General features: G+C 42.6%; 1 protein-coding gene across 1 annotated transcript; it reads right to left on the bottom strand.

The window, feature by feature from the left end:
* Positions 1-29,131: 29,131 nt before the first annotated feature.
* On the bottom strand, positions 29,132-128,900 carry LOC124798965. The gene is made up of 7 exons (XM_047262500.1): positions 128,778-128,900; positions 116,110-116,409; positions 78,259-78,450; positions 58,109-58,317; positions 54,697-54,796; positions 29,330-29,434; positions 29,132-29,215 (listed from the first exon to the last, which is right to left on the bottom strand). Exons 1-7 carry the CDS (start codon positions 128,898-128,900, stop codon positions 29,132-29,134), a joined length of 1,113 nt encoding a protein of 370 aa, XP_047118456.1.
* Positions 128,901-144,179: the final 15,279 nt, after the last annotated feature.

The following is a 144,179-nucleotide window of genomic DNA, read 5'->3' as shown; positions in this document are numbered from 1 at the left end:
TCATTACTACCAAACTGGTTGCAGACATCCTGAAAGATTACTTATCTAAAATGATGTAACAACATTAGCTTCCTGACATTTTAAAATTTGTAGCTTTTCAGGACTAGAGAGAAAAACACTCAGGAAATAGTTTACAAAGTGTGTAACACCCTGAAATTCTTGAAGTCAATGTATCATTTTGTAAAAATTGTTTTCCACTATGTGGAGGTTTAAAAAAGTTGTAAAATGTTTTAACTGCAATTAATTATTTGAAGGTATGTCATTTAAAGTAAGATATGATCTTTTAGATCTAGGTGAGGACAAACATTTCGAACTTTCCGCTGTTGAAATAATAGGACCTGGCATAGCAAAAAAATTAGTCATATTTTGTGTGTACCGCTCTCCCAGTGGAGACATTGATATATTCTTCTCAAAACTGAATCAAAGCTTAGACAAGGTTTCTGGACCAAAAGCAAATGTAATTATCTGTGGTGACTTAAACATTAATGTGATGAAGCCTGATAAGGCTAGCAACATATATGTGAATATTCTAAGCTGTTATGGAATATCCTCCCTTGTTAATTGTCCAACTAGAATAACGAAAGAATCCTCCTCATCTATAGATCATGTAGCTACAGATATTGATAGTAAAAAATGTCATATTGTTGTCCAAAACCTGGGCCTAGCAGACAACCTCTGCCAGATCTTAAAAACTAACATTCATGTAGAAACTCCTCCTAAACTTTGTACATACAAAAGAATGTTTTCCAAATCAGCCCTGCATCAGTTTAAATCCCAGCTAGAATATGAAGATTGGAGGGAAGTCTATGCAGAAACCAACACAAATCAGAAATTTATCAAGTTCATGTCAATTTTTAAACTCAAATTTGAAGAGATGTTCCCCAAAACTCTTTATCAAATTAAAACTACAAAGAGAAATCAGTGGGTGACTACAGGTATCAAAAAATTCTCAGAAACTCTTAGATATCTCAACTCCATAAAAAATAATCAATCTAACCCAGAAGTTCTGCAATCCTACAAAAAGTACAGGAAAACTTACAGAAAGGTGTTGCTAGCCGCAAAAAAACTTTCAAGCAACAAAATATTACTTGAAGCTGAAAACAAGAGCGAAGCAGCCTGGAACATTGTCAAACGGGAAACATCTAACTCTGCTAAAAAGGACCTCAATTCACATATTAAAAACAAAGATGTACCAGTAGGTAACCCTAAAAAATTAGCTGATTTTGTAAACTCATATTTCAGTAGTATTGCAAAAAAATTACAGCAGAAATTTCCAGATATGTATGATTTACCTACTCAGAACCAGCCAACAAACTCAATGGTGCTCTTGCCAACTACAGAAAGGGAAGTGGCACTAGTAGTACACCAACTAAAAAATAAAACTTCAGTAGGACTTGATGAAATCCCAGTCTGCGTAATTAAAGATTGTATAGACTCCATAAAGGGCCCATTAACAGACATAATTAATGAATCTTTCGACTCTGGATACTTTCCGGAGTACCTAAAACAACCAAAAGTTATATTTATCCTTAAAAACGGAGATGGGGAAAATGTAGAGAACTACAGGCCGATCTCTATACTGTCTATCATGTCTAAAATAATAGAAATACTAGTCAAAAAGAGACTGCTAAATTACCTGAATAAATATAATCTTCTTTCCAATGACCAATTTGGTTTTAGGCCCGGAAAAGGCACACAATATGCTATAGCACAGTTCACTAAAGTAATTTTAGAAGCACTGGACAAAGGTGAAAATGTAAGTGGTATCTTTTTAGACTTGTCCAAGGCCTTTGATACAGTTGACCACAAAATCTTACTTCATAAATTAGGGCAAATAGGAATAAGAGGTGTGACAAAGAAGTGGTTCAAATCATACTTGGAAAACAGAGTTCAACGAGTTGAGATATCACAAGTTTCAAACAATTCCCTTATAAAACACCTGTCTGACCCAGAAAATGTGAATATACGCATCCCACAGGGAAGTATATTAGGCCCAATATCGTTTCTTATATACATTAACGACTTCCCACAAAGTATCAGACATGGCGAAAAAATACTTTTTGCTGATGACAGCAACATAGTAATAACAGGTGAAAATCCAACACAACTGTCAGAAAGAGCAAACGAGGCTCTCAATGATGTCCACAACTGGTCATTGAAATGGAAATGTCGTGTGGCTACGGCCTCCCGTCGGGTAGACCGTTCGCCTGGTGCAGGTCTTTCGATTTGATGCCACTTCGGCGACCTGCGTGTCGATGGGGATGAAATGATGATGATTAGGACAACACAACACCCAGTCCCTGAGCGGAGAAAATTTCCGACCCAGCCGGGAATCGAACCCGGGCCCTTAGGATTGACAGTCTGTCACGCTGACCACTCAGCTACTGGGGCGGACTAACTGGTCATTAAAAAATAAAGTAACCCTAAATGTAAAGAAAACTAACTATATTAACTTCCAATTGAACAAAAAACACAATGCCACTAGAATAAAAGTTAATAATAATGAATTAGAATGTGTAACAAGTACCAAATTCTTAGGGATGAATGTAGACAGCCAACTGAAATGGACAAACCATGTCAACATTTTGGCAAAGAATTTATCCACAGCATGCTATGCTCTTAGAATCCTTGCACCGGTATGCAATAATACCTGTCTTAAAATAACATATTACGGATATCTACACTCAGTCCTCAGCTATGGGATCATGTTTTGGGGAACAAGTGCCAGTAACATACAAACTGTGTTCAAAGTACAAAAAAGAGCCATAAGGATAATAACAAATAGCAACAACAGGGTCCACTGTCTAGAATTATTTAGAAAGCTAGGAATTCTGTTTCTTGTGAGTATATCTTTCAGAACATAATGTTCATTAGGAAAAATCTCAACATGTACAACACAAACAGCCTAATACATGACCATGAAACAAGAGCTTGTCACCACCTCCATCTAGATAGAAAGAACAAGGCAAAGACGCAAAAAAGTATATTTTACAATGGAATAAAACTGTACAACAAATTACCACAAGAAATTAAAGAAATAAATGAGCCCCTCACTTTCAGACAAAAGCTTAAAACCTTTTTAGTAAGTAAAAGTTGTTATACTGTAAAAGAATATTTAACATAGATGTAGATTATTAGCAACATATGACATTATGAGCAAAATATTATGTAATTATAAATATTGTGTATGACTAGTTATAAAAACTACACAAAATATGAGAAACCTGTTTAATTGTAAATGTAAATGTGTGCTCATGTGTTGTAATCTGACGACATCCATACAATATTTATTGTTCCACGGATGAATGAATAAATAAATAAATAAAAATAAAATAAAAAAGGTACTGTCCAAAAGGAAGATGAATATCAGTGAACATTCAGTTTAGGAAAAATGTCAGTTTCGGTCATTAAAATGAATTTAGCAATACACTACTGATTTAGCATCACACTACTGACAATAATTGAATAAAAAATTTAGATAATATGTAAACGGGTGCTTTTTTGAGGCAGACTCTTGTTCTCAGTACTTTTTTCAGATGCAGTTATGTTGGATGTAGTTTAATCAGCAACATCCTGCATAACTATTTCTTGAATTTTTCTTGATAGCAGAGTTCCCTAGTATTGAATCAGAAGAAGTCAAAGAACTGTGTAACACTTGGTTTTTCGCTGGGCCTACAGCAGACACTCACTAAGACTGTGAAGAAAATAAGGGTGCTAATACATAGTGAAACATGGACTTTTCAACCCTCACAATGGATCAATACAAAGCACATGTTTTTATAGCATCACCACCTCATGAGGAAGGTAGATGGGAGTCACCTCATCCCCGTTACAGTTATTGTTCTAGGCTGAGCAGTACAGAAATAAGTAAAGAAAAACTGTGAATGAAAACCAAGGAAATAAGGAGGGGAGGGGAGGGGGGGGAGATACTTGTTGGGATTTCTCCATGCAAGTTGCAATGGAACAATGAAATAATATTAATATAGGTGACTGAGGATAAGAAAAGAAAGAATAGTAATGTGTGTGATATCTTTAGTGTTTAGTCAATCTGGATTTTTACACTTTTGTGAGCATCTGCTCACATGTATATTGGCTTGATTTAAGAGCAATAAAAACATTATTCACGGTTTATATTAGTTAGTACTTTATTCTACATGAGTCCTGCAATGGATTACCTACAGTGGTGACCCTGCATCCATGGAGCAGATTGTTCATCTGTTTTGGATTTATACAACACTCAAGTACTACTTCAGTGATGGATACACCTCAGAAACATCTATTTTTCCAACAACTTATGCAGAATGGGGTGATGACTAGTAATCTACTGAACATTCTCATGCCCAATGTACAAATAATGCTCTTAATGACAATTGTGTATGGGAACAATACATGTATAAAAAAACCTTGCCGAGTAAATGCCAGTTTACCGATTGGATGTTATAGACCACCAGAGTTTTACTCTAGCCTCATACCTTGATCCACGGAACACTCATGAAGTGTACCAATTGGAACTTATTTGCCAGTGTCATTCCAGATGAACCCATTCGTGCCACAAAGCTATGCTCAACAGATTGAGCCCCATGTCACATGCCCTGGGCTTCCTTCCATGCTGTGCTGGTGCAATGAGGTATCTACTGCTGTTCCTAGACAGATTTTACATACATAGCATAGATGGAGTTTTGGTGACATGATGTTTCATCTGTGTCATAGGCTTAAACTACCTGCTTTTCAACCAGACCAGCCGGAGGCTTGGTTTTGGATGGTCAATTCCACTTTGCGGTGTTATAGTATTGAGGACGACATGTGGAAATTGTAATTCTGCTGTACAACCTCTCCAGTCACACTCACATCATCAATGACAGTCAACAGGCACCCCAACCTACTGCAAATTCAAAATTTGAAGCAGTGAAGATGGCACCACTAAAATGTCTGATGAAGACTTCAGAATAACAGCTTTGACAAGTCATATTTGAAGAGAGAATTGGTTGCAACATACCCTCACAATTTTGGAGACTACTGCAAGACTCCATCTTGTAGGATATGCCAAATAGCACATTGTGGCCAATTTGAATGTTTAAATTTCCACACTTATTCAGCCAGTGCTATTTGCATGAGACTGTAGCACTGCAAAGAACTGGTTATGTTTGACCAACAAGTTACACAGAATCCCACAACAATGCCAGGGCACTTCAGTTGCTTCCCACAAGGTTGCTCTCCTCAGACATGAGGGGGCCACAACAGCTCCACATGGACTCCAGCAACTAGGTAGCCACAAGCACTCCTGACAACACACGTAGAGGGTCCACTGTCCTTCGGCCTACATCTGCTCCACTCTCAGGTGACGCCCGGTTTACATGCACTGTGGCTTCAACACACTTGCAAATGTGCTGGTACCATACATGCATTGGAGACAAGAGGCACAACATTGGAGGCAGCTTGTGATAGGTGCACCAGGCCACTCTCAACAAAAAAGTCACCTGATCAGAATTCCAAACCAAGATGCTGGAGTTGACATGTTTTATGGCACCCGACTTGGCAGTGGAATTACTCCACCAAATGCAGAAAGGAGAGATGGTTTAGGGCTACTCAAGGCCATCTTCAAGTCCATTATTACTTAAGCACCAGCAAGACCCTCACAATGAGAATGTGGGACTAGAGCATGCTTTAACACAAGAACTACATGTACGACGAACAAATCTGAAGAAGCTAGACAGGAGCATCTACAATTGCATACAGTGAATTCAGATCTGAAAAAGAGACTACTTACAGTTCAAAAGGACTTGAGCAACGCTTGTGACCACAGCACAGTCTTACAACAATAGTGACAATAGCAGTCTCTACAACAATCGTCACCACAGCAGCCATAGCAGCAGTCTACTCAGTACATACACCACACAGATCATTGTCCACATAGTTTTCTGATCCAAAGTGAGAGATCAAGGTTAGTTCAGTGCCTGATATTGTAAGTGTACATGCTGTCCCCATGTGTGTGATGAGTGACATTACCAAACATTGCGAATGAATGGCCAGGCACTGTGCAAATAATGAGACAGTGCACCACATCATTCTGCTGCTGGAGCCATTAGTTCATTATATGGCTCAGTATCTGCCATCAGATAGATTGTGCATAGCAAAGCACATTACAGAACTACTACTTAATGCTGAGATAGTATCACCATCAGACAATGCTTAGCTATCACTCATATATTTGTTCCCACAGAAGAACAGGTCTCATATAACATGTGGGGACTATCATCACTGTTATGAACATTCTGGATTTTTCTCATTCCTTGGCAGCAGCATCTGACTGCAAGGCGTCATATCTCCAGATCCCCAGTGTTTGAATGATATGTCAAAAAACAGAGCTGTTAATATACTGTTTGGGTTGTATGAGCACTGTTCCATGTCTTACAGCCTATAAAATAGCACACAGACCTGGCAGCATTTTGTTGATAAAATTTTACGGTGTTTTCCTTTTTGTTGTTCATACCTTGAGAGAGTCTAGCAGATCAAGAGGTGCACCTTCTTTGTGTGTTCAATATTCTTAATTATTACGGCACTGAGATCAATAAGAAAAGTGCTAACTATGCCAGGAGGAAGTCTTATTTCTGGGGCACATGGTTAATGCATTAGGGGTCTGACCCATCACAGAAAAAACAGCACTGCTTCAAGCTCTGCCTCGGCCAGAATTAAGATGATTTTTGGGAACCGTCAACTTGTATAGGAAACATCTATAGACAACAACTATTCAAGACCCAGTAAAGGACACACTGGCAGGAAAAAACAAACATGGCAATAAAACACTGATGCAGACTTTGGGAATTCTCAACACCTTCAATAATATCAAACTGTCCTTCCAACAACTTGTGACACTAACACATTCTGTAAGTGATGCTCTCTTATCCATCATCATTGATGCAAGTAATGTGGCTATCAGCAGAATGCTCCCACAACTAGGTGATAGGGTCCAATTTAATCCTCATATCAATGAAAAGATGAATGAAATAAGTATTAGTGTCAATGGTGTTGAGAATGAGGTGAAATCATTAAAAATGAACAAAGCTCCAGGCCTCAATGAAATACCTGTCAGATTCTATACTGAATTTGTGGCTGAGTCTACACGTCTTCTCACTATAAACTTACCGTAGATCCCTCAAACAAAAAACCATGCCCAGTTCTTGGAAAAAGGCACAAGTCACACCTGTCTACAAGAAGGGTAGTAGAAGTCATCCACAAAACTACTGTACCGTATCCTAGACATCAATTCATTGTAGAATCTTAGAACATTTTCTGAGCTCAAACATACTGAGGTATCTTGAACAGAATGACCTCCTCAGTGCCATGCAGAATGGATTTCGAAAACATGGATCATGTGAAACCCAACTTTCACCTTTTCTCACAAGACATATTGAAAGCTTTGCATCAAGCAACCAGGTAGATGCAGTGTTTCTTCAATTCTGAAAAGCATTTGACTCAGTACCGCACCTACGCGTAGTGTCAAAAGTACAGTCATATGAGCTATCAAGTGAAATTTGTGGAACTTTTTGGTAGGGAAGACACATCATGATATCTTGAAAGGAGAGTCATCATCAGATGTAGAAGCAATTTCGGGAGTGCCCCAGGGAAGTGAGTTGGGACCCTTGCTGTTCACCTAGTATGTTAATAACATTGCAGACAATATGAGCAGTAAAATCAGGCTTTTTGCAGATGATGCAGTTATCTATAATGAAGTACTTTCTGAAAGAAGCTGCATCAATATTCAGTCAGATCTTGATAAGATTTCAATGTTGTGCACAGATTTGCAATTTGCCTTAAATGTTCAGAAATGTAAAATTTTGCACTTCACAAAATGAGGAAACATGGTATCCTGTGACTATAATGGCAGTGAGTCATTGTTGGAATTGGCCAACTCATACAAATACCTGGGTGTAGCACTTTGGAGGGATATGAAATGGAATGATCACACAGGTTCATTTGTGGGTAAAGCAGGTGGTAGACTTTGGTTTATTGATAGAATACTGGGGAAGTGCAATCAGTCTACAAAAGAGATTGATTGCTATCACTCATTCAAATGATTCTAGAGTATTGCTCAGGTGTGTTGGACCTGTACCAGATAGGACTAACAGGGGATATTGAATGTATATAGAGAAGTTTGCAAAAACAGACATGATGTCTTATGGGATAACAGCAATCAGTGATTTTATAATGTTACTTAAAATCCGTCTCGATTGCAATTTTTTTTTATGACCAGTTTCGGTTCATTCAGATGTGATGTAGCATGTGAAAGTTGCTGAATTTGGATGGGTTACTCCTGTAACTGAAATATCAGATCTGAAGATGGTTCTGAATGAACCGAAACCGGTCATATGAATAAAAAAAAATTGCAATCAAGATGGATTTTAAGTAACATTATATATAGAGAAGGGCAGCACAAATGGTTACAGGTTTGTTTAATCCATGGGAGTGTCACAGAGATACTGAAGGAACTGAACTGGCAGACTCTTGAAGACAGGTGTAAACTATCCCAAGAAAATCTATTAAAGAAGTCTGAAGAGCCATCTTTAAATTATTAGCCTAGGGGTATTGTTCACATAGGGAGAATGAGGATAAGATTAGAATAATTATTGCATGCTCAGAAGCATTCAAACAATCATTCTTCCAACACTCCATACATGAATGGAACAGGAAGAAACCCTAATAACTGGTACAATGAGACATACCCTCTGCCATGCGTCACATGATGGTTTAGAGAGTATAGCTGTAGACAGATGTAGATTGTCATTCTCTGGCCTAGATATGTACTAGTCCCTAGATTGGGCTCTCCATTCTATGAGCAGAGGTCAAAAAGCTTTCAGCCCGAGACCATAATGTCTCGTACAAACCACTTTCCTTTATGGTGTCCCTTTGTGAGTATGTAAGTTAAATTCTGTGGCTCCAGCTTCATTAGTTTTGCCACTAGGATGCGTTGTATACTATAGTGTAAGCAAAATGGCACATATCGAGATAATCAAGAACTGTGCTGTGGTCGAATATTTTCATTTGAAGGGAGTAACACCCAAGTAAATTGCTGAGGACATGTGGAATACGCTTAAGGACAATGCTCCGTCTTATGGAACAGTGATAAACTTGGTATCTGACCTCAAAAGTGGAAGAATGAGTATGGAAGATGTACCAAGGAGCAGAAGACCTATCACCATTGCCACTGATGAAACAGTGACTGCAATTCACGATACAATTTTGCAGGATCACCGAACAACATTGCAGCACATTCAAACCACATCTGGAATCTCCCATGGGCATGCTCATGACATTGTTGTGGATATTTTGGAATGCAGAGAGTTTCATCTCGGTGGGTGCCGAAAGACTCGAATGCAGATCAGAAATGGGAGCATGTGCAATGTTGTGAAGAAATCGTCTGCCAATTTGAAGTAGGTGAAGATGACTTTCTTGCAAGGTATGTGACAATGGACAAAATATGCATTCATCAACCTGATCCTGAGACAGAACAAGTCACAGCAATGGAAACATCCTTCGTTCCCTACCCCAAAAAAATTCTGGGTGCAGAAATCAGCTGGTAATGTGGTGGCATCGGTCTTCTGGGAAGCAGAAGGGGTAGTTATGGTGTATTACTTGCAAAAGGGCATGACAATCAATGAATCATACTATTGCATCATTCTGCTCCATTTGAGAGAGGAGATAAAGAAAAAGAGGCATGGAAAATAGGTGCATGGAGTTCTTTTGCATCAGGAAAACACACTGGCCCACAAAGCCCTCACAACACTGGAAACTCTGTGTGACTGCAGGTTTGAACTGTTACGCCATCTGCCATCTTCTCCAGATTTGGTTCCATCAGACATTTTTCTTTTCCCAAACCTAAAAAAGGCTCAAAAGACAACAATTTGACAATGATGATGCAGTGACTGATTTCTGGACAAGTATGTATGGCATAATATCAACAGCAGCAGAAAAGGATATAACAGGAGTATGATTTATTATGAATAGGTAGATAGAGTAGAGATTAGGTGTGCATTATGTACCATGTTTTTGTACCCTTTAATGAATAAAACATTATCATTACTCTGCTGTGAGAATCAGTGTTGTTTTACTGAGACTTCTTTACCAAAAACATTTATTGGAGAATATGGTCTTGATAGTAGAAATGAGAGAGAGAAAGGCTACTTGTGCATCATAGCATTGCTGCAAGAAATTTTATGAGTCATGAGAGGAGTAGGTATACTTGCGAAAAGGCTCAGTGGCACAGAAGAATTCCAGCTAAATTATATCATCATCAGGATGGGCAACAGAAAAAGTGCTTAACCCGATAAATGAAAGACAAACATACAAAAATATTCCAGAGAGAGACAATTATAGGAAATAAGTCACTCAGGAATGAAATAAATAGCGAGTGCATGGAAGCCAACCTGGGACGGCTGCAGTAAAAATGTGAAGAAATCAAATAAGAAAAGGTTTTCAAAGGATTAATTCAGCACAAAGAAAGGTCAAAACAGCCTTCAGTGAAATTAAAAGCAAGACCTTGAAAATTAGATGTGCAATGGGAACTCCACAGTTAAACAGAGCAGAGAGGTTAGATAAGTAGAAAGAGTACACTGAAGGTCTTTTTTTTAAGATGTCTGATGATCTGACAGGAGAAGTAACAGTAGGTGACATGGAAGGCACGGGGGTACCAGTGTTAGGATAAGAATTTAACAGAGCTTTGAAGAACTTGAGATCAAATAAATCAGAAAGGATAGACAATATATTTTAAAATCATTGGATGAAGTGGCAAGCAAACAGCTATTATAGCTGATGTGTAGCTGAAAGCACACTATGCACTCAATTCTAAAATGTGCAAGAGCAGGCAGATGTCAGATCAGAACTACTGCCCTGTCAGTACATATATCCAAGCTGCTGACAAAAACAGTGTACGGAAGAACCAAAAAGAAAATTAAAGATGTGTTACATGATCATAAGTTTTGTGAGAGAGGCAGTTTTGATGTTACACTTTATAATGGTAGTGAGGTTTAATTACAATGAAGACACTTTAATAGGATTTGCTGATCTACAGAAAGCATTCAGCAATGTAAAATAGTGCAAAATGTTAATAGTTCTCAGGAAGAGTGGAGTAAGCTACAGGGAAAGATGAGTAATAAACAATATAAAATGTGTTTGTTTTATCAAGACACATCGCACACCAAAAAAATGCTGATGAAAAGCTAATATTTTTAAGGGGGACATCTGTATGTGCTAAAACTGGCCACCCCCTAACTTGGCAACGTCCCTTGGGGAAGCAATGTTTTGTTTATGTACCACATATGGAAAAAATTATTTCAGATAAACCCTAAGTATTTTCTTCTAATAATTTCCGGGTATGCAGCCGGATCCCGTCGACATTCTGCCATGATATTTCAGCCCAAAGACGTCCGGCCATCATCAGGTGAGTACTCACCTGATGATGGCCGGACGTCTCTGGGCCAAAATATCGTGGCAGAATGTCGACGGGATCCGGCTGCATACCCGGAAATTATTAGAAGAAGAAATACGCCGGGAAAATTTCAGAAGTCACACTTAAGTATTTTTGTTGTAGAACCTGAAACTACAATTTAAAAAAAAATGGGGGTTCCATTGGGGGTGGAGGGGTTATGTGGTGGCCAGTTTTAGAACAGACAGATGTCTCCTTTGAAAATATTAACTTTTCATCTGGAACTTTTTTTTCATATCATGTGTATTTTTCATTATATTTAGTTGTTACAAGTCAAACACTGTGTAGAAGAACAAAGAAGGAACACTACAACTGTGAGACCAATAACAAAATGATTGGATTAAAAGGGGTATAAGACAGGGATGTAGTATTTCATCCTTACTCTTTAATCTATGAATCAAAGAACAAATGACAGGAGTAAAAGAAAGATTCAAGAGTAGGATTAAAATACAGTGGGAGAGGATATCAATGATAAAATTCACTGACGATATCGCTGTCCTCCTGGAAAGTGAAGAAAAATTACAGGATCTGTTTAATGGACTAATCAGTCTGGATTGAGAGTACACCAAGGCGTGATAAAGCAATGAGGAGTACTAAAAATGTGAACAGCAATACATTAAAACATTAAAATCAGTTATGTTGAAGTAGATGAAGAGAAGGAATTCTACTACCTTGGAACGAAAGTAACCCATGATAGATGAAGCAAGGAGGCCATAAAAATCTTACTAGCACAGTGGAAGGCATTCTGGCCAAAGAAAGTCTGGTCATAATTTGGAGGCAGAAATTCCTAACAATGCATGAGTTGAGCACAGCACTGTATGTTAGTGAATCATGGACTGTGGGAACAACTAGAAAAAAAAGAGATTCCAAGAATCTGAGATCTGGTACTACATAAGACTGCAGAAAATTAGGTGGACTGATCAGGTAAAAAAGTTAGGTGGTTCTTCATGCAATCAGCAAAGAGAGGAGCATATTTATTAACAAGGGAGGTTTATTTATTTTATTTATTAATCATATGGCAACATAAGCAAACAGTGACAAGTACATAAAGTTTAATTTTACATGTATATCTAGTTAAGCATTTACATATAGTTTAGTTTTTCTTTTTGGCACAAATTTTATACACATTTTTAAATTGTGAAAATTACTATCTTAATATTACTGACTACTTTAACTCCACAGATGAAATCCTGGTAGGCTGGCAGTTGAGTCTTGGACACCTTGATGTGCTGTTGTTGCAGCATTCTACCTCTTGCACCACTGTTCTTTAATCTCAACCTTCTTACTGTTCCTTCCATTATGACATTATGCAACAGTGGATTGTGAGATTTAAGAGGTCTGGGTGAGGGTTGTTTAAGATTGTATGAATTTGGAGGTCTTGTGGGTAGTCAGGGTGGTGTAGTTTCCTGCATCCCCCATTGATTGCTTCTTGGTGTCTTAATTCAGGTGGTGGGATGTTGCTGGTGGTGTGAAGCCAGGGGATCAGGGTGAATTTTAATGTGCCCATAATAATCCTCATTGACTCATTCAGGTGTACATCCAGCTTCCTTGTGTGGGCACTATGTTTCCACACTGGAGCACAGTATTGAGCAACTGGGTACACCAGCACAAGTACTGTAGTACATAGAGTCGATGCGTCGGCACCCCATGTTGTACCAGCTAGTTTCTTTACAATGTTATTTTGGGTCTTTAGTTTTTGGCTTGTTTTTTCCAAGTGTTTTTATATGTCAGAGACTGACCTACTGTGACACTAAGATATTTAGGCTGGAAATTATGTCTGACCTTTCATTGGCATAAGCTCACATTCAACTGCTGGTTTGCAATTCTGTTGTTCAGATGGAATGCACAGACTTCTGTCTTTGCTGCATTTGACTGGAGTCTCCATGCTTTGTAGAATATGTTGAGAGTTTCTAAGTCTGTAGATAACATAGCTTCTCCTTCCTCAAGTGTGCTGGTTTGTATGGCTATGGCAAGGTCGTCGGCATAGTAAAACTTTTCACTAGCAGTATTTGGCATGTCACTGGTGTACAGATTGAAAAGTAGGGGTGCTAGGATGGACCCTTGGAGGAGCCCATTGTTCAAGGTAAATGACTTGCTCTGTTTGTATCCAATGCTAATCTTGAAGTAACGGTTGGTTAACTTATTTCCCACAAGTGTCGTCAGTTTCTTACTTGGGCCAAGCTTTTTTAACTTCTGCAGGAGTCCATCTAGCCACACAGTGTCATATACTGCTGACAGATCAACAAAGGCCACTGATGTCTTTGGTTTCTTTTGGAATCCAGCCTCAATGTAGGATGTCAAGACGAGGACCTGCTCACAGCAGCTCCATTTGCTTCTGACCCAGCCTGATACATTGGGGTTATGTTGATTATTATTCCTTGTATTCTGTTATGAATGAGTCGTTCCAGTAGTTAGAAGCACACGCTCAGCAGTGCAATTGGCCAGTAATTCAAGGGGTCATGCACTGGCTTTCCAGATTTGAGGATTGTTAATGTGTGTGGACTGTTGAGGCACGCTTCCGGTCTTGTAGAACTTCTTCAGCGAAGTTCTTCCATATTCCCCTACGTGTTTTGTAAATTCAGGGAATACACCATCCAGCCCTGCAGCTTTTCTCATTTTCAGTGTTTTGATTGTCTCATTTATATCTCTTTCAGAAAAGGGTCTGATACTGTGGTGTATTGTTTCCTGAGCCCTTGAAGTATATTACGTTTGGCTGCACCAATTATTACTCCCACGAATCTTTTGTAGTTTTCTGCTTTTGAGGCTACCCAGTGTAGGTTTCTGTCAACTTCCCATGTATATTGATCCCAGCAAGCTTTCTTGAAATTCGATCTTGGCTTGTTAATGGAATTTATTATGGGTATCTCCAGTCCTGTTTTGATTATTGTTGGGCAGTGTTGTCTTCTTGGGAAGCCCTTTAGGACTTTCTTTGCATGACTCAAAGGGAGTGTGTTTTTACCAGTGAAGAGGAAGCACAGGTCAGGATTAGTGTCAGTGTGCTATCTAGCGGAGTGAAAGATTTTCGATTGTTTGGCATCATAGCTGAGATAGAGTTTTTCTCCTTCTGCCCACTCCATTAATTTTTCTCCACTTACGTCACTGTTTGCATAGCCCCAGATCACATGGTGGCTGTTGAAATCACCTATGTACATGCACGGCTGTGGTACAGATGGCAAGGCTGGGGTGGGCCACTTGATGTTCAGTGGTTTGTAGACTGAGACAACAGTTAAGACACTCATCTCCAGAGTTATCATTTCTGCGTCACTGATCATCTGGCAGCACACTCCTTTAATATCAGGAACGCTGATTTTGGCATACATGATAGAGCCATGTGTAGATGATATGGCAGGTATCCTATCATTTTGTAACCTGTAACCTTCCCTTTGCTATATTGTCTTTGTTTATATGGGATTCCTGGAGGGCTATGATATCAGTGCCGTGGTTTGTGGAACATGGGAGGTGACACAGCAGTTAGCATACTGGACTCACATTCAGGATGATGATTGAAATCCCTTCTGACTGTCCTGATTTTGATTTTCTGTGAATTCCATAATACAATTACCACAAACGCCTGGCTGGTTCCTCTGAAAGGGCATGGCTGATTTCCCTGCCCCCATCCTTCCCTAATCCAAGCTTGTACACAATCTCTAATGAACTCATTGCTGATGGAACATTACACTCTAATCTTCCACCTTATTTAAACCTTGTTAGACCATTTTACATTATGTCAGACACTACAGGTTAAAAACAAGGAAGAAACAGCCTGGTTTTGCTTTAATGGATTGGTTAGAGTTATACAGAACATGCTCAAACATAGTAATATTCATGCTACATGCAAGAATAGCTACCAACCACACAGGCATATACTGTGGGTTGCCACACCTCCAGCCTACCTTGAGAGATCAAATGAAAACAGTCTAAACACATAAGTGTGCTCTCAACACCCAATGTCTCTTTTCAGTATGGCACCTCAGCCCTCAGACTTCTCAGCACAGCTCCACTTCACTTACAGTGCCTAGAATATAACTTTGAGCACCTCTTAAGGAAGTTAACCCAGCTAGAAGCTGCCTTTTCCCAGGTGGTGATCATGCAGCCACTACTACTTCAATAATTGAATGAAGAGTCGAAGCTATGGCCTGTCTTCCTCACTTGGTTGAAACAGTGCTGTGTGGTCTCTGTGTTTCAAGATGACACTCAACAATAAGCTTTTCATTTTGCTTACTCTGATGATCATTACTGTCCTGATCTCCAGTTCCTTAACCCTGAGGTAGACCTTGCTACCTTCCCCTTTGATCACTTATGGGGCCAACTCAATGCCTACTACAACAAATGTCATTCTACTATAGATACGCAACATTCTGAGACATCTTCCTTACTGCTGCAGTACTCATTGCCAGTTCTTCTCACTGCAAATTCTCAGTGCTATTATACACAATAACAATCTGCATCATTCTTCATGCTGCTCCTTCATTTCCTGCCAGTACTTAACCTTGTTAACACACTCACAGCCTTTGATGCTTCCACCCTGGCCCCTTCAGGCACAAAATCCACTCAAGTTCAGTACTGCACGATCTTGCTCCTGCAAGTCATGTGCCCCCAGAGTGCCATGCAGGTATTCTTCTGCCTGTCAGGTATTTAGGTCACCACCCGACTGCTCTGCAGCCGGTTCACAATTCCAAACAGAATGTGGATCATCCCACCACAGCATTCAAGCCACCAAGACCTTGCCAAGCCCATCCTCTGCTCATTGATTTGCTGGAATTTGTCTTTAAATGTCTTTGAGATCTTTGCCTTGCTGCACTTTCATTTGGCCATTTAATACTGCAACTCTTCCTCAAGCTCACCATCTTGGTGAACTCTATCTTCAATCCATTCTCAAGCAGCCTACCACTCACCAGTAATTGTTGGCCCCATGGACTTTGTCTTTGGAAGAACATTCCAGTGCAATGTCAATGACTGACTTTCAGCCAAGAGCATTCCAATGCCATGGCAATGGCTGACTTCCAGCCAACAATATTCCAGTGCAATGTCAGTGGATGAGTTTCAGCCCAAACCATATAGTGCTCACTCATGTTCTGAGTAATTGAGTTATTGTATCTTTTCATTAAACTTACATAAATGTTGCTTGCTACTTCGGCATATCAACTGTAGTGCATTGCACCTATTGGTCACAAACACTATTCTAATATAACTAGGCCTATGTGAGCTAAGTTTCCACTCTGTCACTTAAGTCATTGCTTTTGGCACATTCATCCACAAGCACACACAGTTTGTGTTTATTTGCTGTGATGTTTGTGTGAGTATTCTGATACACTGTAGGGATATGTCACAATCACATAGCTTTTAGTTTTTGTTTAAATGCTGACAGAATGTTTATACTTTTTATGTCATGTGGGAGCTTATAGTAAAAGACACACCACGGCTCTTTAGGGTCCTTATCTGTCAGTTTCAGTCTTTTACTTGCCGTGCGGTAATCATCATTAGATTCTCTTGGCTTGGCTAGGTGCTAAATCAGTGTTCCTGTGTTAGTGTCAGCAGCACCACCCCAAATCAGTGCATAATATCAAAAGTATGGATATCTGAGATTGTACTTTATTAATGTGTCTATACAGGGGAGATGTTCTTGAGGACAATATTATGGAAATGGAAGAGGAGTTAGATGAAGATGAAATGGAAGATATGATACTGCGTGAAGAGTTTGACAGAGCACTGAAAGACTTAAGTCGAAACAAGGCCCCGGGAGTAGACTACATTCCATTAGAACTACTGACAGCCTTGGGAGGGCCAGGCCTAACAAAACTCTACCATCTGGTGAGTAAGATGTATGAGACAGGCGAAATTTCCTCAGACTTCGAGAAGAATGTAGTGATTCCAATCCCAAAGAAAGCAGGTGTTGACAGATCTGAAAATAACAAGTCACAGCTGCAAAATAATAACGCGAATTCTTTACAGACGAATGGAAAAACTGGTAGAAGCTGGCCTCGGGGAAGATCAGTTTGGATTCCGTAGAAATGTTGGAACACGTGAGGCAATACTGACCCTACGACTTATCTTAGAAGAAAGATTAAGGAAAGCCAAACCTATGTTTCTAGCATTTGTAGACTTAAGAGAAAGCTTTTGACAATGTTGACTGGAATACTCTCTTTCAAATTCTGAAGGTGGCAGGGGTAAAATACAGGGAGTGAAAGGCTATTTACAATTTCTACAGAAACCAGATGGCAGTTATAAGAGTCGAGGGGCATGAAAGGGAAGCAGTGGTTGCGAAGGGAGTGAGACAGGGTTGTAGCCTCTCCCTGATGCTATTCAATCTGTATATTGAGGAAGCAGTAAAGGAAACAAAAGAAAAGTTCGGAGCAGGTATTAAAATCCATGGAGAAGAAAAGGACTTGGAAGAGCAGCTGAACGGAATGGACAGTATCTTGAAAGGAGGGTATAAGATGAACATCAACAAAAGCAAAACGAGGATAATGGAATGTAGTCAAATTAAATCGGGTGATGCTGAGGGAATTAGATTAGGAAATGAGACACTTAAAGTAGTAAAGCAGTTTTGCTATTTGGGGAGCAAAATAACTGATGATGTTCGAAGTAGAGAGGATATAAAATGTAGACTGGCAATGGCAAGGAAAGCGTTTCTGAAGAAGAGAAATTTGTTAACATCGAGTATTGATTTAAGTGTCAGGAAGTCGTTTCTGAAAGTATTTGTATGGAGTGTAGCCATGTACGGAAGTGAAGCATGGACGATAAATAGTTTAGACAAGAAGAGACTAGGAGCTTTCGAAATGTGGTGCTACAGAAGAATGCTGAAGATTAGATGGGTAGATCACATAACTAATGAGGAGGTATTGAATAGAATTGGGGAGAAGAGGAACTTGTGGCACAACTTGACTAAAAGAAGGGATCGGTTCGTAGGACATGTTCTGAGGCATCAAGGGATCACCAATTTAGTACTGGAGGGCAGTGTGGAGGGTAAAAATCGTAGAGGGAGACCAAGAGATGAATACACTAAGCAGATTCAGAAAGATGTAGGCTGCAGTAGGTACTGGGAGATGAAGAAGCTAGCACAGGATAGAGTAGCATGGAGAGCTGCATCAAACCAGTCTCAGGTCTGAAGACCAGAACAACAACAGATGTAAAACAAAGATAGGGCTATAGACAGAGAGATGCTGAATGGAATGTGTTTAGCTGTCAAGAGACCAATGCATAATGACTTCAATGACAACCATAGCAGAATATTGTCAAGTGACATTTCACAGAATGCAAAGAAGTTCTGGTCATATGTGAATGAGACAGAAACTGAAACTGAGGGTAGCAAAGGAAAAGCTGAAATGCTTAACTCCATTTTCAAATATTCCTTTACATAAGAAAGCCCAGGAGAATTGCCCCAAATTTGATCCTTGTAGCACTGAAAAGATTAATGAAATAAGTATTAGTGCCCATGGTGTTGAGAACCAGATGAAATTGTAAAACTGGACAAAGCTCCAGGCCCCAATGGAATCCCTGTCAAATTCTATACTGGATTTGTGGCTGAGTTAGCCCCTCTTCTCACTATAATCTATAGTAGATCCCGTGAACCAAAACCCATGCCCAATTCTTGGGAAAAGACACAGGTCACAGCTGTCTACAAGATGGGTAGTCGAAGTGATCCACAAAACTACTGTCCAATATCCTTGACATCAATTTGTTGCTGAACCTTTGAATATATTCTGAGCTCTAACATAATTATGTGTCTTGAGCAGAATGACCTCGTCAATGACAACCAGCATGGTTCCCAAAACCATTGATCATGTGAAACTGTGAAACTCAACTTTCACTTTTCTCACATGACATACTGAAAACTTTGGATCAAGGCAACCTGGTAGATGCAGTGTTTCTTCATTTCTGAAAAGCAGTTGACTCAGTACTGCACCTACATTTACTGTCAAAATTATAATTTTGTGGGCTATTAAGTGAAATTTTTGACTGGATTGAGGACTTTTTGGTAGGGAGTACACAGCATGTTATCTTGGATGGAGAGTCTGTCAGATGTAGGAGTACCTCATTGTCAGATGTGGATGTAACTATGGGCGTGCCCCAGGGAAGTGCATTGGGAGTCTTGCTGTTCATGTTGTAAAGTAATAACCTTGCAGACAATATAAATAGTGAAATAAGGCTTTCTGCAGATGGTGCAGTTATCTGTAATGAAGTACAATCTGAGAGAAGCTGACAAACATGGTATTCAGTGAGATCTTGATAAGATTTCAACATGATGCAAAGGATGGCAATTTGCTCTAAAAGTTCATAAATGTAAAACTGTGCACTTCACACAACGAAAAAACATAACATCCTGTAACTACAGTATGAATGAGTCACTGTTGGAATCAGCCAACTCATATAAATACCTAGGTGTAACACTTTATACGAAATGGAATGATCACATAGGTTCAGTTGTGGGTAAAGCAGGTGATAGATTTTGGTTTATTGGTAGCATACTGGGGAAGTGCAATCAGTCTACAAAATAGATTGCTTACTAATCACACGTGCAACTGGTTCTAGACTACTGCTCACGTTTGTGGGACCTGTATCAGATTGAACGTATACAGAGAACAGCAGCACAAATGGTCATAGGTTTGTTTAATCCTTGGCAGAGTGTCACAGAGATACTGAAGGAACTGAATTGGTAGACTCTTGAAGACATATGTAAACTATTCTGAGAATGGCTATTACAAAGTTTCAAAAACCAGCTTTAAATGATTACTCTGGGAATAAACTACAACCCCCTATGTATCGCTTGCATAGAGATCGTGAAGATAAGATTAGAATAATTACAGCATGCTGAGAGCCATTCAGACAATCATTCTTCCCATGCTTCATATGTGAAAGGAACAGAGAGAAACCCTAATAACTGGTACAATGGGATGTACTCTCTGCCATGCAATTCACAGTGGTTTAAAGAGTATACATGTAGATGTAAGCAGTTGTGCTTCTCAGAATGTGTGTGTGTGTACTTTGTCTGAAAGCTTAATATTTTTTATTATTATTTTGAGCTTTTCCTCATTACAGAGGCTTATCTCCAACATAATAATTTACTTGGAAATTACAATACAAACAATAAACGTTCTTAAACTATATTTTCAAAATATTCCTCCAGGTGTTTCGATCTTGTGTGTCCTCTTCCTGTGCACCCATTCTCCTCATTGTGTGCTGTACATTTTGGAGACAAGTGGTCATAGGTCATCCTCTTCTTCTTCTCCCCTCCGGTTCCCACTCCAGTATCAATTTTGGTATTCTGGTTTTCTCCATTCGTTGTACATGCCCGTACCACTGTGATTTCTTCCTATCCATTAAGTCATATATTCTTTCTTTTATTTCCATTCTCCTTATTATTTCGGTGTTCCTTATCTTTTCTTTCCTAGAGATTCTTGCCGATCTTCTCCAGAAATCCATCTCTAGAGCTTGTAATTTTTTAATGTGCTTCGTGTTAATTGTCCAGGTCTCCGTTCCATACAGAACCACACTCTCTAATATGGATTTGTATATTAATTTTTTAGTTCTGTTCATTACATTCCTGCTCTATAAGACCGAGTTAAGCATCCCAATGACCCTCCGTCCGCTACTAATTCTTTTATTGATTTCTGACTCTGATTTTCCCTCGATTTCTAAAATAGATCCCAAATAACAGAAAGTGTTTATCTTTTTGATTTTCTTTCCTTCAATGTATAGCTCATCTGAATCATTAGTCAAGTATTCTGTTTTTTGGTAATTAATCTTCAAACCCAAGTTTTATATGCTACTGCTAGTTGATTGCACATATAGTTAGCATCCTCACCATCTTATGCTACAACTACTTGATCGTCAGCAAACAATGAATTATGTAGGTAAACTCCATCTCTTATTTCCAATCCCATACTATTACATTTATGAGACCATGTTCTAAGGCTAATATCTATATAGATTTTAAATAATGATGGTGACATGGGACAGCCCTGTCAAAGGCCTTTACTTGTTCTAAATTTCTGTGAAAGTTTATTACCAACTTTCACTTGGCAAACGTTATCTTTATACATCTGTTGTATTATTTTAATCAAGGAAGGGTTTATGTTTGCCATATGTAGTGCTCTCCAAAGTAATTTTCTTGGAACAGTATCATATGCTTTTTCTAGATCTATGAAAATTAATCCTATATTTTTTGATTTTTCCCTATGTTTCTCCAAAATCTGTCGTAATGTGAAAATATGGTCTACACATGATTTCCCAGATGTGAACCCACATTGTTCTTCTTGGGTTCTAAAATTGTTTTCCAGTTTGTTTTTAATTACTTTCGCAAAAATTCTCATTAATGTGTTTGTAACACAAATTCCTTGATAGTCTGAACAAATTTTGCGATCCTATTTCTTAAATATTGTATTAATGTAACCTAGCTTCATCTCGTTGGGTACTGAATCTCCATGTATCATTTTGTTGAAGGGCTGTGTTATCAGTTTCACAATTTTGTCACCACCATATTTCAGACACTCCAGATTGATATTGCCTGGTCCCGGTGATTTACCATTCTTTCCTGTTCTCAACGCCTGAAGTACTTCACTTTCTAAAATCTGGATCTCATCATCTTCATGTCCTTTTTCTTCCACTGTTCCTTCTTCTAGATATTCTTCTCTGTCCTCATTTAATAATTTTTTGAAATACTCTTCCCATTCCTTTTGTGTTATCAGTTGGAGATTAGTTTTGTTTTTTGTATCCTGTCGAAGCCCTTTTAATACTTGCTCTCTCAAATCCTAATTTGCTATTCACCTTGGCAGATGTTCTTTCCCATGATTCATTTTTTGCCATCCTTATTTTTTTCATCACTTCATTCTTCTTTTCCTTGTATATTGATCTTGTTTCTTCTGATTTATCATTCAACCACTGAAGGAACGCATTTCGGTTTTCTCTAACGAGGACCTCTAGTTCCTCTGACCACCACTCTGCTGCACGGTTGTGGTTGCTATCTTTTTTACCCAACACCTCTGTTGCTATGATTTTCACATTAGTTTTTATATAGTCATATATTTCCTCTGTACTTCCTTAAAATGATTCAACCAGTTTCCTTTCCATCCTGGCTGCATAGAATGTTCTGATACTTTTGTCTTGTAGGCTGTCAATATTAAAAGGTAAATTTTCATCTTTCTGAGTCTGGTTCATTTTACTTATGTTACTTGTATCATTCCTTGCATTCTTCCATGGCCAGAAAGACTTCATTTTTACTAGATAGCGGTCTGATCCACACTGGGCTCCTCTATAAGATCTGACGTTGACTGCCTTGAAACTACTTGTTTGCCTAATGATAATATAGTCTATTATAGAATGAAGTTCTTTAGTGTTCTGTTGCCGAGTATATTTATGAATGTCCTTATGTTTGAAAAATGTGTTGGTAATTTTTAGATCAAATTGTTCATAAATTGCAATCAATCATTCCCCATTGTCATTATATTTGTCCTCTCCTTGTTTTCCTACTATTCTACAGGATTATCTAATTCATACCCTTCCATTCAGATCTCCCATGATAATCAGCTCCTTTCTTCTTGGGATTTTTTCAATAGTCTCCCTGAGGGTGGCCCAGAATGTATCCTTCTCCTTATCTTTTGTGTCATTCGTGAGTGCATACACGCCAATAATCACAACTTCCCTAGCAAATAATGTCATTTCAACAGTTATAATACGTTGATTGATGAATGTCCAATTAGTGATTCTTTCTTTCCATGGTTTCTTTATCATAATGGAGACTTCTGCTTTGGCTCTTACTGCTTTTGATACCCCACTCCAGATATGTACATAATTACCCAGTTCTTCTTCTCCTTGGCCTTTCTTCTTTGTTTCAGAGAGTACGACAACATCCATGTTGAACATGTCACGTTCTGCAGGTAGTAAATTTCTTCTAGTGGAAATACCTTGCACATTCCAGCATCCAAACATCATTTTCCGTTTCTCATCGCCAGTTCGTCGTCCAAAGTTACAATTTTTCCGAGGCATATTATTAGGTTTTTTAGCATTTTTATGTTTTCATGTGAGTCAGGAGCTGGCCCACTGCACAACCCCCAATCCGGAGGACCAAGTAATTTTTACTCAAGGTTTTCTTCCTTTAGCCTTTGATAAGCCAATATCATACTACTTAATATTTTTAATATTTTAAGAATATTTTTAATTGTAAGTGTATGCAACTCAATGTCTCCTGCATGTGATGAGTAGCAATCTATCCTTTTTCCACTGTTGGTATTCAATTCAGATCTTTCCATTGTTTGTACTTAACTACTCTGGTAGATGTATCATCCAACCCAATTGTGTTATTTTATTTTAATTATCCTGATTATTTGTAATATTTTCCTCTTTGAACAACATAAACATAGGATTAAAGCTGGCTTCTCACTCATGAATGCACTACAAAACAAATTACAGCATAATATAACATGTGGCAAAAGTAATAAATTTCTGTGGTCAGGTGTGTACAAATTCCAGCGCAGAAACTTCTTTAGATAATACTTATTTTATATTCCTTAGATGATAAAAGAAACTCTTATATAAACAGAATAACAAAACATTATATGTTGAGTATATGAACACCACTCGGCACACTATGAATAGCATCCAGTCTGATTTAAAAGTTCTTTGTTGAGGACAAAGAGATGTTTTACCTAATGTAATTGGTGGAACTGAAATATATGTCAATCAAAAAATTACCGCATTAACTAACTAAATGAACAATGTGAGTCACACAACAGCACCTATTTTGACATCTTCAGACATGTTCTATGACAAAGCGCTTCTGGATGCCATTTAGGCCCACAATACCTCATCATAATTTCCTTCACCTCCATTATCAGAATTGTGCTTCACAGTAATAGCAACCACATCACCCACTGATGTCAACATAGCCCAAAGGATTCCCCATCCCACGATCTGGTCTACACTATTGTCACTGATAGGCAACCTGATCTCATCCAACTGCTGAAGTCACTGGACTGCCTTACAAACTACAATGTTCAGGATTCTCGATGTTTAATTTCATCTTTATACCACCATTTACTTTCTTACATTTTTATTCTAGCCACATTTATGTCTCATATCTTCAAAGTTATTTTAAATCATTTCATTTTCAGTGTAATGTTCAACACTATATGGTATCATCTATAAAGTTGTGTTGCAGCTGCGATGTGATGTGCCATTCTGTATGTAATGCTTTTGTGATCCAGCTGTATAGATAAAGCCTTAAAGTGCATTTTAAACCGGTTTTATGTTTTTAATTTTTATCTTACATGACATATTCCATTCTTTTGTCACGTGTGAAATTAGCAGATCTATAGCTTTTACATATATTAAATTTACATATAATTAATTTAGTATCTGTTTTTAAGTATAAAGATTATGTCAGATTTTAGAAAAGTATATATGGTAAAGTATTTCATTCTACATCTTCTAATATACACTATAAGTATTTCATTCTACATCTTCTAATATACACTATTTTTTTATTTTCTTTATTTTTTATGTTTATAACTTCAATCATTTATAACTGCAATTTTGTTAGTGCCAGTCATTGTAGACTTTTTTAAATTTATAAGTAAGCACACTACCAGTCATTGTAAACTTTATTTAACCTATAAATATGCACTCCTTGCTATTGTTCTTGTATGTAATGATTATGTGCTGATGTTTCACTGCTGTAATTTTGGGTATCTTATTCATTTTATTCACACAGTTAAAGTCCGTTCTCTTGTTTTATAAATCTGTTGTTTTTTACATTCAGAAGTAAAATTCTGACGATGGCTGCAAAGCCAAAACCAGTTATCAGCTTCAATAAAGTAACATGTGACCAAGACAGTGACTTCTATAATCTCTTCCCATCTATAGGAAAAAGAAGTAAATAGTCTGTTACACTTACGATATTCCTGATATTTTCCTTTTGTGCTATTTTGTCCTATAAGTTTATCTATTACAGTGGTATAGTGCTAACTGAAAATGGATTTGACTTCACATGGGTCTGAAAAATCCTTTTCTCCGTTGTAAGTATTAATCTTCCATTGTCTGTATTACTTATTGTAGATTCACTATTTTTGCTGATGGCACTACACTATTTATTGATAACTCAGTAGATAAACTTGAGGAAACAGCAAATTAGGTTTTAAGTGAAACAGTGAACTGGTTTAACATTAATGGCCTTTCTTTTAAATTACACTAAAACAAACTATGTTCAGTTCAATGCAACATTCAAAGATGAAGAAATAGTAGCAAAAATAGTTGAGCAGGTGATAACCAGGATGGATACCTCAGAATACCTAGGCTTGCATATTGACAGCAAACTGAACTGGTCAAACCACATGCTGGATCTATGCAAAAGACTGAGTTCAGCAACTTACACATTATGCATTGTTTCTTCTTATAGAAGTATGGAAACCATGAAGTCAGCCTATTATGGTTATTTTCATGCCATTATGGCATATGGAATTATATTTTGGGGTAATCAGTCATTGGCTAAAAAAGTACTGTGTGCACAAAAAAGAGCCATAAGGATCATGTGTGGAATCCATCCTAGAGCCACATGCACAAATCTTTTTAAGAAACTTGCAATCCTTACATCCACTGCACAAAATATATTCTCTTTGATGTGCTTCATAAGGACAGAAAAATCCATTTTTAAACTGAATAGTGAGTATCATAATCATGAGATGAGAAGAAAACATGATATCCACTATGAACAGGCAAACACGTAAGTATGGTAAGAAAGGAGTCCATTTCACTGGCTGTAAGATTTTTAATGCCCTCCCTTCAAGAATTAAGTGTTTGGTAGAAGATGAGCTCTTGTTTAAAAAAAACTTTAAGGCAGTTCCTATTAGAAGGATCATTTTATATGATAGAAGAGTTCCTGAATTACAGTGTATAGCATTTCTTGTAGTGTTAAATGCAAATATGTCCCAAAATCTACATTTGCAATCCTGACTATTCTTTACGGTAAACACATATTTTGCAATATTTATTTTCTATAACACTTATTTTGCAATATTTATTTATCTCTCAAAATTGATTTTCTGTAGTAGAACCTAAGTTACTGTTTACTGTAATAAGAAATCATTTTGTTTTGTTTATATGTGCTACCATAGATTTCTGACACATTCCATATCCTGTGATACTGTCACAACATGGACCACCAGAACATGAAATAAACAAATAAATAAAAATAAATAAATAAATACATAACTTACTTCTTTTGTATCTGCATTTGTGAAAGTCTGGGCAGTCTGTGCAGTATTAAGTGAATTTTCAATTGCTTTACATGGTTTGGTTCCTCTAACAATCTGTGGTAAACTCTCTTTCTGTTCCTGGAGACTCCATCATCATTTTATTTTATTATTTTTTTAAAATCACTCATACAAAAGTTTCAGTACATTCCACTCCTGCTCCATTCAAGTTTGGTGTGATTCATCCCTCAGCCAACTTCCTCTTCAGATTTTTGCTTCTCTTACATCAGCTTAAAGATGAACAGAAAGCTTCTCCAAATTTATCAATGGATTTTGCCATGATCAAATTGCTCTATTTTTATGAATTTAAGCACAACATTTAACATATTCAGATTGTTCTCTGTTACCTGCCTTATGGTACTTCCATAAATGTAACTTCACTGTGTTCTGAGTTGTCTATTATTTCTAGTACTAGTCCAGAAGGAAACACTGACAATAAAGAGGAATAGGATGTTACAATATGTATTATGGCATTTGCGAATGTCTAATTTTATATTGCCATATTGAACATAAGACACAGTGTAGCTGCATAACTGGTATGTTACACTTGAAGAAAACTTACTAGTTACTATAGAAATAAAAAAAACTGCTGTGAAAGTAGCTGAAAATTGATAACTATGGTCAAAAATTTTATGAATCTGCTGAAAAGGGGAAAAAAATGTGTAGTACACAACAGAAATATTCTGTTAATAAAGTCATGTGAGGATGACACATGAAACACAAGTTGTAACATCATATTTCTGAAGTAATATTGTATTTCTTATTAAGATGTGTCCTGGGAATTTATGATAAGTTTACACTTCAAAATCATTTACATTATCAAATTTAATATTTCAAACTGAAGTCACAGTGACACATTCACATTTACTTCCCAAATGGTTTGTGTGCTGACCCAATTTATTAGCATGTTTTTGCTTCTGTTATCACATACTTTCACCTGTGTCAGATTTTGCTATTACTAACGATACACCATGTATAGAAATTTTGCATTTGGCTGACCCTGGCAACCCTCCCAGCTTGTCGCTTCAAATGGCTGCTTGTATTGTTTCAGCCTTAAACCAACCCTGACTGTATGTCAGCTACCAACTGAGTTTTTGAGTATTTGATATAAAGTCATAAGAAAAGGAAGTAAAGAAAATAGAACAAGATCACTGACTCAAGGACAGCTAATGAAATACCTGAAAATATCTACAGATGGCTGAAGGTAAATGGATTATCATTAAATTTGAGTATGTACAGTTTAGTACTTCCCATAGTACAACATAACCTGAGCTCATAATCTATTCAAGCAAAGAAATGTAGGAAGTAGAGGGTTCAGTTCTTTGAAACAATAAAGTGACCACAACCTCGTATGAAAAACACGAGCCGGCCATGGTGGCTGAGCGGTTCTAGGCGCTTCAGTCCGGAACTGCGCGACTGCTACGGTCACAGGTTTGAATCCTGCCTTGAGCATGGATGTGTGTAATGTCCTTAGATTAGTTAGGTTTAAGTAGTTCTAAGTTCTAGGGGAGCTGATGACCTCAGGTGTTAAGTCCCATAGTGCTCAGAGCCATTTGAAAAACACGAATCCTGGGTGTAATGAAGTGCCTTAGTTCAATTACATTTGTAGTACCTCATCATCTGTACATTTAAGAAATCTGTGCGTGCTAACACTTCCCTTCACCAGCAAATTACTGAATTATATATTGTGGCAGCTTTAATGTGTTAAAATTTCAAATTACAGAGTATGTCATAAGAATGGTATTCTGTGTTTTTCCTAGAACATCATGTTGATGCCTTCTTAATAAATGGATTTCTGACAACTGTTTCACAATACTCATTATCGTGTATATTTATCTTTTCTCAATAATAATAATAATTATTATAGTAATACTAATGCAGCTAACAATAAAGCATTGTTCATAAAGTGAAGATATTCACTTTACGTGTCAAACACACTTGCGTAGAAGAAAAACAGGAATAGATGCTATAAAACAAAGTGAAACATATATGGTCTAAATAAGATGTTACAGTCACAGTGGTATATAACTTTTCACAAGCTTGCAAAAGAAGGATTATACATATTTACATGAACTTTTATGCATGTGATGAGATGTCTAGCTTTGAACAACTTGCTTCGCAACACTTTCATAAAAATTGCACAGCTCACATATCATAGTACACAGCATTTTATGTTAGTCAGGTTTATTATTTAACACTGAGACATAACAGTCTTTTATAAACAGCATAGAATAACGCCGTTACTGTTAAATAACATAAATTTACTCCACAATCATGTGCAAAAAACCTAACAATGTTGCTGATAGATTGTAGTAACCTCTACCCCAGACATGGATAACAATACTGAAGGAGCATGTTAACATACTGATGTGCCAGGCATTAATGTTGGCTTTAAAAACTGGAACTACTATCCATGGGGCAGTTCCTCATCATTATATGTCTTTGTGGACTGCATTGCAGCCCGCTCACCATGGAAAATTCCTTGACAGTACTGAAATATAAGCCCTCATCATTCATACAACAATCAGCCAGTTGGTCATACAGAAGGCATGCTGTTTAGAAAAGCCATAACACAGTAAGCAGATGAGGTAGTGAATGTACTTGCCAAATGTGAGATCTGCTGGCCACACCAGCAGTACAGGAAGAGCTGGCCCACGGCTGCAAGGAAGAACTGCGCTGAACTCCACACCTGCATCTGGTCAGCGACTGTCTGCACACAAGATGTCATCAGCAGTTGCAATTACCTCAATAAACCCGCAATAATAATAATTTCTTTTAATTTTATAAAATTTTCTTGGGAAATGAGCAACAATGGAATTTTAACATGGATAGTGGAAGAAATCAACAATTTCATTATTGAGAAAGCTATTCCAGAATTTGTCTAGAGTGATTCTGAGAAAATAAGATTCTTATTAATGTTGGTGCATTGATTGTTATTTTAATGCAGCTGCCACCAGATTCTTTTTTTTTTTTTAATTTTATTGAAAACGGTGTAGTCAGGTACGAATTTTGGAATTTTGTTTAGTGTTACATCTGAAGTGCAGCTTACAGTTATTTTAAACATTTATAAATTTACAAGTAATAATATTTCTTTCATTAGAGATTGATAACCTCTTCTTACAGATTACATGAGATAATATGTTCAGCATTGCTGACTTATTAGGGCTTTAATGTTTTGAACTGGGGAATCAGCGTGTTCATGAGGTTTCCTCACAGTTTCTATTGATGTGGAGCTTATTTAGGAAATCTCAGTATAAGAAATTTCTGGACTCTGTCAACTTCTGGATGTACGATGCATGAGGCAGAGAGGGTTTACAACTATAGTCCTGTGGTAACCCTCTGTTACCACTCCCATGACATTGGTACCTCATTGGCAATTACCATAATAGGTCACAAAATGCTGGTTCATTATGTTACAACACATTTCACCTGCACTAGTGGCTCATGTCTGGCCACCACATGGCAGTATGATCAAACGTCAAAGGCAGCATCATACTGAGGTTGAATGCACAGCCAATGGACAGTGCGACCTCGAGAAACTGACTATAGCCTACATGATATTAACCTGGAGTGGAGAGCACTTACTCTCCTTCTGTTATGATTTGTTCCCACACACATTTGACTCCGGTCTCAGGACTCTTGGTACTTAATTGGACTCGACCTGGCATTGTGCCTGGACTTTGTACTGAACTTCTAAATTATGTTCTCATTAAACTGACTTTGATATTATATGCACACTTGTTTGCATGTGTAGTTACTACAAGTGATGACAAGTGCAGCTGATCATTCATCATTTTCAATAAAATGATGATGCTGACAGGCACATTGCTGGATGTAGTGCTTCAGAATTTAAGGCACCAACAGCAACTGGAAAGCCAGAGGCATTTAGAAATGCAGCAGTAGGAGCACATGGGCACGCTAAACAGACCAACCTATTAGCACAACCTCAACACTTATCAGCTTACCTGCCACCTTCCCCTACCTACGATGAAACTGCAGAAGACTAGGACTCATACAAAAAATGTCTATGACAATTTTTGACAGCCTTCAAGGTAACGGATGCCAATCCCACTAAAGCCCTCTATCTGCAGTGGATACCTTCCTAAATTTTCTTGTTGGGAAAGTTGGGCTAATTTCACTAACAAAAAAATTTGGTAAGTAGAGGTTTCCCTTGTGTAACAGGTATTGAGATAGATGGATTGGGCAATTGGCTCTCTGCTTATTCTCAATCATAACCAAACATGTAGCCAGTCTGCAGCAGGCAAATGGCAGGTGATGGATGTTGAACCTTGGACCCAGGTAAGACACTCTACTATAAGCATTTCCTGAAGAGGCAGTTGATAGCAATGCCAGCAGTTGGCTGCTACTTGGTCAGGGTAGCGTGATAGTGACACGGCATCAGGTGACTGCAGTTTGGTAGCCCAGTGGTGTACTCCAGTGCAAGATGCCAGTTTTGCCCAGGTTGACAAACACTGGACCAAAGACTTTAGAGCACTGGTTGGCAGTGTCTGACCCCCATGATGCAGACCTGGCAGGACCTCACTTCATGCTCGGACCTTGAGGCGAGAGTATGAACCCCGGCATGCAGTCTCATGGTGGCAGTGGCAGAATGCTGTCATTGATGGTGAGGCCATCATGCAGCAGTTGTTGGTTTGCAGTGCAGCTTTAGGAGAACATTGTTGAACCCACAATGAAGACTACACAGGGTGGGCATTGTGCATGGCTTTTCAGTGCTGATGACCTCCTCAGCTAGCCTGGGGGTATATAAATGCCCAAAGCGAGCTTGTATATGCAGAAGACAAGTACTGCTGCCTATTTGCAGTGTCATCAAACTTCCTTGCTACTGCAGAAGATGATGAGGAATGTAGACACTTCATGAACATGCCTGGAAAACTGGGTCACTACCAAAGGTATCAAAATGCTTTGGATGGCTGGAATTAATGCCATGGAGATGGCACTGAGCCCTGGCTGTCACCTGTGTTATTACAGTTTTTAGACCGTCTAATATCTAAATATGCCAAATACATGAATACCCCTTTACCATATTAAATAAATAGTTTTATTTTATATTTTAGCTTTCATTTTAACTGCACCACCACATAAAAATTGTTACTTTTGCAATGTACACATACTTGTGGTAGTATTTGCGAAAATGAAGATTTTTCACTGTATACATAGCAAGGCAATAGCACGCATAACCAACGCCTGCCATCTTGGGCTTATCAGAATATATACACTGCTGTGCAGAACATAAGGACAAAAGTAACTTTCAGATTATGTGTCACTGCCTGGTAACATAGATCAATGAAACTTCGACCACACATAGGAATAACTGCTACAGTATAGTACACATCTAACTATACTTCCTATACTTCTATACTCTGCAAACTACTGCGAAGTGTGTGGCAGGGGATTACATTCCATTGTACCAATTATTAGGAATTTTCTCATTCCATTCACTTATGGAGCATGGGAAGCATGCTAGTTTAAATGCTGCCATGCATGCTGTAATTAGTGCAATGTCATCCTCAATGTGTTGTAATATATTCCTAGACTATTTGACACCTGTTCTTGGAACTTTGTAAGTAGGCTTTCTCGAGATAGTTTACATCTATCTTCAGCAATCTACCAGCTCAGCATATTTTAGCATCTCTGTGATACTCTCCCTTTCAAGATGGTCTGTGGGTGGGGAGGTAGTATGAAGAACTTTTGATATTTCTGGAGAGGGATGTCAGCTTGTAAGTCGCCATAAAAAGTTCCAGTTTGAACACTGCTAAAATCTTGCTTAATACAGACTTTTTATTCATTTATTGAAAGAAAAATACCTGACCACACTGTATTTTTTCTTTCCCTGAGAGCTGGAAGCGGAGGGGGCTGGCCTTCTCTGTATACATTCAATATCCCCCATCAGTCCTATTTGGTACATATCCCACCCACTTAAGCTATATTCTAGGATGAAACATGTGAAAATTTTGTAAGCAATCTCTTTTGTTGATCGATGGCATTTTCTCCATATTACACCAGTAAACCAAAGTATAGCTTCCAGCCCTGCCCAGGACTGAGCCATTGTGATCATTCCATTTATATCCTTACAAAATGTTACACCCAGCTATTTGTACCTAGGTTAACCAATTCCAGTAGTCACTCTTTGATGTTGCATTCATAGGACGCTACACTTTTTTTCATTTTATGAAGTGCACAATTTTACATTTCTGAACATTTAAAGCTATTTGCCAATCATTGCAGTACTTTGAAATCTTATCAACATCTGACAGAAATATTTATGCAGCTTCTTTCAGACAGTACTTGTAGATAACTGCAGCATCTGCAAAATGTCTTCAGCTACTATTAATATACAATGTGGGCAGCATGGGTTCCAACACAGTTTGCTAGGGTATATTCAAAGTTACTTCTACATCTGCTGATGATTCTCCATCCAGATAATTTGCTGCATCCATCTTATCAAAAAATTCTCAGCCCAGTCACAAATATTGCTTGATACACCATACAATTTTACTTTTGACATAAAGTATAGATGTGGTATTCAGTCAACTGCATTTCAGAAATTAATCTACCTGACTGCCTTGATCCAAGGCTTTCCGAATTGCTGGCTGGCATGGAAGAGGTCATTCTGTTGAAGATACCTCATTATGTTTGAGCTCAGAATATGTTTTAAGATTCTACAACAAATTGATAACAAGGATACTAGACAGTAGTCTAGCGGATCACTTCCACTACCCTTCTTTTAAAGGGGTGTGACCCATGCTTTCTTCCCACTACTGGGCACAGTTTTTTGTAGGAGGGATGTACGACAGATTATAGTAAAAAAGAAGGCTAACTCAACTGCAAGTCCATAGGAATTCCATCACCCTTTGCAACTTCATTCAATTTTAACAATTTCAGCAGTTTCTCAACACCACGGACACTAACACTTATTTCTCATGTTTTCAGTGGTACAAGTATTATGGTGGACCAATCCTCCAGGGTTTTCCTTTGAAAAGGAACATTTGAAAATGGAGTCAATCATTTGTGCTTTCTCTCTGTTGTCCTCAATTTCAGTCTGTGTCTCATCTGTTGGTGTCTGGACACTTACTTCGACACCACTAACAGCCCAGGATTTCTTTGGGTTTTGTGAATGATCGTTTGGCAATATCCTGGTTCAATATTCATTGAAGACTCTTACCAGCCAAATGCGTTTCATTTAGCATCTCTCTATCTACACAATGTAACTGAAAGATTTTTTTGTGTTAAGGTCCTATGGGACCAAACTAAGTCACCATGATTTAAGATGATCCCCTGGACATTAAAAAAGATGGGACATGATTTGTAATAGTGCATGTGATCATCACACATGGCAATGGGTGCTCTGCAACGTGCTCCCATGCTGGCCACAAGTACAGTAAGGAGTTCTTTCATTAAGTGGTTTTGCTCCTCCAACTGCATAGTTGACAGATACTGGATGGTCCTTAATGCATGTGGACATGCTGCAATCATACCTGAAATATGTGACGTGATGTAATGGGTGGTGTGTGTGTGTGTGTGTGTGTGTGTGTGTGTGTGTGTGTGTGTGTGTTATAGTTACACCTCCATCAATATGCAGTTGCACATGGCAGTTCACTTTTACGTTCGCTGTTCTATGAACAAATTAGAGAATGTGTGCTTCAAGTGAGCCATCTAAATTGGCTAGTCCAACAAGTAAGTATGTGGATGCCACATGACTAAAATTACATTATTAGCTCAATAATGCTGTATCACTTCTAATGCCATGCGACTGTTGCTTAAGACAGTTGTTAAACCAGCACTGATTGCTTTACTTTGTTTTTAATAACTAATTATTCAAATGAATAGAAATTTTACCAACAGAAATGCTTTATTTAGAAACTGCAAATTTAGTCATCACTGATATAGCAAGCTGAATTTTTGCCTGTATTCTGTCCCAGTTATCAGTTAATAGCTACTTAAAAATATATGTGCATAGCTGGGACCAATAAACAACCACAAAACTGGTTAATAACACCAAAAAGCTGGTAGATTTTTTCATATTACTATTTCCTAACACATTACATGTCAATTGCAGACAGCATCTGCCAACTCTGAAGTAAAGAATTATTTTAATTATGCCATCTCCAGGATTCCCCTTGCTGTTCCTTGCACACACCTCATACCTGTCAGCTGCACCAAGAGTAGAGGAAATACCGGAATGAGTAATATTGTATGGGCTATAGTTTCATACATAGCAAGACCAAGAACCAATAGCACTGCACCTCTGCCTTGTCTAGAGATCTCTGAGTTTGCAGCACTGCCAGTTATTTGTTTACCAATTTTTGACAGTTGTGAGTTTGGTGTGCAAGGGTGAAAGCTTAATTTTATTGATATTAACACTATGAAATCTAAACACAAGTCAGTGACAGTGAAGGGAAAAGAAAAAATGAGAGAGAGAGGAGAAAGGAAAAAAGATCAGGTGAGTTTATTCAGCCTCAAATTTGTTCCTACCTCAAAGTACAATCATAAAGAAAACATCAAAATCAGTCATCTGATGCTCAAGCTGCAAAAGTGGAAAAGAATAAGGATAAATCTGTTATTTGATTGTCTAATACTTATTTTTTATTAATTTCTCATTTCATATAATTTTATTTTCTCTAGTGCATTATTGTAAATAATTTCCATTTGTCGCCTAATTGGTATGACGTCACTGCAGTGTCCAATGGTACGGCACAAAACATAATTTCTTCAACTGATGTTCAAGGTGCCTTTTAATTTAATGAGAATCATGCTGAAGTTAAACCAGTGAAAAATGGTAAGGATAAACCACTTTTTACTCTCTAGCAACTACAATTTAGTCCCTACCTCTGATCGATATTTGTTGATGGATGTCAGAAGCCATCGTCATTGGAACAACTGACAACATATGCAAACTAACAGTGGGTAGAGCTGTATTTTTACCAGTGTATTGATTCGTCATACAGGGACTGACAGTGAGTGACCATGAATGAAGAGCTATTGCACACTTTCACATAACAATGTTCCTTCCACACATAATTTCTACCACAGCTATGAGACGAAGTTGCCAGTACTTCACATTACTGTCTCCTCACACCATTCCTCTTCATTCTGTTGCCATTGCAGTCAAACAGTACAGCTTGTTTACTTTTTCTTAACACATGGCTGGGTGTTGCATATGGAAAAAAAGGATAATTGTCACTGGCATCACTGGAAGTGGAATTTTGCAGGGGATGGTCTCCCATAGTGCTGGCAACCTTTTCAGTTCTTGATATTTTCTGATGTTAATGGGGAAAAATGTAGATGTTCATTTGTATGACACATGAAATAAGGGGCAGTGGAGAATACACCATACAGACTGAGAGCTGCTGAAAAAGGTCCTCGATATTCAGATGTACAACTGGTGAAGCATTTTCCTAAATGCCTACAGGACAGTATGAGAAAAAGGACATTCCAGAAACAACCAAAGGATTACTTAATGGAAAAAGAATTTTAAAGTGTAGATGAATGTATGTGTTAAGAAGGAATGCTGTTATTATTTGTATGTATGTACTGCAATCTAATGAAAATATTGTAATTTGATGTATGTAAAAGCTTCTGAATTCTATCACAGACTTCTGAGCAGCACTAAGGAATTCATACCTAATGAAAAGTTGAAAATCCTATAAAATGTTGAAGAGTCATTGCTTATTAATTTGTCAGCCTGAAGAGCTCATTCATTAGCAAGTTGGCTTTCAGGTGTAAAGGTACTGGATTCAATTCACCAAGAACCCCCAACTTCAAAAAATTGTAAAACAGAGATGTTATTTTAACGACAAAGAAAAACGTACGATAAAAATTGAATCATGATTTAGGATTCAATTAATTACTCAACTCCACATCTGAATGCACTATATTTATTATTATATCCACACATAACACGTTTTAATGAAAACAAACAAAAGTGAACTTATATTGAACTGAAAATGAATAATAAGTGTATTCTGTGAACCACACACTGGAATACATGTATATGAACCCCACTAATACAGCAATTAAATTAATTTTTCAAAATTACTTTCTGATGCACGTATTATTTCATTCCATTCTGTCCAAACAAAACATTGCATCTAACACAGCACTTCCTGGTTGATTTGTTCTGTGACCTATTATACTTCCAACAACTTCTCTTTTTCTATTTGTTTTCTCTTGTGGCCTGTATACAGTCTCTTCCACTCCAAGCAGTGAAAGTCTGCATGCCACCTGATCTCCTTAGCAACCTCTGGTGCTTGACATCTCCATTCTATTTGGCATTTTATAAGTTCCCATGCCAGATTGGTTAGGAAAGTAATTCTGTTCAGTGCTTTATCTTCCTTTTTATTGAATTTTTAAATGCAAAATGAATTTATCACAACTAAGTTTAATAGATTGTAGTACATTACAATAGGCCAGTGCCTTTTATTTCTCGACACATCATTAAGACAGATGGTCAACAAACTCCATGCCAACTTCTGTCATGTTGTAAAATGTTATGATCTCAGACTTTTTCACATTCCCTGTATTGATAACATCATTGTGCATTGTAGAAACTACAAGGACAGCTTTTTTATTCTTAGGAACAGTACCACACAGCAGTCTGGTCCCTTCAATCCCACAACCAACCAACCACCCAACAGTACCACACAAGGGTCTTGTCCTTTTGAAAGCTGAAGATTTTACTGTTCTTTGTTTGTTTGTAAGAAACTCCACAGGTACATTGTGTTTACTTCAGTAAAGTTTTCCCATGTAGGTAACGACCTTATCTTCAAGGCTTTCAGTAAGAGAATACATCAGAAACCAATTATCGGTGCTTACGTTTCTGTTACTGTCCACAATGGTTCCACCGTTCTTATTACTACATCAAGTGGTTTATTGCTTTGTTTATAAAGTCCATCAGCCTGCAAACCAACATAGGTTTCAAGCATATTATACAATACTTAGTATAAACCCATTAATATAGGCACTTAAGAATGAAAAATAATTAACTTACCTATCAAAATAGAAATGGAAATGGTAACACTAATAGTCACTTGGGTGACAATTGTCAACCAGGGCACACAAAGTGAATGAACATATTTTTATATTTCCTAACAATATCTATGTACAAAGGACAATGGTGAAAATCTGACCTTTAAAGTGTAACTCGACACTATACAAATTCATGTCTGTGGGCAACACGAATGAGCAAGAAGATAACAAAAAGAAAATTGCTGGGTGAAATAAACAAGCATTGTGCTACTTTGCACTGTCACCAATCTTTACAATCTAACACTAGGTTATCAATATGCTAAATTTAATATCATATTCATTACTACAAGTAAAAGTTCCTGCCACAGTTTAACAGGAGTATCTTTATAAAGTGCCTTCATGAAACCTCATTACTTCTGCATGACTTTTCTACCAAAACAGATGATCGACATTGCTAAAACTCTGCAAAATGGTTGGAAGTTTTACAGGCTGTACAGCTTGTCTCACTTCTTTTATTCCCATGTGAGTCCTACCTGAACTCATCGACAGAATTCGGAAGACTTCGTGTTGTTTGCAACTGCTGACAAGGTACGTGATCGAAGCTCACCAAGCAAAAAAATAGTCACCCCTAGAGAAAATATTTCAAGCATCATTCAATACCCTGTTATTCCACCCCTGCACTTGATGACCACCTGGGTTCAGTTAGAAGTGAGTCCACAAGGTTTTGCACATCCTCACTGAGGATTTGATCATGCAATCCCAACAATTTGCGGAAATGCTGATGTTGGCACTTTACTCACTGTTCCAACATGTCCCACAGATTTCCTATGGGATTCAGAACATTCAAGGGTGGAGGAGTGTTCAAAAAACCATTTACTTATTCTTCCAGTCCGATGAACTATGCTGTTGTCATCTTAAAAAATACGGGTATCAATAGAATATTCATCACACAGATGTTGATTGAAAGGCAACACCTGATCATTCAGAAGTTTTAAACAAACACGCTGGTTCATGTTAGTGGTCACCTCCATGATCAGACCCAATTCATGACAAGAAAAATACCCCAAAAACATCACAGACCCACCTCCAACTTGAACCTGACCTTGCTCACATTCAGGATGAAATACTTCCTCTCCACTCGATGACATGCATCATTTGAATATAGGCAAAAACACGATTCATCAGACCGTATTACATTCCACCAGTCAGCCACTGTCCATTTTGAATGATTTCTAGCCCACTGAGGACACACAGCTTTACATGCCTTTGTGAGCAATGGCCTCATATGAGGTGACTGACTTCAAACTCTCATTGCATGCAGTTCCCGTCATAGTGTTCTATCACTAATAAGTTGAGATGGACCTTCATTTAGTATCTACAGCAATTTCTATCGAGTTTGGAAAAGATTTTGATTCATAAGATGTGAAATGCATCTCTGGTCGCTCTGAGTAGGATTTTTTCTGACCACAGTTCTGATGACGACGTGCTTTGTGGTCACGTGTGTTACACCACTACTTGTAGACACACTGCAACAGTCTGTTGTGAAACACCCAGAAATCCAGCAACTTCACACATTGTGTGGCCATGTGCACAGCCAAACACGATTGCCCACTTTTTGCTACACTCCTTACGTTTACACATGTTTAAGTACAATGTCCACTCGAAACATAAATGTCTCACTGATAACTACTTTTTATGCTCACACAGAAGCAGTGCTCGTATGGTTGATCACATGACTCAATCACTGATTGCTAGTTCCGTATGCTCAGAGAGAGGCAGTGCTCATATGGTTAATCACATGACTCAGTCATTGCACCATCTGTAAAGGCTTAATGCTTCATCTGCGAATGTGCACTGGGATGACAAACTTTTTTATCAGGAGAGTTTATCAACATGAGGCGCTGCACTAGCTATTACTCAATGATCTGCGTGTTACATCTCTTTAGTAACATTCTCACAAAATGTTGTTACTTATGTGCATCACTTCCACCACAGCAAGTGATCAGTATAAATTGTGAACTGTTTGTGAGTGTATGTGTGTGTAAAAAATCTTCTATCTTCTCATTGCACCATTCCTCAAGCAGGGGTGGTCATCTTGCTCCCCTCTGTGCTAACTGTGGTCTCATAATCTCAGGAATTAAAATAAATAAGATAAGCTACATATTTGAGTGCTCAGTTACTGAGTTCATAGGTGTGAATGATAAAACATTATTCATACTGATATTTTACAAGTAATGCCCTGACGTTACTCTTTTACCATATTTTATTGAGTGATATCAGGCAATTCTCCAACATAAACTCCTTCAGGGCACTCTGTTTCAAATATGCCCTCTCAATAGAGATTTTCTTGCATTTTTACATTTTCTAATTTTAAATGCATTTTCTTTGGTTTAGGAGAGTCATTTGATAATTGTTGGTGAAATTGTCTTCTTACGTTAGATAATTTTTGCCAGTTGACTCATTACTGTAATAGTTTAGGAAATTACATCTCCCAGTGCTAAAAACTTATTAATAAAAATTATTTAAAATATATTGAAATAAAATATTTTCCAACACTCATGGCGAAACTGCTAATGCTACAGATACTGGATCCAAACTGAATAAAACTCCTGGACTAAGATGTCAGGTACAAAATTTTGTGTCAAATATATGACAGAGGTAAACACTACTCCAGGGATAGGAATGAGAAGGTTTTAACAGTTAAATGATATTCCTTACTTCAAGGGCACTCACATCCCATCAACTGATATGGGGTGCAGATTTTCAAAGTATACAGTCTTGTTGGCTAATAACAGATGATCGTTCACTTTCGACAACATGAGAATGTCATTGCAATGCACTCAGAAAGAATAAGGTGAATTAAAAACTTTACTTATGGTACTGAAGATCTTAAGTTTATGCATACGGTATTAATTTGTAATATAATTCTAAACATTTATTATACGACAGTTTTCTTCTTTTTATAATGTGTCTTCTTAAGATTTAGGTGATTTATTAAGATCTTCTTTTTTTAGGTGAACCACCCAAAAAAATTTCTGGCAGAAGTTAATTATCTTTAATTTTCTACAGCTCTACTTCATTGTAAACTTCCAAACACTGAATGTGTGCCGCATGACTAACTAATTACAGTGAAAGTCAACAAGCATTATTTTGTTGTCTTTGTCATCTTTTTTCTACTCAATATGAGACAGTTCAATCATACTTCTCTTCAAAATCAGGGCATCAATATCAAAAGCAAAATAAATAAATGACTGGATCCCAGAACATTAATTTTGCAATCTTCATAAGGAATGTTACTGAAAATGGCGAAACTATGAGATTCTGTAAAAATGCTCAGATATTATATTCCAAAGAATCGGGTAGCAGATTGAAAACGAAACTTGTGTTTGGTAACATATACTAATATGGTTATTTGTTGTGATATTTCTTGGTCAAAGACACTTGGCCTTCAGAGGTTCACCTCAGAATATGGGAGATCCAAATTTGCTTGGAACATTAGAGCTCTTGAGTCACTATATTCCAATTCTTGCAAAACAGATTAGCAAGATCAGAGATGACCATGAAGCTGGAATTTACAAGTGAATTATCCGTGTAATGATAGAATGAATTGATTTCTAGTTGTGCCCTTTATGTATGTAGAGCCATCTTGAAAAAGAGAGAGAATACAAACTATTTTTCTATTATTGTAGGTGAAACTCCTGATTCAAAGCATGTTAAACACACAACATTCATTTGCATTATACTTTCTTCAACTTGGAAATTGATAAATATGAAATAAACGAACGGTTTTTGGAATTTGTGGATTGTCATAAAAATAAATAAAACTAACAGGAGTTGCCATTGTATACAGTAGCTACTTAATTCAATCAGCACTTGCAAAGCACTCAATTCTTATTAGTAAATTATGCGAGCGAATGAGTTAATGGAAGTAATATGAGTGGAGTCCTATTGCAAAATTGTCTCCATCTCCAGTCATAGCATTAACTTACGTGGGGATCATGCAGCTAAGAGCTGTCAGGAAACAGATCTGTTAGAATTTCTCATCAGTATGTAAGGTTGTTGAATCACCTCGAATAAAGTAGAGATACTTTATTCGAGGTGATTCACAAACTTACATACTGACGAGAAATTCTAAATAGTGTGTTGGAATTTTGTTATATTCCACGTGTAATACCCGTCAGAGTGCTCAGGTTGAAACTGTTAAGACCAATTGCACCTCACCCGGGTAAGATTGTCATTGCTGTTGAAACTTTCAGTCAGTTAAATTTGTCAGCTGAAACACATTCTATGGCATGGGGTACTTGGGATTATGTGGAATCATGGCATTAATTCGGCTAAAGCTTTTGTTACCAATTGACTACAGAAGCAAATTACTACAAGTCTAAATACTAACACTGATGTTGAGGTAAGAAAAACAGAACTCATTAACTGATTTAAAATATTTTCGCAAAAGTTGGGACACTATGCTCTCTGAGTCGAAAGTTGCTGACAGTGCATTTAATATGATCTGGAACTTCAGGCGACGAAGATGAAATCATTTAAAGATGAAATCAGAAATGAAGTTACAGACATGAATTAAGAAGATTTATTCAACATAAATGTTTTTTGTCATTATTGGCATCTTGTGTGACTCGCAAACCCGGTATGAAACAGTGAAGGTTTCAGATGAAACATTTATTAGATCTTTATCGAAATACTAAAAGATGACAGATTATCATTGAGGCATGGACGTTATCATTGACTATCATAATGATGTCACAACAGATTTATAAGATGAGATTAAATATTTTAAACAAGTCATACTTCAAACTCTGAAGACATTGCTTTGGAACCATTAGATCTATTGATAAGACGCATGAGCTTAAAGTTTCAAGTTTATTTCCGAATGTATGTGCAGCTTTCGCACTTTTGGTACTCTTCCAGTGACTGATCTGGAGCAGAAAGATACTTACGCACTCTGGCTCGTGTTAAAAATTGTCTCCGATCGACTATGCCTCAACGTCATCTCGCAGATTTGGGGACCTTGGCAAGCGAATTTAATTTGTCAAGGCAACTAGAATTCGATAATGCTTAGCGAAAGGCTCACAACGCATGCTTTGCAGCGTGTTCCTATGCCATAACGTTGGTAAGGAGTTGGTAGGGTACTCATATATACATTATCGTTAATACGTGCGGGTTGACTCATACTGACTAAATATAGTAGGGAAAAGGCGGCAGCTTGACGGCGTTTCTGTTCGTCTCGTCGCGTCTTTCATTTACGTTCTGTGCAATATTGTAGCAGTTGTACGTATGTCCAAGTTTCGTCGAGCCATTTTGCTTGGCAGTGACACACCATACGAAAGTTACTTTCTTCCGTAAGCCTTGCACAATTCACAGTGACTGTTTCCATTGATGACTATCTGAATAAATATCATATTCACTGTCTTCAATCTTATCATGTTCGAACTCAGTGAAACATCTCGCCGATTCATGGTCACCACTGTCGCGAAGTTTTCTGCAATAATTTTCAGGCATTTTATATCAGGTAAACAGATACCGCTTATCACCTTCCTTACGACTAAGGGAAGAATAAATTATGCACAAAAATATTCGAGCATAATTCCGTTTACTTACTTAAAAATGAATATATTTTTTACGCGATCTTCTTTAGACTGTATCTTACTGCAGCAAACAAACGCTCACTCGTACTGGGTCATGCACAATAATAGAAGAACGCACACTCGCGTCAGGCTACTTGCTCAATAACGGCAGTTTTATCATCAATGTGGAACTATAATACCAACAATGACTCTGATAACACTATTCCAAACATGCATACAATAAGAAAATAAATTTCAATAGAAAGTTTCAAAATACCGTAGGCAAAATCTCTCGGGCCATTTTTGACGTGAGTAGGCCCTATTTTTTTTGCGTTACATAAAAAAGCGCCACACACAAGAACGTGAAATCGCAGTTACATGCTTTAACAAACGTTACAGTCGTGCAGTGTTGTTACATCTATTGTTTTTGCATGAGATTTCCGGCTTTCTACAGAAAAACCTACTGCTGAAAAGCAAATAACAGAGCAAAGCTCTTGTTTTTTTTTTCATACTCATTTCTATCTCTTCAAAGTAATTTTTGGCGAATTTTTAAACATCACTTGATAAACTCTTTCTTTCTTCCATATTAATCAAGTTTTGACCCTCTCTTAGGTGCATTCCTCACCCCAGAGACTTCTCTCATTCAACTCACGTGAAGCGTCAAGTTGCTTTAAGTTTATCCATCGCATGGACATTACTTAAAACCCCTTTTTATACGGTTATAATACTTGCCTGGGTAACGGTAACCCACCGTATGCCTGACTGCGAGAAGCTAAACAGATTCTTATACCATAAGATAACGACACCTAATAGCCCAAACTAGAAATAAAATGTCATTTATTTTCTTATAATGTTTCTAAGCTGTCAAATTAAGTCTACAGTTGCGCATTTGTTATTCGTTCCAAAAAATAAAGCTGCTCACATGGTATCTGTATTTTCGTAGCTAAAACTATGCGAAAAACGTGGGTACCAATGACTGACACCCTTCAAAGGCTGAGATGTCAAAGCATTATAGGGTAACGAAGGTAGTGAGATGTGTCTTTTGGTGTAGACTGTCCTGAGTTTGATTTCTCAGTTCGTTGTTAGTTGCGCGTGGTGTGTTTCTGTCCCTACAGTTAGTGAACAAAGGTTTGAAACAGTTTGTTTTCGTGATAGTTAAATGTGGAAATCAGTGCACCTGGAGCTCGGAAAAGAGTAAAGTACACTTAAAACTACAAAAGTCGTGGGAAAATAAAGGTAAATTGCAGTATTGCCTACAACGTATGAAAAAGGGCTATATTTTGCGTATGTATGGTGTGTGAAAGTGAAACAAATATTTCTTCGGGAGGGAAAACTGCTCTTGATATACGTATAGAAACGCGAAGACATGTTGTGTGACATGCTGCAAGACTGGAAAAGCATAAAACTTTAACTTCATTCTCATTCCAGGACCCAAATGTCAGCAACAAAGTTAATTACGGTACCTGTATGACGAAAACAACAAAACTGAAATTATATTTCTATCGCCAGATCTTTCGGAATTTTAAAATTTGTTAACAATTCGTAGCTCATAAGGAAAGAAAGATTATATGTGAACAAAATCGGAACGTAAAGAATAAGCGATAATAAAACGAAACTAACAGCCGATCGGCTACGTCTGTGCATGGACTCATTAAGAAGGATATCCCGGGTTAGAATCCGTTTCAGAAATGCTTGCCTGTCTAGGGAACGAAAAAGTGACCCTCTCGGTTCCCACGTCGTTAAGTGCTCTCATTTTCATAAACTTGAAATCGCTACGTATGTAATAAAACAGTTGAATGACAAGAATGCTTCCAAAAATTACGCCTTAAAACTTCAAATAACGGTTAGAACCTGTCAGGCAGTAATCAGTAATTTAAAGTAGCTTAATGATGTATTTCTTTTCACTTGCTGAAAGGGGTATAGCATATCTTTTATTGCAGATGCAAGGGTAACTGCTGTACCTGACTGAATAATCCTAAAGGGACATGATAACAGTAACAATGTCAATTGATATTCCTGCGTTTGGTTTGCTATATAACATTCCTAATATTACGGTCCGCCCCCGGTAGCTGAGTGGTCAGCGTGACGGAATGCTAATCCAAAGGGCCTGGGTTCGATTCCCGGCTGGGTCGGAGATTTTCTCCGCTCAGGGACTGGGTGTTGTGTTGTCCCAATCATCATCATTTCATCCCCATCGACACGCAAGTCGCCGAAGTGGCGTTAAATTGAAGGTGGAGGTGGCGGGGAGGGGAAGGGGGGGGGGGAGAAGATAGGAAAGGAAAGATACTGATGATAACAACTGCATCTTGACTTTATGCGGAATCAGCGGCAGCGAGTGAAAATAGATGTCGTACCGGAACTCGAATCCGGGATATCCTGCTTGCTAGGCACTTGGGCGATCACTGCGCCACCCGGATACAGTGTTAATCGCAAAATGCGCGGACTATCTCGGCCGACCCACATACCGACCGAGCTCCACCACTTATCAACAGTCCTCGCCCATGCTCCCCGTGTTCGCTAATTTTAGTTTCCATCTAGAGGTCGAACGTAAATATGTGTCTGATCTGATGGTTGTGGATTCACAGACCATCGAAACACCATGCATTCATATTCCTAATATTATGTCAGTTAAGTTTGCTAGATTATACGAGTTCCATTGAGCGGGCGGAAAAAAACTATTTCTTTTGTTTGTACTTATGAAAAAGCAAAGTCTTGAAAAAATTAATATCTCTAAGACTGATGTGCCAATTAGGCTATTCTTGTTATGGCATCAGCACTATATGGATGTAAGTGTACTCAGTGCATCATTTTGCCAGTAATAATTGGATCATTACATTTCAGACTTGTTTCCAGTTTATAAAACGACAAACCTCTCAGTCCTCTTGTTTTAATTATTCATAATTCAATTAAGTTCTGGCAGTTTAAATTAAGTTGGAAGAAACTTGCTTGGTGGCGCAACGACAGAGCGCCATAAGCGTTCTATTGTTATTTATGTTGTTATTAAAAACCCAAATATGCATTTTAATTCCAAGTCCGATTAACATTTTACGAAATGATTTCTTTTGTATGAACGTTACTATGTGCATCGTCACTCATCACCAAGCGCACAGTTAACTAAAAATCACTTATTGGCGTGAAGCTCAGTTTTATTCGTTCTACTAAAGCCAATAAAGATAAGAAAAAAGTAATCGGCATTACAACAATTGAGAGTAATTGAACTTCCAATTTTTTATCACCTTCGGAGTGGATCCGTTTGTTTGAGTCTTTATGATACTTATAATCTGGGAAATCAATCAATTTATTTATACTAAAGAAACCACTTCAGGGTCATTTGTATTGTGTGCCCGCTGGTTGTGCTTGTCAGTAGTTGTTGGTTGTCGTCATTGGAACTATTGCCATCCTGTGCGATCTTAGAGTGGGTGGCGCTCATTGAATAATTTTTGTACAACAGCCACCATTTAGTCAATTTCATGACTACTGCAAATAAGCGCCACATTTGAGCTTGAAAACCTCTTTTATCTGGTGCCCATTGCATAACTGCTGTACGACAGCCATCATCTGTATTCTTCTGGGCCTGCTGCGTAGTATATTTATTTTTTGATCCAGCATCAACTGATTACAAAAAATAATAAAAGTATTCTGGATGCTGTGTTATTATAATTCCAAGTACGCTGCTAAGTTTGTTTTATTTTTACAGGAGGCCTATTTCAGCTGAACAGGCACCAATAAAGTTATGTCTTATTGTTGTGGCATCCATGCAGTGGTTCTGTCACTATGTATCTGCTGGTTAATTACGTTTCTTTGGCGTTACTGGGGTAATAATCGTTGATTATTACTAGACGGGCGATTTTTAGGTCGTAAAATGCACTACATGCGCCTAAAATAGGCTTTTTCAGTACCTCATTTAGGCTACATAATACCTATAATAGACCCTAAAAAGTATTATGCAGGGAAAGCCGGCCGAAGTGGTTGTGCGGATAAAGGCGCTGCAGTCTGGAACCGCAAGACCGCTACGGTCGCAGGTTCGAATCCTGCCTCGGGCATGGATGTGTGTGATGTCCTTAGGTTAGTTAGGTTTAACTAGTTCTAAGTCTAGGGGACTAATGACCTCAGCAGTTGAGTCCCATAGTGCTTAGAGCCATTTTTTTTGAAGGAAACTAAACAATATAAAAAACTAGTTGCACATGAGCACACTGTTATTCATTCAAAACAAGGAAAATGAAAATACACGCAGTTGGATAACATAGCAAACAGTACACGACTGTAATGTTCAAACTGATACCAATCTTTTTAGGTTTTCCAAGATAAAAATGCAAGACGCTTAAACCATATATTGAAATACGTGTAATATCTAATTAAATAAATGCGCGATAAACCAGTAGTTTCAAATATTCAAACCATTCAGCTTCACAGTAAACAACTGAAACCTTCTCTAGATTTTTCAGAGAAAAACTATGACACTTGTCAGTCAGTGTTAATTTATATGTCGAAAAAGAATGTTCTACATCAACTGATGTGACAGGGGCATACTTCACTCTCGCCACATGTTGGACAGGAATGCTGCGATCAGCTGGCCGCTGTGACCAAACCGTTCTAGGCGCTTCAGTCCGGAACCGCGCTGCTGCTGCGGTTGCAGGTTCAAATCCTGCCTCGGGCATGGATGTGTGTGATGTCCTTAGGTTAGTTAGGTTTAAGTAGTTCTAAGTTCTAGGGGACTGATGACCTCAGATGTTAAGTCCCACAGTGCTCAGAGCCATTTGAACCATTTTGAAGCTGCGATCAGGGGAACTGGATTTTCCGCCAAGTGTGTATGTGTGCTGCAGCGCGCAAGTCCTTTAGGCCGGTGTTCTTCTGCAAAACTTTCTGAATTTTTGCCCGTAAATTTTCTTTTCAACTTCTTCTAGTAAAGAAAAATTCTTGTAAATATGCCTCCCTGAGCAGTCTAACTAACTCGGGGATAATTCTTGGCGCAGATGTGTAGTTGGCTCTAATATAAGCCAAGTCCCTTGGATTGAGGGATCTTTGAGTAACTGTTTCGCTGAAGTTAGAAAGGCCGGCATCCTCCGGTAGATTTTCAGTTACCTTCTGGAATGCTGGAAGATTCTTACTATAATATTCCGCTGCTCCTAACCACGTGTCCCATCGAGTAATAACAGGTTCAGGTGGCAATTGGAGATTGTCCTTTGAATGCTTCTACCCTTGATAGTTCTTTAACAAAAACTTACTTTACCGTGAAGATTAATTTATTTCCCTTAGGGAATTCTAGCTTTGAAACATCCTGGCAGATTTTAAAACTGTGTGCCAGTCAGAAAGTCGAATTTGGGACCTTCGCCGTTCGCGGGCAAATGCTCTACAAACTGCCAGGAAATTTCATATCAGCGCACACTCCGCTGCGGAGTGAAAGTTTCACTCTGGAATTCTAGCTATTCTTGCTCTGCTATACGATTGATATAATGTGCTACAAAAATTACATACGGCATCTAGGGGTAGAATACTTTATGCATTTTAAAAGCTGCAACCGCATATGCAGCGGCATCTGTGAAGGCCAGAAGCACCTTGTTTTCGTCCACCTCATTTGGGTATAGCTAACGTGACCATACATCCCGCTTTGGGCGGGACAGTCCCGTTTTCAGGCTGTCTGTCTTTAATATTTTTTTGTGGAATCAAAAATTTAAAAACCTCTCTCACACCGGCCTGATTTAGCTTCACTGATCAGGATAGTAAAAACATGCGTATATTAAGGGAATTTTCATTGACAAAGCAGGCTTATCACATTCACACAGTTCAATACTGTTCTATCCTGATTAAATTGAGCTTAACTTAAATTCCATAAGACAGTGAAGCAATTTCGAAGTCTCGGTGCGACGAAAATTGTCAGTCGATCTCCTGGAAACATTTGTAATAATTATTAACTTTCGGTGATCACATGGGGAAGACCGGAGATCTGCTGGTAAGACCGTGTTAGCCTATTTATTTGAAGTAACTGGATATCTTGAGCATACAAAACGGCAGTGTAAATCAGACGTTCCCCACTGATCCCCTGCAACACAGCGTAGTAAGCAGACACTGTCAATAATAAACAGTTAAATAATACGCGAACACACTTACTTTAGTTTAGTTCATGTATTAAATTCCTTCTCATACAGAATCTCATCAAGATGGCGACTAGCCCAACAATACATACATATACATCCTCCTTTCACGACTAATCGGCAAGAAGTCCCCATTCTTTTCATAAGAGAAAACATAGATAGCAGAGAAGCTATTCCATGGAGTAAATGGACGCTCCAAGGAATAATTGGGTTTGAAATTACTTTGTATTGATAATCGGTAAGATAAGAAGAGATATTTAGAGATATGTACTGAGTTATATAATTTATAAAATTTCTGAAAATATCGCGGAGAGACCGCTGCAAGAGACATTACATGTCCTATGTTCCCAGCCAGAGCAAAAATATCCCACTTGTGCAAACAGACCAAATGATAATTGATTAGACGTTCCCCCTACCCGTTTATATCCATTACATTCGAAAGGCGTTGTTAACGGCGGCGGCGCGAGCGGCGTGGCGTGAGAAGCGAGAGCGAGTAACATGCGCGAGCGAGACAGATGTGACGCTCAACTCAGCCAGGTCCGTAAATACAGGGTATACATTAAGCCGGGGAACACTTTCAATTACTTATTGCACAAGAACTAAACATTGTACAGATGTCATTCATATTGCATTTTGAAGAGAAACACTGGAAGTTTTTTTTACAAACATTCGATATGCGAACCATGAGTGACATGGCAGATGTCAATATGGTAATCGAATTCTTGCCATACCCGTCCCAGTATGGCATCGTTGACTGTGGCAGTCGCTTCCCGCATTCTCTCCCGGAGCTCTGCTACATCGCGTGGTAGAGGCTGCACGTACACCAAATCTTTAATGTGTTCCCACAGAAAAAAGTCACACGGTGTCAGATCTGGTGCTTTTGTCGAACTCCAACATACAAAGCTCGCTCCGCACCTGAACTCGCCATGTTTGCGACTATCGCTGACTATCGGAAAACTACCAAACTACGCTGTGGCGGTATACATGAAAAAAAAAAAATCTGGGTTACTCTTCAAATTGACACATGTATTATATCTGTACAATGTTTGGTTCTTGTGCAGTAAATAATTGAAAGTGTTCCCGGACTTTATGTCAACCCTGTAATGTTTAGTTTTAGCTTGTATTGGAATGTTAGGGAGCGCGTGCACAATCAAAAAGCTCATTCAACGTTTCGTGTTCGTAAATGCCTAAACGCAAGTATGACTTTAACATTACTGTTCTTTGCAAAATAAGTATACATATATAAAACAAAGGAGTGATGCATCTCATGTTACGTGTGAAAAGTATCGTACTGATTTAAGTGTTGCTCATGATGGTGCTAGCGATATCTAGAAACATTTAAAATCGGAAAAATACAGCCTTTTCGATCAAGGTGTTGCTTTCATCCCGTCAAATGCTTTCTTGCCCCCCCCCCCCCCCCCCCTTTTTTCGATAGAACCGATATGCGGACATTGAAGGATTTGGATATAGCTGCAGCGGAAGCTGCATGGGCGTATCACACGATTCAAGAAAACCACAGCTTTCGCTCAAATGACTGTGCCTCTAATTTAATCCAAACATGTTTTGAGAAAAAAAATAGATGTGCGGGTACAAAAGTCCAGGTTATTGTAGTAAATGTGCTGTGCTGGATGAACTGATAGAGCATCTTTGTGAAGCCCACTGCATTTCTTTATTAACGGATGCTTCAGATCATGGCTCAGTAAAATTATTCCTGTTTTGATTCGATATTTTTTGCTTTATGAAGGTGTGAAAATCAAGATTTTAGAGTTTCAAGAGCACCCTGCTGAAACATCGGATACTGTTGTCGATTATTTCAAGCGTATTTTATCGTACAATGATTTAAGTAAGAAAATTGTGCCACTTTGTGGAGACAATACTAACTGCAATTTTGCAGGAGACAAAAAGGGAGTAACGATGTTTACGCAAAATTGAACCTATCACTCGGCAGGCGACTCATTGGGATTCGATGTCGAGCGCATATACTTCACAACGCGATCAAAACAGCTTCAGATTGTCTCCTTAGGAACTTCGGATGTATCGTTGTGGAAATTTACTAATTTTTTTACAGCTACAGCGTTCGGGTGGAAGTTCTCAAAGAGTTCTATGATTCCAATGACACAGAGCAGCAGAGACTGATGGGCTACCGCAAAACAAGGTAGCTCCCGTTAAAGCCGGAGCTTGAAGGAATTTTAAAAATATGCCAGCCCTTAAAAAGGTATTTTCGGTGTATCGATAAAAGCTCAAATATTTTAAAAACATTTTTCGAAAATATTATATTTGATTATAGTTTTCGCATGCACAGGCAGTGAGTTTCCATCAGACGGTGTTAAAAATTGAAGCATAATGTCTCCGAGATATGACACGTAGAGATATTTCGCTTTTTCTTCTCCACACCGCCCGTAATCATATAACAAAATTACAAGAAAATGACGCTGTTGTTCATAGCGTAGAAGTTGCGGCGGCTGAATTTTATAAGACTAGTAAAGAATACTTGGTTCTGTGGTGTCAGTTTAGTGGAAACTTAAAAGTGCTTGATTGGGCAAGTTTGACAAAAGTACCTACATGGGAAAAAGAAATACAGAATGTGACAGACTTGCTGATTACACAAAGATTTCTTAGCAGCGACCAACATACGAACGTGTTCAATGAGTTTTAGCTTGTTTCGAACTGCGTCACAGATGAAAAAATACCAAGCTGGAACGCTAAAAATGTTGCTACTGAAGACCATCTGGTGAAGTTGTTCACACATGTCCGTGAGAACAATCTGGACTGTGCGGAATTTCGTACAATAATTCAATACATTTTATGCTTGCCTGGAAGTAACGCACCTGTTGAAAGAGTTTTTACTGTAACGAATAAGATGTGGGTAAGTGACAGAACACATTTAAATGTGGCAGATTTGAAAGTCAGTTTGATTACCAAGACTAACATCAGCAAATTATGTGTTAAGCTCCAATTCAACTTGAAAACTGGACCCGACATTTTGAAACTGGTTTCCTCCGCCGACAAATATTAAACAAATGCCTCTGCAACTGCAATTTAATGTTGATTAATTCAAATCATATATAATTACTACGTTTTTTGGATAAATTATAAATAGTAAAATAAGTTTTTTCCTAAATTCTGCAGGCGTTCCGCTCTTGCAAAAACAAATAAATAAATGATCACATTAGGTATAGCACCTTCATGAGCCCATTGTTGACAAAGTGTGCAATCGTTTCTTAGTTAGTTTTTGGGAGTTGTTTTGAACAAATGAAATAACCCCTGGAAGGTGCATCTTGCAAACAATCAGATTTGCAATGTACCTGCCAAGACTGTCAGTAGTTTTATCAGCAGAAAACCATATTTAAGACTCCATAATATCTTCTCGGATTCTGTGCAATGCGTCAATGTAAGTTGAATCCACATAATTTTTTACGCAACGCTGACTCTGCAGGAACAGACTGATGACAGTACTTATAAAGAAAACCTTTGGAAACAGGACTTTCCAGTTTTTCAAAAAGGGGCATTTGCTGTCCAAATAGCACAACACATAAATAAATAAAATAAATAAATAAACATATCACTAGAGAATCGGTTGTTTTTGGTGGATTCACCAGATGTCTTTATTAAAGGCGTTTGTTTCAGTTTTGATATACCTGAACATTTGCCACATGTAACGCTCCATCTTTATGTTAAGTAGGGTTCTTTATCACTGGAAACCTAATGTAAGAAAGGAGATGCTATATAGAAGTGTGTATAAAATATACTTGGTATTTCTGAGGGTCAACGGTACCTAATTTTAGCAAAATAAAATAAAAAACATACATCACAGTTTAGCAGTTTAAGCTTTCCAACTATCCTGTATTGAAAAAAGATTTTTGTTACAACACAAAACTTTAAAAAAATAAAATGCGTGCCATTTTTTATAAAAATCATGCTTTGTCCTATAGGTACGACATTTTCAGATTACTTACCTTTCCTTTACACTATCAAAACTGAACTCAGCAGTGTAGGAATTATAATAGAAGTGTTCAATTGAGTCCCGGTGATTCTTACTACAATTTTACATAAAATTTACAAAATAATCTGCTTCACAAATGCTCTGGTGTCGAAAGATATGAGAAGAAATTCGCAATACTGAACTGACAGGAAAAAGTAAAACGCATAAAAAATTAACAACTGATCGCTTTGTTGCATGCTTGGTAGAAAATTATTTTTTACTTCTGTCGTATTGTACGGTAACTTTGGCAGCACAGCCTTACATCAGAAAACTTGGAACTAGCTCTTTTCTTCCGTTGAACTATTTTCGCGCACTGGAACTAGAATAGATTTTGAACAATGACACTTCCTACGTTCATTGATACGCTACGTATTACGTTAGTTTGGCGGTTGGATAGCAAACATTTGCCTCGCTTTCCTACAGTGAGAGTTAGTGAATAACAAAAGAGAGAGGCGAGGATTTTCTTTTTTTTTTTTTTTTTACTAGGCAGTTTTAACTTTCCCCTGTCAATATCTATTTTTTTTTTTCATGTGAGGTCAGTTCAAAGCCTATTCTTTGTAGAGACAGGCAGCTGGTCAGGATTCTACGTGCTACAGGTTTTTATATATATCGCCTTCAGTTCTCTTATCTTCGATTCTTGTACGCAATTGTAATCTTCTGGAAATACATGTATTTTATGTCTCATTAAGGTACAGGTAACTTCTATGATTTTAAAGCAAAAATAAACAAAAATAAGCAATAACTTCGAAATGAGCCGTTTTAGGTGCTGTAAAATTAACAGTTTCGAGTTTAATTAGTAATGAAACGCGACAGTACAAGTTTATTTGCAACTAGGAACTCAGGAAAAGACAGGGTTCAACCAAAATGTCCACGTTCTAATAATTACACATACATCCTCTGCGCACCATAGTATTAAAACAAAGACTTTTCGAATTTCGTTTTTAGCTTGCAGCCTAGACACTCGCTGCTCAATGATCCTGCACTGGTAATGAGCCCGCGATACATGACGCGGAGTACAGCAAACTGCATGTGATAATGCTAATACCAAGTACACTTTTCATAATAATCTTGGAAATTTCACACGAACATAAAGAAATTATTCTCAACACAATTATTTGTCATGTGTGAACTAAATATTCAATGTGTTAGCTAATGACGATGAGCAGTAGTGAACACGACACTTTATCAAAGAACCACTAGACGGTTTTGAAAAACGAAGCCCTAGATGATTGTAAGCGTGCAAATGTTTCCAGATTTCGCTGCTTTGTGAATATTAAAAACAACTCAAAAAGAAATTTGGGCATTTATAAAAAAATAGTGTAAGATAGCTTACTGTTGTGGCCATGAAAGCAATCATGCACATGCGGATTGTATTCTCGAAGCACTGGAGGAAGAAGCTGGGACCTGCGCATGAATTGAGCTCTTGGATTGTGCTGTAACACACGCAAAGAAGGCCATAGAAATTTTTATTTATAAAACATTATTACACATCAGTTTACAGCCCTGCACAAGAGTTTGACATGTCACTATTCAACATTTGCTGTTTGTTTTTTATTTTTATCTTCATTTTCATCACTCTAGATTACATAGCACTTTATACATTTTCTTTCGTTGTTGCTACTTAAGTTTCCAGGACTTTTCCCCCATATTGCTTCTGATGATGGTGTTGATGAAGTCCCATACTCCTTGACAGAGCGTAGGGGACGACGCGGGAGACCCGCACCGCTGTACTAGGCAAGGTCCTAGCAGAGATGGTTTCCCATTGCCTTCCTCTGACCGTAATGGGGAATATTGCTTCTAACCTCAGTTTATTTTTTTCCTGTGTTCTTTATACCTTCGTAGCATCTTAGCTCATTAACGTTGTAACCGTTAAAATTTTCTAGTTATATTAGTTATTTAAGAGCTTTGAACTCCTTTCTTATTGTATTGCTTCAGGCTGTTGTTTACTTAACGTTGGCAGAAATGCCAGAAATATATCTATTGTTTAGTCAGTTATCATTTATTCCAGGGAAATGGTAAAAAATATTAAACTTTTGCTTTGTCACTGCTTTTGATATGTTCTGCATATTTCAATACATCTCTTGATTATTTACTGTTCGTCTCCCCTCTTCTTTTCCATGACAATCTTCATTTTTCTTACACTCAATCTGCCAAGCGTCAGGGGCATCCAAAAAGTAAAGTAAGATTTTTTTCTGAATGCAAATTGGTTTTATTTATGATTCCAATGCACTGTATTATTCCGCACTCTTTTCGCTACAAAACTCTAGTTTTAAGCATAATCTCCGTTCAATGCGACTGTCTTTTGCCACCTTACTAGAAGGCCACGTATGACCGCATGGCACGACTCTACTGGTCGACGTCAGAACCAACGTCTTGCTACCTCAATAACCTCCCCATCATCCACGTACTGCTTCCTGTGGAGCCCATCCTTCATAGAGCCAAAGAGATGGAAGTCGGAAGGTGCGAGATTCGGCTGTAGGCTAGATAAGGAAGAACAACCCAATGAAGTTTTGTGAGGTCTTCTTCGGTGCGAAAACTTACGTGAGACTTCGCGTTGTCAGGAAGGAGAAGTTCGTTTGCATTTATGTGGCGACGAACACTTTGGAGGAGTCACGACTGTGTGCGGCCGGCGGGCACGCGGGAGATCGGACAGGTCTGCACGACTTTGTTGCGGCAATAGACGCCTCGCCCAACGACTCACCGTGCTTTTGTTTACTGCGATTTGCAAGTGCCTTTGCACATCCATATACAATGGAGTTTGGCGTCGTCCGCTAACATAGGAAGTTGATCTATTCTCACTATGCTCACTCATGGTATAATAACGGATTTTGTGCTTTTATTTCCTATCAATATTTTTCTGGTTGCTTTGTTCCGTGACACATTGCAAAGATTGCACGGAGAGGTAATATTTTTCCTTCAAGAGCGACCAAATTTATGGAACCAAACAAATATTCACGTTTTACAATATTTATAAATAAAAATGTAAATAAATAATTTTTTAATGAAAATTGTTTCAACAGTAAAAACGTCAGATCTACTGAAGGACGAAAATCCTTGATGTTATTTTGCACGTAAGAAATGGTTCAAATGGTTCTGAGCACTATGGGACTTAACTTCTGAGGTCATCAGTCCCCTAGAACTTAGAACTACTTAAACCTAATTAACTTAAGGACACCACACACATCCATGCCCGAGGCAGGATTCGAACCTGCGACCGCAGCGGTCGCGCGGTTCCAGACTGTAGCGCCTAGAACCGTTCGGCCACTTCGGCCGGCTGCACGTAAGAAATAAGACACAAAGGATAAAGTAGAAAGGCGCTATTTACTGTCGTCTAAATATTATTTGATGTGTCTGTAGGGATGGTACATACTTTGTCGAGCAAATATATGTTGGTATTGTGAAATGTTTGGACGACTCTTTTCGTACCCCTTCAGTTCTCAGCGGCATGGAGAAGTTATCACACTACTACTGTCAAGAACACCCGCTTTATATTTTGCTTTGGTATTAAGAAACTCTATTGTCACTGCTAGTCCCTTAATTCAGTCCGTAATTTCGACTTCATAAACTTAACTGTACCGTTGACGTGCCAAACTGCACTGCAGACAGCTCTCACAACACAATTTTGGGGTTGACGTGAACGATTACGCGCGACGGAAGTTACTCAGTACAGGAATAATACGCCAGGGGCGGTGCTGTACATTCAGTCCTCGTGTAAGAGGGGCTAGGCTGGTTGTTCACTGGAAGCAACTACGTGCGCTTATTAGAACAAACGATTTTTGCCAGTGCGAACAGGACGGAGAGTTTTGCGTCTGCACGGACGCAAAACGTAAATAAGTTGTGAATTTGCGTTTTCCTAGAAAATGAAACCGCAAGCACATTAAGTATTCAGTCCACACGTGCATTCTGGAAAGAGCGTTCTAATAAAGTGTTTTTATTTAACGATGATGTTAAGATAGACCGTTGATGGTTCGCTAGGGGTAAAAGAAAAGGAAACTCCTGAGTTTGCTGATAACTAAACTGGTAAGTGACGATGAAGAAGAGGATAATTTGCTCCACACTTATACGAAGCGCTGAAAAAGAAACAGCAATATGCTTTTGACACTGCGTGAATTAATAATTTAGTTTCCTCGATCTTGAAACGCACCTGTAGTTTTTTGTTATTTGCTTATGAACTTGACCATCTTGCAGCAACCGTTTCACTAGAACGCTGCATGCAACGGATTAGACTCGTTTACAGCTAGTTGGCCTGTCACACTTCACGTAAAGTGCTGGCGCACTACGCATTGTTCTCTATCGGAAAACACCTTCACTATTTTGTCACTGACAAGGAGACGACGCTTTTCATTGGACGCATTACGTACTACGGTGCAACAGTATAGCTCCTATGAAACTTTCTGGCGGATTAAAACTGTGTGCCGGACCGAGACTCGAACTCGGGACCTTTGCCTTTCGCGGGAAAGTGCTCTACCATCTGAGCTACCCAAGCACGACTCACGCCCTGTCCTCACAGCTTTACTTCCGCCAGTACCTCCTCTCCTACCTTCCAAACTTTACAGAAGCTCTCCTGCGAACCTTGCAGGACTAGCACTCCTGAAAGAAAGGATAGTGTGGAGACATGGCTAAGTCACAGCCTGGGGGACGTTTCCAGAATGAGATTGTCACTCTGCAGTGGAGTTTGCGCTCCTAGGAAAACGTCGGGGAACCGGCTTAGGAGACATCGGGGAGAACACGCACAGTCTACGTACCTGAGGAGGTCGCTGTGATGCGCGACACAGGCAAAAAGTAGTTTCTTGTGCTCGTCCGTGTCTGTAACCCGGCGAAGGCGGCGCAGGTTCTCGGCGAGGTAGCGCAGCTGGGCGCACAGCAGCAAATGCAGCCACAGCACGAACAGGTCGAAGAACACGGACAGCAGAATGTTCTGGAGGCCCGCGACGTACTGCAGGCAGTGCACCACCTGCGGAACGACATCTCCACTTTCAGCTACTAGGCCTGGCGCGCCCAACTGCGCGGAGGGAGGTAGAGCTTATGGCGTTCAGAGTGTCCTTGAACACTTGGTGACGCTCACTCATGTGTTTAGCTTTACCCACGTGCCAGAAGTGAAGGTAACAAAACCGCGATCCGCCAGATGAGTGGCGATCTGTCTTCAGTGGTAAAATGGGTGCAAAATCAGAGACTAAAATTGTACTATCTTTTAGAAAGTGTCCTGAGACCAATATACAACGCACAGTTGACCAATAGATGTCACGAGAGGCGGATTTGCCAACATAAAAGGAGGCGGGGAGTAATGTGTTGTCAGTAGACTGTACCTTCGAACGTGGACTAGCCGCTGTATGTCACCTGAGACACAGTTCTATTAGAGACATTTCAACCGTTCTAAAGGTACCCAAGTCGACTGTTGTGATTGTGAAGTGGAAACGCGAAGAAATAATGACATCTAAATCAAGACCAGGCAGACTTCATCTACTAGCCGACAGGGACCGTTAAGTATTGTGGAGGGCAGTTGTAAAAGTTGCATGACATCGAGGAAGGAATCAGTCGCGAGTTCCAAAGTGCTATCAGCAGTCCCCAGGTCGTTATAATTAAATTTTCCCTATTTAACACGTTATAACACGGAAACTAACTACTGTACGAGTACCAAACGTGTAGCATTAGTGTCTAGAGTACGGGCTGCATGATTTCCACGCATCACAGCGCCACCGTCCAGTTCCAACTATGGCAACCAGGTGCCGTGATAAGTCATCATAATTCATAGTCTCACACACCCGACCAGTCGCAGTGCACTTGTTTCCTGCCAACATGAGCTTGGACAATAGGAGCAGGGCATTATTGGTGAAGCTCCATTATCAAAACAACAGTAATGCTGCGGCTGCACTTCGAGAATATCGCCGGCTGAAAGGTTTATGGAAGGGACATCTTTCTGCACCTGCTGCGCCGAGTATGATGAAGTAGTCCGAATCAACTGGAGAACTGGGCGTCGCTCTGGGAAGAGGCCGACGACCGTTTGCACCACAGGTGGTTGATGAAATCGCTGTTGCTATGGCAGACAACGCTGCGTGCAATTCCCGTTCGTCGGGCAGTACTCGTGGTGTGTCGCGACAGTTGAACATCCTATGATCCACTGTACGTAAGGTGCTTCGAACCATTATAAAATTGTATCTGTGCAAGATCCATATTGTGCAGGAGCGTTCGCAACGACGTGTTGACTTCGCCCTACACTTCCTCCCAAGGACTGAGGTTGCCAAAGATTGGCCCTGGACCATTCTATGGACAGAAGAAGCTCATTTTTCTCTGATGGGTGAGATTAAAACACGGAATTGCCGAGAGTGGGGATCTTCACCTCCAGTAACTATGCATGAAGTTCCTCTGGATGGTGAACATATAGCGGTATTGTTTGGCTTTACGATTACGTTCGTTATTGGCTCCTTTTTTGAACAGGCTGGCGTTCAAAGACGTGCACTGTGACTGTCCAGCGCTAATGCGATGTGCTTCGCCAGCATGTCATACCCGCCCTGCAGGAAATGAAATGCCGTGTGGCTAGGGCCTCCCGTCGGGTAGACTATTCGCCTGATGCAAGTCTTTCGAGATGGCGCCACTTCGGCGACCTGCGTGTCGATGGGGATGAAATGATGATAAGCACAACAGAACACCCAGTCCCTGAGCCAGAAAAATCTCCGACCCAGCCGGGAATCGAAGCCGGGCCGTTAGGCATGACATTCCGTCGCACTGACCACTCAGTACCAGGGGCGGACGCCCTACAGGAGAGAGACGCATTTAACTCAATAGTATTCAGGCAAGATGGGGCCCCACCGCACATCGCTCGTGAAGTTAACCTGCTTCTTTGAGATTTTCTGCCGATCGTCTGCAAATGCTTAGCCTGCACGAACACCTGATCTCACTCCCTGTGATTTCTGGTTGTGGGGCTACCTGAAGGACAGTGTTTACCAAGGGAACATTCACACGTTTGCTGATCTGAAGCGCAGCATATTAACAGAGGTAGCCAGCAAACCTAAGGACCTGCTTCGTTCTGCTGAGCAGAATGCAATCCTGCGCTTTCAGACTCTTCTGGGGCGCTGAAGGGCGCCATACCACTAGCCATGCTACAAGCAGTAATCGTAGCGGTATGTAATGGTACGATGTACCGTTGTAGCACATTAAAAGTGTTTCAGTTTATCTGATTCTGCATTATTTCTCTTCACCATGTCCTTGACATTAATGCTACCAAGTTTGGTACTCGTACGGTAATTAGTTTCCGTGTTGTAACGTGTTAAATAGGAAAAGTTTAATTATAATCACCTCGTATTACTGTCCGTAAGGAGTTTAAAAAAAAGAATGGGGTACATACGCCACAGATTCGTGTCGTCATTGCCAAGAGATGCTTGTGGTGGTGCGAAGAGCGACGCCACTGTCCAGTAGACGACTGGAAGCAAGTGATATGGAGTGATAAATCACGCTGTACCTTACGGCAACCCGATGGTAGGGTCTGGGTTTGGCGAATGCCTAGAGAACGTTACCTGCCATCGTCTGCAGTGCCAACAGTGAAGTACAGAGGAAGTAGTGTTACAGTATAGGGGTGTTTTTCGTGGTTAAGTTACATGCGGGAGAATACGAATGCGTTTTACAGCACTGTGTACAGTGTACAGTAGATGAGCAGTTCGAAGACAATGGTTGATTTCATCAGCATGACAGCGCAGCCTGCCATAAGCCAGCATCTGTAAGGCAATGATTTATGGACATTAATGTTCCTGAAATGCGCTAGCCTACAGAGGGGCTCGATGTGAACCCAACTGTACACGTTTGGAATGAGTTAGAGCTTTAACTTCGTTCCGGACCCCATTGTCCAAATCTACTACCTTCGGTATCTTGCCACAGCATATTGTTAGCAGCGGGACAATGTAGTTGAACTACAAGAAATTAGGATTCCAGAACAACTGATAAGTTAGATCTTAGAGGCTGGGAATTTGATGGATGGCAGATAGGTTGGGACAGTGGAAATACTGAATGTTGGGTATACTTCCAAACATCAGAGAGAGAATTCGGATGAATCAAACGTCCCCAGCAGAGGTATGGTTCACTTTACGACAGAGGACGGTCCTTACCCCAGTACATACATAGAATAGGAAAGATACCGCCAGCACTGCCTGACTGTGGTGATTTAGGACCTCCAGAGCATGCAGCGTTCGCGCGCCCATTCCAAGTGGAAGCTAGGAGACATGAATCCCCTCAGAGCGAAATGACATACCTTATTAGGTATGCTTACACATTCCATTTACTGAACATAGTCACGAGTAATATATCTAGGAATGAGCTGAACAAGTTCAGAACAGCTTTTAGAAACATAAATACGCGTATAAGAAACATCAACGGAAGGGAGGGGATGAGTGAGCGGGAATATGCGAATGATGAGGAGGCATGAAAGGACGGCAGTAGTACCGATAGTGAGGAAGAGGCAAACACTGCGTGATGAGTTACATGTTGTGCGGAGTCTGTTAATGATTCAAATGGCTCTGAGCACTATGGGACTTAACATCTGAGGTCATCAGTCCCCTAGAACTTAGAACTACTTAAACCTAACTAACGTAAGGACATCACACACATCCATGCCCGAGGCAGGATTCGAACCTGCGATCGTAGCAGTCGCGTGGTTCCGGACTGAAGTGCCTAGAACCGGTCGGCCACTGCGGCCGGCAGTTTGTTAATAAGAGCGTATTCATCTGCAATTTAGTATTAATATAAATACATTTCTTCCTAGTTATATTAATTTTGATGACTCGAAGTGTTTTCCAAGTCGCTAAAAAACTAGACAATTGATTACACATGGCAGAAGTTAGCATGTTTTCCCACTCAGTGCAGACAAAGCTCAAAGATGTATCGAAGTAGCCGCAATACACAAATAGCTAAAAAAATTGTCATAAGAATTAACACAAAATATTTTAATTCTTTCGCTTTTTGTTTCATTACCTAATTTCGTCTTATTTTCTTTCTAATTACTTACGTTTTCCTTAGATATGTGCTTATTGTTAAGTTTTATTGTATAGTTTAACATCTTCGTATTGCATCGTTAGAGCTAAGAAAAAATGTATCCTATTATGTGGAATATTCTCAGTGTACTGCTGTATGGTATGACATGTTTTAGATACATTGGAGGGCAGGCGTATGAGGACAATGAATATATAAATTAAAATCACTATCGTATCTGGTTTTGGCTCTTAAGGAAAAATGGGCTGCCACTCTTACATAGAACTTCAGACACCTCACTGAAAGTGTCGTCAATAAGAGTTCCAGCTGTCTTAAGGAGAAGGATGGTCACAGCCTTTACTAATGCCCACTAATGGGTATCCAGATATTTTTGATAAGATAGTGTACATCCCACAGAGAGCTCACATTTCTTTTGTCAGTAGTTGCTTGGCCACCACAGGGCTCTGGCCCTTGCAGTGCTACTTCCCTTTCTTTGCTGCAAGTCTACTATTCAGTTGTTCTTCTCCCCTGTCTGCCTTTCTATCGGAGGGTGTCGTTAATGCTTGGATTTCATTTATGATCTTGGATACAATTTTTTTTTTCTTTCTCTCTCTCCCGGTACTTTATACAATATTTCATTCTTCATTACATGGTCTCTATTGCTGAGTTTGACCTACCGTTCCTCTTCCAAATTTCACATAAATGCGGATTGTGTAGTGAAGTCACTCCACCATTTGCGTCCTTCTATCTTAGCATCTTTTCTTTCTGCCAAAACCAATACACGCAAAACCCAACACAATAACCATCCCATTGTAGTAGGACCGTCAAGTACGTGCATGGTAGTAGTCTACTGACCACGCAGGGAACGGACTATTGGTGCCTAAGCAGAAAACTCTCCGCGTATGTCACGTAGTACATGCCCGTTGTGCCCGTGGCATGGGGATCGGGGCGACAGCTATCTGGCCAGGTTGCCGTGGCTGTGGCTGTGTGGCGGCTGTGAGCAGAGCCCCCATTTGGAGTGGGTGGCACCAAGGCGGATTACTCGCAAAAGAAGCGGATCAAACTCTGTTCTGCTGGTGGCTGCACTTCTTCAGCAGTCTCTTCTGAATGAAAGGATTACTGCAATGCAGAAAGATATGACCCCACAATGTTTCTTTCCCTGGCTAAGCAATGGGAGCAATGTAGAGCTAAGAGATAAGAGGAGAAATACTCCCTACAATACTTTGTTTGCTCTAGGACAGACGAGGATTTCTTTATGGCCTCAGAGCCATAATTATTTAGTGAATACCTTGAGAACAGGTCTGAGGAAACAGCAGCTTTTTCGAAAACGAAAAGTGGTTCACTTCTGATTAAAATGGCATCCAATGCTCAGTCACAGACGCTGCTTGCCTGTGACAAGCTGGGTGATATTATTGTAACTATCACCCACCATAAAAGTCTTAATATACCTAACTGTCACCAACAGAGTTCATGCCATCATAAACACACAGTCTATTGATGCCCATTAGTAAGTGTCCAGATACTTTTGATCACACCTGCAAGATTGATGACGAGTTGTAAGACAGTTTGGGGTGTTGGGTGTGCATTTTATGTCCTCTTCAGAAGGGACAAAAGGACAATAAGGTTGATACTGGGGCCCTCATCTTGATCTCTGAAGGCAACTCGGTACCTGAAAAGATCAAGTTGATGGTGTATTTTCCCCCTCCGATGACGTGATTTAAATGCCTGAGATTCATCCATATGGATTGTGGATGTCAGTTGCAAATGACTGCTCTTACTGCCTCTCCCCTCCCCCCCCCCCCATACTCCCTCCCATCTGTGTCAACTGTGGGGAGCATACTACCCCTGATTACTGGGCTGCATCGTCTTTCAGAGAGAAAAGAAAATCCAACAATACAAGATTCTGTACTGACTTGATTCTAAGGAGACCAAGAAGAAATATGACTGTTTGCTTCCTGTGTGTATGACAATGATATATGCTGCGGCTGCTATAATGTTATCCTGTCTCACTACAGTAAAATTCCTGTATATATGGTTCTCGGGCGAGACGTCGGATGTCATAGTGAAAACTCCACAATATTTCATCAGCGCAACTGGCCGACATCTTCAGGTGCGACGAACACACTGATAAGGGAGGTTTTTTTTTCCTTATTGTTATTTAACACCTTACATAAGGTGGGCTGGCAGCAGCACACTACGCTGCTCTTCAGCCACAAGTTTTACAAAGAAAAACAATGGAGACACAGAATATACAGAACAAAGTGGGGGGCAAAGAACAGTAGACACAGTAACGAATAACACGTAGCCGTTCACATGCGAAGACAATGGTTCAAATGGCACTGAGCACTATGGGACTTAACAGCTATGGTCATCAGTCCCCTATAACTTAGAACTACTTAAACCTAGCTAACCTAAGGACATCACACAACACCCAGTCATCACGAGGCAGAGAAAATCCCTGACCCCACCGGGAATCGAACCCGGGAACCCGGGTGTGGGAAGCGAGAACGCTACCGCACGACCACGAGCTGCGGACATGCGAAGACAACTAAAGAAACTGTTGGCACTGCACATGGACACTGATGATGGAGACGACACGTGAACGATGGAGCGTGGGCGGCGAAAAACACTGAGGCACAAACACGATGGCACATACACTAAAACGATGGCGATGATCTCCGGCGTGCGATTATCCACTTAACATGTGCGAGTCTGGGGAACTGCCAAGAGCGGAAGAAGGTGGTGGGGGAGGGAGAGGGGACAGCAGAGATGCCAATGGCAGAGGAGATGGTGGGAGGAATGAAGATATGGGGGTAGGGGAAGCCCGAGGGAGGAAGGGGGAGAAATGGAGGAGAGAGGGAAGGGGGAGAGAAGGGAGAGAGGGTGCCCATAGGAACAAACACAAGAAGTGGGAGGGGAGTATCAAATTTGGTAGGAGGGGTAGATGGAGGAGGGCATCATCAGGGAGGGGGAGCTGGCGGAAGCCACCTTTTGGAGAGGGTAAGGAGAGTGGAGAGATGGAGAGCAGGTGGGACGTGGAAATACAGGCACGGCAGTGGGTGGGGCGGGAGGGACAAGCGGGTGAGGAGGATCGAGTTTATGGGAGGTGTAGAGGATCAGTATCCATTCGAGGAAAAGGAGGAGGTGGGGGAACGGAATAAAGTTGTACAGGATCCGCATGGGGGAGTGGAGACGGATGCGATAGGTGAGGCGAAGACCATGACATTCAAGGATCTGAAGGGATTTGTAAAATGTAGGAGGAGCGGAGATCCAGGCAGGGTGAGCGGATAGGGCCGATGACGGATTTATAGGTGTGGAGGATGGTGGAGGGGTCCAGACACCATGTACAGCCAGAAAGGAGCATGAGGAGACGGAGTCGGGAGCGTGCCTTGGCTTGGATTGTCTGGAGGTGGGGGGTTCAGGAGAGGCGACGGTCAAGGGTGACGCCAAGGTACTTAAGGGCGGGGGTGAGGGCGATAGGACGGCCATAGACTGTGAACCAACGTCCTAAGTACGCCACTTCATTGCAAAAGCCACATCAGACTCAGATAGTTTATCCAATGAGCTACTCCATTTGCGTACCACTTTCCAACAAGATGGATACTGCGAACGGGAGATTCGCCGTGCCTTACACCCAAAGTGGGTTACCCAACGTGAGTATCTGGAAGAAGGCGAAAAACAGAGGGAAATGGTCTTCTTGCCATGCATCGGCGGTGTCTCTTCAAAATTAGGGAGATTATTGAGGAGGTATAAAGTTAAATGTGTCTTTCGTCCGCCGGCAAAACTCAGAGCTCTCTTGGGCTCGTCTAAGGACAGCCTTGGCCTAAGAAGACCCAGTGTTTACGAGATTCCTTGTAGCTGCGGCATGTCGTACATCGGACAAACTTGTCGCACTGTAGAAGAGAGATGTACTAAACACCGACGCTACACTCGTCTTGAGCAACCAGATAAGTCTGCAGCGGCCGAGCATTGTCTCAGTACAGGCCATTTTATGAATTATCAACACACCAAAATTCTCGCACCGACGAGTTCGTACTGGGACAGTGTTATTAAGAAAGCAGTGGAAATACGTAGTTCGACGAATCTTGTAAACAGAGACATGGGCTTTCAGCTCAGTACAGCTTGGGATCCAGCAGTGGCCATATTGAAGTCGCATCGAGCAGAGAGGAGTACTATCGGTCATACGACGGATGACAATTCGCCAGCAACACAAATATTCTGTTGACAACGGGAGGATGGTCACGCGCATATGTAGACGCGCATTTTTGCTTGCGGCTTCCGACAGAGGTCGCTGGGACGGCCGATGGCAGCGCAGAGCAGCAGCGACAGCCTGCACGCGTGTGCCGAAGTCTTTGGTTCTTCATCCTGTAGGTGACGTTGCTGTCCTTCCAGCTATCGGTTATCGTCGCTATTGGCCATCGAATTTGGCGCCTCCATGCATGCGCACTTCCTACCTAAGACTGGCATAAATAGGGGGCTCTGGTCCTGCCTTAGCAGTGTGTTCTTCGCACCTGAAGATGTCGGCCAATTGAGCTGATGAAATATTGTGGAGTTTTCACTATGACATCTGACGTCTCGCCCGAGAACCATATATACAACATGTCCGTCGGGAAACCCTCAAGCAACACAATAAAATTCCTCATCATGGTTCTACGTTGGACCTTTGGGCCCACTTCACTACACCTGTTCCCTTGGTTATTGGATGCCCTCCTGCTAATGCTTCCTCTTACCCACTTTGGGAGTTTTGATTCCCCACCCACTGGGGACATCATTATTCAGCCTCCAGCAGGGGAAGCATCACCCAGCATCTCTCCTCAGGAAGTGGTATCTCTGGATGCTCCCTTCCCAGGATTCTGCTGTGGACCAGCCAGTGGTTGAAGGAGCCACAGGTTGCTGGTTGTAGGCCTTCAGATTCCTCCTCTGGCCCTGAAACTAGGCCAGACAAACCCTCACGAACATCAGAATCATCCAGGGAAAAGAGGACAAAAAAAGAAGATCTCCAAGACATAGGAGGTTCTGGAGGTTTCCACACCACTGGACTCCCCATTTTCTGACTCTGTGCACAATACAGAGTTCCTGGTGGCCCCTGTGGCACTGAAACCTCCCCACACAACCCTATTCAAAACTGATGTGCATCAATAACGTATCCTCACAACCATTAGCAGCAGACGACCCTAGGGCATACCTGCCTCCTTGGCCCCTTCACATTCCCAAAGTATACTGACAGCATGATCCTCCAGTGGAACTGGATATTTTCTCCCAACACCTGCCTGTGCTATTTGTCATATGTATTTTCCCTGCTTTCTGCACTGAACCATGGACCTTGCCGTCGGTGGTTAGGCTTGTGTGCCTCAGCGATACAGATAGCCGTACCGTAGGTGCAACCACAATGGAGGGCTATCTGTTGAGAGGCCAGACGAACGCGTGGTTCCTGAAGAGGGGCAGCAGCCTTTTCAGTAGTTGCAGGGGCAACAGTCTGGATGATTGACAGATCTGGCCTTGTAACACTAACCAAAACGGCCTTACTGTGCTGGTTCTGTGAACGGTTGAAAGCAAGGGGAAACTACAGCCGTATTTTTCCTGAGGGAATGCAGCTTTACTGTATGGTTAATGAAGATGGTGTCCTCTTGGGTAAAATATTCCGGAGGTAAAATAGTACCCCATTCGGATTTCCGGGCGGGGACTACTCAGGAGGACGTTGTTATCAGGAGAAAGAAAACTGGCGTTCTATGGATCGGAGCGTGGAATGTCAGATCCCTTAATCGGGCAGGTAGGTTAGAAAATTTAAAAAGGGAAATGGATAGGTTAAAGTTAGATATAGAAGGAATTAGTGAAGTTCGGTGGCAGGAGGAACAAGACTTTTGGTCAGGCAAATACAGGGTTATAAGTACATAGTCAAATAGGGGTAATGCAGGAGTAGGTTTAATAATGAATAAAAAATAGGAATGCGGGTAAGCTACTACAAACAGCATAGTGAACGCATTATTGTGGCCAAGATAGACACGAAGCCCACGCCTACTACAGTAGTACAAGTTTATATGCCAACTAGCTCTGCAGATGACGAAGAAATTCAAGAAATGTATGATGAAATAAAAGAAATTATTCAGACAGTGAAGGGAGGCGAAAATTTAATAGTCATGGGTGACTGGAATTCGGTAGTAGGAAAAGGGAAGAAGGAAACGTAGTAGGTGAATATGGATTGGGGGTAAGAAATGAAAGAGGAAGCCGCCTGGTAGAATTTTGCACAGAGCACAACTTAATCAAATGATTGAAATGGCTCTGAGCACTATGGGACTTAACTTCTGAGGTCATCAGTCCCCTAGAACTTGGAACTACTTAAACCTAACTAACCTAAGGACATCACACACATCCATGCCCGAGGCAGGATTCGAACCTGCGACCGTAGCGGTCTCGCGGTTCCAGACTGTAGCGCCTAGAACCGCTCGGCCACCCTGGCCGGCAACTTAATCATAGCTAACACTTGGTTCAAGAATCATAAAAGAAGGTTGTATACATGGAAGAACCCTGGAGATACTAAAAGGTATCAGATAGATTATATAATGGTAAGACAGAGATTTAGGAACCAGGTTTTAAATTGTAAGACATTTCCAGGGGCAGATGTGGACTCTGACACAATCTATTGTTTATGAACTGTAGATTAAAACTGAAGAAACTGCAAAAAGGTGGCAATTTAAGGAGATGGGACCTGGATAAACTGACTAAACCAGAGGTTGTACGGAGTTTCAGGGAGAGCGTAAGGGAAGAAATGGCATGAATGGGGAAGGAAATACAGTAGAAGAAGACTGGGTAGCTTTGAGGGATGAAGTGGTGCAGGCAGCAGAGGATCAAGTGGGTAAAAAGACGAGGGCTAGTAGAAATCCTTGGGTAACAGAAGAAATATTGAATTTAATTGATGAAAGGAGAAAATATAAAAATGCAGTAAATGAAGCAGGCAAAAAGGAATACAAACGTGTCAAAAATGAGATCGACAGGAAGTGCAAAATGGCTAAGCAGGGATGGCTAGAGGATAAATGTAAGGATGTAGAGGCTTATCTCACTAGGGGTAAGATAGATACTGCCTACAGGAAAATTAAAGAGAACTTTGGAGAAAAGAGAGCCACTTGTATGAATATCAAGAGCTCAGATGGAAACCCAGTTCTAAGCAAAGAAGGAAAAGCAGAAAGGTGGAAGGAGTATATAGAGGGTCTATACAAGGGCGATGTTCTTGAGGACAATATTATGGAAGTGGAAGAGGATGTAGATGAAGATGAAATGGGAGATATGATACTGCGTGACGAGTTTGACAGAGCAATGAAAGACCTGAGTCGAAACAAGGCCCCGGGAGTAGACAACATTCCATTAGAACTACTGACGGCCTTGGGAGAGCCAGTCCTGACAAAACTCTACCATCTGGTAAGCAAGATGTATGAGACAGGTGAAATTCCCTCAGACTTCAAGAAGAATATAATAATTCCAATCCCAAAGAAAGCAGGTGTTGACAGATGTGAAAATTACCGAACTATCAGTTTAATAAGTCACGGCTACAAAATACTAACACGAATACTTTACAGACGAATGGAAAAACTAGTAGAAGCCGAACTTGGGGAAGATCAGTTTGGATTCCGTAGAAATATTGGAACACGTGAGGCAATACTGACCCTACGGCTTATCTTAGAAGCTAGATTAAGGAAAGGCAAACCTACGTTTCTAGCATTTGTAGACTTAGAGAAAGCTTTTGACAATGTTGACTAGAATACTCTCTTTCAAATTCTGAAGGTGGCAGGGGTAAAATACAGGGAGCGAAAGGGTATTTACAATTTGTATAGAAACTTAACGGCAGTTATAAGAGTTGAGGGGCATGAAAGGGAAGCAGCGGTTGGGAAGGGAGAGAGACAGGGTTATAGCCTCTCCCCGATGTTATTCAATCTGTATATTGAGCAAGCAGTGAAGGAAACAAGAGAAAAATTCGGAGTAGGTATTAAAATCCATGGAGAAGAAATAAAAACTTTGAGGTTCGCCGATTACATTGTAATTCTGTCAGAGACAGCAAAGGACTTGGAAGAGCAGTTGAATGGAATGGATAGTGTCTTGAAGGAGGATATTGATGAACATCAGCAAAAGCAAAACGAGGATAATGGAATGTAGTCGAATTAAGTCGGGTGATGTTGAGGGTTTTAGATTAGGAAATGAGGGACTTAAAGTAGTAAAGGAGTTTTGCTATTTGGGGAGCAAAATAACTGATGATGGTGAAAGTAGAGAGGATATAAAATGTAGACTGGCAATGGCAAGGAAAGCGTTTCTGAAGAAGAGAAATTTGTTAACATCGAGTATAGATTTAAGTGTCAGGAAGTCGTTTCTGAAAGTATTTGTATGGAGTGTAGCCATGTATGGAAGTTAAACATGGACGATAAATAGTTTGGATAAGAAGAGAATAGAAGCTTTCGAAATGTGGTGCTACAGAAGAATGCTGAAGATTAGGTGGGTAGATCACATAACTAATGAGGAGGTATTGAATAGAATTGGGGAGAAGAGGAACTTGTGGCACAACTTGACTAAAAGAAGGGATCGGTTCGTAGGACATGTTCTGAGGCATCAAGGGATCACCAATTTAGTACTGGAGGGCAGCGTGGAGGGTAAAAATCGTAGAGGGAGACCAAGAGATGACTACACTAAGCAGATCCAAAAGGATGTAGGTTGCAGTAGGTACTGGTAGATGAAGAAGCTTGCACAGGATAGAGTAGCATGGAGAGCTGCATCAAACCAGTCTCAGAACTGAAGACCACAACAACAACAACTGACAGCATGATCCTCCAGTGGAACTGGATCTTTTTTTCCCCAACACCTGCCTGTGCTATATCTTATATGTATTTTCCCTGCTTTCTGCATTGTGCTGCAGGGAACTTGGCTCTCAGTGTTTTAAACTCCTACCCTCCATAGCTATTTGGGCTGCTTTATTAATCGAGCTGTCTATGGTAGAACGTTGGGTGGAGTTTTCATGCACATCCTGGAGTCTGTCTACAGCAAACACTTGCCACTTACTACAAATTTGAAGCTGTGGCTGTTCGTGTAAGGATGTTTCTGGATTTTACCACCTGTAATGTGTATCTCCCTTCTGATGGCAAACTGTCTCAAACTACATAGTCTGCACTGATTTCTCAGCTCCCACCACACTTCTTCATTTTGACTGACTGTAATGTCCACAACCCTTTGTGAGGTGTAACTATGACCACTGGCCACAGTAAAGCTAACGAAACTTTGGTCACAGAGATTGATCTTTGTCTCTTGAATACAGGTGCTCCCACTTTTGTCTAGCATTTGGATGTTATTCAGCCATTGATCTTGGCATTTGCATCTCTAGCCTTCTCCCCTCCATCCTGTGGAAACTTCATGGTGGCCTATGTGACAGTGATCATCTTCTGATTGTCATGTCCCTCCCTTACCATCACTCACCTGGACATCTACCCATATAGGCTCTCAACAGTGGTAACTGGAATGCTTTTGCCTCTGCTGTCATCCTAAGCACTCATCACATGGAGGTATAGATGTGGTTGCCCAGAGCACAACTGCAGCCATTCTGTCGGCCATAGACTTAGCGAACCCTTGTTCCTTGGGATCCCCCCACTGGAAGATGGTACTTGGTGGACTTCAGAAACCGATGGACTCTCCAAAAACATAAGGCACATACATCAACAGAGCACTTCATTGCCTTTAAATGGCACTGTGCCCAGGTCTGCCATCTAATAAGACGACAGAAACTAGAGTGCTGGGAATTGTAGGTTACTACCATCGGATTGCAGCCGGCCAGCGTGGCCGAGCGGTTAAAGGCTCTACAGTCTGGAACCGCACAACCGCTACGGTCGCAGGTTCGAATCCTGCCTCGGGCATGGACGTGAGTGATGTCCTTATGTTAGTTAGGTTTAAGTAGTTCTAAGTTCTAGGGGACTTATGACCACAGCAGTTGAGTGCCATAGTGCTCAGAGCCATTTGAATCATCGGATTGCATGCCCGTTCTTCGCAGATCTGGGCAAATGTTTGATGTATCTGTGGACGCCAGTATACCACAGGTGCACCTGATGCCTCCCTGAATGGTATTGTCTGCACTGACTCAGATGCGGTCGCTGAATACGTTGCTATGAATTATGCTAGAGCCTCTGCATCTGAGAATTATCAACTTGCATTTTGTGTTTTCAAACAGAGGGTGGAGCAAGTTCATTTACCTTTCACTATACATCACAGAGAACCATATAATACTCTGTTCAGTGAGTAAGAACTCCTCAGTGCCCTATACCTTTGTTCTGACAGGGATCCAGAGCCAGACCAATCCACAGCCAAATGCTCCATACCTATTGCTGGACTTCGAATGTCATGTTCTACCCATTTCCAACAATATCTGGAGCAATGGCGTGACAATGTGATAGTCCCAGTACTGAAACCAGGTAAATATCACCTTCAGATGGACAGCTGTCGTCCAGCTAGTCTCAATAATGTTCTTTGCAAATTGCTCCAGCATATGGTGAGCCAGAGGCTGTGTTGGTACCCTGAGTCTTGGGTTCCTTTGGCTCCATACCAGGGCAGTTTCCGCCAAGGTCATACTACTGCTAACAATCTGGTCTGCCTGGAGTCTACTATCCATTCAGCTTTTGTCCAGCGCCAACACTTTATCACCATTTTCTTCGACTTGCAAAAGGTTTATGACACCACATAGTGTCATCACATCCTTGTTACCCTACATGAGTGGAGTCTCTGGGGCCCATTCCCAGGTTTTGTCCAGAACTTCTTGTCATACCGGTTTCCTGCAGTGTCCCCCTCCCCCCCCCCCCCCAATAAAAGAGAATGGGGTCGCACATTGTTCTGTATTGGATGTGCTCCTTTCTATAGTGGCTATTAAATATCTAGCTGCAGTTGTGGGGCCTACAGTGTCACCTTCCCTGTATGGTAACTATTTTTGCATTTACTGTTGCTCGTTCACTGTGGTTATTGCTAAATGTTGACTGCAGAGTGCTGCACTAAAGGCCTAGTCCTGAGCTCTCACCCATGGCTTCCAGGCTTTAGCCACCAAGACGTGCATCATGTATTTCTGTCACTGTCCATCCACAGCTAGAAACCTTTCTCAACGATCAGCTGCTCAGTGTGCTGGAGTCTTATCCCTTTTTGGGGCTGGTCTTCTATGCCCATTTGATGTGGATTCACCATCTTCACCAGCTTAAGCAAACATACTGGTCACACCTAAATACTCTTCGTTGCCTCAGTAACACCAGCTGGGGTGCAGATCGCTATACACTTTTGTGGCTTCACAAAGCTCTGATCCTGTCTCATTTTGATATGAGAGTCTGGCACATGGCTCAGCATCGCTTCGAGCACTGCAGTTGCTGGACGCAATACACTATGGTGGGGTCTGATTGCGGCAGATGCCTTTCGGACCAGCTTTGTGAACAGTCCACTCATATGGGCTGGGGTCCTTTCACTACACTACAGTAGACAACAACGCTGCTCAGCTAGGTGATACACATTCGCTGCTCCCCTGAGCATCTGAACTACTATTATCTGTGCTGGTGGGGAGATCCACCTCCCACAACAGAGCCTCACACCTAGAGTTGCGATGGCAGCGTTACAGTTAAGTAAATACAACTAGAGAATCACCAGTAACCACTCGTACTGCTGTGTCTTCCACACAACGCACTCAACCTTGGCTTGCTACGTTGGTAGTAGTGTCCAGAAGGCGTCGGTGATGGAGGTCAGGCAGGAGTCCATACAATGATAAAAAATCCGCTCCAAGTATAGGGTGCGTCACATCTGCTACGATAAATTGCCATTCAAATTTGCACCGCAGGTCCAAGTTCAAAACTAATGTGACACGACCATACGTTGTTATTGTCGAACCACTGGCCGCGAAAAGGTGGCAGTCATCACATTTGCGACGTGGCAGACAGGCAGATGGATAGACTGACACTCAACACCCGTGTCTACCAAGTACTGTAACTTTGTGCTATGTTCCGCTACAAACAGTCGACGGCTGCCGTCTGGAGAGCCAATGGCCGTCATCACTGCCTTCCTGCTGAATTTCCCTGTTCACACAACATTTTACACTTTCGTGCCTCAGAACCATACCGTCGGTGATACCAACAGATTCTTGTTGACGAAGGTGAGCGGCTGCGCTTACCTGGTGAGCGGTGGCTACGAGATCGGCGGCTGGTAGTCTGGGTCCGTAATGCAGCTACTTGCGGGGTGAGCTCGGCAACCTGTGCTTGTAGCTCGGCAAGATTAAGTGCCCGAGGTTGTGATCAAACTGTTGCGACGCATGCGGATGGATACATTTCCGCTATGCTATCCGCGGTTTGCGCGAGTACATCCTGATCGCCGGCACACACTGTTAATATTTTCTGCGAGTCGGGTGGCAGGCGCGATAGCCAAATATTCCGCAAAATGTCATCACTGACCACGTTGCTCGCTAATGTACGCAGTCGGCGTAGTAGCTGCGATGGTGTGCGATCGCCTAGCTCCTCTGTGCGGAGTAGCTTCTCCAATCTCTTCGCCTTGGACCGCGAGAGCCGGGTAATCAGAGCGTTCTTGATGGTTGTGCAACGATCAGTACTCGGTGGTGACTTCTGTTGCCATATCTTCATTGAGTGCAGCAACTACATATCTGTACTTCGTTTCGTCTGCGGTGGTGTCCGGTAGCACAAATTGACTTTCTACTTGAGCAAACCACAGAACGGGATTCTGTTGCCAAAACGGTGGCGGTTTTACTGCCACGCGATTAATTACTGTGCCAGCAGACACTTCTGCAGTTGGTGGTGGATCTGCCATCGTGAGTTACGATGAAATGGAACACAGAAGATGCGCGACGCGGCTTACGCGGATGTTCATATTTAACGCGAGGCGGCACGATACGGAGCGTTAGTGATCTTCGAATTTCACGTTAGTGACCGTCGGACATCCCGTCGGGGTCACCACTACATGCTCGACCGCGCCGCTTGACACCCCAGAAACTGAAGATGGTTAAGCAGGAATTCTCCTACATGCTAGCACAAGGAATCTACCACCCATCGAGCAGTAGTTGGTCATCTCCTCTACACGTGGTACCAAACAAGAATAACGGATGGCGTCCATGCGGCGATTACAGACATCTCAATGCCAGAACCATTTCAGATCTTTATCCAGTCCCGCAACAGCAGTTTGCATGCAGTGTCCCTGCTCTGAAGTCCAACTTCCGCCACTATCGCCATTTGCCAGAGAACAATCAGATATGTCTAGATGGTGTGTTTTCTGCCCTCGGATCTACACTCCTGGAAATTGAAATAAGAACACCGTGAATTAATTGTCCCGGGAAGGGGAAACTTTATCGACACATTCCTGGGGTCAGATAGATCACATGATCACACTGACAGAACCACAGGCACATAGACACAGGCAACAGAGCATGCACAATGTCGGCACTAGTACAGTGTATATCCACCTTTCGCAGCAATGCAGGCTTCTATTCTCCCATGGAGACGATCGTAGAGATGCTGGATGTAGTCCTGTGGAACGGCTTGCCATGCCATTTCCACCTGGCGCCTCAGTTGGACCAGCGTTCGTGCTGGACGTGCAGACCGCGTGAGACGACGCTTCATCCAGTCCCAAACATGCTCAATGGGGGACAGATCCGGAGATCTTGCTGGCCAGGGTAGTTGACTTACACCTTCTAGAGCATGTTGGGTGGCACGGGATACATGCGGACGTGCATTGTCCTGTTGGAACAGCAAGTTCCCTTGCCGGTCTAGGAATGGTAGAACGATGGGTTCAATGACGGTTTGGATGTACCGTGCACTATTCAGTGTCCCCTCCACCAGTGGTGTACGGCCAGTGTAGGAGATCGCTCCCCACACCATGTGCCGGGTGTTGGCCCTGTGTGCCTCGGTCGTATGCAGTCCTGATTGTGGCGCTCACCTGCACGGCGCCAAACACGCATACGACCATCATTGGCACCAAGGCAGAAGCGACTCTCATCGCTGAAGACGACACGTCTCCATTCGTCCCTCCATTCACGCCTGTCGCGACACCACTGGAGGCGGGCTGCACGATGTTGGGGCGTGAGCGGAAGACGGCCTAACGGTGTGCGGGACCGTAGCCCAGCTTCATGGAGACGGTTGGGAATGGTCCTCGCCGATACCCCAGGAGCAACAGTGTCCCTAATTTGCTGGGAAGTGGCGGTGCGGTCCCCTACGGCACTGCGTAGGATCCTACGGTCTTGGCGTGCATCCGTGCGTCACTGCGGTCCGGTCCCAGGTCGACGGGCACGTGCACCTTCCGCCGACCACTGGCGACAACATCGATGTACTGTGGAGACCTCACGCCCCACGTGTTGAGCAATTCGGCGGTACGTCCACCCGGCCCCCCGCATGCCCACTATACGCCCTCGCTCAAAGTCCGTCAACTGCACATACGGTTCACGTCCACGCTGTCGTGGCATGCTACCAGTGTTAAAGACTGCGATGGAGCTCCGTATGCCACGGCAAACTGGCTGACACTGACGGCGGCGGTGCACAAATGCTGCGCAGCTAGCGCCATTCGACGGCCAACACCGCGGTTCCTGGTGTGTCCGCTGTGCCGTGCGTGTGATCATTGCTTGTACAGCCCTCTCGCAGTGTCCGGAGCAAGTATGGTGGGTCTGACACACAGGTGTCAATGTGTTCTTTTTTCCATTTCCAGATCGAAATACCCATCAAGATGGACAACCAGTAGTCTTTATCTGGATCCCACATCATGTTGGTATCCCAGGAAACAAAGTGCTGACTGGTTGGCCAAGTTTCCCACGAGGATGCTGACGTTGGAGATGGGGATACCGAAACTGGACCTTTGGTCGACTGTATGTTGTCAATTGTTGGACACTTGGAACAAGGGTTGGCGTGCTCTGGTTTATCCAAACTAAATGTGAGCAATAAAGGAGACCACAACTATGCAGTTGTCTTTGCTTTGTGTTCCTTTCAGGGAATCTACCATTCTCTGTAAGCTTCACATTGACCACAATTGGCTGACCTACGTCCACATCCTGAGACGTAAGGATCAATCCCACTCTGAGTGTGGTGCCCAACTGATGGTGGCCCACAGCCTACAGATCTGCTCCAAGTTCGCTGCCTTATGGCAAACCTTAAACTTGCTGACACACTGCCTCTGATGCTAGCGGACTACTCTAAAGTGGCTGATCTGGCTTTACGTTTAATCATGAAGGTGGTTTATACTCCTCTTTGAGAGGAGGGATGTCCCATTGCGTGATCCACCCATAGGGCTTGGGGCTGCCCTTGCTCAGCGATCCATCCGGCCCTTGCCTTCCCACCTTTTCAGTTTCTCTTATTCTTTTGCGTCATTTGTTTAGTATTTCTATGTCATTGTTCTGTTTCCTGAGATTTTAACAACCTGTCCATATTTCTAGTTTTCTTGAGAATAGTGGAGGTGAGGAAACGCTGGTCAGGTGCAGAGGGTGGGTGTCCCATCGCCTAAAATCTCCTGGGGGCCTTCATCAGCTTTCTGGATGGATTTGTCTTCTGTGTTCTTCCCCTTTAGGACTCTTTTTAGCTTGACGTATGTAGGATGGAGGGACTGATGACGTAGTAGTTTGATTCATTTATCGCCGTCAATCGAATCCACTTAGTGTACGTCGTAGGGTCAGCATGCAGTGTGTGTTCCTACTTTTTTCGGAGCCCAAACTGAGTTTCCTCTAGGTCAGCTTCTATTAGTCTTACCACTCTTCTACAAGTATTTCGTAATACTACTTTCCAGTCACGATTTATTGAGCAGATAGTTCGGTAATATTCTCAATTACCAACACCTCCCTTCTTTGGAACTGTGACTATTACATTCTTCTCGAAGTGTGAGGCTAGTATTATTTGATTAACAGAATTATTACGGATAGCTTCATGTGCCATTAGCAGAAATACAGGAACCAACCTAGTTTACTTACGTGTCGTAGTGGCGGCAGGCTGGCGTCGAACAGATAGAGAGCGTCGAAAGGCAGCGAGTTGTCACCGATGATGAGGGGGACGAGGCACCAGTGTGTGACGCCGTACACGCACACCCACAGCCAGAAGGCAGTCGCCCACATGCTCAGGCGGCGACACTCGCTCAGCTGTTGCTGGAGCCTCGCCACGGCTGCCTGCCGCATTGTGATACCACAGCACATGAAGAGGAAAAGAATTTATTTTTATGTGAGGGGGAGCCTGTCCGCAGCTGAGAAAATGCACGTGACAGGAATGTGGCAGCCAGTCGGATGTGCATTGTGACAAAAGCATGGATCCAGTGTTCGTTCTGGGGTGGACGGATTACAGTTTGTTACGGTCTATCCCTCGCCACTAAAAAATTTAACTAGCCATCACCCTCACCTTTAATGAGCAATATATGCCTACGACTATAAAATAATAATAATAATAATACTTGTATGCTCTATGTGTAAACGGACGGACGGATCTCTGACGCCGATTTCGTTTAGGGCCACATTTACAACTTGCGCGCGTGGGTTCGGAGTGCACTGGATGCACCCGTGGTATAAGGGCAGTCCGTTATGAGACGCTTACTCTGCCCTCACGGGATGGTGGCGTCGGGCTCGTCAATGTCCGTATGCGAGCTGCAGCCTTGTTCATGAGTACCAGGAGAAAACAGTGGATGGGCCAGGGTACATCTCTAACACGCAGCTTGCTTGAGGTCCTCCTACCTGCTTCCACCTCACCACCGGTGTCTGTCGGCCATATCGTGCCTCATTTGTCCCATATTTCGACCTTTTTTGTCGACTACAGTTACATACATACCAGTCTCCCAGATACGCGCCCACACAGGACTAAGGATTTTTACAGCCTGCTGCTGCGCTGTGTTCCCCGGAATGTGATGGATACCAAACATCCCTCCATCCAGTGGCCCATAGTGTGGACTACCGTCCACCAGCCCTTCCTCCCTACGAACGTCCGGGCACTGTGGTATCACATAGTCAACAGGAAATTTGCCACGAAGCAGCGACTGCACAACATTGGCTTGTCAGAATCCCCTCTTTGTCTCCTTTGCCAGCAACTGGACACTGATGAACACCGCCTGACATGCGCCTCATCGCAAGACGTACGGCGCTTCGTGCAGCAAATCATTGCCTGCTATCTCCGGGTGCCACCAGACACAATCGAACCTCGAATGTTTCTATACCCGGAGGACAGACATTTTCCCGCTGCCAAATGTCATGATATTACGTTGGTTAAAGGGTGGTTGGTCGCTTATCTCTTTCATGAGGGACCTAAATCCCTCCTCGACTTCTGGACCTATTTACGAACAGCCCATGCAGCTCTCTAAAACACGCCACGTTACCGAACATTATTTTTTTGTTTTAAAAAAAGAAAAATCTTTATTTACCATCAACAATAATTATACATCCAACCCACCTCCTTATTTGATTAGTGGGTCTTACTTGCTACTGTTAGTTACAATTAGCAGCTAATTCTATTATATATTAAGTTGTGAGCTACAGCTATGTTAGTTTGAATGGGCAGTTGTACAATTTATTTTAACTTCTAAGTTCTTAGCTAAACCTACATTCTACTTCCTGCAGCGTCACAGGTGTGTCAGCAATGTACAAACCTACTGTATTGCCTTGCCCATCGAGCTAATCCCGATGGGCGTGCCCCTGACACTGGGCTGGCCAGGATGTAAATCGCTGCAGGTTCCTAAATCTAGATTTCTAATCTAATTCCTACTAACTAGTTCTAACCTACATCATCTCCAGTGTATTGTCAATTCCGGGTTATTCATATTCCCCACCCCCTCTAATCCCGCGCATGGCGGATTCCAGACTAAGGGTTGGCCTATCCACGCGCAGGCGGAATGGGAGTAGGGAACATTAGTCATAATCGGTGCTATTTAGTCTTGTTCCCTCATGTATTCCCTCAATACCTTCTGTGATACCTCGTTGGCAAGTCTATTTATTATTTGGAAGGTGTCTTCTTGTCTTATTAGGTTGTAAGTGTTATGGTCAGGTAGTTGGTCCCGTAGTGTAGAGGCAACATCATTGAAGAGGGGGCACTCGTAAATCACATGATCGGGAGTGCCCTCCGGTTCACCACATTCACACGCGAGTGTGGCCCTTTTCCCAAACCGGCATAGGTATGCCGGGTAAGGTCCATGTCCAGTGAGAAAATGGATTAGCGCTCTGGTGGGTACGAAGTACTTCATTTTTAGCCGTTCCCTAATACTTGGTATCATCTCATGTGTCCTGCGCCCTGTTCCATTCGCATCCCACAGTTCTTGCCATAATTGTACTCCTCTTTGCCGAATCTCACCCTTGTCCCTTGCCCCAATACCTAAGATCTCCTCTATTTTTGTTATATTTCCCTTTTTAATCCAGAACCATGCAGCTTGCTCCCTAATTTTGATGTCCAGGGGGCAAAGCCCCATTATGACTAGTAGTGCTCCCCCTGGTGTTGTTCTATAAGCACCTACCGATGTAAGAATCATGCTCCTTTGAACCCTTCTCACTGTCATGGCGGGCACCACCCTCCTGAGCCTGTGTGCCCAGACTCCCGAGCCGTAACCCACTATCGATGTTAATATACTGTTGTGATAAAGTTTTATAAGATGTGGTGGAAGGTGAAATCTTCTGTGTCCTATGGATATGAGGTTATTCAGTGTTTGGAGGGCTTTCTGGGTTACGGTTTCAATGTGTTTCCCAAAATTCCACTTCTCATCAATGATGATGCCCAAGTATCGTGCGTCACGTCTCCGAAGAACCGGCGAGCGGTTGATTCGTACAGTCGGGTTACGGATTAGTTGTCCCTTCAATAGTAGATAGGTGGACTTACTTGGTGACACCGTCATTTTGGTGTTTTGGCACCATAGTTGTAGCTTGCTTAAAGCACTCTCTATTTTAGGTTCAATGTCTTCGCGGCTACGGCCGCCGACCAGCAGGAGGAGGTCATCTGCATAGGCTATCACCTCTAGCACTTCTTCACTTTGTTGTAGTGTGTCTAATAAAGGCTCCATATGGATGTCCCAAAACAGGGGCCCTAGCACGGAACCCTGAGGACAACCCTTTGTTATAACTTTTCCAACTCTCTTGCTAGAAGATGATAGCCAGACCTCCCGTTCCTCACAATAGCTCCTCAGACAACCATATAGCAGCCCTGGGCACTCCTTCTCCCGCAAGCAGGAGAAGAGCGAAGGCCACCACAGGTTGTCGAAGGCGCCACTGATGTCAACCATAATGCCCACCACGTACTTATGTGGGGTAGAGCCACAGACCTCAGCAGCCAGGGCGATCGCATCAGATGTCGATCGCCCAGACCTGAAGCCGAATTGCCTGTCGCTCACCCCACGCAGCACTCTATGTGCAGCCAGTCTGTCAGCAAGTAGCTTTTCTAATATTTTCCCTAATATGTTGATTAGACAGATTGGTCTATAGGATTTTACGTTTGTAGGATCTTTATCTAATCCTTTCCGAATGATGACTACGTTTGCGGACTTCCACACCCTTGGAATTTTTTGCTGTATCAGACACTCATTATATAAGTGAGTGAGTGGTGCAGTCAGCTGGGGAGCTAGGAACTGCACCACCTCAGCTACAATGCCGTCTGGCCCGGGAGCTTTGCCCCTTTTAAGTGATTTTATGTGGGCAGCCACCTCTTCCTCCGAGAAAGGGTAGACTGCCGTATTGTTGGTGTATTCATTAAGATTGTCTCGTCTTAGTTGTTGTTGCTGAACAGATTCCCCATCCGCGCTATCGTCAGGCAGCAGGGACCGGAGGAGGACCTCAGCAGTTTCCTGCCAGGATTCCGTCATCCTGTCCCCGTGCCTGACTGTTGATAATTTCAGTGGAGAGCGGATCTTTTCTCGTACTAATTTATACGGTGTACCCCAGGGGTCCAATGCCAATTGGCTCTGGACGAAATTTTCCCAGCTTTGTATCCTAACAGCCTGGAGTTCTTTCTGAAAACGAAGTTTAGCCTCCCGATACTGCATCAGCCATCTTTGCCGTTCTGGCCAGACGACACTGCGCTGGTAATACCTTCTCAGCCTTCTAACAGACCGGCGCATATTCTCTAGTTCGGGCGACCATGGCGATGGAGAGGCTGCAATGGCCCTCCTCCTGGTTGGTACGGCAGCTTTCACCGCGCTGGTTATTGCATTGGTCAGTTCTTCCGCTCGGTCGTTTACGTCAATGTCAAAGTCTGCTTCACCCTCTGGCAAGGCAGGAATGACGCACTCCGGCTAGTCGTTCCCAATCGGCCCTTCTGTAATTAAACTGCATCTCCCACCCCATGGCCCAGCAGGACCCCCTTCCACCTACAATGAATGTAATTAGGTTGTGGTCACTTGTAGTGGCGTTTTCTTCCACTTTCCACTCTTGTATTGTGTTAATTACATTGGGGGTGGCTAAGGTTATACCAATATTCGTACCTGGTCCTCCTCCCGCCGCATAGGTTGGAGGATTACCAGGTTTGTTGGCTATCACTAGTTGTGATGCCATGATAAAATCCTCTACTTTCTCTCCATTGGTGTCCCTTGTGCTGCTGTGCCACAGGGGGATTTTGCATTTATGTCAGCCATAATTATCATCCTTCGTCCCTGCAACGCCGTGGTTACTGTTGTCAGATGGTCAAGATGCGTTTCAATGTTATCTCCGTACTGAAAGTACATGTTAATTAATATGATTCTTTCACGGGGAGATAGCAACTCCACGACATTGCAGTGACTATTAGTGAACTGTGATAATGTAGTCACTTTCAGGGCTTTGTTCGTGATAATTATTGCCGCTTTCGGATTATCTCCTTGGCTGATTACCTGCCACGTAGCGGCTGTAAATGTAATTTTTCCGTCCAGGGAGTACGGCTCTTGTAGACAGAGCACATGCAGCCTCCTCTCCTCCACTTCCCTTCGCAGCTCCTGCATTACAAGTCGACTGTTGTGTGTGTTAAGTTGGCCAATGGTAATTTTTGTCATCTACGGAAAGTATGTATGTATGTGGTCTTCTGGTCAAGTCTTGTTCCAGTCATACGTAATACGTCCATTAGCCAGAACTGACTGTTCATAAATGTCGTTTAGGTCAAACTTTTCTCTACGTCTCTCGAACACTTTCTTTAGTAAGTCTCGCAGGGCTCCGAAGTCAGTGGGGAGATTCACTGACTTAAGCTGTATTCTGTCTACAGCCTCCATTACCGAGAAGGTGACTCTTCTTCCATATTCGTGCCCTACGCGGACCACATGTCGTAAGGCAGTGGTCAAGGTAGCCGGCTGCTCCAATCTCGCCAGGTGCATGGTGAACTCTAAGTTTGGAAACATCCGAACCGGATCTATTGGCGGTAGTCTTACCACTGGGGTGTCTAGAGAGCTTTTATTGTGGTGTCTTGCACAGGCTTTTGTACCTTCTGATTACTATCATTTGCTGAGACCTCAGGCCCAGGATGCCTTTGCCGTTGCTGATGTTTGGTCGGCTTCACTTCCCTGCTGAGAGAGGAGGGAGTAGCCATAGGGATAGTTTCTGTCTGGATACATTTATCTATTTTTGGTGGATCTGTTTGGATGCTTTTGTCAACTGTTTCAGGTATCGGATCCCTCGAAAGAGACTTTATGAATTCTTTGAATCTACTTGCCCTAATGGCATCCCTCCTCCTTTTGCTAAGGGATTTTCGCTTTGGCATCCTGTTCTGTTTTACGTACTCAGCCATAGTCCGTTCTAGATATGAGTCTTTGCTCTAACATGCGGTATGTAGGGCAATTTCGTCCTGTCGTAAGCTGGCTCCGCAGCTTTTCTTCCCACGTCTTTTGCAGGGAATGCATACGCTTGCGGCTTTACGTTCTTTACGTGTGTGACCATCTTCGCCGCACCTGGAGCAAGCCGACCCCCTGGTGCAATGCCTTAGAATGTGGTCCAGGTCTCCACAATTGTGGCAACGAGGTACCACAAGGTAATCCCTAATATTGATGGCATGGAAGCCAATATATAGTCTGCCCATTGTCATGATTTGCTTCCACATTGGTGCTGTTACCTCGGCGACGTGATGTACAACATCACGATCGCGAGGTCCCGTTTTAAATCTTAGCTTGAAAGAATCCTTAAATTCATTTTCAGTCATTTGATCAAAATTTTGGTCTTTTATGCTTTGGTACAATTCTTCGTTCGTCATTGTTGATGGTACATCGTATAGGATGACCAGTGGGTTTCTTTTTCTCGGCGGTTCACACTTGACCACCGAGTTCAGTTTGGGATTCTTTAACAATTTCTCCTTGTCTTCTTCTGTAGCCACCTCTACTATCACCGAGTTTCTACTGGGTTTTACTTTATTTATTCTAATTTTGTCTTTTGCCGGGTCAATACTTTTGGTCAGCAGTTCTTGTATCTTTTTAACGCTTGTGTCTTGGCCTGGTAGAGTTCTTAGAAAGACCGCCGTGTCTGACTGCTTGGTCACCTTGGCGATCGTTTCTTTCGTGGTTTGTGGCTTTGGCGGTGCTTGCGCGACCACCCCAGCCCAGGTTTTTGTTGGTTGCCTTCTCAATCGATCATTTTCTTTTTCCAGCTCCTCTACGCGGCCTTCGAGCTTGGCGTGGGCGATGGCCCATGCAGCCAGCTCGTTCTTAATAATGGACAATGCCGCCTGGCTTATTTTCCCATTTTTAATATTCTGCTCCAAGAGCAGCGTGATACGTGCATGTCTTTGCATAACTGTTCCATCTTCTGCCAGTCCCGTCTCGTCTTGAGGAGAGGGATCAAGCATCGCAGATGCTCGCTTGAGCGCACTCGATTCACTCGTCTCAGTTGTAGCCATAGTGATTGACGAGTGAAAAATAGGGTGGGAGCCCGTCTCTTGCCCCGGACCGGCTCCTCTGGCATGGGGGGGGGGGGGGGGACTTCTTGGAGCTCGCCCACCAACCTCGCCCCCAGGTCAAGGGCACTCTAGAGCTGCTGGGTTCAGCGCGCCGTTGCCAGCGCCCTGGTCCCCGTCGAAGGCCTCGTCGTCGACGATTTCACACGACGCTCCTCGGCAAATGCACCCCGCACTCCGGAGAGGCGGATGCACCCCTCGCCCTTCGCCGCCTACTAGCCCGAGCTTCCACCTGAAGGCCAAGGACCCACTCCTACTCAGGTGGTGGGTCGGTCCCCCAGTCGTTCGGCGGTCTGGGCCCATCTAACCTGGCCCAGGCGATGTCACCACCTCCTGGGTTTGGCAGAACACGCCCCGGTTACCCTGGGGCGCGGCGAAGCACCCTTGCCGACTCGCGCCGTGATCCCACGCCGACAAACGAGGTCGCCGGCATGCAGAGCACCTGCTGGACTGTGCCCTGCGAACAGAAAGGGACTGGTGTTCGGTCCCTTGACACAGCTCCCCCTGTGCCACGCACCCTTCGCTTTCGCATCGGGTTGGGTCGCAGCTCTCCCTTTGGTCGCAAGGCAGATTGCCAAGCTTAACGTCTGGCACCACGGGAAGGCGGAAAGAGCCACTTGGGAAGGAGAGGCTATGGGAGACGCATCACTTCCCCTGTGAGGACTGCCGCCGCACACCCGACTGGAAAGCGATACGCCCCAGTGCGTACATTTCGTCGAACATTATTTGCTAACTATCTTCGAGCGGTCTTTGTTAGACCTCCACTGAGTTGGGGGGTGCCTGGCTCAGAGGGCGCCTACCCCTCCTTCCATGGCGGTGTCTGAGTTTAAACCGCCTACGATCGATTCTACTTCTGACCTCCGCGGATGGGAGAGCGCGTCGCAGATTGCGCGGATATTATTTCTTTTTGCTTTTCCTTTTTCTTTTCTTTTTCTTTAACCAGAATTTATATTTCTTTTCTCTTTCGCCGATGTTTTCACGTAATTTCATGATAATAGTCAATATTACAAAAACACATGCAAATAAATAAATAACAACAACGCCTTCCACTACTGTTGATTCCTGTGTCTCCCACTTCCCTAAGCACCACAGGCTCGATGGTGGTGAGGGGGACACTGTGGCCAGGCCTCGGGTTTCGACCCCTGCCCACTTTGCCTCCCGAGCCCCCACCGGTCCACTACCACCCCAAAATAAAAGAAAAAAATAAAACAATGAAAAAAACAGTGATAAAAAAATAAAAGAACTAAAAAAATAAAAAAAGCCGAGTAAGTAAGCACTTATATAAGAAAAAAAGGGTAGCGTATTTGGTTAGTAATTAAAACTTGCTCGGTCCCGGATTCGAAAACCGTTACCGAGTAAGATTTTATTAATAATCAGCATTGGCGGACGAAGACTTCCAGCCTAAGAAGTCACTCTCATTCTGCCAACGGCCTTGTCAAAGAGGGCGGTGGAGATGACAGAATCTGTAAAGGGAAATGCAAAGGCCCAATCTAGATACAGTAGGGACCAGTGAAGCGAAATGGAAAGAAGACAAGGATATCTGGTCACATGAATATACGGTAATATCAACAGCAGCAGAAAAATGGTATAAAGGGAGTAGTATTTGGTTCAAATGGCTCTGAACATTATGGGACTTAACTTCTGCGGTCATCAGTCCCCTAGAACTTAGAAATACTTAAACCTAACTAATCTAAGGACATTACACACATCCATGCCCGAGGCAGGATTCGAACCCGCGACCGTAGCGGTCGCGCAGTTCCAGACTGTAGAGCTTAGAACCGCTCGGCCACTCCGGCCGGCAGTAGAATTTGTTATGAATAGGAAGGTACGGAAGAGAGTGTGTTACTGTGAACAGTTGAGTGATAGGGTTTTTCTTATCAGAATCGACAGAAAACCACCATCGACGATAGTTTAGATATACAGGCCGACGGTGAAAGCTGAAGATGAGTAGACAGAGAAAGTATACGAGGACACTGAAAGGGTAATACAGTACGTAATGGGAGAAGAAAATCTAATGGTCATGGTGAACTGGAATGCAGTTGTAGGGCAAGGAGTAGAAGAAACAGTTACAGAGAATATGGGCTTGGGATAGGGAATGAGAGAGGAGGAAGACTAATTGGGTTCTGTAATAAATTTCAGCTAGTAATAGCGAACAGTCGGTTCAAGAATAACAAGAGGAGGTGGACTACAGGATTTGGTAAGTTTCTATGGGACCAAACTGATGAGGTCATGGGCCCTAGGCTTACATACTACCACACTCCTTAATGTAACTTAAACTAACTTACGCTAAGGACAACACACACACCCATGCCCGAGAGAGGGCTCGAACCTCCGCCTGAGGGGGGGGGGGGGCGAACCGTGGCAAGGTTCCCAGACAGCGCGGCTACACTCTCCGGCTTAGAGGAGGAGGGTATACTTCAATTGATCGATGAAAGAAGGAACTCCGAAAATGTTCAGGGAAATTCAGGAATACAGATATACAAGTCGCTTAGTAACGAAATAAATAGGAAGCGCTGAGAAGCTAAGACGAAATGGCCACGTGAAAAATGTGAATAAATCGAAAAAGACATGATTGTCGGAAGTACTGACTAAGCATATAGGAAAGTCAAAACAACCATAGGTGAATTAAAAGCAAAGGTGGTAACATTAGGAGTGCAACGGGAATTCCACTGTTAAATGCAGAGGAGAGAGCAGATAGGTGGAAAGAGTACACTGAAGGCCTCTATGAGGGGGAAGATTTGTTTGATGTAGTAGAAGAAGTAACAGGTATAGATTTAGAAGGAATAGGGGATTCAGCATACGAATCAGAATTTAAGAGACATTTGAAGATCAAATAAAGGAGAATGGATAGATAACATTCCTTCAGAATTTATAAAATCATTGGGGAAAATGGCAACAAAACGACTATTGACGGTGTGTAGAATGCATGAGTCTGGTGATATCCCATCTGACTTTCGGAAAAATATCATCCACACAATTCCGAAGACTACAAGAACTGAGAAACGCTAGAATTATCGCTACCTAGGCAACAAAATAACCAATGACGGACGGAGCAAGGGGGACATCAAAAGCAGACTAGCACTGGAAAAGGACATTCCTGGGCAAGAGAAGTCTACTAGTTTCAGACATAGGCGTTAATTTGAGACGAAGAAATTTCTGAGAATGTACGTTTGGAGCACACCATTGTATGGTAGTCAAACGAACTATGGGGAATCCGGACCAGAAGATAATCGAAGCGTTTGAGATGTATTTCTACAGACGAATGTTGAAAATTAGGTGGAATCATGAAGTAAGGAATGAGGAGGTTCTGCACAGAATCGGAGAGGAAAGGAATATGTGGAAAACACTGACAAGGAGAAGGGACGGAATGATAGGACATCTGTTCAGAAATCAGGGAATGAATTCTATGGTACTGGAGGGTGCGGTAGAAGGCAAAACCCGTAGAGGAAGACAGAGATTGGAATACATCCAGCAAATAATTGAGGACATAGGTTGCAAATGCTCTTCTGACATGAAGAAGTCGGCTCACGAAAGGAATTCGTGATGGGCCACATCAAACCCGTCAGAAGAAAGTCACCTTGTCTCCAGTGATTCCCATTTGAGTTCCCGAAGCATCTCCGTAACACTTGCATGTTGTTCGAACCTATCGGTAAAAAATCTAGCAGCCCGACTCTGAATTGCTTCGATGTGTCCTTCAATACCACCCGGCGCAGATCCCAAACACAGGAGCGGTACTCAAGAATAAGTCGCATTTGCGAGCTATGTGCGGTCCTTAAAGGTGAACCACACTTTCACAAAATTCTCCCAATAAACCGTCGTCGACCGTTCGTCTTTTCTATCACAGTGCTCACATGCTCGTTCCATTTCGTATCGCTTTGCAAAGCTACAGGCCGGCCGAAGTGGCCGTCTTTGTAACCACGACACCATGCAGTGCGGTACAGATGGGTCCAACAACATGCCGAATGGACCGCTCAGGATTGGCATCACGTTCTCTTCACCTATGACTGTCGCATATGCCTTCAACCAGACAATAGTCGAAGACGTGTTTGGAGGCAACCAGATCTGGCTGAACGCCTTAGACAAATTTTCCAGTGAGTGCAGAAAGGTGGAAATTTCCTGATGTTTTGGGATGGCATTATGTGGGGACGGCGTACGCTGCTGGTGGTCATGGAAGGTGCCGTAACGGCTATACGATAAGTGAATGTCATCCTCCGAACGATAGTGCAACCATATGGGCAGCATATTGGCGAGGCATTCGTCTTCATGGGGGAAAATTTGCGCCCCCACCGTGCACATCTTGTGAATGACTTCCTTCAGGAAAACGACATCACTCGACTAGAGTGGCCAGAATGTTCTCCAGACATGAAACCTATCGAACATGCCTGGGATGGATTGAAAATGGCTGTTTATGGACGACGTGACCCACCAACCACTCAGGGATCTACACCGAATCGCCATTGAGGAGTGGGACAATCTGGACCAACAGCGCCTTGATGAACTTGTTGATAGCATGCAACGACGAATACAGGCATGCATCAGTGCAAGAGGACGTGCTACTGGTTAGCAGAGGTACCAGTGTGTACAGCAATCTGGACCACCACCTCTGAAGGAAACCGTGGTGATGAAAAACATTTTTGATGTGTGTAACGTAGATAACTACATAAAAGTTTTCAATTTTCCTGACGACTCTGCATTTTATTAAATACTGAAGTAGTTTTAATCGATACTAACTAATGAAAGTAGCTTGTAAAAAGCTGTGATCATATCTTTCTATTTTTCAATATATTTGAATGTTTTATTTATGTGTATAGATACTGGAATACAATGTAAAATAAGTTAATTGTAAATTACTCTTAAACTTCCAAGGGAATTTTATTATTTTAAATTCGCTGTTGTAGTAATCATCCACATAAGCTTACGTTGTCTTTTCCTCTGGTGCGATTTGTGGCTGTCCTTGGCGCTCAGTGACAAGGGAACTGGTGAGGAGTGAAACTGGCTTGTAGGCAGTGAAACCGTGCAGGTAACGTTTTAAAGCGAACAGTTAAAATGTTCACCATAGTGCGAAGAGATTCTCCTTAAAATGTCTATGAAGTGGTGCGTCAAGAGTTTACACAATTATACGTCGTCTCTAAAAAGCACAGGATGATTAAAATTAACGTTCCACTTTCAAAACGCCGTAAAGAAAGAACCTCTGCTCAAAATGACGTCGAATTTGAACGGAATGTTATCGAAAAAAAGCGAAACGGTATGGAAAAAAAAAGAAATTTAACGAACATTTTACCTCAAGATTGCTCTGTAAGCGGTAGAATAGGCAAAAGAGAAGACGTGGGGTACACGGGTATTTCCCAGTTTTGCGTATGCAAGGCTGTCTCAAAGCTGGATAGCACGCTGCTGGTAAAGCTCATTTACAAGAACTGTGACTGTGCCTCAGTAGCTTTTTAGAAGTTCCGAACCCTCAGGGGATATGAAAAAAGGCGTTTGTCCTATGTTTGCAGAGGGTCTGAAGAAATTGTTTGCGACATTCGTAAAGACAGGTTCTTTTGAAGTGCAGTTCGCAGCGGGAGGAAAACAATGGATCCGATGTCAGATGTGGCCACAGCTTTGCAGGAGTCGGGTAGTGGTATGTATGCATGCAATACACGGGGAATTGCCCCAACTTCGGACATATCTATGAACACGGTGCATAAAATTCTTCGAAACGTCCTGCATTGCTATCCATACAAAATTACCCATGTTCAGGAGTAGCTTCATGCTGACCTGCCAATGAAACAAATGTTTACTCTAGACTTTCTTGCTAGCATGGAAGTGGACAATGAACAGCCATTGGACATTCTACGGACAGATGAAATCCACGCCCATCACCAAGGAATGTCAATACACAGAACTGCAAAATATGGGCAATCAAAAATCCGCTAGCACATCAACCGGTCCCATTTCAACCTGCAAAGGTAATTGTATGGTGCTGGTTGACAGCATCGTTTGTCTTGGGGCAATATTTTTACAAAGAGATGGGCCCTGTGGGTCCTGTTATCTGTAACGTCACTGGTAAACGAAGGTCTTTTGCGCGCCATCGTCATTCCAACCCTTCAACAGCGTGGACGTATAGGTAGGATCATTTGTAGGCAAGACTGCGCTCCATCGCATAGCCAATGAAGCAGCTGCTGCAGAGGCATGTAGGAAATGCTAGAATTAGCCGTTATTTCCCTACATTCTAACCATCCAGATCACACAGTCTCAATCCGTGTGACTTCAGCCTGTGGTGTTAACTGAAAGATACTGCGTTCAGTTCTCCAACTACAAATATAGCTGAATTGAAGACACAAATTGCGCAACATGTTGTGAACGTGATCCCTGAGTCAATCCGATCAGTTGTGGGACGTGCTGTTTCTTGAGTTCAACATGTGGCAGAAAATGGTGGACAGCACACTGAACACATATTACGCCATTCTCACGATATTTAAGAACTTACTTCATTGTTGCTTTTTATGTGGTTTTTGGTCTCCTGGACAATTAAAAATCGGTTTTACCCATCCGATGGGGTACAACTTCGCTGTGGTGTATGAGATTAGTATTAGGACAACATTCGTATCATTCCACTCTCCATTGTTGCCAGATGTATCCAAGATGGCGGCGATGAAGTCGTCCAAGATGATGATGTGCAGACTTCGCAACAGTGAATGACATCATCCAAGATGCAGGCGATGACGTCATTCAAGATGGCGGGAAGTTTCAATTTTGGCTGGAAAGTGCCACTCCCCCTCCCCCAGAAAAATGGCAGGAAGTTCAAATTCCAACATGATTATGCACAACACCCCAGTAATTTTTAATAAGCAAAAAAAAAAAAAAAAAATCACAGGAAGGTAGCTCATGTGGGCTACCTCTGCCAACCTGTCACCTGACCGCCACTTCCTCCCACAAACTGGACCCAAGTTTTAATTTTGGTGGTGGCCGTGCGGGATTTGTCGAGCGGTCTAAGGCGCTGCAGTCATGGACTGTGCGGCTGATTCCGGCGGAGGTTTGAGTCCCCCCTCGGCCACAGGTGTGTGTGTGTTTGTCCTTAGGATAATTTAGGTTCAGTAGTGTGTAAGCTTTGGGACTGATGACCTTAGCAGCTAAGTCCCATACGGTTTCACACACACATTTAATTTTGGTGGTAAACAAAGGTCACTTGGGGTTTTGCTGCTAATCTAAGAAAATAGCGCTAGAAAAACACTTGTACTAACATCAGTCGGCTGACAGCCACTTCCTCCTAAGTATGTGTGGGAAAAAAGGACTTGGACAGAAGTCTTTATTTAAACAGTTTCATGCAGGCGTGTTCGCCACTGGGTCCAGAGCCCAACTGACTTAGTACACAACACCACCACCAGAGGGTGCTCTCATGATGTCACATGATGATGCAAGCACCGTAACCCAAGATGGCGCCACCCAATGTTTTCACCATGAGGTCCAGAGCCAAACTGACTTTGTGCATTTTGGCTCTGGCTCTGAGCACTATGGGACTCAACTGCTGAGGTCATAAGTCCCCTAGATCTTAGAACTACTTAAACCTAACTAACCTAAGGACAACACACACATCCATGCCCGAGGCAGGATTCGAACCTGTGACCGTAGTGCTTGCGCGGTTCCAGACTGTAGCACCTAGAAACGCTTGGCCACCAGCGGCCGGCTTGTACATTTTGTCACCGCTGAGGGCTCTACCGTGATGTCAGGTGATGGCACAAGTACTGTTATTCAACATGGTGGCATACAATGTGTTCACCACGAGGCCTAGTACATAATGATACCACCAGAGTGTGCTACTGTGGACTTGGAATAAATTTTCGCGAATGCCACACCGACCTGAACTTGGAATGAAATAGTTAAACTCTCCACCATGATCCTCAACCTACTCCCATGTTTGCTTACCAACCCATGTTGTCGGGATAACGTACACTAATGTGCACAAACGTGTACTAACGTGCATAGTGCATGGCGGCATACAAGATAGTGGGGTGAAATGGCGGGAAAATGACTCTTCCTATGATAAACATAAGTCTTTATTATTTTGCAAGCATTGTCTCCACTACAAGATCAAGACTCCAACTGACCTAGTACATATTACTGCCACCAGAGGGTACTGTCATCCCTCCTGTGACCTAACCCCAGCTAGTGGTTGCAGAGGGAAAAAGGCGTGAAAATGACTCAGGCTGCGCTGGGATGCTGGGGAGACTAAGGATGGAGTGCACTCTATTTAGTTTGGAACATTTTATTTAGTGATTGAGTATATTTATCATACTGACGCGAAACACTTGCCCCAGTCTGCTTGGGATCACAATATACAGTCTGCAGACACGCAGACAACTCCTAATTTTCCGAAATAATTTCAGTACTGACCTGCAAACTGCTCCTAAAAAATGCAGCGCAGTGATCTGTAGACACGCTCAGTACTCGTAAACTGTCCAAATAGCACATGGCACAGCCTACAGACCAGCTCACAAAATAATGCAATCAATGTGCGCAAGCACTGCCCCTCCCCCCCCCCCCCCCCCCGCCCTCCCCACACTCTGTCCATTGGACTGTGAAGTGATGCAGCCATCAGCTGTGAAACCATGCTCTGGTCCTGCAAGCATGAGGTGGCCACATCCCTTTCATACTTGATTTCTGAGAAATTCCTATCCAAATACGTGTTCACCTAGACACAGGTCCTGGTGCGGCTGGCCAGGGATGTGCGTGCTGTCACAGTCGGGAGTCGCCACCGAACGCAGCTGAAAGTTGCATCTTGGCGCTGTTGATGATGCAATCCGATGGGAGCGAAGGCTTATTTACAGACGCTCCAAGCTTGACCGCGCATGTGGGTTCGTCACTACCCTCGCTCTGACTGCGGTCCGGCGAAGACGCTGCAGAAATCAATTCCAGAATAGCACAAGCTGCTTTCTCTTTAGTCATTCTAATGGACCATGCTTGAGGTGTGGCTAATGCTTTGCCACGCTTAGCTACTTACCATCACAAGCGCATCTCGCAACGTTCTCAATGTTATACTCAATGCACATTTCTATCTAAAATAATAACCAAGTCGAACTCTAGTAAATTGCATAGTGTCCCAGAAATACTTAACGTGCGCTTTTGTAGGAGTTTTCATGTTGTCTCAGCCTGTATGCACGGAAATTTTTGCCCTAACAGAACCTCTTTACGAAAATAACGCACAATAACGTCGATGCAGTCTTCTTCGTGGACCTAATGTGATACCTGTTTCATTATGTGCTACTCTTTCTGCTCTCAACATACGCAAATCTTCTCACAGCGATGTAGAGGCTCCCATATCCAGGCACAAAGGATGTCAATGAATCAAGCATTATAACTGGCTCTTATCGAATTTACTCGCCAAATTACTGATGCCGCCGGTATCCAAGCACCATCCACATCTTCTCTCTGGGGCTTTAAGCAGTAAAATTATATTGCACAGATCGCTAAAGTGCACTGGCTATTAAACTCTTAAACTTGTCTATAGACCATCAAATACATACCAGACTCACAAGGATGTTGGAAGCCAGGAACATATCTACCAGCGTAAATACAATTAAATATTACCATTGCTGCTACAGTCTGACACCGATCGTCGTATAGGTAATGTCTCCTCTTGACGGCAGTGCCTCTGGAACCAATCTCACTATCTATAGCGCACATAATTTTCAACATAAAAAATCTCTCGCCATTATCCATGTACTGAATCTGTATGTCCCTCATCATAGGACCCACAGTCATCCTCGCTAGTCATGCCACAACATAAACAACATAAATTTTACAGTGCAATATATACACAATTTACGCGACATAAGCCACATTAACTTTATAATGCAATGTATACACATTTTACACAAACAGTGCAGTTATCTTTCATATCTGTACAGCACCCGAAAAAATTATGCCTGTACGCACACCGACTTTATGTCATTATGCTCCTCAGTCATAGGGAAGCACCGTCTACCTTTTCTTTCTTTCTACAGACGTGACATTGAGCTGCAATAAACTATTTTACACTGATCGCCATATTGCACCGACAATTAAACCTCGCAAAGTGCCATACATATCGTCAAATATGTAAACACACCTACTCATTTACACTCTCCTCCCACTGGTGCCAGGATCTTGAATATTAGTGCGTGAAACCCATCTCCAACCCAGCAATGTATCAACGTGTACCGTATCGATGTAGTAAACATACAATTCGTATCCTACACCATACAAAATCACCCCTTTTACATCAGAATGCCCTCACTGAATCGATGTTACTGTCAGAACTGATGTGCAAAGACAGGGTCGTTTCCCCCTCAGTACAAACGCGCTTCTGTTTCTGGTCCGGACCTACCTACCTACTTACTTGCGTTTCTACACCCATCTCCAGATTACACGAACACAAGTATTTCCGCATAGTCAGCCATAATATTATATCATTATCGCAGTACTTCTCGATATCAAGCACACAGCAGTAGCCTCCTGATCGCTCACGCAACATAATTCCGAAGATATAGACTGGAAACTATTTCCCTACAAACCCGAAACTTTAGCTATGTGGAGTGTGCTCTATACCACTAACTAGAAACAAATAGATGAAAGTTCGAAGTTTGGTCCACCATCGGAGAGGACTGGGTCCTGGGAGCAGTCCGTGAGGCGTGCCTATACACAGACATACAGAAGACAGAGCAAACGCCCTCTGAATGTGGAGGTGACTGGATACAGTCAAGTACAGTGCTATATTACGCCTCCCAATCAGTGCATTTGGGCTAGGTGTTGGCAGCTGTGCTACATTTAGAGGCAATTTTAGAACACAGAACGAGAGATTATGTCATGATCGCATGGATAGATCTGACCTAAAATCGATAGAATTGCGAAAAATGACGACGGAATAGCTATAAATTGGCAGAATATACATCAAAATTTTGTGTACTTGCGTATCTTCCGGTTCGCGCCGAACAATTTGTACATGGGAACAAGTATGCCGCAACAGGTGGAATCCGGGAAAACGTTAACTTCAAAACAATTGGAATCAGGGAGACAGTCAATTTGTTTCGTCGAGGTAGTATTATACTGTATGTCTATTGAGGTACCAGCGATACACGCAAGTTGACTACTGTATTTGATGCTTTTCAGGAGGACAGAGAACCACTCAACTTTAAACTCACTAGCATGTGCGTTAAAGGATAACAGAGTGGACAGGGTGATCGATTGAGATAGAACTCTAACGAGGTACGATTTAATGGCTGACTGATTCATTCCAGAGAAGGAGAAGTTGCTGGAGGTCAATTTTTTTCCAGTGTTCTATCCGGATGCATCAGTCGCGTGACATAGCCTGCATTCTACTAGTATTCAGCCACGTGTTCTGTATGTGGTTTAAAGTACTGTCTACTTGCGATCGTTAACGGTAAACCTGTCCGTCAGCAGAGGACTTCCATCTCATGTGTGATGAAACTTGACACTTTTCTCTAAACGAACTTTGATTTATGCGATCACCCCCGTCGCATCTTGGGTGTAAAATCGAGACTTCAGCGTCATAACTAAGTTAGCGATAGGAGCTTGTGAGGCACTGCAATCCCCATGTACACACTTGCCAGACAGATGTGCTGTTTACAGAGTTAGTGATGAAATGACTTTTACTTTTCACATGTCGGACGCTGCTGCTATGAGTTTGTTTCCTTGTAGGACGTCTCACCCGTTACTAACGATTAGTTTATATAGGCTTGATGCAGGCATCGTATAATTTATGAACGGTGCTCAGATGTGAACAGTGGACACTATACGTTTCTGGAAAGCTATATTGTGCTCGTATCACACAGAGCAACTGTTTTATTGTTCGATGACATAGTTTTTCGTAGAGAAACCAGGACGGAGGATGTATGTCATGCGCTTGAATATATCACTCACAAAGGAATACTAACAAGGCTACATTCGATATGTCTCATAGTCCAGAAACACAGGTGATCTAGCATTATAGACCCATTTTAAGGGCAGAACGTTGTAGCCTTAGGAGTGAGTGTGTTTATGTTCTCTCTTACCAATACCTTACAGGTACCGATACTAGCCTCTAGAACAGTAGAGTTTATAGCTTGATTGATTTACGTAAAACTGCGTGGAATTCCATCAGTATGGAGCTCCATCGCCTATAAAAGTCATTCATTTCTTGTTCTTCTTAACTGTCTGCTAACACATCATTGCTCTTTGAAATCTGTTACTATACATCGATAAGGAGTGCTAAGCTCGAGGTGGGCGAAGACCCTGAAAGCTCCATTCATTCACAAGAGGTGGAGTGTAGCGCTCTTCTTCTCGTCGGTTGCAGATTAATTCGATAATGGTGCTGCAGGGCGGGTTGGTCAGTGACAGTGTGAGGAGGGTCTTTTACCCTAAGACAGCGAGAATTCTCTGTGACCCCCATACGCATAGAGATAGATCGTAAATTAATCACTATGCTCGAGGTGTTAGAAATATGTAGACCGCTGTGTGGTATACTTTGATGATTCATGTGTTCGAGAATTAACACTGAATGTACGTACTGAGCTGTCATCTATCTACATTCCCAACGATACTCGCAGAGTGGAGAAGGGTTGGTTTAGTTATGATACTGAAATGCTGGAGACATGCTGTCGCATCATTTGCCAGCGATCAAGTTACTCTAAAAGTGCTAAAATTGTTCGCACTATCAACTGTGATTATTATTATTACAGTATATGGGCGGAGTCTTTTCCATCCCATCCGTGCATTGGCGCACTGTTGGTTACCACATAATGACAGACTGACAGCGCTTGTCTGAGTTGGGGAATGAGGTTTGTGGATGGGTGAGATCTCCTGAGGGCTGCTAGCACCGAAACAGTGCTCACGTACATGAGTGCAATATGAGGAATCAGTCGAAATGGAATGTACAATTATCAGCTATTCCATCAATGTGAGAGATGAGTCTAAATGCAGAGCTCGTGAATGACGTTCGGTCTGTAGTTTTGGGACTCTGCACAAAGCGAGCAAACTCTTCCCACTTACTTATGTTATAAGTGTCTATTATTTAAAATCAGCCAATATGTGGTGTGTTATGGTATCTCCCGTAAGACACAGGAGGCAGTAGCAGCAGCAGTTTGAGGTTTAAATTCAGAGAGGGCCTGTGTGTACGGTTAGGAATGTTTGGATGGCTGCACGCTAAGCTATTCTGGGGAGCATTGTGAAATCTCTTCCTCCGAACTGGACCGCACCGCAGTTATGTGTCATTGCTCCAGCATCGGTGCCTTGCTGAGTTCTAAATAAGATGAGTTTTTATAGTTCGTAATTTAACGATGATAACATGTCATGCTACTGATTTGAATGGAAGCGGATCTGTAGTACTTGTATGTAGTTTGGGGATGTACAACATTGCGCGTATATCCACCGAATGGTCGAAACACAGTCTTGTTGCACTAACTCAGGTCGCTCTGTTTCTACATGGGTTGCAAAAGTTGGTGGATATGTCTTTCTCTAACTTCTGCTCAGTTCCGACTTAAACTGGAACGGTCACATGGGGGAAGCTGTAGAAATGGAAGCAGTTGCGAGATGCGTAGGGGTGACTAAAACCATGTTGGAATTTTACTGCAGCAGCTAGGTACGGGGAAGGTGACTCGTTTAGAGATATGGGAGTGCCAGAAATATGACTGAGTAGTGGTTGTAATGATTAAAGGAATTGTCAATAGGATCCAAGGCAGGTATGTGCTTGAATGGAAATACCTGATTGGAAATTATGGACATCATTTCTAGCAGATAGCGTAACACTAGAGATCTGAAAAGCTAGTGTACATTTCATACGACATCAATCGGCACATCATCTACTACTTCTACTGTTTGTGTTCTTTCTCAATCAGTCGTCGTCTATAACTCAGTGGATATATCGCTGAACTTCTGATATGGTCTCGAGACAGAATGCGCTAGAAATACTATAGAATTATCTAGCTGGGTCGGTGTGAGGGAGTCGCAGATACCGCTTATATACTACGTTCCTTAGCCCAATCACTTTCAAAATGCGGTAATTTTGTCCAGAGAGTGCATCATGGGCTTACACACTCCTACGATCACCGTCACGAGATTTGTCCGGAAAAAACCTCATTGAGATGTAATGTCGTATCTGGATTCGTAAAGTGGGTATAACTTTTAACCTGGATACTTGTGTGCACCTGTAGAACAAGGATCGCTTGTGAAAGTAACATGCAGTAGTTGTTGCGATAAGGTTTTTCTTTAAGATCTGGCCGATTACGTGTCTCTTTCTAAGACACAGTGGTAGCACTTGCAAGAAAAAGATAAGAGACATGCCCACGCATCGTTGATTTTGGGTCAGTATTATTTCGTATAGCAGACAATGATCTATTGACAAACTACTTAGTAGTAGGGGATGCGTGATATGTTCGCATTTGAGCATCAGGTTTATAAAGTATATGTTTGTGGAACGGAAATGACTATGTCCGGTCGTAAGGAGGATTGACTTTGAGTACTGTGACAGCATAGGGAAGAGTATGTCAAGTCATAAAAAAGGTACTGATATTTATATTTCCAGAGCCACTGCCGACAGCATGGTGTATTTCTGATACTTGGCTCATTGCAGAATGATGTTAAATTGAGACTGCAACCGTAAGATGGGCGGCTTTCGTGAACAAGTGGAAATATGAGAAGATTGTGTATGGAAGTGCGTTTGCGCTGGGCCGTTATTCCCTCCCATGTAAATTGTTCACTTGACTGCTTCTGCACATTTCGCGCCTTTATTTAGTTGTGAAAAGATCGATTGTGGTGTATGCATATGGCATATCTGGCATATGGAGGACATGGTTGCCTGTTCTCTAGACATGGGAAATACCTTAGTTGACTTGTAAATTATAGGGATGATTTCGAATCTGTTATATCAATGACATCGGTATTCGAGAGCGGAAATAACGTTTTCATCTGTTTGTTTCTAGTTACTCAGTGGTTTACAGCAGGCTGCCTCTCTCTAAAGTTTGGGATTTGCAGGGAAATAATTATCACTCTATATCTTGGGAATAATGTGTGAGCAATCGGGAGGCTACTGCTGTGTGCTTGATATCGAGAAGTACCGCGATAATGATATAATATTATGGCTGATGATGCGGAAATACTTGTGTTCGTGTAATCCCAGAGTCTGGAGATGGGTGTAGAAACGTAAGCAAGCAGGTAGGTCTGCACAAGAAACAGTAGCGCGTCTGTACCGCGGAGGAAAGATAACTGCACTGTTTGTGTAAAATGTGTACATATTGCATTATAAAGTATATATTGCACTGTAAAGTTAGTGTTGTTTATGTTGTGGCATGGCTAGAGAGGATGACTGCGGGTCCTGTGATGGACATATAGATTCAGCACATCTATAACTGTGAGAGATTTTTTATGTTGAAATTTATATGCATTATAGATAGTGAGATTGGTTCCAGAAGCACATTACTTGTACAACGATCGGTGTCAGACTGTAGCAGCAATGCCAATATTTAATTGTAGTTACATTGGTAGATATGTTCCTGGCTTCCAACATCCTTGTGAGTCTGGTATGTATTTGATGATCCATAGACAAGTTTAAGGGTTTAATAGTCAGTGCACTTTAGCGATCTGTGCAATATAATTTTACTGCTTAAAATCCCAGAAAGATGATGTGGATGGTGCTTGGATACCGGCGGCATCAGTAATTCGGCGAGTAATTTCGATAAGAGCCAATTATAATGCTTGATTCATTGACATCCTTTGTGCCTGGATATGGGAGCCTCTACATAGCTGTGAGAAGATTTGCGTATGTTGAGAGCATGAAGGGTAGCATGTGATGGAGTGGGTATCACGTTAGGTCCACGAGGAAGACTGCATTCGACGTTATTGTGTGTTATTATCGTAAAGAGGTTCTGTTAGGGCCAGAATTTCCGTGCATACAAGCTGAGACAACACGAAAACTCCTACATCTACATCTACATGACTACTCTGCAATTCACATTTAAGTGCTTGGCAGAGGGTTCGTCGAACCACAATCATACTATCTCTCTACCATTCCACTCCCGAACAACGCGCGGGAAAAACAAACACCTAAACCTTTCTGTTCGAGCTCTGATTTCTCTTATTTTATTTTGATGATCATTCCTACCTATGTAGGTTGGGCTCAACAAAATATTTCGCATTCGGACGAGAAAGGTGGTGACTGAAATTTCGTAAATAGATCTCGCCGCGACGAAAAACGTCTTTGCTGTAATGACTTCCATCCCAATTCGCGTATCATATCTGCCACACTCTCTCCCCTACTACGTGATAATACAAAACGAGCTGCCCTTTTTTGCACCCTTTCGATGCCCTTCGTCAATCCCACCTGGTAAGGATCCCACACCGCGCAGCAATATTCTAACAGTGGACGAACGAGTGTAGTGTAAGCTGTCTCTTTAGTGGACTTGTTGCATCTTCTAAGTGTCCTGCCAATGAAACGCAACCTTTGGCTCGCCTTCCCCACAATATTATCTGTGTGGTCTTTCCAACTGAAGTTGTTCGTAATTTTAACACCCAGGTATTTAGTTGAATTGACAGCCTTGAGAATTGTACTATTTATCGAGTAATCGAATTCCAACGGATTTCTTTTGGAACTCATGTGGATCACCTCACACTTTTCGTTATTTAGCGTCAACTGCCACCTGCCACACCATACAGCAATCTTTTCTAAATCGCTTTGCAACTGATACTGGTCTTCGGATGACCTTACTAGACGGTAAATTACAGCATCATCTGCGAACAACCTAAGAGAACTGCTCAGATTGTCACCCAGGTCATTTATATAGATCAGGAACAGCAGAGGTCCCAGGACGCTTCCCTGGGGAACACCTGATATCACTTCAGTCTTACTCGATGATTTGCCGTCTGTTACTACGAACTGCGACCTTCCTGACAGGAAATCACGAATCCAGTAGCACAACTGAGACGATACCCCATTGGCCCGCAGCTTGATTAGAAGTCGCTTGTGAGGAACAGTGTCAAAAGCTTTCCGGAAATCTAGAAATACGGAATCAACTTGAGATCCCCTGTCGATAGCTGCCATTACTTCGTGCGAATAAAGAGCTAGCTGCGTTGCACAAGAACGATGTTTTCTGAAACCATGCTGATTACTTATCAATAGATCGTTCCCTTCGAGGTGATTCATAATGTTTGAATACAGTATATGCTCCAAAACCCTACTGCAAACCGACGTCAATGATATAGGTCTGTAGTTAGATGGATTACTCCTACTACCCTTCTTAAACACTGGTGCGACCTGCGCAATTTTCCAATCTGTAGGTACAGCTCTATCGGTGAGCGAGCGGTTGTATATGAGTGCTAAGTAGGGAGCTATTGTATCAGCGTAATCTGAAAGGAACCTAATCGGTATACAATCTGGACCTGAAGACTTGCCCGTATCAAGCGATTTGAGTTGCTTCGCAACCCCTAAGGTATCTACTTCTAAGAAACTCATGCTAGCAGCTGTTCGTGTTTCAAATTCTGGAATATTCCATTCGTCTTCCCTGGTCAAGGAATTTCGGAAAATTGCGTTCAATAACTCCGCTTTAGCTGCACAGTCGTCGGTAACAGTACCATCGGCACTGCGCAGCGAAGGTATTGACTGCGTCTTGCCGCTTGTGTACTTTACATACGACCAGAATTTTTTCGGATTTTCTACCAAATTTCGAGACAATGTTTCGTTGTGGAACCTATTAAAGGCATCTCGCATTGAAGTCCGTGCCAAATTTCACGCGTCTGTAAATTTTAGCCAATCTTCGGGATTTCGCGTTCTTGTGAACTTCGCATGCTTTTTCCGTTGCCTCTGCTACAGCGTTCGGACCTTTTTTGTGTACCACGGGGTATCAGTTCCATCTCTTACCAATTTATGAGGTATGAATCTCTCAATTGCTGTTGCTACTACACTCCTGGAAATTGAAATAAGAACACCGTGAATTCATTGTCCCAGGAAGGGGAAACTTTATTGACACATTCCTGGGGTCAGATACATCACATGATCACACTGACAGAACCACAGGCACATAGACACAGGCAACAGAGCATGCACAATGTCGGCACTAGTACAGTGTATATCCACCTTTCGCAGCAATGCAGGCTGCTATTCTCCCATGGAGACGATTGTAGAGATGCTGGATGTAGTCCTGTGGAACGGCTTGCCATGCCATTTCCACCTGGCGCCTCAGTTGGACCAGCGTTCGTGCTGGACGTGCAGACCGCGTGAGACGACGCTTCATCCAGTCCCAAACATGCTCAATGGGGGACAGATCCGGAGATCTTGCTGGCCAGGGTAGTTGACTTACACCTTCTAGAACACATTGGGTGGCACGGGATACATGCGGACGTGCATTGTCCTGTTGGAACAGCAAGTTCCCTTGCCGGTCTAGGAATGGTAGAACGATGGGTTCGACGACGGTTTGGATGTACTGCGCACTATTTAGTGTCCCCTCGACGATCACCAGTGGTGTACGGCCAGTGTAGGAGATCGCTCCCCACACCATGATGCCGGGTGTTGGCCCTGTGTGCCTCGGTCGTATGCAGTCCTGATTGTGGCGCTCACCTGCACGGCGCCAAACACGCATACGACCATCATTGGCACCAAGGCAGAAGCGACTCTCATCGCTGAAGACGACACGTCTCCATTCGTCCCTCCATTCACGCCTGTCGCGACACCACTGGAGGCGGGCTGCACGATGTTGGGGCGTGAGCGGAAGACGGCCTAATGGTGTGCGGGACCGTAGCCCAGCTTCATGGAGACGGTTGGGAATGGTCCTCGCCGATACCCCAGGAGCAACAGTGTCCCTAATTTGCTGGAAAGTGGCGGTGCGGTCCCCTACGGCACTGCGTAGGATCCTACGGTCTTGGCGTGCATCCGTGCGTCGCTGCGGTCCGGTCCCAGGTCGACGGGCACGTGCACCTTCCGCCGACCACTGGCGACAACATCGATGTACTGTGGAGACCTCACGCCCCACGTGTTGAGCAATTCGGCGGTACGTCCACCCGGCTTCCCGCTTGCCCACTATACGCCCTCGCTCAAAGTCCGTCAACTGCACATACGGTTCACGTCCACGCTGTCGCGGCATGCTACCAGTGTTAAAGACTGCGATGGAACTCCGTATGCCACGGCAAACTGGCTGACACTGACGGCGGCGGTGCACAAATGCTGCGCAGCTAGCGCCATTTGACGGCCAACACCGCGGTTCCTGGTGTGTCCGCTGTGCCGTGCGTGTGATCATTGCTTGTACAGCCCTCTCGCAGTGTCCGGAGCAAGTATGGTGGGTCTGACACACCGGTGTCAATGTGTTCTTTTTTCCATTTCCAGGAGTGTATATCTTTGAATTTGAGCCACATCTCGTCTACATTTGCATAGTCAGTTCGGAAGGAATGGAGATTGTCTCTTAGAAAGGCTTCTAGTGACACTTTATCCGCTTTTTTAAATAAAATTATTTTGCGTTTGTTTCTGGTGGATTTGGAAGAAACGGTATTGAGCCTAGCTACAACGACCTTGTGATCACTAATCCCTGTATCAGTCATGATGCTCTCTATCAGCTCTGGATTGTTTGTGGCTAAGAGGTCAAGTGTGTTTTCGCAACCATTTACAATTCGCGTGGGTTCGTGGACTAACTGCTCGAAATAATTTTCGGAGAAAGCATTTAGGACAATCTCGGAAGATGTTTTCTGCCTACCACCGGTTTTGAACAAGTATTTTTGCCAACATATCGAGGGAAGGTTGAAGTCCCCACCAACTATAACCGTATGAGTGGGGTATTTATTTGTTACGAGACTCAAATTTTCTCTGAACTGTTCAGCAACTATATCATCGGAGTCTGGGGGTCGGTAGAAGGAGCCAATAACTTCGTTCGGCTGTTAAGTATAACCTCCACCCATACCAATTCGCACGGAGTATCTACTTCGACTTCACTACAAGATAAACCACTACTGACAGACACAAACACTCCACCACCAATTCTGCCTAATCTATCTTTCCTGAACACCGTCTGAGACTTCGTAAAAATTTCTGCAGAACTTATTTCAGGCTTTAGCCAGCTTTCTGTACCTATAACGATTTCAGCTTCTGTGCTTTCTATTAGCGCTTGAAGCTCAGGGACTTTCCCAGCACAACTACAACAATTTACAATTACAATTCCGACTGTTCCTTGATGCAAGCACGTCCTGTATTTGCCATGCACCCTTTGAGATTGCAGCCAACCCCGTACTTTCCCGAGGCCTTCTAACCTAAAAAACTGCCCAGTCCACGCCACACAGCCTCCGCTACCCGTGTAGCCGCCAGCTGAGTGTAGTGAACTCCTAACCTATTCGCTACGGTCGCAGGTTCGAATCCTGCCTCGGGCATGGATGTGTGTGATGTCCTTAGGTTAGTTAGGTTTAAGTAGTTCTAAGTTTTAGGGGACTTATGACCACAGCAGTTGAGTCCCATAGTGCTCAGAGCCATTTGAACCATCCTGACCTATTCAGCGGAACCCGAAACCCCACCACCCTATGGCGCAAGTCAAGGAATCTGCAGCCAACACGGTCTCAAAACCGTCTGAGCCTCTGATTCAGACCCTCCACCCGGCTCTGAACCAAAGGTCCGCAGTCGGTTCTGTCAACGATTCTGCAGATGGTGAGTTCTGCCTTCATCTCGTAAGCAAGACCGGCAGCCTTCACCAAATCAGATAGCCGCTGGAATCCAGAGAGAATTTCCTCAGATCCAAAGCGACACACGTCATTAGTGCCGACATGTGCCACCACCTGCAGCTGGCTGCACCCTGTGCTCTTCATGGCATCCGGAAGGACCCATTCCACATCAGGAATGACTCCACCCGGAATGCACACGGAGTGCGCACTGGATTTCTTCCCCTTCTTAGCCGCCATATCCCTAAGGGGCCCCATTATTTCTGGGACACTATGTAATTTAGTAGAGTTCAACTTGGTTATTATTTTAGATAGCAATGTGCCTTGAGTATAACATTGAGAACATTGCTAGATGTGCTTGTGATGGTATGTAGCTATGCGCGGCAAAATGTCAACCACACATCACGCAAGGTGTGCTAAAATGGCTAAGGAGAAAGTAACTTGTGCTATTGTGGAATGGATTTCTGCAGCACCTTCGCCGGACCACAGTTAGAGCCAGGGTAGCGACAAACCCACGCGCGCGGCCGAGCTTGGAGCATCTGCGGTCTGTAAATAAGTCTTTGCTCCCATCCGATTGCGTCATCAATGGCACCAAGATGCAACTTTCACCTACGTTCGACAGCAGCTCGCGACTGTGACAGCGTCCCTGGCCAGTCACGCCTGGACCTGTGTCTTGGTGAACATGTATTTGGATAGGAATTTCTCAGAAATCAAGAATGAAAAGGATGTGGCTGCCTCATGCTTGCGGGACCCGAGCGGGGGCCTGTGCGTGATTTAACAGCTAACAGTCGCGTCACTTTGCGCTCCGATGGACAGAGTGTGGTGGCGCGGGGAGGGGGGGGGGGGGGGGGTGCTGAGTTGATTGCATAATTTTGCGAGCAGACCTATAGGCTGTGCCATGTGCTATTTGGACAGTTTACGAGCACTGAGCGTGTCTACAGATCACTGTGCTGCATTATTTAGGAGCAGTTTGAAGTTCAGTACTAAAACTATTTCGGAAAATTAGGAGTTGTCTGCGTGTCTGCAGACTGTATGTTCTGATCCCAAGCACATTGGGGCGAGTGTTTTGCGTCAGTATGATAAATATACTCAATCACTAAATAAAATGTTCCAAACTAAATAGAGTGCACTCCTTCCTTAGTCTCCCCAGCATCCCAGCGCAGCCTGAGTCATTTTCACGCCTTTTTCCCTCTGCAGACCACCAACTGGGGTTAGGTCACAGGAGGGATGACAGTACCCTCTACTGGCAGTAATGTGTAATAGGTCAGATGGAGTCTAGATCTCGTGGTGGACACAATGCTTGCAAAATAATAAAGACTTATATTTAGCATAGGAATGGTCGTTTTCCCGCCATTTCGTCCCACCATCTTGGATGACAAAATGTGCTGTGCACGTTAGTACACATTAGTGCACGATAATACACTTTGGTACATGTTAGTACACGTTAGTACACGTTAGTGCGCGTTAGTACACGTTAGCGCCCGTTAGTGCCCATTAGTGCATGTTAGTGCCCGACAACATGGGTTGGTAAGGCGACATGGCAGTTGGTTGAGGATCTTGTTGGATAGTTTAACTATTTCTTCCAAGTTCAGGTGGGCGTGGCATTCACGAAAATTCATTCCAAGTCCACAGTAGCGCACTCTGGCGACGTCAAAATGTACTATGTCTCGTGGTAAACACATAGTATGCCGCCACCTTGTATAACGGTACTTGCACCATCACCTGACATCACAGTAGCGCCCTCTGGCGGCAACGTAATGTACTAGGTCAGTTTGGCGCTGGACCTCTTGGTGAAAACATTTGGTGCCGCCATATTGGATTACGGTACTTGTGTCATCACGTGATGTTATGAGAGCGCCCTCTGGTGGTTGCGATGTGTACTAAGTCAATTGGGCTCTGGACCCAGTGGCGGACACGCCTGCATGAAATTGTTTAAATAAAGAGTTATGTCCAAGTCCTTTTTTCCCAGAAATACTTAGGAGGAGGTGGCTGTCGGGCGACTGCTGTTAGTGCAAATGTTGTTTCTTTAGTGCCATTTTCTCAGATTGGCAGTGAAACCCCAAGTGACTATTGTTTACCATCAAAATTCAAAATTTGTGCTAGTTCGGAGGAAGAAGTGGCGGTCGGGTGACTTAGGTTAGTGGAAGTAGATCAAGTTAACTATTTTCGAGTGATTTTCTTTGCTTAGAAGATATAACTGGAATGTGATACATTATCCTGTTCGAATTCAAACTTGTCGCCAGTTTGTAGGAGGAAGTGGCGGTCGGATGATTTAGGTTAGTGGAGGTAATCCAAGAGAACTATATTCGAGCGATTTTCTTTGCTTAGTTGAGATAACCAGGGTGTGATGGATCATCCTGTTGGAATTCAAACTTGGCACAGGTTCGTAGGAGGAAGTGGCGGTCGGATGACTTAGGTTAGTGGAGGTAGCCCAAGTGACCTATCTTCACGCGATTTTCGTTGCTTAGTAGAGATAACCTGGGTGTGAGGCATTATCCTGCTGGAATTCAAACTTGGCACCAGTTCGTAGGAGGAAGTGGCAGTCAGATGACCTAGGTTAGTTCATGTGACCTATCTTACAGCAATTTTCTTAGGTTCATAGCGAAAGTCCAAGTGTCCTTTGTTTACCGAAAAAATTCAAACTTGGCGCCAGTTCATAGGAGGAAGTGTCGGTTGGGTGACTTAGGTTAGTAGAGGTAGTCCAAGTGAATTATCTTCCCGCGATTTTTGTTGCTTAGTAGAGATAACCAGGGTGTGACGTATTATCCTGTTGGAATTCAAACGTAGCGCCAGTTCGTAAGAGGACGTGGCAGTTGGATGACTTAGGTTAGTACATGTGACCTAACTTCCCGCAATTTTCTTAGGTTGGTGGCGAAGGTCCAAGTGACCTTTGTTTACCACAAAAATTCAAATTTGGCGCCAGTTGGTATGAGGTAGTGGCGGTCGGCTGACTTAGGTTAGTGGAGGTAACCCAAGTGAGCTATCTACCTGCGATTTTCTTTGCGTTGTAGTGATAACTGGGGTGTGGTGCAATATCCTCTTTGAATTTGAATTTCCCGCCATTTTTCTGGGGGAGGGGGTATGGCACTTTCCCGTCTAAATTCAAACTTCCCGCCAAAATCCGCCATATTGGATGACGTTATCGCCTCCATCTTTAATGATGTCATCGCCGCCATCTTGGATAATGGTACTTCAGCGTCGCACCCCCCCCCCCCCCCCCTTGTTCCAATACTGAGATTACGTAACTAACAGTTGAATGGTAAACTTACGTGGTCATGCACATTACACAATACAGTTGGTTTTATGTGCATCTCACACCATGGGCGTCATATTGTGTATCATCTGTCATTTGTAGCTGAAGACGTTTACGTTTTGACAGCATAAAGTAGTGGGAAAATTTTCGATAGTTTTTCCCATAACGTTTCCTCTTTCTTGATAACATTACCTTCAAATCTGACGCTTTCTGACCAGTGGTTCTTTTTTCACAGCATTTTGAAACTGGAACTTTAGTTACAATCACCCAGTTCTTGTCACTGATGTAAGAATTTCCGGACGTAATTGTATGCGAGGTTACTGCGCCGCTGCTACTTCAAGAACCATTGCTCTCGATGGCTAGAATTATCTGCATTATAGACGTGAAGAAATTGTGTAACATGTTCGCCACCACAAATTACGACTCCGCATCTGCTGCATGGCAAGAACTTCTATGAACACTCGTAATTAGCGGTGTATAGGGATTGCACTTATCTCACTGCACATGTTTTATTTTGAAATTTTGGAGCAATATAGATTATGTATTGTTGTAGTTCTGTGTTTCGATGTCACCTACAGATATTCATGATCCTGTTCCCTTCGTCATTTTAAAAAAAAGAGTTGATTTGTTGGTAAATTACTATTTCAAGAAACGAAGTTATCTGAAAAGACAGTGTCAATATGTCGTTTATTTAACAAATATACTATTGGTATAAACTGCCACGAATGAAAATGCCTTTTTGACATGGACACCTTTCGACTTACTATGGTCAAATTCATTAGCTGTCAGTCTTTAAGTTTAATATAAATGATTTTTAGGGTCAAGAGGAACGTTGGAAACGAGTCGTTGGTTTTGACCAATGGTGTAATGTTAATGGGTGCTGTCACGTCAACTTTTGATGCATATTTTCATCATTTTGTTGTTAGTTGGCGAAGGCAAAAAAAGTGGGACCAAAAAACTGATGGTGGTGACATATGGGTCTGCAACTTAGTCCAAAGTATAGATAAGGTTGGAAAGTGACTGTCTGGTTGTGACCTAGCGAAGCCAACGAATGTGAAACGAAATAAGCCTGGTTGTGATGACAGAGTGGTCTGTAGCTTTGCTGTAGGTCTAGGTTAGGTTGGAAGACTCCAGTTTGGTTGTGAGTTGGCGGAGCCAGCGAATGTAACAGTAAAAAAAAAAAAAAAAATCAGGTTATGGTGAGAGGCTAATCTGTAGCCTGTAGCTTACGTTAGTTTGCAAAAAATCGGCTACAACATCACGTTATAGCTGTCATATTGTTCACGCCATTTGTTGCATGCTTCCTCAAGTTTCCTATGTCACTGGACGAAGGCTCATATCGAACATTCCTCTATATTCGATTTTTAATAATTATTAATAATTATTTCTGATTACTTACTTCAAACATGTTGTTTTTCAAATAACTTTGCAATAATAAAGGAAATCCTTGCATTGAAGTGTATCACTTAATTACGAAAATAATACACAGGGTTGGCGACCGTCATATTTTATTTTTTAGTATTTGTTTCATAGGGATATACTTACGGTAAGCAAGTTGCTGTAGGCATCTTGACGCTGAATATAATCACTGTATCTCTGACGGATATAACTAAGTTATAAAGAACGCAGGCAGCAGTGCATGAAGTACATCGTACATGTATTCTCCATGGACAAAACCGAACTCTATATCCACCCAAAGCATCGAAAGTGTCCGCAGCTAGTGGTCTACATATCTACATCTACATATCTACATATATGCTCCGCTAGAAACCAAGCGGTGTGTGGCGGAGGGCACTATTCGCGCCAATGTCATATACCCCCCCCCCCCCCTCCCAGTTCCACTCGCGGATCGCGCGAGAAAAAACGACTATCTGAACGCATCAGTACGAGCTCTAATTTCCCTTATCTTTGAATGGTGATCATTGCGCGATTTGGAAGTTGGTGGTAATAATATATGCTCTACATTCTCGGTGAAGTTCGTATTTTGGAGTTTAGTGAGCAGCCCCTTCCATTTAGCGCGCCATCTGTCTGGAAGTGTGTCCCACTTCAAAATTTCTATGAGAGTTCTAACGCTCTCGCGATGGCTAAATGTACCAATCACGAATCTTGCCGCTCTTCTTTGGACCTTCTCAATCTCTTGAATCAGACCCAACTGGTAAGAGTCCCATACAGACGAACAATATTCTAAGACTGGACGAACTAAACCATTGTGAGCAGTTTCCTTTGTTGAAGGACTGCATCGCTTCAGTATTCTACCAATAAACCGCAATCCTGACTTCGCCTTATCCGTTACTTGTGTAATCTGATCGTTCCATTTGAGATCATTTCGAATAGTCACACCCAGATACTTGACGGATGTTACCGCTTTCAAAGACTGGGCATTTATTTTGTACTTGTATATTAATGGGGATTTTCGCTTTGTTATATGCAGTAGGTTACACTTACTAGTGTTGAGAGATAACTGCCAGTTATTACACCACGCATTTATTTTCCGCAAATCCTCATTGATTTGTTCATAGTGGTCTAGTGACTAGCGTTACTGCCTCTGGATCACGGGGCCCTGAGTTCGATTCCCGACCGGGTTGGGGATTTTCTCTGCCCCGGGAATGCGTGTTTGTGGTGTCATCATCACCATTATCATTCGTGAGAAGACTGGACTGCGTAAAAATTGGACTATGTAAAAATTGGGACTTTGTACGGGTGCTGATGACCGCGCAGTTGAGCGCCCCACAAACCAATCATCATCATCATCACCGCTTCGGAAGTAAATATTCGATTTCTTGTAACAATAGCTTCAATGCAGATTTACACACGTTTGTAAGTGGTCAATATTGCTACCAGAAACGTGTTTTCCTGACACAGTATCAATGCCTAAATCTAAATGGTTATTAGAAAAGTTAAAACTCTAAATTTATAATTTCTTTCGAGCGTAAATATTACGATACGCTCGTAAGTCAAATGTCACTCGCACAGACACAACCAGCCATTCAAAAGTAACAGTTCGTGGACGGTACGTCCTGTCATAAAACATGTGGCGTTTACGCTACTAAATATATGCCAAGAGGAAATGTGGGATATGTTACAGTTTCACAACGGCATCCGACGTCTCGTCCGAGAAAGATTTCTATAAACTCTCACAAATTTAACATCGAAATGAGCAGCCATCATTATCAGTATTTCACTTAGTGCCAAGAGCGCCCATATCCGGGGGTCAGAGAGGGCCGCGCCGCCCCCCACCCTTTAACTCTCAGGGAGCGGAAAAAATATTGCGTTGTCAGGTGTTTTTCCTTCAAGAAAATGATTTAAAAATCGGTATTACGCAAGCTTTTAACAGGCAGTTTTTATGGCCATTCTCAAGTCGCATTCGTCCTCAAAAATATTAAAAATAATTCATAGCCGCCGGTTTGCCCCGGCCCCCGGCCTCTGATTGTATGGACGCCCTTGCATAGCACTACGACTGTGAACAGAGGTCTGCAGACTGGTTATGCGGGCTTGTAAATAAGGGGATTAACTGCTGTTTGTTCCGGTCGTTACCGCCTACGTTCGGGACGTCAGTACTTCTTTACTCAACTTCCTATGATTTGGCGGTTCTACCTGCCGACTCTCGAGCCTTGTCAGATTTGCTGTGGGCAGCAGATGTAGTCAGCCAGCGAATGAGCGCCTATTCCTGTCTGGAATCTTTTCCACAGGCCGTCACCACCAAACCTACCCAAGTGGTCAGGAAACTGAAAAGTGTCCTGTTCTAAACACGGCTTGTAATTGTCTAGATTTCCATGCAACTTTCAGAGACTGTTAATTTCCATGCTACTTGGTTATTTGAAAGTTAGGGAAGTGATTTGGAAATTGATATAAGTAAAAATATAAATGCTTTTACTAAAATTTTTCGTGGGCGTATATCGTAAACTCACCCCCCCTCCCCCCTCCCCTCGCCTCCCCTAAAGTTAAAGGCACTGATCTGTAGTTTTGTGGGTCCGTTCTTTTACCTTTCTGATATAATGGAGTCACTTGCGCTTTTTTCCAATCGCTTTGGGACTTCCCGCTGGGCGAGATATTCGCGGAAATTGCAAGATAAGTAAGGAACCACCCCCGAAGTACACTATGTGATCCAAAGTATCTGGGCGTCCTCAACAACATACGTTTTTCTTATTAGGTGCATTGTGCTGCCACCTACTGCCAGGTACTCCATATCAACGACTTTAGTAGTCATTAGACATCCTGAGAGAGCAGAATGGGGCGCTCCGCGGAACTCACGGACTTCGAACTTGGTCATGTGATTGGTGTCACTTGTGTCATACGTCTGTACGCGAGATTTCCACGCTCCTAAACCTCCCTAGGTCCACTGTTACCGATGTGATAGTGAAGTGGAAATATGAAGGGGCACGTACAGCACAAAAGCGTACAGGCCTACCTCGTCTGTTGACACAAACCGCCAACAGTTGAAGAAGGTCGTAATGTGTAATAGGCAGACATCTATCCAAACCATCATACAGGAATTCCAAACTGCATCTGGATACACTATAAATACTATGACAGTTAGGTGGGAGGTGAGAAAACTTTGATTTCATGGTCGAGCGGCTGCTCATAAGCCATACATCACGCCGGTAAATGCCAAACGACGACTCGCTTGGTGTAAGGAGCGTAAACATTGGACGATTGAACAGTGGAAAAACGTTGTGTGGAATGACGAATACAGTACACAATGTAGCGATCCGATGGCAGGTTGTGGGTATGGCGAATGCCCGGTTAATGTCATCTGCTAGCGTGTGTAGTGCCAACAGTAAAATTCGGAAGCGGTGGTGTTATGGTGTTGTCGTGTTTCGCATGGAGGGGGCTTTCACCCCTTGTTGTTTTGGGTGGCACTATCACAGCACAGACCTACACCGATGTTTTAAGCAGCTTCTTGGTTCCCACTGTTGAAGAGGAAGTAGGGGAGGGCGATTGCATCTTTCAACACGATCGAGCACCTGTTCAAAATGCATGGCCTGTGGCGGAGTGGTTACACGACAATAACATCCCTGTAATGGACTGGTCTACACAGAGTCCTGACCTGAGCCCTATAGAACACCTTTGGGATGTTTTGGAACGCCGACTTCGTGCCAGACGTCACCGACCGACATCGATACCTCTCTTCAGTGCAACACTCCGTGAAGAATGGGCTGCTATTCCCCTAGAAACCTTCCAGCACCTGATTGAACATACGCCTGCGAGAGTGGAAGCTGTCATCAAGGCTAAGGTTTGCCGACACCATGTTGAATTTCAACATTACCGATGGAAGGCGCCACGAACTTTTAAGTCATTTTTCAGCCAGGTGTCCGGATACTTTTGAACACGTAGTGTACATTCTCCGTAAAATCGAGTTGATATTCCTTTCGGACCTGGCGATTTCGTTATTTGTTTTTTGAACTTTTCAGTTGCTTTTGAATGCTATGGATGCCTATTTCTATATTCGTGCAGCGCTCAAGTTATCGTATGTCTGTACGATCGTCCAGCGTAAATGATTTTTTAGACGCAAAATTTAAAAACTCGTCTGCCCTTTTGCTGATATCTAGTGGCACTCCAAAGTCATCGACGATCCCATGTTATGTAAGGCGAGAATTTTCTAGGCTTCTCGGCAATATTTTTCACTACTCTATGATGGCAGAAATTGTTTGCTTTGTGATCAAATGGTTCAAATGGCACTGAGCACTATGGGACTAAACATCTGTGGCCATCAGTCCCCTAGAACTTAGAACTACTTAAACCTAACTAACCTAAGGACATCACACACATCCATGCCCGAGCAAGATTCGAACCTGCGAGCGTAGCAGTCGCGCGGTTCCGGACTGAGCGCCTAGAACCGCTAGACCACCGCGGCCGGCTGCTTTGTGCTCGATCTTTTTATGGAAGCATGAGCTTCTACTACCTTTTGCCTACCAATATTTCCGCATTCTCTTTTGAACAGAGTACAACAGCCACTCTTCTCTCAGCATTTTCCGAATTCCATAATTAAACCACTGTGGGTGTTGTCCATCCCTAACGCTCTTACTCGGCACGTGCTTCTCCAGAGCATGATTTAAAATCAATTTAAACTTTGCACTTAAGTCATCTACATTCATCATATCGGCACTGAATGACCTCTCTCATCTTCCAAGTAATATTCTAACAAATGCTTATGTGCTTTTTCCATCATAAAAACGCTCCTAGCCTTCCTGATAGATTTATGAACTTCAGAAACCATTGTGGCTGTGTTGATACCGTGATCGTTAACCCTTGTCCCTATACTGACAATATCAATATGGTCAGCCCTGTTTGTAGCTAAGAGGTCTAAAGTATTTATGTGTTGCCCAATGTAGCATAGATGGATGACAATGGCGGCAGAGGAGAAATTAGAAGTGATTTTACTGTAGAAACCTTCCGATAATCGGCATAAGGCGATGTACAATGTGGACGTGACGTTTCTGTTTCTGTTTCTGGCTATGGCGATGGTTTCTCATTGAGCGGGTTACACAAGAAACCTACAGCACTGGGAAGCCGTGCAGTGCCAAGACTGAGTCATAGCCATCCACTCACGGAAACTGGCAGATTAGGGTCTGAGAACGAACACACATCATCCCATATGTGGAATTGTATAACCTAGCTTCCTATGGGTTGTCACTTTCCGTGGCCATTGGCTTACTCTATCGTCTTTGTCTGGAGCAAATCGTGCAGATTATGGAGTTTCATGCATCATCCAACTGGTACCCACTATCACGTTTATCAAATTTTCCGTCATGTGTATTTCCGCGGATTCTTCAGTAATCGTGTTCCAAAAAGAAGATGTTATTGGTAAAATTATTATTGTATCGTAATAAATTGCAAATTCAGTGGAGATACAATTTTCAGCAATAGCTGACTAGATTGGTTGCAAAAGACAGATACAGCGTTGATATTCGATCACTGTCTTCCGTTAAGACAGTATGGTTGAGTTAGGCCAAGTATGTTAGTTGTGATACCAGTGTGCGTACGTTACAGTTGGCGACCGTCACAGGATGGTTTCCTTGTTCTTTTACAAGTGGTACAATTATCACCATGTACAGACACTATGCCATCTGGAACATACCTTTTGGGCTGTCTCTGATGTAGCTAGCACAGAAGCACTGTCGTTGGTATCAGCGAGGCCACTCAGACGGAAGCAGTGCTGGAGGCGGTCGACGAGCCTGGTGTAGCGGCGGCGGCGCGCCACCATGAAGGCCCACTTTCCCAGCCCCTGCAGGTGCAGGTCCACCACGCTGAAGTTGTAGATGAAGCGGTACAGCTCGGTCGGACCACTGACTGGTGAGGCTGCTAAAGCCATCACCTCTGCCACCAGTTGCATCAGAACGAGTGACAGCATCGCCAGACCAGTTGTTAACGCCACTACCTACATCGAGTACAGTACCACTATGGTTCACGAACACACAGCCGGAATTTCAGTCACTGTTTACGATACAAATATACTGCTGGCTGTCCATTAAAATTGCAACACAAGAAGGCGGCATGCAACAGGTGGCAAAATGACAAGAAGTGTTCTACATGTTTTGACATGAAAATGATTAGAATCTGAGCGCAACTGCACAAAATAGATATAAGCTACGCCATCTACGTTTTGTACACAGGGTGTTCCAGAAATGTCGCGACAAATTTCGAGGTATTATAGAGGGTATATCGAGAAACAAATCAAGGATGGAATCCATGTTCGGAAACGTCATCCAACGAGACTAAAGAGCATCGAAGTTACAAGCGTCAGCGTCTACCACTAGACCACCCCTTCGGCAGCAAACGTGACTTTGTATACAGCGGACCGTAGGTGGAACATCCAGAAATGTCGTTTGTTATTCAGTGATCGCGACTGATTCCACGAACGCCAGTGGAGAAGATGAAGCTACTAGCTGCTGCGAAGATAGGCCCTCGTAAGAAAACTATGATCTATTGGCTTGGTAAACGACTGTTTCGAACACGAGTTTGCGTCTGCTGTTTATTTTTGTCCTAGAGATTTTATGGGGTTCTAGGAGATAAATGGACTGCTGATGTTAACCTGTATCTGAAATTGTCATCCACCAAGGTAACAGAACATCGCATTCATAGGAGACAAGGCCCGTCTATAAAGCAGCTGGCTCTATCTTCTCCACTTGCTTTCGTGGCAATCAGTCGTGATCACTGAATAACAAACAACATTGCGAGACGTTCCACCTACAGTCCTCCAGCATACAAAGTCACGTTTGCTGCCGAAGGGGTGGCCTAGTCGCAGGCGCCGATCCCTCTGACTTCGACAGTCTGTAGCATCGTTGGATGACGTTTCCATAATAGGGTTCGTGTCCTTGATTTGTTCCTCAAGACGTCTTCCACAACCCCTCGAAGTTTGCCACAACATTTTTGAGACATCGTGCATAAGGATAGATCACGCAGATGATTTTTCGTTCTGAAATCCCATTTGACTGTTGGTTTAAGATCCTGTTATACTTTTCCGCTTGTTTTGGTCAGGATCTCATAACTGTCGTGTGAATATGGAATCGATCGATACAGGAACGCTATACTCAACGCCTAGCAGGATCAATCTAGTGATCGAGAGGTCAGACATACTGCTCGACCAGACGTACAGGATCATACAGCACGTCACGTACCGTCAGTCAGGAAATTGGCTTGTTTCAACAAGACAGCTATGGATACAGACAATGCGACGAAGTCTGTAGCACCACAGACTGTACCCAGCGACAACAGTGGACACAGAATTGCAACCACGTCTTCTTATGAGACGAGTTCCGGTTCTGGGCAAAGCATAGCATTGGAAGTACCTCTTCGTGTAGGTTACTAGGCTGCATTCGACGTCGTCATTGGACCTAACACCTGGCGTAATGGTATGGAGTGCCACTGTATATGCAACTCCATCACATCTGGCTCGAACAGCTAGGAATTTGGACAGAAGGCGTTACATTTATGACGTGTTATGGGGGATGGCTGTGACTTATATTCGAAGTCTTCAACAGGATAACGTAAGACAACAAGATAACTGTAGGTTTTTCTGTGCTATCCACACCTACCTCGATATAGAGGAGGGTTCGATTGCTGCCCTGGACAGCATTTTGTCCCATCCCTCACCAACTGAATACTTCTGGCAATGGGTTACCGAGATACGGAAACGACGCCATTCGCCAGCCACTACGATTAGTGAACCCAAGAATAGAGTTGTAGCAGCATGGAATAAAACGCCTTTATTTGCTATCCAAGCTTACATCGACTCGGTTCCCAGCCGCGTTAGAACAGCTGTAGCTGCTACAGATGGCGGCTACAAATGGCGTTCAATAAGTAATGCAACATATTTCTTTTCTCGGCCAATATCGGTTGAAAAAAATGCGGAATTTATTATGGGACATCGTGAAATATACTCACCTGAGTTTCATGATGTTCTTATAGGTGGCGGCGCAATATGTACCCTTTAAAGAAATAACGTCTGTAACGAAGGTGCATTTCAAGCAGAGTGCTGTCGAGTTTCTTCTGGCGGAAAACCAGAGCATCGCAGATATTCGTAGACACTTGTAGAATGTCTACGGAAACGTGGCAGTGAACTAAAGCACGTTGACCCGTAGTGCGAGACGTCTGCCATCATGACATCAAGATCGCGCAAACCTGTGCGATCTCCCGGGTACCGGCCAGCCACAAACAGCTGTGACTCCTGCAATGTTGGAACGCGTGGACACATTCATTCGATGTGATCACAGTCAAACACTTCGCCTCTCAACTCGACGTCTCTACAGTGTGTGGCGGAGGCACTTTACGTACCACTCTCACTACCTCCCTTTCCACTACCTCCCTTTCCTGTTCCAGTCGAGTATGGTATGCGGGAAGAATGACTAGCGGAAAGCCTCTGTGCGCGCTCGAACCTCTCTAATTTTACTTTCGTGATCTCCTCGGGAGGTGTAAGTAGGGGGGAGCAATATATTCGATACCTCATCCAGAAACGCACCCTCTCGAAACCTGGACAGCAAGCTACACCGCGATGCAGAGCGCCTCTCTTGCAGAGTCTGCCACTTGAGTTTGCTAAACATCTCCGGAACGCTATCACGCCTACCAAATAACCCTGTGACGAAAGGCGCCGCTCTTCTTTGGATCTTCTCTATCTCCTCTGTCAACCCGACCTGGTACGGATCCCACACTGATGAGCAATGCTCAAGTATAGGTCGAAAAAGTGTTTTGTAAGCCACCTCCTTTGTTGATGGAACATTTTCAAAGGATTCTTCCAATGAATCTCAACCCGGCACCCGCCTTACCAACAATTAATTTTATATGATCATTCCACTTCAAATCGTTCCGTACGCATACTCCCAGATATTTTACAAAGTAACTGCTACCAGTGTTTGTTCCGCTATCATATAATCATACAATAAAGGATCCTTCTTTCTATGTATTCGCAATACATTACATTTGCCTATGTTAAGGGTCAGTTGCCACTTCCTGCACCAAGTGCCCATCCGCTGCAGATCTTCCTGCATTTCGCTGCAATTTTCTAATGCTGCAACTTCACTGTATGCTACAGCATCATCCGCGAAAAGCCGCATGGAACTTCCGACACTATCTACTAGGTCATTTATATATATTGTGAAAAGCAATGTCCCCATAACACTCCCCTGTGGCACGCCAGAGGTTACTTTAACGTCTATAGACGTCTGTGTTGGTAGTGCTGACACACTCGACTGCCAGTTGCGGTACTCACATGTGTGTGCTCGCTGGGTTCTTCATCGCCTGTCACAAGACCATAGAGAGCAGCGAGAGACCATCTGTGCAGAACTGCTTACGCGTTATGAGGCTGACTTTGAAAATTTTTTGTCGAATGTCGCCGCAGGCGATACAATATTGATTCATCACTTCGAACTGGAAACAAAACAGCGATCCATGGAGTGGCGCAACGCTCCTACCAAAAAGAAAGTTCAAAGTCGTAGCCCCAGACGGTAGAGTCATGGTGACAGCCTTCTAGGACTCTAATGGTTATTCCGTTTGATGTCCTCCCTCATGGAGCAACGATCAAGTGTAATGTGTATTGTGCCGCCGGCCGGAGTGGCCGAGCAGTTCTAGGCGCTACAGTCTGGAACCGCGCGACCGCTACGGTCGCAGGTTCGAATCCTGCCTCGGGCATGGATGTGTGTGATGTCCTTAGTTAGGTTTAAGTAGTTCCAAGTTCTAGGGGACTGATGACCTCAGCAGTTAAATCCCATAGTGTTCAGAGCCATTTGAACCATTTGAATGTGTATTGTGCCACCCTCAGGAAATTGAAGAAACGACTTCAGCGTGTTTCGTCGCCACAAAAATGCAAATGAACTACTCCATCACAACGCAAGGCCTTACACCACAAGTCTGTGCAACGAGAGGAGCTCACGAAACTTGATTGTACTGTTATTCCTCATCCACCCTGCAGCCCGGAACTCGCCCCTTGCGACTTCCATCTAGTTTCTGGGAAGCAGTATGCGGATGATGGGGAGGTTACTGATACAGCAGCATGTTGGTTCCGACGTCGCCCGGTAGAGCGGTAACATGCGGGCGTACAGGCCCTTCCAGTTAAGCGGCACAAGCCCAGCGCATTGAATGGAGATTATGGTGAAAAATAGGGTTTTGTATCCAAAAGAGTGGAGAATAACATGTTGCACTGGAATCCTGAATAAAACCAACCTGCTTTCAGAAACAACGGTGTTGTATTATTTATTCAATGACCCTCGTAAGTGTACTAAATATCGAATTCTGTATATACCCCCTCGCCATATATCATTCCTACTAAAGAGCATACGCACAGTAAATAATATTTCGCCGTTTGCTATACTTCTTCATGGTGCATTTTTAGATGTCTGATAGCAGTAAGTCAATACCAAATACACTGCTAGACAACAAAAGTGAAGGACACAGAAGGGGCGGAGGAAACGAAATATCACCTTACGGACTGGAGGGGTATGTGAGATTATTTGAATGATTAAAATATCTGGACAGATTAACAAAGCTTTTGGCAGTACAAGCCCTCTTACCAATACGGCTGTGCACCCACTCTGGCCTCGATGAATGCATTGATTCGCTTGGGGAGGGTGTCATAAAGCCGTTGTATCCTCTCTTGAGACAAAGTGGCCCTCAACTGTTGTAAATGGTCCGTGATGTCTTGGATGTTGGCAGTGGGGCGGAATTGACGTCCAAGTTGGTCTCAAGCATGTTCTATCGGAGGTAGGTCTGGGGATCTTGATGGTAATGAGGTTAGCTCAACATCTTACAGACAATAAGTGAAAAGCACTATGTTGCCTGTGTTCTACAGGACTTCAACATAGTGCTTTTCTTTTTTTGTAATGTTCTGTCAAGAACCGATGGAAGAATTATTTAACATAGTTGATAGAGACAGGTACCGTGTGTGGACTAGCATTGTCCTGTTGAAAATTGGTACTATGATACCGTCGCATAGAGGTAACATATGAGGATGCAGGAAGTCTGAAACACGATTGTACCATCAGGTTCCGTCACTCACTAAGTCGCACATAATGACTTCTCACACCAACATGTCAGGTGTAACACCGCTGTGTCGTATCAAAACACTGGAATAATGGGACTCTTCGCTAGCTGACTGACATACTAATCGACAATAGTCATCCAGGATAGAGGAGGACCGTGATTCATCGCCGAAGAGAATGCGACACCACTCATCAGCAGTCCGTAATCGCCGGTCGCAGCACCACTCCCAACACAGCCGTCTGTGTTGTGGTGTTAATGGCAGCTTATGGATGGGATGGTAGTGCCCTAGTCTGATTACTGCTAGTGTCTGACTAAAGCTACAGGATGCCACAGAATGTTTCAAGAAGTTCATTACTTCTTCTCGAATGGCAGGCGCAGACGTGAAGGGGTACAATTTTCAAACATACGAGTACGGAAGAAGAAATTTCTGAGGCTCTACGTCTAAAACAGAGAACTGTGTGGTAGTGAAATATGGACTGCGGGAGCAATAGAAGAGAATCGAAGCATTCGAGATGTGATGCTGCTGGAGAATGTTGAAAAATAGGTGAACTAAAAGTAGGGAATGTGGAGGTTCTCTGCAGAATCAGCGAGGAAAGGAATATATGGAGAACACTGAGGAGAAGAAAGGAAAGGATGGTAGGACGTTTGTTAAGACGTCAGGGAATAACTTACGTGGTACTAGAGGGAGCAATAGAGGATATAACCTGTAGTGGAAGACAGAGATCGGAAAACATCCAACAAATAATTCAGATCGAAGGTTGCAAATGCTACAGTGAGATGAAGAGGTTAGCACAGGAGAAAACTTCATGGCGAGCCGCATGAAACCAGTTAGAAGATTGATAACTCGAAAAAGTGTATATTTCAGTTATTTCTTACATTTGTGATAAATTCACTGCAGTGAAAAATTCTCTTTCCGCGAATCTTCTCGTTTAACAACTCTAACAATTGACCAACTGTAGTATCTTTAGCTTTCTCGATACACAACTGACTCTACGCTTGGCACTTTGCGTTTGGTAGATATGAAACTACAAGAAATTATTCATCATACCCCTATAGCCACTGTCCCCCGATTCGCTCTATTTCTAGAATTACTTGCAATTTGAGGGACTTAGTTTCTATGCTACTTTATTCTCCGAAAGGTAGCCGAGAAATTTGGAAACTGATGTATAAACACTTTTACAATTATTGACCGAATGCTTTGAAATTTTGATACAACGTTGCATTTGAATAGGCGTGTGTTTTTATATACCTATTTCTTAAATATATGTAAAATAACTTTTTATAAATTTGATAATTAAATATAATTTTAATAATGGGGAAACGTTGTTACACAAAGTTTCAGAAAGTTACATATGCATATATTAAAGAATTAGGTACCTAAAAACAAGCTCGTATTAGAATTTAACGTTGTTTCAAAATTTCAGAACAATCGATCAAGAACTTTCGGAGATACACGATTTTGATAAAAGACGAACATTTACTTTTTTATTTATATAGATTAAGAAGTAAGCAGATGTTACGGGAACGGGATCAGCAGTAAGAGAGGACCTGCAGAGGACACTGCAAAGAGTAGAAACTTGGGCAAAGGAAAATCACATCAAAGCAAACCAAGAGAAGACAGTTTAAACGCGGAAGACAGGAGAAACATCACCCAAAGATAGTATAACTTTATAAAAGAGCCACTGTCAACAGTAGGGACACATCAGGTCGTGGGAAGTACATTACAGACAACAGCAACATCTACCAGTATGTGTACTGAGAAAAGAGCACTAGCAACCATCAAAGACTCTTAGAGCATTTCGAACGTAACTAGTCTGTCAACAAGCACAGAAATAACACTATTATAAGAGACAGTCGTGAACGTCATGACACACAGAATAGAGATCATATGCAAAAAAATTAAGACCGATCACGTAAAACGAACAGAAAAAGTCAAGACGAAGTTCATGAAATGGGTACAGGGAGTGCGAAAGCGACTTGCATATGAAGTCATGAAAGACAATTGTTTCATAGATGACATGAGATTACGTCACTGGCTGTCTTCCACAGGGCCATACCAGTAAATGACTAACTTCATGGATCGAAAGAAGGAGGTGGACCTAGAAGACTAGAACACACCAGCCATGCTGGATGACAGCTGGACTACCATTTAGGATAGGGAAAGTTAGTTTTGTGCAATATTCTGAGCACCAGTTACAGCCAGGTGCAGGTCGGATTGCAGTGAGTTACACATACCAACAGTTACGAAGTAAAATAGAGGCCACAGGGCCGTCAAATTGTTGAAAGAGTATACATAGTGGTTTTGCATGTCGCAAATCACAGACAGAAGGGGCCCACTGACCAACCTAGCGTGTTATGTGTACGTGACGCGAAGCAGCGTGTATGGCAAAACAGAGGCACACAGCCGCGTTATAAATAGGTGAGGGTTTCTAACGAGACTCATTCAAATGTGGCAGCTCTCCTGGATGGTGGGGAGTGTCACACTACCAGCTACACGCAGCATCAGATGGGGCGCCAGCATTCCGGTCCACAGCGGGTCGCTGGTTCTACCATCTGAGGCCGACGCTGGCTTCGTAGCCAGCCAGCGGTGAGCCACTCCACAGCTCGCCACCGCAGGCAGTTGTTCTGGCTTCCAACACATGCTGGAGGCATCCCAAGGCGAGGGCCGCAGATTCGGACGCCGGATTGCGGGCGCTTGCTGTCGCCGCGATCTCAGCCACACTGGCCACCTGCGGCCCACACCGAGCGGCGCTGAGTTAGCACGGACGCCGACCGCTGAGTCGACTGCCGGCACCCTGACGACGCTGCAGTTCCACTGGCGTACAAAGGCCGACACACAGTGCATGCACGGGTCGCTGAGGCAGCCATTCCGCACCAAGCCGTTTCGCAGACAGTGAAGTGGTGACCTCAGCTTGCAGGACCCGGTGAAGCAGACTGAGGGAAACATGGCACTGTAGTTGGAAACAATAAATCACTTGGAAAGCACGGACGAGTCTTAAAATGGTGCCTTCTACCTCTTCCTGCTACATTTGGTCGTCCTGATACATTCGGTGAGCAGAAGTTACCACTACAGAAGGAACCAGTGACATGCAACGACAATACTCACAGTATGTGTATTTCATCATAAAATATGTGCCAACAACAAATTCCACGAACCGGCTGAAGAGTGTAAATGTTTGCTGTGCGAACAAGCATGTAAGAAATACTTCGTTATAACGTATATGAAGAGAACGAAAACTGCAAGGGGTGATCAATAAGTGATGCAACACTTTTTTGTACTAATAGAGGTTGGTTTTCTTCAGGATACCAATAAACCATATTGTTATTCTCTCCTTTGGTTACAAAAAAATGTGTGTGAAATCTTATGGGACTTAACTGCTAAGGTCATCAGTCCCTAAGCTTACACACTACTTAACTTAAATTTTCCTAAGGACAAACACACACACCCATGCCCGCGGGAGGACTCGAACTTCCGCTGGGACCAGCTTTTGGTTACAAAACATTGTTTTGCAACATAATCTCCGTTTAATGCAACGGCCTTACGCCACCTTAGTGGGAGGGCCCGTATGTCCGCATGCTACCACCTCATATTTCATCATTGGAGAAAACATCTTCCTGCATCAATAATCTGCATCATCCACATGCTGCTTTCCGCGGAGTGCATCCTTCATTGGGCTAAAGAGATGAAAGTCTGAAGGTACAAGGTCCGGACTGTATGGTGGATCAGGAAGAACATTCCACTGAAGTTTTGTGAGCTTCTCCCGGTGTGTAGACTTGTGTGTGGCCTTGCGTTGTCATGGAGAAGGAGAAGTTTGTCTGCATTTTTGTGGTGACAAGAACGGTGAAGTCACTTCTTCAATTTCCTGAAGGTAGCACAGTGCACTTCAGAATTGATCTTTGCACCATGACGGAGGATATCGAACAGAATAACCCCTCAGAGTGCCAGAAGACCGTCACCACGACTTTATTGCCTGACGGTGCGGCTTTGAACTTCCGAGGAGAGATGGTGTGACGCCACGCCATGGTTTGCAGTTTTGTTTCCGTTTCGAAGTGATGAAACCGCTTGTGAAGATGTTCGACAAAAAATTGTCACGATCGGCCTCGTAATGAGCAAGTAATTCCGCACAGACAGTTCTTCGTGCTCTCTATGGTCTTCTGTTAGACTATGAGGAACCGAGCAGGCAAACATCCGTGAGCATTCCAACAGGAGGACGAGAGCTTCAGCACTACCAACTCAGATGTCCAAGTGTGCAACGAGGTGTTTGGGTTGTGATCCGTCGATCACCTCAAATTAGACCGTCCTCACGTTCCAACACTGCAGGACTCACAGCTGTGTGCGGACGGCCGGTAGGCGGGAGATCCGACAGGTTTGCGTGACATTGTTGCGATGATATAGACGCCACACCCAGCGGTTCACCGTGCTTTTATTCACTGTCAGGCCTCCCTCGACATTCTGTAAGCGTCTTTCAATACCTGTGATGCTCTGGTTTTCCACCAAAAGAAACTCAACGACTGCTCTGTGCTTGGAAAGCACCGACGTTATAAAATGGTTGGTACTTAAATAGTGGCAACTATTTATTCACAACCGATATAAAAGTTACATGGTTGCACATATTACTGTCCTTCAAAGTAGTCACCAGCGTTGTGTAGAACCCATTGCCAGAGATGTGGAAGGCTTAGTGTACCATTAGCAGAGCCTCTTCTGTTGATGGTGCGAATGGAGCGGTCTACTGCCTGTCGAATCTCTGGAACAGTTCTGAAGCGAATACCAAGAAGTGGTTTCTTCATCTTCAGAATCAAATTAAAGTCACAAGGACTTAAGTCCGGGGAGTATGGTGGATGGTACAGTACTTCTCAGTCCCATCGACCGAAAAGAGCAGCCACAGCTTGCGCTGTATGTGCCCGCGCATTGTCGTACAAAATGATGGGTGGGTTGATCAGAAATTGTTGCCGCTTCTTTCGCAAAGCTGATGGCAGGTGATGCTCCAAAACCGAACAGTAATACTGTGCATTGACGGTCTGCCGTGGAGGGACGTAAAGCGTTAGGATAACATCATCACAGTCGTACACTAGAATCACCATAACTTTAGACCGCTCCATTCGCACCATCAACAGAAACAGGCTCTACTAACGGTATACTACGTCTTCCACATCGGTGGCAACGGGTTCTACACAACGCTGGTGACTACTCTGAAGGACAGTAACAGGTGCAAACATGTAACTCTTTTGTATTGGTTGTGAATAAATAGTTGCCACTATTTATGTTCCAACCCTCGTAGATGCCCTTCGAAGGCTATCTACAGCGCCGTCATTTATCAGAACTCCATAAAACCATATGAGCTGAAATGGGAATAGTCCACGATGTCCCAAAACAAATTTCGCATTTTTTTCAACCGAAATTGACCGAGAAAAAAGGGTTGTACTACGTGTTGAACGTCCCTAGTACATTAATGCTGAGTCTGAGCACACTTTTCTCATTAATAATAATTGGTTACCATTCCATGCATATGGCTATGAATTATTAGGCGATATTTCTTTATGAACTGGCTGAATAATTTTTTCAGACTGTTTAATTATTTGCATATCGTGTTATTGTGCAGTTACACAAGCTGGTCGTAAAGTAAGATATTCAAAGCAACAAACCTATAAATGAAAACGAATTTACGTGGCAAGCAGCTTGCTGAAAGCCTTTGTGGTTGAGGCTGCTTTGGCGGTTTGTATGTCAGGGGTCTTAAGTGTGTCTGATGTAGGAATGGTGTTCAATAAGTAATGCAACACATTTTTTCTTTGCCAAGTTCGGTAGAAAAATGTGAACCTGTTGTGGGACATGGTGGAATATTCCCAATCGAGCCGCTATAGTTTCATAAGTTCCGATACGTAGCGGCGCTAAACGTAGTCTTCAAAATGACGCCTGTAACAGGGGTACTTTCCAAGCAGCGAGTTGTCATTGAGTTTCCTTGGCGGAAAAACAGCGCATCGCAAATATTGACAGGCGCTCGCAGAATGTCTACGGACACCTGGCAGTGAACAAAAGCACAATGAGTCGTTGGGCGAGGTGTCTGTCATTATCACAGCAAAGTCGCGCAAACCTGTCCGATCTCCTACGTACCGGACGGCCATACACATCTGTAATTCATTCCAAATGATCGACGGATCACAATCGAACACCTTCCTGCCCGACTGCACGTCTCTGTTGGTACTGCTGACACACTCGTCCACCACTTGGATACTCAAAGGTGTGTGACCGCTGGTTTCCTCGTAGTCTAACAGAAGACCATAAAGAGCAACGATTTTGGCCGAATGAAGGATGCTCTTCAAAAATGGTTCAAATGGCTCTGAGCACTATGGGACTTAACATCTATGGTCATCAGTCCCCTAGAAGTTAGAACTACTTAAACCTAACTAACCTAAGGACATCACACAACATCCAGCCATCACGAGGCAGAGAAAATCCCCGACCGCGCCGGGAATCGAACCCGGAAACCCGGGCGTGGGAAGCGAGAACGCTACCGCACGACCACGAGCTGCGGGCGAAGGATGCTCTTCGCAGGGAACAGTACGTGGATGGTGGGGAGGCTACTGACGCAGTAAGACGTTGGCTCCGAGATCGACGCCGGCCGCTGTGGCCGAGCGGTTCTAGGCGCTTCAGTCTGGAACCGCGTGACTGCTACGGTCGCAGGTTCGAATCCTGCCTTGGGCATGGATGTGTGTGATGTCCTTAGGTTAGTTAGGTTCAAGTAGTTCTAAGTCTAGGGGACTGATGATCTCAGGTTTTGAGTCCCATAGTGCTTAGAGCCCTTTGAACCATTTTTCCTACATCGACCAGTAGAGTGGTAGCATACGAGCGTACAGATCCTCCCAGTAAGGTGAAGTAAGGCTGTCGTAATGAACGGAGATTATGTTGAAAAATAGGGCTGTGTAGCCAAGAGTGGGGAATAATGTGGTGTACTGGAATTCTGGATAAAACCAATCTGCTTCCGGGAGAAAAATGTATTGCATTACTTATTGAACGCATCTCGTAAGTGCTTGATTATGTAAGGCAAGTGAACATGCGTCTTTCAGCAGATTGTATAATCCGGACCTCGCCAATAGTCGTACTAATTACAACGGTATATACTGCTCGTAGCTGCAATCCTTCAACTGAACCAAATGAAAGAGAACTCCTACACAACGCACCTGCCCTACGGAATCGAGATGGTAAGATGCAGGCAGAGCCCGCCAAGCTATTGGGACGGTGTCAGTTACCAATAGAAAGGGGAAGAGTGACTTGCGTACCTTTGCGGAGACGCGTGTGTAGGCGGAGGTTGGCCACATGCCGAACACCGCCAGGCACTTGAGGATGGGGCTGAGATGTGCGTGGAGGTCTATGGACGGGAGATGGGTCCCAGGGACACGCATCCCCGGACCAGACCCTGCCTGCCACTGTGCGGTCATCGCAAGAGTGGCGCCGGGCGCGGAGGTAGCGCGCGTCTGGCGAGCGACCTTTCAGCAGCCGGCCGTGCCCTTATAGCGGCTGGGAGGCTACCAGCTGGCCGGTTGCGACATTCCACGGCCCCTGTGGCGCCACTGCAAACAAATACCGTAACTCTCGGCCTTGAACTAGTTCGATCGCTCTAGTAATCGTACGCCGTTCAATAGGTTACATCCGAAACACCCATGTGTAATCTCATGAAAGGGTTGATGTTCAGTATTCGTATGGATTTAATTTCAGGATCCCAAGAAGGAATTTTGTGGGATGTATTTTGATTGATATATGTTTGCTGGCCATTAATTTGTCCTTAAACTTCAAGGAGACACATTAAATACAGCTCAGAACTTATAGAAGGTCCCCTACCCCCCCCCCCCCCCCCACAGTATTTGTAATGAAATTAACGACAAGCCGACAGAAGGAGTTGACATAATTTAGTTCTTTAAATAGGAACTTCATAAAAAAATCCAATTGTTCTTTATCTCTCTCTTTACCGAAATATGTTGAATGTATGTGACTTTTTATTTGTTGGTTTGTTATTTGACAACAGAACTGAATGTATCTACAACAAGGTACATGTGATGCTTAAGGTGAAATGATTTGTGTACCACGTCGCGTATCCTGACGAGTTCGGACTATACAGCACACTCACACAGACCGCACCATTTAATGCTGAGAAAATTATAAAGTTCGAAATAGCTAGATATTTGAACTCTTCAACCGTTAGTTCACTAACTGGTACTGCCAGTTGACAGATTTTGCCTTTAAAGTAGCTCTTGGTTCAAAAGGGCGGTCGCGCGGTTCCAGACTGTAGCGCCTAGAACCGCCTGGTCACCCCGGTCGGCAAGTAGCTCTTGAGTAGGAACTTTTAACTGATTGCAATCGTTGTCATGAATCACGAATAATTACACTGAATGTGCAAAAATAAAATTCTGAACTGATTTCAAGATGCAGTTATCTATTTTAATCTTGAGCGAAAGAATTATTCAAGTGCATAATCCGTCGAAATGGCTTCAACTCTTGGTCAGTCACATAACTCATATAGATTCCACTAATATGATGAAGTTCTGTCACCTTATACGTTGATCTCTGGAAGCTGCCGCGCCTCCCTGAAATTCTTTAGTACGACACACACGGAAATGTATTCTACGCCGTGCAGATAGATTATGGGCTCACCTGTGTGCAATGGTGGACTGTCATATATAAATTCGGAGTTCGTGGAGCGGACTGAATGCGATTTGCAAGTTACGTTGTCCAATGATGACAAGAGGTATATTAAAACCTCGTAGAAATCGCATATTCTTCCACACAACCGAATTATATGCAACCCCACTCTATACCGTAGCAATCAATGTAACGATTCTTGGTAAGTCAAAAATTAACTTTGAAGACGCACCTAGTTCATACATGTACTGTATAATCTCCTTACAGCATTCTTCGTACATTTAACATCGCATTTTCATCTCATTTTGACGCCAGACATGAAGCTTCTCTTATGTTCCTAAGATGGTGCACGATAATTAACAAGAAATACTTAAGTGTACTGCACGCACAAACTAAATTGACATACGGCGCAGTGGCTGATGAGAGCGACCGTAAAGGAATTTCCCATTTACAGTGGCTCCTTTAAGCCACCGTGCAGAGTGTCACCCCAGTTTGCGCATATAGTAGACAATTAAAGCCGTAGTCGCTCCTTCTAGGTCTTATTACTCTTAGCATTACATAAAACAGAATATTGAAGAGGTGAGCGACAGTATTGCTCTGAGAGACTTATGACGTAGCAACGTACACAGGATTAGCTCCTTACATCACTCTGTATTTTCTTGCTTTGTGAAATAAGTTTTCAGCTGAGCACTCCCGAAGTCAAGTCTTCACTCGAGAATTCACGACATTCAGAAACAGATGGCCGCAGAATACCAATATCGACAATTTTTCAGAGGTGCATATGCGGCCTGAAGATGGCATAATGAAATGGCAAAACTGGTAGTGGAAATAAAATAGCTTCTCGATTTGTACAGCTGTTTGGCGAATTTCTTTGTTAAAGATTTGACCAGCCGCTATCCCACGTTCACAATGGATCAACAGAGAATAAACCTCTGCTGTCAAAAACTGCAAATAATTGACTTGAAGACTTCGCAGATATTATTGCATGTCCACCAGCAGAAAGAGAAATATTACGGTTTGAAAAGAGCATTCTCGAAAAATCACAGGCATCTAGTGAAAGATTTACAAAATCTTTTACAAACAGAGGATTCGAAACGGTACTTAAATGGTCAAATAAATTACCCTTTGATATTCAGCTTACCGATAGCAGCAAAAAACATACTGTAACAAATCTTTAATCTGATATGGGTAGAAAGTGAAGTTTCTCAAGAATTGACCACACAAATTACTGTACCTATACTAAATCCTAGAAAAAAACCTTCAACAGCAGATTCATGCCGTCCAAATGCGCTGTCATCGTGCTGAGCAGCCGGCCGCTGTGGCCGAGCGGTTCTAGGCGCTTCAGTCTGGAACCGAGCGACCGCTACGGACGCAGGTTCGAATCCTGCCTCGGGTATGGATGTGTGTGATGTCCTTAGGTTAGTTAGGTTCAAGCAGTTCTAAGTTCTAGGGGGCTGATGATCTCAGCAGTTAAGTCCCATAGTGCTCAGAGCCATTTGAACCCTTTTTTCGTGCTGAGCAAAGACTTTTGAATGTCTTCCCATATTACGTTTCGAGTGGTGGTCAGAACATAATAATTTTTTGCCTGTGTCACGGTATGGCTTTCAGAAAGGGAGGAGCACTGCTGATTATTAAGTATCCTCATGATGGACACTGAAAAAGTGTTTGACGAAAAAGGTTATCTTACAGCTTTATTTGTGGATATGTCGGGAGCATATGACTGTTGACGTATTCTTACTCTTGCAGAAGTTAGACAACTTAGGTTTCCCAAACATTTGTCTTTGTTTTCTTCAAAATTATTTAGATCGTACAACAGTTTACATTATAAAGCATGACTACAGTTTATATAGACCCTCCTCAGTGTGAAAAGCTTGCCTCAAGGTGCTATTCTCTGTCCTCACTTATACGCATTGTTTTTAGCAGATTTGAAAAACACATTTGACCCCACTATTCATGTGCTACAATACCCAGATGATGTCTGCATATACTGCAGACAGCATCCATCAGCCTGGAACGTGTTGCTCGTGGACGGATAATGCCGCTGACCTGCTATCTGGACGGCTGCTGAGGAATGGTCTCAATTTGTCACAATCGAAGTCTTCTGTAGTTTACTTTACACGAAAGCACTGAACATATCTGAAATGTGAAAATACGGCCTCTGAATTTGGCCAGGAAGGAAAACGAGGAAGGTCTAGTCCAATGGGGATTTGGCAGAGTTCATTCACTGGCACAGTTTACAAATTTATTTTGCGTGGACTTAATTACATTAAACCCAGTTAAGAATTTAATTAAACAACAATTAATTTGTTCCCAGATCGTAAGATAAAATGCTGATGATACACTGTATTGAACTGGGAACCTAGAAACGACGGAGAGGCTTCGTCCCCGTCCTAGCCCTCAGCGGTTCACAACCACACAACTGGCTACAGCAATCCACTCACCCCACTGCTGCCTATACCGCACCCAGGGTTATTGTGCGGTTCGACCATCAGTGGACACCCCTGGGAACGTCTCACACCAGACAAGAGTAACCCTAAATGTTTGCGTGGTAGAGTAACTATGGTGTACGCGGACGTGGAGAAAGTGTTTGCGCAGCAATCGGCGACATAGTGTAACCGGGGCGGAATAAGGCGAACCAGCCCGCATTCGCCGAAGCAGATGGAAAACCGTCTTAGAAACCATCCACAGACTGGCTGGCATACCAGACCTTGGACACTAATCCGACGGGCGGGTTCGTGCCGGGGACCAGCACACCTTCCCGCCCGGAAAGCAGTGCGTTAGACCGAATGGCTAACCGCGCGGGCTGATGATGCATACTTCAAACCAATTTAAGCAGCCATAAAAATTACCAAAATTTCATGAGCAAAAGACACCAATAAATAATTTAATGAAACTGAACCGTCCGCATAATAGGCCACTCCCAAAAAATTCTTATACTAAAATACTGAGTGACCAAAGAAGGAGAAAAAAGGATTTACAACCTCATACAACAGAAATGGTAGCAAGGCTTACACGGTTTCACAATAATACTCAAATAATTAAAATTTACATTAAATAAGAATGGCTGTAAAGATCTCAGCCACCAGTAGAATATTTAAGTAACTTATAGGTTATAAAAAGGGAGGCACTTTTAATTCACAATAGAACGACTCAGAACTGCTCTAAAATATCTATTTACGTTTAAACAGTAGCGTTAAAGGCCACGGCTGGGCTTGGAAGGAATAGCACTGCAGAACATGGATAGCACGAGCTTTCGCTGTCCAAGGCTTGTGCACAGAATGGCACAAACAGTGTGCTGTGTTAGCCGACTGGGCCCAGAATGGAAACGATCGTATGGCGTCTGTGGCCGGGAGTTCCCAGTCAGGAAGTTCGGCCGCCAAGTGAAAGTCTTATTGAGTGCTACGCTGCATTGGGCGACTTGAGCGTCGAAAATGGGGATGAAATGATGATGACAGCACAACACTCAGTCCCTGAGGGGAGAAAATCTTCCGACCCAGCCGGCAATCGAACCCGGGCCCCTGTGCGTGGCATTCCAACGCGCTGACCATTCAGCTAGTGGGGCGGACTGGGCCCAGGCTGAGTGAGCCTGACAAGGCTCGGTAAACAGCAAAGACGCCAGAGCACAAGCAGTCTTAACAAAATTCCAGTTGGCTTAAGGAAATTTCAGAATTACATAGCTATAACAAATCCTGCTCGAACAAATGATTAAGCCAACCCCGAAGCAATTCCTCTAAATTATACGGCTCCTGGGCACGTACACAGCCCCAGTCAAGCTCAGAACAGACAATGTGTCCTAAAACAAACTTTTTGACCCATAAATTCTTGCTCAAACAATTCAACCTGTAAATTCCATGGAGGCTCGGTCTTTAGTACCAATCACCAGAACAGGAGCATCCAGAAATTCCGGTAAACACGCCTGTGACATCTCGGCGGGTTTTCAACAACCCACTCCTGAGTTTCTTCAGTACTGTAAGCCAAATACAGGCCATCATGACCCCAGCATATCCTTCCAGTTTACGCCAGAACAGAGACAGGTGGGTAGCAGCAAAAGGCCTCCTTTCCGCTTGATTGCTCCACTGATCCTCCCATCATTATACTAACTCTCATACTGCCCTTGCGGGCCCAGGCCACTTCAGAGAGCACTGCTCTCGCTGGGTGACATGTTAGAGCCAATGATATGAGCATATCGATGTCGATACAGTATGACAAGCCGCCATGGCTCACAACCCAATGAATACGATATACCTGGGACCTTTCAGATTTAATTTGCGAACATCAGTAAAGGTATTAGGGCTTTTTCTGGATAACAGACTAACCAGTATAGAACATGTTAATCATTTTGTTACGAAAAGAGAAAAAGCTCTGAATGACTTATGTTCTGAAATCCGCCTGTGGTGGGGAGCCAAACCAGACATACTCCTTATGTTATACCACGGACTAATGCTCTGTAGTGCACTACGGAAGTTTTTTGTTTGGAAATGCGCCACAGAATACTAGAAAAGCTAAATTTACTTCAATACCTGGCTATTAGACAGTGCCTAAGAGAATGCAGTCGTCACCAACTAACGCCCTTCTAATACAAACCAAAGAAATGCCTCTTGACATCCTTAGAGAACTACTTGCTAAAAAGTTTCTGCTTCAAAAATCAGTAGTACTTAATCATCCCGTCACAGTCAAAGCTAAGCTGTTGGCAAAGAGAGGATACTTAGATAAACACAAAGGAACACCACTGTTAGTAACAAACTTCCGAAGCCTCAGACTTACAGTCCCTTTCGCATGGAAGGATTGAATGTTACCACTGTTCAGTAAAGACTGATATAACAGTCTACCAGCCTTAAGTTTTTTATCTGCCAGACAGAACGAGGCAAGAGCTGAGAGCTAATACGGAAGTAAAAAACTACGTGGAAAGTGAATTACCAGATTTTTTACGTATGTATACTGACGGATCCACTCATAAGGAAATCGTCTGCGCATATTATTGCTCTAGGCTGCAGGTAGCTAATAAATTTTTATTACCACCATTAACAAGTATTTACACTGCAGAACTAACAGCTGTTAAAGAAGCAATCAGGCTTGGAACTGAAAAAGGGAAGAAAACAATAATTTTTAGTGTGTCTCGAAGTACTTTGGAACAGTTACACCATCGAAAGCGGAAATTTGTTAACAGTTGTATCTTCGATGATATTGAACGAATAACGAAACGCAACAACGAAAACAAATCCGTACATCTAATGTGGGTAAAGGGGCACTCAGGTATTCGGTAGAACGACGCAGTTGATGGTCTTGCAAAAGAAAGCATCAAAGTCGGTGACCGGATATTTACACAGCTTCCTTATTCTGACTTTATCCATGTTTCAAAGAGAGAGGCATACGTCAATGGGAACAACTGCAGAAAACATTAGAGCAGGGAAAAGGCTTTTCGTTGGCAATATTAAAAAAAAAATCGTGGTACAGTCAGAAAATTCTTCCAAGGAGGTATGTAACAACAGTTAGAGTAAGGTTTGAACATGCGTGTATTCCTGCACACCTCTAAAGGATTGGCGTGATAAACTCTCTCACATGCAGTGAACATCCGGAAGACACCGGAGTCTTGACCAAATTATTTTTGGATGTTCCAAACATGCTTCACATCAAAATTAAGTGTGGAAAACCTTGTAAACTGAAGATTCCCTTACCAACAAACATGAGAATGTTAGTGAGTGAGAACAACCTGAAAATCAATAGTTAAATAGTACGTTACCTACAACAGGCGGAGATAAAGCTCTGACATACAAAATACTGAATTTGTAATTGTAATTTCGTATATGTATAAAGTAGATGTGTACATAAAATTTAACTTAAGTCGCTGAACTAAGCACATGTAACGCTCTATAGTTTGCTACAAAAAGTCAGTAAAATTAACTGAAAAGAAGCATGTCGTCCTTAGAACTTGCGGTTACACATTAGGCGTTGAACTGTACAGGGGCACATTAGACAACAGCACGAAATGCACTACTCAACATCAACAGATCGTACCTCAGTTCAGTGTTATTTGCACTTGTTATAAGTTTGCATATGAAACGAAAGGAGACTGCACAGTAGCGCAACCGAGAACTAATGAGGCGCTTAAAGAAATCTCTATTTGGAAATTGGATGTTGCAAGACACACGTGACATAAAAATAAAACCGTCATACTTCGCTTGCTTTCATTTCATGATGTCATACCGGACCATTTTTTCCAGGTAACTAATAAAGCCAAGCAAAAGTTTAAGGTAAAACCATGTGATACGAATTTTTGTGCTGTGACCTTAAATACGTCCTGCAGAGCCCTTCTTAAGGAACCAAGGTTACCGACTTCTGCATCTCAGTATATTTATACTTTATTAAAATTTGTTATAGGTAATATTCCTCATTTCCAAACTAACATATCAATTTATGGAATCAATACTAGATACAAGATGTCGACTGACAGACCCATTTTGTTCGTTTGACCGGACGGTCGGTCGGCCGATCCTCCCTGCCCCACCTGTATAATATGTCGCGTTATCGTAGCAACGGCCCAACTGAAGTCCATTATCTGTCACTGCGCGCTGGTAGCAGGAATAAACGCTGTTCAAATATGTCTACCATGATAGAGAGCGTGGCAGACTAAACTTTGATATCAAAGTTCCTGATCAGTTTTTTTTAATGAACTAAATCAGTTTTTTTTATGAACTAAATAGCCTCCATCCGAAGGTTCAGTTTACGATGCAATATATATATTTGAGTTGATGCAACCCGCCACCGAATGCCTCTCCTGTGCCAGCCTCTTCATCTCAGAGTAGCACTTGCAATCTACGTCCTCAATTATTTGCTGGTTGCATTCCAGTCTCTGTCTTGCTCTACAGTTCTTACCCTCTTCAGTTCCCCCTAACACAACGGAAGTTATTCCCTGATGTCTTAACAGATGTCCTATCATCCTGTTCCTCCTTCTTTTCAGTGTTTCCATATAGCCCTTCCCTCTCCAATTCTGCGCAGAACCTACTCATTCCTTATCTTATCAGTCCATCTAATTTTCAACCAACATTTGTCTGTAGCACCACATCTCAAATGCTTCGATTCTCTTTTGTTCCGATTTTCCCACAGTCCATGTTTCAGTACCGTACAATGGTGTGCTCCAAACGTACATTCTCAGAAATTTCTTTCTCAGATTAAGACCTATATTAGAAACTAGTAGACTTCTCCTCGCCAGGAAAGCCCTTTTCATGTTCTCCTTGCTCCGTCCGTCATGGGTTGTTTTGCAGCCTAGGTAGCAGAATTCCTTAACTTCATCTACTTCATGATCATCAATCCTGATGTTCAGTTTCTCGCTCTTCTCATTTCTGTTACTCCTCATTACTTTCGTCTTTCTTCGATTTACTCTCAATCAGTAATCCGTACTCAGCTTACCGTTCATCCCATTCAGCAGATCCTGAAACTCTTCTTCACTTTCACTGAGGCTAGCAATGTCACGAGCCAACCTTAACATTGACATTGTTTCACCATGAATACTGATTCCACTCTTGAACTTTTTTGAATCCCATCACTGATTCTTCGACTATAGATTGAACAGTAAGACTCTGCATCACTGTCTTACACCCTTTTTAATCCGAGGACATCACTCTTGGTATTCCACTCTTATTATTCCCTCTTAGCTCTTGTAAATGTTATATATTACCGGTCTCTCCCTGTAGCTTACCCCTCTTTTCCTTAGAATTTCAGACATCTTGAACCATTTTACATTGTCAGACGCTTTTTCCAGGTCGACAAATCCTATGAATGTGTCTTGATTTTTTTTAGTCTTACTTCCATTATCAACCACAACCTTAAAAATGCCTCTCTGGTGCCTTTGTCTTTCCTGAAGCCAAACTGATCGTCATCTAACACATTCTCAGTTTTCCTTTCCATTTTTCTGTATAATATTCTTGTCAGCAGCTTGGATACATGAGCTGTTAAACTGATTGTGCGATAATTCCACGTCTCCCAATGAGTTTAGAAATTCTTGATGGAATATTATCTATCCCTTTTGCCTTATTTGATTTTAAGTCTTCCGAAGCTCTTTTAAATTCTGATTCTAGTACTGAATCCTGTATGCCTTACCTATCGACTCATATTTCTTCTTCTATAACATCAGATAAGTCTTTCACCTCATAGAGGCCTTCAATGTACTCTTTCCACCTATCCGCGCTCTCCTCTGCACGTAAGAATGGAATTCCCACTGCACTCTTAATGTTACCACCATTGTTTTTAATTTCGCCGAAGGTTTTTTTAACTTTTCTATATGGTGAGTCAGTCCTTCCGACAATCATCTCTTTTTTGATAGCTTCAAACATTTCATGCAGCCATTTCGCCTTCCTTCCTACTTATTTCATCCTAACTGACTCCTATTTTTGTATTCCTGAATATCCCTGAACATTTTTGTACTTTCTTCTTTCATAGATCAGCTGAAATATGTCCTCTGTTACCCATGTTTTCGCAGTTATCTTCTTTGTACCTATGTTTTCTTTTAACTTCTATGACTGCCCTTTCTTAGAAATGTCCAATCCTCTTCAACTGCACGGTTCAAAATGGCTCTGAGCACTATGGGACTCAACATCTATGGTCATCAGTCCCCTAGAACTTAGAACTACTTAAACCTAACTAACCTAAGGACAGCACACAACACCCAGCCATCACGAGGCAGAGAAAATCCCTGACCCAGCCGGGAATCGAACCCGGGAACCCGGGCGTTGGAAGCGAGAACGCTACCGCACGACCACGAGATGCGGGCTTCAACTGCACGGCCTAGTGAACTTTCTTCTGCTCCTTCCCTTACAATCACATTCCAGTCCCCAATGACTAGCAGAAGTTCATCTTCTTTTACGTTCTACATCACCCGTTCAATATTCTCGTTTAGTTTAATTATCAATCACTACATCTTCAGCTTGCGGCATATATACCTGAACTATTATTGTCGGTATTGGTTTGCTCTCGATTCTGATGAGAACAACCCTATCATTGTACTGTTCATAGTAACTCATTCTCCGTTCTACATTCCTAATCGTAACGAATCCCACTCCCGTTATACCATTTTATGCTGCTGTTGATATTACCCTATAGGCGTCTGACCAGAAATCCTTCTCTTCTTTCCATTTCACTTCACTAACCCCCACTATATCTAGACTGAGCCTTTGAATTTCCATTTTCAGCTTTTATAGCTTTCCTACCACGTTCAAAATTCTGACAACCCACGCCCCGACTCGTAGAACGTTATCCTTTTCGTTCGTATTTAATCATTTTCTCATGGTCACCTTCCCCTTGGCGGTCCCCTCCCGGAGATCCGAATGGTGGATTATTCCCGAATCTTTTGCCAGTGGAGAGATCATCATGACACTTTTTTCAGTTATAGGCCACATGAACTGTGGATACACTTTATATGTCTTTAATGCAATGGTTTCCATTGCCTTCTGCATCCTCACGCCGTTGATCACTGCTGATTCTTCAGCCAGGGACAGTTTCCCACCCAAATGACAAGAGAGTGCCCTGAACCTCTGTCCACTCCTCCGTCCTCTTTGACAAGGCCTTTGGTAGACTGAGGGTGACATCTTAAGCCGGAAGTCTTCCGCCGCCAAAGCTGATGATTTGTAGTCAGCCGTGCGGAGTGGCCGTGCGGTTTGAGGCGCCATGTCACGGATAGCGCGGCCTCCCTTAGGCATTCGTGTGTGTGTTGTTCTTAGCATAAGTTAGTTTAAGTTATAATAGTTTAAGTAGTGTGTAAGTCTAGGGACCGATGACGTCAGCAGTTTGATCCCTTAGTAATTCACCCACATTTAAAAATTTTTATTCAGAATTTAAGCGATGGCGGTGTTCGAACCCGGGACCGAGCACATTTCGACTACTAATCGAAGACACTATTCCTACACGACAGACGCTTAGAACTGACTGTTAGTAATATTGGTTCAAATGGTTCAAATGGCTCTGAGCACTATGGGACTCAACTGCTGTGGTCATAAGTCCCCTAGAACTTAGAACTACTTAAACCTAACTAACCTAAGGACATCACACACATCCATGTCCGAGGCAGGATTCGAACCTGCGACCGTAGCGGTCGTGCGGTTCCAGACTGTAGCGCCTTTAACCGCTCGGCCACTCCGGCCGGCGTTAGTAATATTAACAAGGGTATTTTAAAGAAAAGAGATTTTGACCTGAGATCCGGCTATATTCATGGTATTATTCTCCAGTCTATTGTTAACAATACTGAGGTCCGGGTTTACGATAAGCTCCCATTCTATGGTAAGATTTCGGAGAAGATTGGTGCCAGTCTCAAAACAAAAACATTTTGTACCTCAGAGCATTGGTTGTAAATATAGGTGTAGAGAAAGTTCTACAGCTTGTAAATTTGATGAGTCTAGTGTTTACAGTATCAAATGTGGTGACTGTCTAACGCAATGTATTGGCTAGACCATATAATACACGATTCCGGGAACATGTCGAAGTGAGCCTTAAGCCCACATCTCCGCGAAACGGGACATACAGTTACAAACTTGCACTCCAATTTATCTATGATGGACCGTAAGCAGAAAGGCCTCATTCTCAACATCCTTGAGGAGGTTGAAATTGTTCGCAGTAAGAGCACACTTCTATTGCATATTTTAAAAAACCGGATAGAGCTAAGACATTGCGATGTTCTAGGTAATCCGTTGGCTCCCACGACGTTTTGTATTTACTTTTAGTGCCTTATTCCGTCACTAATTCTAGCATTCCCGCTAATACAATGAACTATCCTGATGATAGCCACGTCTTCGTTTCTACTATGTTCTTTGGTTCCTAGATACAATGTTCTACTGTTAGGGGGCTCCCCAGTGTTTGGAGTTCAAAATTCCTCTGAGGCTTTCATGTGTTGTGGTCTCCATCGGTCGGTCGCTATCGCCTCCGGACACATGGCGAACCCAGCCAGTTTAGAATACAGCGGACCGCCTTCCTTTGCCCACGCGACAAACAACTACATGGTATGTAAATTTCGTATATTCAGGTTATGTTAGGTGGTTCATTAATCTGTTCTTCTGGTCCCCCAGATTTTCCATTATAAATCAAATATCAGTAGAGTAAGGTTTGTACCTCGAAGGAAACGGTCTATTAACACACAAAAAAAAAAAATGGCTCTGAGCACTATGGGACTCAACTTCTGATGTCATTAGTCCCCTAGAACTTAGAACTAGTTAAACCTAACTAACCTAAGGACATCACACACACCCATGCCCGAGGCAGGATTCGAACCTGCGACCGTAGCAGTCTCGCGGTTCCAGACTGCAGCGCCTAGAACCGCACGGCCACTTCGGCCGGCCTATTAACACACAGGCAACATGGGTTTAGAAAACATCGTTCCTGTGAAACACAACTAGATCTTTATTCACATGAAATGCCGAGGGCTATTGACGAGGGATTTCAGATCAATTCCGTATTCCTGGATTTCCGGAAGGCTTTTGACAGTGTACCACACAAGCGGCTCGTGGTGAAATTGCATGCTTATGGAATATCGTCTCAGTTATGTGACTGGATTTGCGATTCCCTGTCAGAGAGGTCACAGTTCGTAGTAATTGACGGAGAGTCATCTAGTAAAACAGAAGTGATTTCAGGCGTTCCCCAAGGTAGTGTTATAGGCCCTTTGCTGTTCCTTATCTATATACGAGTGCTAAAAGGAACTCGTTAAACTTCGGTTTCACGGTAAATCAGTCTAATCTAAAGGCCGTAAATTCAACTAAATACCTAGGTATTACAATTACGAACAACTTAAATTGGAAAGAACACATAGAAAATGTTGTAGGGAAGGCTAACAAAAGGACACTCAGAAAATGTAACAGACCTACTAAGGAGACTGCCTACACTACGCTTGTCCGTCCTCTTTTAGAATACCGCTGCGCGGTGTGGGATCTTTACAAGGTAGGACTGACGGAGTACATCGAAAAAGATCAAAGAAAGGCAGCACGTTTGGTATCATCGCGAAATAGAGGAGAGAGTTTCACAGAAATGACACAGGATTTGGGCTGGAAATCATTAAAATAAAGGCGTTTTTCATTGCGACGGAATCTTCTCACGGAATTCCAATCACCAACTTTCTCCTCCGAATGCGAAAATATTTTGTTGACACCAACCTACATAGGGCGGAACGATCACCACGATAAAATAAGGGAAATCAGAGCTCGTACGGAAAGTCTTCATTCTTTTCACGTGCTATACGAGATTGGAGTAATAGAGAATTGTGAAGATGGTCAATGAACCCTCTGCCAGGGACTTAAATGTGATTTACAGAGTATCCATGTAGATATAGATAATGGTTTTTGATCTCTTTTGCCCTTCATCTGCATTCAGTTTGCATAATCAGGTGATATTGCATAAAAAGGAAAAAATCCTTATAATCCGCATAATTAAAAAAAATTGAGGACAGCCAATAAAATGTACCTAAATAAAAAGAGTTTACAACGTGCTGGATTAATCGCAGGATAGCAACTCATATTAATCATTCAGATATAGTAACAGCCAGACTTGCAGGATTAGGTTTTTATTTAGTTTATGACCCGAATGTAGTCCTCAGTTAAATAAAAAGTGAATCTTGCGATTATGGCTGTTTCTCAATCGAACTAAACGAAAAGTTTAGCGCATCGAGACGTCCCCAACTTTCGTAGTTGAATCCAAACATTTGAAGAGCGGAAGTAGTCAAACAATAATAACCTGCAGACGCACTGTGGTTAACAAACCTTTAGTAGCTGTGTTAAAATGATTAAAATGTAATACAAGAAGAATAAAATAAGATAACATCGGTAGAGGGTCTGTGTGAGAAATGTAGTCCATTAATCAGCCCCGTAACGATAAAGGGCGTAAATGGATAGCGATCACGCACCCTTCTCTCCCAAGTAGGCCAGAAAGCTTCAATAATATTATTATTTATTGACCAAGGGACATATGAAAATTCATCCTAATGTTCACCAGTCCTGGACGATGAGAGCTGTGTGAACAGTGCCCTTTCGTCTTGTAAGACATCATCACCACTGGGGAACAAGCATTGTAGCATGGGATGGACCTGATCAATCAAAATGTTCACATAATCCTTTCCAGTAATCACACCCTGCTGAGTAACCGTGTGGCCTATGAAATACCACGGTACTGCCGCTACGTCATCACCGAACCCCGTCATGCTTCACTTTTCGGACCTAAACTAGCCGCGAAGTTGGAAACTGCATGAAACAAGACTCTTCCGACCACACGACTTTCTTCAATTTCTCCATAGTCCGAGTTATATGACTTCGGCACCACGTTTTCCTGTTACGGGCATTTGCGTCACTGATAAGTGATTTTCGAATCCTTCTTTCGTGTTGTTTTGGTGCTGACAGGGTTTACGACTGCAACATTCTGTTCCGCAGTGACTTTTACGGCTGTCGTTCTCTTATTTTTCATCACAGTCCTCTTCAACGACGACCACTCAGCTATAACACAACACGCACTTACATCCGCTTTTTGACTTACCAAATGTTGTTTTTCTGCTTTCTGTGTATGCAATACAAATCTTCGATACAGTGCCTCTTGTAACACCAAACACTTCGGATACCTTGGTTACGGAAGCGCCCACCATACGAGAACCAACATATTGCCCACATTCGGATTCACATAGCTCCGGCATAATGTACTCACAACTATACAAAACGGTGTCCTGACCACGACTGACACTTGCAACGTATTTAGGACAGTGCCCGAGTGCCGTTCATGGTCAAATACAACAGTTTAACATACAGACTTCAATAGCGTACGCACTTATGCTCAAGACTGCAGTTGTCGCACTATTGTACACAGGGCGTCAGAGGTATAACTGGAGATATTTTTATTCGTGGCTGAGGATAGTATACTGAACAATATTCCATCAGTATTTACTTCATTTGCAGACTAATAACTATAACCATTAGGAGTAGAATGTTTTTAGGTTTGTTAGTACTTCGAAGTACATGTGGCAAGAGCAAGCCATTGATGCTCATTTACCGAGCGAGGTGCCGTAGTGGCTAGCACACTGGACTCGCATT

Source organism: Schistocerca piceifrons, chromosome 5, assembly GCF_021461385.2.
Source record: "Schistocerca piceifrons isolate TAMUIC-IGC-003096 chromosome 5, iqSchPice1.1, whole genome shotgun sequence".
In the NCBI taxonomy this organism is placed as follows: domain Eukaryota; kingdom Metazoa; phylum Arthropoda; class Insecta; order Orthoptera; family Acrididae; genus Schistocerca; species Schistocerca piceifrons.
Note: the sequence above shows the minus strand (reverse complement) of the source record. Positions and strands in the feature narration are given on the sequence as shown.

Bases quoted from the DNA above. Each gene is read 5' to 3' on its own strand.
- LOC124798965 (XM_047262500.1), bottom strand. From the start codon at position 128,900: ATGCGTGTCCCTGGGACCCATCTCCCGTCCATAGACCTCCACGCACAT. The intron at 78,451-116,109 runs GTATGTTCCAGA...ACAATGCGGCAG, and splicing joins CATCAGAGACAGCCCAAAAG to GCAGCCGTGGCGAGGCTCCA. The intron at 58,318-78,258 runs GTAAGTAAACTA...GTCGTTCCGCAG, and splicing joins GCCTGCCGCCACTACGACAC to GTGGTGCACTGCCTGCAGTA.